Source organism: Coloeus monedula (genome assembly GCF_965178545.1).
Source record: "Coloeus monedula genome assembly, chromosome: 1".
In the NCBI taxonomy this organism is placed as follows: domain Eukaryota; kingdom Metazoa; phylum Chordata; class Aves; order Passeriformes; family Corvidae; genus Coloeus; species Coloeus monedula.
Genome location: NC_138781.1, coordinates 50,282,187 through 50,396,951, shown reverse-complemented (window position 1 = coordinate 50,396,951; position 114,765 = coordinate 50,282,187). Strand labels below are relative to the sequence as shown.

Here is a 114,765-nt window from a genome sequence, read left to right as displayed (position 1 = left end):
GAAAGGACAAGCAACGGGCAGAAGTAATCCCTGGCTGAGAGGAGAAGGGCAGCTACATAGCTGCTGCTGGTACACGGTGAGTTTGTGGGCTTAGCTGTGCATCTCCAGAGGGATGGGTGCAGGCATGAGGAGTGTTTTCCTTTCCACAGCACAAAATCAGCCAGCAGTGCCTTGCTGAGGTCAGTGGCTGCTGCAGCAAGAGTGATGGTGTTCAGGTGAGGGCTGAGGAGAAGTGCCAAGCGGCATGGGACTCTGGGGACAAAGCCTCCCTGAAGAACAGCACTGGGACGGATTAATCTGGCTGTTTCAGATTCCAGCTTTGGGATGGGCATGAGGAACTGAAGGTTCCTTTCTGATCTGCTCCTTTTTGAAGGCATGGAAGAGGGGGTCCATCAGCTGGTCTCTGTCAGCACTCCTGGTCCAGATGAATAGCCCTGGTCAGGCTTGAACAGGCTTGAACACTCTGAAAGCAGCTGATGAAGGGAGTTCCCAGTTCCCACTACCACTTACAGAACTGACATCTGTCCCTTATTCTCGTTCATCTTATATTTGTCCCAACACAAGTCAAAAGAAACCCCCACAATGAGAGGAAACATACTAGTGGTGATGGCAGGATTTATTTAGCTAAATACATAAACTGAATAGTTTTGTGTTGCTGTTGGAACTCAGCAGGGTTCAGAAATGTTGTTTTCATATTCCCATCCTATTTTGCTTTTATTTCAGCTTCTTAAAATTTTTTCCCTTAGAAATTTGAAGCTGGGCAGAAACATTCAGTCTGGCAAGTAACTATGAGCCACCAGGAACAGAAATAAGGAGCTGATCCTTCTCACTGCCAGAAGCCCTGGTGTCCTACAAGGCAAGGTGCTGGTAGGCAGTTGCAGGCATCAACTGAGAATGATGAACGTGCGCAGTGTTGGTTTCAGTCTCACAAAAAATTACTCAAGCTCTGGAACTCCTTTATAAGAAAGTCAAGGTAGCAAGTAACACCATAGCACTAGAAGTTTTAAAAATTCCTATATCTGATGAATTTGGGAAGATAATGCTCTGATCCTGTTGATTTTAGAAGAATTGTAGGCTTCTTCCTCTTCTGTATGCCCATCTCTGGCATGTGAATGTACATGCTGAAAACTTGCAGATAGGTTTCAGGTAGCTTTGAATTTTCTGTTTATCCAGAGAATAGAAAGGGCAGCAAAAAAGAAAGCTTTGCCTTTCCAACCTAACTCGAAAGGAATGCCTTCAAAATGAGAAGGATAGGAAGTTCCTTTCTTATCTCTTCTTTAACATAGGATGGTTGGTGTAACACAACTACAAAAGTGCACTTCATTTCAACAGAAAGTCTAAGCTCTGTACAACAGGAGTTAACATACAACATGACAGAAAATTGTAACATTCATTGAGTTTATGTTTCTTTTACTAGAAATGGAGTTAATGGCATAAAACGCAGTTTTATGATACACCAATAGTTCTACCCCTATTTTAAAAAGTGGTGGACACTTTTAGTGAGACAGCAAAGGGATTTCATTAAATTGAATAAGTAATTACAGCAAGACTCACAGACATTAATGGAGACCTAACGTGACCACGGCAGTAGCTGCAGGTCTCCCTGACACTTGTCATAGGGATGATGACTTTGTTGCCCCTTTGTGTCCTCGTGAGTTTGGCCAAAGCAGGTGGAGGAAAGGACAGTATCTTCCGGATTTCCATCTAGAATTCCTAATGTCCGTTGGGTTAGTTTTGCTATAATTGGCTCATTTCCTTGTGTTGATATATGTAAAGGCATTTTGCCACTCTGGCTCCTGTCTTGGAAAATCTCAGCTTGTATTCTTGAGTAGAACATCTTACTAATTTTAAAGAATTACCACAAGACCACAAGATCTGTTCCTTTTTGAAGGCATGAACAGTTCATAGAATGACCTGGCTTCTTCTAGCCATCCCATCTCAACTGTAAAGTAAGTCTGTAAGTGTGAAAAGGTAAGGACATTTACCAGTTATTAATTCCTGGAAGGTAAGTATTTCACTGCCAAGCAGTTGTCCTTCCAGTCTTATATTTCTATCAACAAAAATTCCTGGTCTTAGTGTATTTTGGAAGATTTTTATAAAGCTCAGCAGAGTAGGTTTTATACTTAGAAGATATGCATGGTTTTGCATTGAAATCAACATTAATAAAGAAAAAAATCCTGCTGTTAGAATCAATCCCTTCTTGGAACCTAAATCTCAAAATGAGATCAGGAAGTTAAGATGCTTAGAAACAGATATAACCTTTTGCTCAGAACGTCTGGCATTCATAGCACTGCACTAACACATCAGTCAGACTATTCAGTGTATAAAATACAATGTATTATGACAGATTACAAAAGATTAATTGTGCCTGCAGCTTTACACCACTGATAGATCATGCCTGCCTTGGGAGCAGTGAAGGTGCCAATGGGGATATTTTATAAAACAGTGATTCACTGTGTGCAAACTTTTATGTAGTGAGCAAGACACGTGAAGGCACTGGGTTATAAAGTATGTACATGCACATATGAATGCACATACACAAGACACTTGTGTGCTGTGAAGCACACAATAAAAGTTTGGACATCTACTACCTGAACAGTATCTGTGCACATTTACATCTGGAATATGTCATTCAACTTAGAGTAGATTTTTAAGACTAAATAAAACACCTAAAATAAATACCAGTGAATAAAGACACATTTGCACAGCAGCAACACATGTATTTAAAATAGATATTATTGTATTTGGTCTCTTCATATCTACTACTGGGAATATTTACTTTCTGCCACTGAAAATTTATATACTGTAAACATTGCTCCAGTTCTGCAAATTCTAACACATGATCTTGAGCCTTTGCAAGACAAGGACTAGGATCCTCAAGTCTTGAGCAAATAGACACTCAGAAACATTTGCTATCTTAAGCCAAGTTGGGCAGATGTTGGGAGATTCGTTAAAGTGCTGCAGCTGGCCAAGAAACTGAAGAACGCTGGAAAGTCACAGGAAAGGTCACTTTTCACATCAGAATAAAGCACAATAGAAATAAAGTTTCTGTTCAGAAAAATATACCTCTCTCTTCTGTCACTAAAGCATGAGATTCTGTTTAACTTGTTTCTCTGCATAATGCAATAGCTTCAGGTGTTGACAGTCTGCATAATTTAGCTTGAAGGACTGAATTTAAATGGAATATAGTCTTTAGGTTTACTTATCATCCTAAATTTTCATTACTTTTTTTTAAGAGAGAGATCCAGATTCATGTACGAGCACGGTGGTGACTAAATTGCTCTAACCAGCATGATTATTAGAATTTATAATACAGTCTGGAAGTTCTGAAGCACTGTCTCAAGATGAAGCTGAAAGGAGATAAATACAAAAATAACTGAGGCATAGAGTTTGCTAAGTGCCCTACACTCAGCTGCAGCATCTACACAGAATTACGGCACTATAGGATAACTCTGTAACTATTTATGGTGATCCATGCCCAGGTATGAGTTATCATTTCCAAACTTTTGGATACCAGTTGATCTATATATAAATGCAACCAAATAACTGGTTTTCTAGAGGCCAGACATGTTGATAAAGGCTCTCTGTAGATACAGTGGTGGAGACTGTGGAAACCAAGAGGATTTGGGTTCTGCAGCTCCGTAACACATCAACTTGTAAGCCTGCACAACCTCTCCGGACTCTCTCTCTTCACATATAAACAGAGATAACCAACTTTACACTCAGTTCTGATATGCTCTTAGTAAATCAACATAAGTTCTTTACACATACTTTTGAGGTATCATATCATTATAATTGGGGAAGTCTATGCCTTGTGTCCCTGCTAGAAAGAGGACATAAAGAATTATGCATTGGCTTCCCAAGGACCATGTAAAGGGATCTGTAATACCTAATAGATGATATAGCATTTACATACAAGCACTGCAATGACATCTCCTAAAGGATATGGAGTCTGTGTGACTAAAAGGCAGGCAGGAAACCTTGGTAGCACTGTACACCTATTGTTTTCATGGATAGTACACCTACTGTATACTGGGATCCAAATTTATTCTGCAGCTGTATCCAAGCTTCTAAACCCCAAAAGCTAACTGGAAACTTGAGAGAAAAAAGAGGGAGAGAAAGATTTCTTTGTTTATAAAACGTGAAATATTAGGCAACAGCAACACAGACAAACATTTTTCAGTGTCTGGCAGTCTGCAACAGTCTACTAGCTGCAGGGAACTTTTTATTTTATTTATACAGAGTGTTTGCACCTAATTAAATGAAAAAGTAGAAATGTGCAGAGCTACCTGAAAGTAATTCAGGGAGCCAACAAAAAAGGAGAAAAATTTTAAAAAAGGGAAAAGACATATTTCCCCCACTTTGTGGGTGGTGGGTTGAACACAGAGACCTGTGTCATGGAGCTGCTGACCCTAAGAAAGAGTGTGATTCTTACACTTACATCATGTTACGTGGGGTCAGGCGTTGTCATGTGACAGGCCATGACCCTCATATAAATCATTGCCATATAAACTGTAAAAATCACACTTCATTTCTTGGAGACTGAGCAGTCTCAAGAAAAGAATGAAGATATCTGGTCATAAAACAGCAGCTGCAATATTAGTGATACACAAAATTAATTCAATTCTTTCTTCTGACGAACAGAGGTAAACAAAACTTTTGGCTGCTCTTGATATTATTTGGCTGGGGGAGTGTGGTAGCTTTCACTTCTTCTTTTTTTAAGGCCTTGCAGCACTTTAATAGGTGAAAGTTATGTAGCAGTTTAGAAAAGTACTTAATTTTACCCAAAGTGTTTCTCTTTGTTCTCTGTGGGCATCTGTAAAAGTCTAGGTGGATAAGAATCTAACACCTTGCCTAGATTTCCATGTTGAGCCTGCGGACAAACCACTCCCGTTTCACTATTTCATCCAGTTTCTCACACTCTCCAGCCTTCACCAGTCTGCAGTTAGATGAGAGAGAGCAATTAAATTCAAGGCTGCCAGCATCTACCCAGTCTATAGCTCCTGAATGCCTCACACTGCGGATATGTGGCATGGCATGAGCATGCATGGAATGTGGCTCACCCTCTCACAGTCCCAGGGTAACAACCAGATACAAGACAGTCCCTTCCTGAGGTCTCACTTGTGCTGTGAGTCTCCTCCAAAGCAGGGTGCCCACACCAGCACCTGTACCTGCACCAGCAGGTGCTGTGCTGCAGTCCCTGCACACACAGGGCCAACAGGAACCAAAACACAACAGCTGACCTTCAGCATTTATCACACAACCTCACACTGTCTCCCTCCACTTCCACTTTGAGTGCCTCCAGCCACCTGTGAGCCACACTGCGTGGAGACCCAGGAATACCACAGGGCCCATGGCAGGAGGACTTTGGCCCCAGCAAATTTATAAGTTGCCACCTCCCTGGCACACAGCACATGGCATGGAGTTTCCTTCCTCTTGCAGAATTGTGCTCCAGCATCTCAGCTTTGGTTTCCAAAGCGACACGTCCAGTCCTTCCCTTTGCAAACAGACCCTTGCAAATACGGGCGAGTGAGGGGTCCCTCTGAGCTGCAAATGCTCCAAGCTAGCAGTGGGGAATATACAAGGCCATGGTTGTAGTGTTTGTCATGCTTCCAGCATAGAAATTAATCTGTCATTTATTTTACCAGCCACCTAATATTTTGACTTTTGTGTCTCAGCTTCCTTCTCCAGCTATTTCCTAGAAGTTTGTTTAACTGCATTCTCAGGTATGTTCCCTGGACCTTAAGGCACCCTAATTTCTCGTTAGGTGTTAGCTCTGCCCTCTAGTGCTGTGTGGGACACAGGGACTGGGTGTTGTGTCACACAGCCGTGGCTAGCGCTCAAAAGCTGACTGGTCAAACGCTAAACTGCCAAAATCTTGCATGTTAACTAAACTGACGACATTTTTTGTGCCTCCTGGGAGTGGGTTACCAGTCTATTTGTAATCGTTTAAACAGCAGGCCTCTTAAATACAGCCTGCCTAAACCTCAGCATTTTACAGCACTGACTGGTTCAACTAAAATCTATTTATTGCACATTTTTGTGGCTCAACCTGTGGCTCTGATCCACCCCACAGGTTCTTAGCTGCTGGGGGTGTGATCAAGTGCTGCGTTGAGCAAAGGCAACTGAGAAAGTTCTTCACCTCAGTGCCTGGAATTCAAGGTCACAGAGGAAGGAACAGCAGAGCCAAAGGGAGTTCAGGGCTCTGCTGAAGCAGAAGGTTTTTATGGCAGACTGTCACAGTAGCCAGACATGGTATGGTCATGAAATGTAAGTGAGTTTTGGCCTGGATGCTTTGCAGTTTGCAAACCTTATGCAAGAACTTGTGATAGTGCTTTGCGCTCAGCCAGTAGTATTTTTAAGTAGAGTTTTATGCAAACTCTAAAGGGCTGTGTTTTCCTAATTCCACTTGGGGAAAATGACATTGCTCAAACATGCTGTAGCAGTTAGGATAAAGCTGTCATGTTTCCTAACCCAGCAGAACTGAGGACAGAGAGTTGAAAGCAAGGCTGTTGATATCAATACTTGAAATGCCTTCCCTCCTTGCACAAGCCAAGCATGCCATTATTAAGGTCACTGTAAATTTTTGGTAAGATAATAAATAATAGGAAAGTGGTAAATGCTGAAGAAGCTTTGAGTCTTTCTTGTCATAGCTGCTCATTCATAGTTGGGAAGAAAATAATGTTCCACCCTCCCCATCTTCCCTTTTTCCTCATGTTTTCAAGTCAGACGTCTTTCACACCTCTCCATCATCTTTCCAATATATACAGGTACTTGAGAAGCATGGAACTAAGCATTTGGGAGCATAAGGCTTCTGAGTGATATGTAAAGATCATTGGAAGAATTAGTATAACAGAGAGTAGATCAGAAAAGCTCATGCAGATGCAGATGTTTTTAAGCTACTGTGGGAGTTTTGGGAATTGAAGCGTGAAGAGGATAGAAGGAAAATTATCACGCTCTTTTCCTCTTAGGCTAGGGAAGTCTAATTTCTGTTTTCTCAATTCCCCCACCTCCATCTTTTTAGAAAATATGTTTATCAGATTCCTCTCAATCTCTTCTCCTGCATCTTTTTGCATCTTTCCTCCAACTCTTTAGCTTCTGAGTCTCATGCTGACACTCAGCTCTTCTGGAGTGGGATGTCTGGGTGTGTGTGGGGCATGTCAAACACCCAAGCAACTTACATCAGCAGACCTACCTGCCATCAGTTTTACAATGGTTAGGGTTCACTTTGGGAGCATCACCTCGCGTCTTCTCCCTTTCAATGCACCCTTCAGTTTGTGTCAAGGAAACGGATGAACAACATTCAAACCATGTTCACACTGCCTGCCGAATACCATCCAAAACATCTAAAGTTCATTACACTTCCATCCTTGCAGTAAGCCCAGTAGTCAGGAGCTGACTAACAATTGAACTACTGTTAAGGCAAACCCCACAACCCCCTAAAGGTGATGGGGGTTGGGCAATAACATAATTTGTGTACCAAAATATGGTCTTAACAGTCTATGAGTTACTGTTAGCCCCTTGAACTGGTCAGCTCTTGCAAATGGGTTTGAGTTGAATAATGTAAGGAACTGTAGTTGGTGTGTCCACAAATGCCAGGCTACTAACATTGCAACCATTGATTTTTATTACCCACTACAAAAATAGTAGTGGATTATTATTAGCTAAAAAAACCCTGAAGATATAAATATGTTGTCATGTTAAATTTAAATGGACACCAAAACATGCACTTTTAGCAGTGGAAGTAGGCAGGATATTTTTGATATTAAAATATTTATTCAGAAAAAAAAGACCTATTATCCCTCATTTGGTAAAAAAAAAAAAAAAAAAAAGAAAGAAAAATCAACACTGTGTGTCCTCAAAGAATTGACCATTTTAGCTCCCTGAGAAGAAGGAAATTTGTAATAACTCTCTATTCCTAGGACAGTCCAGGGGTTGAATATTCCTATTGAGAAGATGAGTAATTTATTTTTTAACATTTTAATCATATATTTCATTTGCAAACAAAACTGAACCCTGCCCTAAAGTTTGGAACATCTGCAATTTGTAATTGCACAAAGAAGCTGGGAGAAGAGAATCGAAACAGAAGCTTTTTGTGTGTACGTGCATGCATGCACACCCACATGTGTGGGTGAGTGTACTCGTGTGGGTGTAGGAGATGGAGGGAGGGAGAGAAAAAGGGAGAAATGTTTTCCCTGGTTCTTTATTTTTGCAGCTCAGGAGCTGGCAATAGGTGATTTCCAGGCATGGATCTAATGTTGCAGACCTCATCATATGCTGATAACACCAAAATGACATGGGTGGCTAAGGCTTCCCACTTGGAGAACTTCTGCATTTTTTCTGTGTGCCTCATGAGTATCTGATACGTTTCATTACATATATGAAAAAGATGCTCTAAAGAATGAAATTAAGTTAGATTTAAAGTTCAATATTCACACACACAAAAAAAAAGTCTATGAGCTAGGAAGGTTATATAGCAAAATACATATGATAGAATATTTTAATAAATAAGCCAGTGTTTATTGTACAATAAATATTACCTAACTTCAGTAGCTGAGGTATTGCTGTCCAAATTACTTTACTAAAAGTCAATTTTAAATCCTCAATGAATTATTGACCAACACACAATGCCTGAAATAAGTCCTGTCTCAATCTCGTTTGGTCTTTAGTTATAGCATATTTATCAATCCATCTTTTCTCTATATTTGCCTGATCATTTTTGGTCTCTTTTGGTCTATTTGTTGCCCTTGCAGAGCACAACCAGTACTTACTACTAAGCCAAGGAGTCTTAAGGGAGGAGAGATGAGAGAGAGCTTTGCATGTGAATGCCATGTGCAAATACTCTGTGCCTCTGCGTGCAATAGAGAGAAGTTAATGATAATTCAAGTTTTTTCTTTGTTTCAACCTTTTACTGGTCAGAGCTGCATCACAATAGCCATCTTAGCTTCTCATCCAAGTCACAGAATCAACACTTCTCTGGTTATGTATTCAGCACTCAGTGAGAACACTTCCTTCCGGGTAGACTGTATACAAGGAGACTTCTTCTAATTTTAGCTTTGCATTTGAAATCGGGGTGGGGGGGGGCCGGAAATCTGACATTTACCAAGGTTAAATATGGCTCATCAACTACAAGAAGGCTAAATCCAACCTCTTGAACTAGATAACACATTAATTACTCTTCATTCCATAGGGATGCGGGATACATGGAGTGGCTAAGCAGGTACTAAATGTGACACATCTATTTCACAAGCTGTAAAAGTAGATGTTACATCTACTCAGAACATGTTATGGCTCATGTTACAGAAATCTTACAAACTCACTGACATATTTAAAAGAAGATGGGAGACAGTTCGATGTATATTAAGTAGGACATCTCTGAATTTTGGGGCAGAGAGAGAAATATAAAAGAGTCAGAGCAACGGAAAGACAATTCTACATCACATGAAAGGGATAAGAATGCTACAGGAGACACAGTAGCAAGAATATACAGAACAGTAAAAGGGGAAGAAATTCTAAAATAGAGAAGAACCTTCTACTTTGAAGAAATAGCCAGACTTCTGTGTTTTGCTGAATTGTTCCTTCAAATCTTTTGCAAGTCATGTGTCACATGTACTCAGGCTACCAAAAATCAGACTGTGATAGCCCTCAGCAGAGTTACATACCTGCTAAAGAAAGCAAATTTTGAAGATTTAGTTTCAGACCTAAGAATTTAAAGAGTGTCCCTCCAACTGAACTCTCTAAAAAATCTCGTAATTTCAAGTTAACTTGGCCCTCTAGAAGATACATATATGCAGAACTACACGAGTGTGTAGCATTTAAAACTTTGAAAATACCTGGTCTCCAAAGGTCCACCTGTTGCTGCCCATTTACTTTGGCAGGGCTAATCCTTGGTTAAATATTGGCACAACTTCAAATAATTAATTACAGATACATAGCTATTTATAGCTATTTATAGATTCCAGAGCTCCAAAGCAGCTGTCATACTGAAGGACAGGTATAGGCAGAATTATCTTTGCTCTTTGTTAGCTTTGCTTTCTCCTCCTAAATCTTTCCCGTAGTGAATATTTCCATCCTCCTGCTTCATCTTGGTTTCCACTCTCACCTTCCTTTCTCTTTCTTGTTTCATTAAGTTGTTCCCCTCCTTCCCTGGCTCTCTGTTCTCATGTTTTTATTCATGCTAACTTGTCCACTTTCTTCTTCTGCTGTCCTACCCTAGACTACAGCAAACAAAACAAAACACAGGGTAAACAAGATGAACAATTTCACCTGTAGTAAGCTTATTACATATCTTAAGCTATTTGGTACATGAAACCTTAGCACAGGGCTAGGGCTGGACTTGAGAAATACTAATATTTATTTGGAAAAGAGAAAGCAGCTTTCTAGCACACATGGTTTCTGAGAAAACATATTCTGAGCCTGAAGGCTAAGAAACCAAAGGCAAATAAAAGCAACCTCAAATTGATTATTTTTAAGCCAGAAGGCAAATAAAAAGGAACTCAAAATTGATTATTTTTAAGCCACCCTCATCACGTATGATTTTGGAACACTTAGCACTGGCAACAGTGCAGCACAGATCAAGCAGAGGACTTGCCAAAAATCAGCTTGAGCTTTCTCCATGCATTTGCTTCCTCTTCTACTCTTACCTGAAATCTTAGTGCAGGATTTTTTAGGACTGACTGTTAAAATCTACTGCCTGCAAATCAGCAGTGTGCACCCTGAAAATTGGTGAAAAGAAGAAGTGGCAATTGAAATAAGGAATAGAGGAATTTTGTGACTGTTTTGCTTCCCCCCTTCTCAATTCCCAAGTGAGAATGGACTCTGAGTCTGGCCCTGAAAACAATGTACTCTTCTGCATCATTTCTATGGTGGGTCCCCCCAGGCCACCTGGCCTCCTGTGATTGCAGAGATCAAATAATGGCAAAAAAGAGTGGTAGGGTGACAACACTGGCAAGTGGTGAGCATTATTTGTCCTGAAGTTCCCAGGGATGAAAGGGGAACATGCTAAGCCACAGCATCATCTTTACCTTGAGTGTGAGAGGTTTTGCTTAGCTTGGTTTATAACAGCCCCAATGATGTCTCAGTAACAGCTCAGCTTGCATACAAAACTTCTCCAAACTTGATCAGATCTTTGTGATGGGTGAAAAAGTGTTAAATTCTTGTCAATATTTGTATTTTCTACTTTGTTTTGTTATGAGAGGAAGCAGAACCATAAAAAAATTACAAACCTTTGATGATGTTCCCAATCCTCAGTTGTTTCCTTCTGTTTGTGAAGACATAGTGTCTGGCACCCTGATCATACTGGAAATACCCCACAAATATGTGCCTCTCTGTGCAGCTGCTGTCTTGTTTTTCAATCACTTCCAGGTGTGAATTTATCTGTTCCTCTCTAAGCGGATCTAAAGCTCAGAAATCAGAAACTGTGGAATCCATAAGACAAACAGCATACAAAGATGAAAATCAGCTATTTACAATTATAACGACTGGGGTTTTTCCAAGAAATTTTTATTTTGTGTATTCCTCTGCCCACGATGTTTCAGCTTCTGTAGTGGATAGTTTGATGGATCTGAATTGGAATGGCGTGCAACAGTGACAGGGCAGAAACAAATGCAGAAACCTTGGCAGCGCTGCAGTTGGCTGCCTGCTGGGGTCAAGCATATGGAGGCTAATCGGCGGTGGAGCTCAGAACACGGCGAGTTAGGGCTCAGTTGCTGGAAGCCAGCCATGGAAGGGGTTCAGCAACTCCTATCCAAGCAGAACTGAGCAAAAGGGTTTTGTGGGGGTATCAGAGGTGCGTGCCTGCTGTGATTGCGTGTATGGCGCGAGGAGGAAGAATGTCTCTAATGTCTCAGCAATGCTAGGAGATCACAGATTCAGGTTCACCTTTCCAGAAGTGCACCAAGTTCTTTCTGCATGTTAACACCACCCTGTTCCTCCCCTACGTGCAGGCACACCTGTCTCCTTCCTGAACATTCTTGCCATCTATAAGTTTTCATGTTACTGAGTAAATGGGACTAAAACAGGCTCTAAACTTACCCTGCTTCTTTCCTGACCTGCACAGGAAGATAAGTTGCTTAAAATCTGCAGTAATATCCAAGGGTGCACGGTGCATTTAAAAGCTGGCAGAAAGTGTCCTTTGAAGCAGCACCTTTTTGAGAATCAAAGGGTCTCTCAGAGATAGAGCCAAGATGTTAGAAAAATTCCTGACTGTAACGCTCATTTGTCCAGTTCATAAATCTGCCTCCCTATTCTTCAAAGTGCCAAAAGTTATCTAGCCAGACATCCAGCTCTTATAAGACAGTCTAACAAGCTGTCTGGCTCAATTAGTTGAACTCTGATGGTGCTCCAGATTTTCAGTCAGCAGACCACTTTGTAAGGAAAATATCTACTTGCAGACCCAGTTCCCTTCCAGTACTGGTAGCTTAACCTACGATGTTACAGTTCTTAAATGTTTTTTTCAATGAACCACAAGAAAAAGCTCTGCAGTCCATCCACACACCACAGTTTCAGCTCCTCAGTTCCTCAGCCCCTTTTTTTCTTGGCCTTCTTCACTGTAAATGGCGGAGGCAATATTTTCTAGGGTCTGGTTGTGCAGAACACAATGTAAAACAAAAAGCTACATGCTTGGTTATGACTGAGAAATTCTGAGTACAAAAGTACTATTTAGGGTTTCTTCAGCCTGAGCTCACTCTGTTCTTGGATAATCCTGTAACAGACTGTTCTATATGACCACGAACGTAAATAGTCCCACAGAAGCTGGACTCTATTACCAGGTTAGGCTGTATTGCCAGATTATATCTAATTTCTGTTTCCATTATAACTTCTAGTACAAAGCTGATATGGCTCAGTTAAACAGAAGCAGTCCTTATAAAAGCACAGTTAGGACTTTTGATCAGTAAAGAGTAAAATAACTACTAGAGTTACAGACTTGATGTGATGCCTCTTTCTAAAAAATGACACACTTAAGAAAGTAACTTTTTTTACTAACTACCCAATTAACCTAATCTTTCAAGTTTTACCTTGGTCAGTCAGCATACATACTGAGAGATTCACTTTCTCTCCAGGAAGACAAGGAGCAGAGATGTTTTGACCTTCCTGTGTTTCTACTGTTCACTTCAAATCACTTCAGGAACATTCCCACCAGTAGTCCCAAGAACCTGTCTGCTCTGGTGATCCCTCACTAGTGATGTAGGCAAAAAAAAGTAAGGCAGCCACACAGGCAAAACTTTAAGGTACAAAATCCAACCAGAAACCTGAAAAACTGGAGTTTCATAATAAATCGTTCCCCATCATTTCACGCATGATTTCCTTTTTTTTCACATTGGCCATGCAAAGCTTATTCAAATATGTTCTATCCTCTGACTGAAAGCTGACGGTGATAAAATTCTCAGTCATGCAAAACACAAAGAAAAAAGGTAAATACACAGTAGGAATGCAGTGTTATTACAGCACTTATGTGTTCAAGATTTACTACATTTCAGCAAGCAAATTCAGCAAAACCATGTAGATTAATTTTTGTCTGTGTTTAGTTTTTGGATTTTGAACAACCTTTAGCAACACAAAATGAATCCAAATAAGATGCTACTTCTGTATAGTACATCATTAACTTAATTCAGTACAAATTTTTCAACTAAGGGCTTAAAGTATCAGACAACAACTTATCATCCTGTATGAAGAAAGTATTGAGAAGAAAAGCTATTTTTAAACTAGTTGCATTGACTTCAACACATTCTAGAGCAGACCTTATTTTCATAAACTTCACAAGTTAATATGCTGTTTTTATGAGAGATAATCAGCAGGATTATGTGGAAAGATGTTGGCACTGTAACATACACAGTAAAACAATTCTCAAAACACTAGTCATTATTTGCAATTACACTTTCTATTTGATTGTTAGAAGCCAATCTTGTTGATCCAGCAATATACGCTTGGCTTTGCAGCCACTGTTGCTGCTTAGTAATGTCTTGGGAAATCCTATGCCTTTGAAACTCCATGCAAATCATCTGAAAGGAGCCAACATTAACACTCAGACTGAATTAGAAAATAGAAAAATACATGAAGAAAGTTGTTTAAGGACAAAGTTGTCTCCAGTTAAAATTAAGCACTGATTCACAGTGACATTATAAAAACACTAAACTGTACATTAAAATTCCTAAACATCTCTGCTATTCACAACAGGCCAATGCAAACATTTGTTACTTCTCTGTCTGAGAGGGAATTTGTAAGTTAGGAAAATGATGTCAGTATAAAAGAATTCAAAACTAATTTTATCTGATTGGCAAGTGAGTTAAAGTACCGAGATACTAAATAAATATTTGACAGCACCATTCCATAGTATAATTTATTTCACATATGCACTAAATTAAAAGGAAAGCTTTCCTAAACTGCAAGCAATTTCCAGGCAAACCACTAAGCAGGATGATGGTGATCACTGCCATTGTGTCACGGTACAGCAGCTTCTTACCCTTGCAAAGGTCACCAGAGTTTTGAGCAAATAATCAAAACCACAAGGCAGAAATGGTATAGTAGGTTCAGTTTTGTCACACTTGTGGCAGGGAATTTAATTTTATACCACTGAGCATTTCTGCTTATGAGGATGAGGAAACAATGCTGAATGCCTGGCCTTGTGTTTGTGTCAGTAGGGCTATAGCTATTGATAAGGAATTGAGAGTTTTGCCTAGTAATGGGGCATGATAGGGCTGTTGTTAAGATCCTATTTTAAAACTTTGATGCGTCTCAATAAGGGAGTGCACGGAAATGTGCTATTCAAGCAATGACCATTTCTCATGGGCACACAATGGCACAGTGAGAGATACAAGATGTGTGCAAGGACTATTAGATGGGATGTACAAACAGACCCAGGTCACAGAAATGCCTTCAGAGAGTATACCAAGATAGAGTGTGTGCCATTTCTTGTTGTGTGCCATTTCTTGTTGTGTGCCAAATGGCAGTTGCAGAGGTGCTACATATTTAGGTCCCCACAGTTTTGGCAAAACTATGCAGTCATTCTTTCCAAAGCAGATTTTCTATTAAAAGTTTGGTTATCTGACATACAAGCAAAGAAGAAATAGTCTCACATCATTACAAGGGTATGGAGCTGCATTTGTAATACTGTAATTATGGAGATAGACAATCAGCCTGGTTTAGACCTTGCTGAAACCCTAGGGTCAAAGTTAGAACTGAAATTCCCTGAAATTGACAGATTTTTATGAAGGATTTTTATTAAATCCCCTGTAGAGACAATAAATAGCTGCAAAGTTCAGCTGGTTTATATCCCAGAGGACTTATCAAGGGCAAGGTTTATAACTAATTATGGGGAAATATAGGTAACACTTAAAAAATGCAAGCTTTAGCTATATGTAATATCATATGGTTTGTAATATTGTATGCTTTTAAAATTGCTGTACACCTTACAACAATGTTTTGGATATTAAATGCAAAACAAAAAGTATTCAATACTAGTTTCACTTACAAAACAATCATCATAAAATCTGTGCTTTTTTGCCCTTTACAGAAAAAGGAGAGTTGTAGACACCTATTGTCAACAAACCAAAACAAGTGAAATGCAAATGAAAACCTGATTTACACAGTGAGACTAAATTCAGAATGACAATTTTCTTTCTTTCTTTTTTTTTTAATAGTACATTTTATATTTTTTGCTTAATTTTCTCCCATAACTCAGAGAAGCCAGGAATATCTACTGATTATCCTACAAATCATGAAGCCTTAACTAACATGTCTTTAACACTCTTGAACTATTAAAAGGAAAGTGAATACAGATAGCATTGAAGGTTGTACATTGCTCTTCGCTCTTGATCTAACAATATTTATCATATGTGAATGTACACGCTCTCCTCTTCTGGACGTACTTTCTGTCATGTACGCAGGGTCCTTTTTCTAGAGAGTGCTAATACAGAAGCATGCATTTGTTGTGAAGCTTCACTAATACAATGCCGGGTCTGTATGGCACTTTGGCATTGTTCTGGGTGAAAAGCATTACATGCACGTAAGCTGTGTCATTAAAAAAAAAACAATTTGGGAGATTAGACAGCATGAAAGCGAGAAAGAAATTGGTGGTTCTGAAAGAAAATAGTGGTGCTAGGAAGTCAACGATTTATCTTCCTAGGCTTGCAGTGCAACATAATCACCAGTCTGAAGTAGCTGTTCACTTTGTTTATCGTTATAAAATAAACCTTCTTTGCGGGCATGTATGTTCTGTTGCACTTTGGAATTGACTACAAAACACGTCTATGGAAACAGCAGCAACAAACTATTTTCTAACAATGAGCCGGAGGAGTCAGAAGGTTGACTCATAAGTCAGTGCTTACTCAGTTACCTACTACTACTAGCCTGATTTCCAAACTTCAGAGGTCTCAATATCTTCTTCTGCAATTTCTCCTATTTTAAAACTTCTAGCCTAAATGTCCATGCACAGCTGCTATACTTGCAATCTTATGGGCAAGTACACCTGTCCCCAAGCTGGACATGGACTGGATACAACTGTTTGGTTTGTAGAAGTTGAAAGAGTTATTTGAACGACAGGCCTAGGTAATTTGATGTATAATTTGTAGCAGGTGTTTGGACTGTCTGTATTACTTCTAACTACAGGGAAAATAACAACTGTTAAATTTAATAGCATCTCTGAGAATATGAATGCGTGGTATAAAGTTGTGGCATACTGAATGAGAGTTGTTAGTAACACTTTAGTTAAACAGCTACTGTGAATGCCAAATCATGTGTGCCTAAATAGGTGAAATTCAACGAAAATATATTGCAGCTACATCTACCTCTGACCACGCTTGGTGTGAGCTGAAGCATGATATATTCTGGTATTTTATTAGGCTAAGTGCTACACAAGAGTGGACTTATTCTTTGGTTACTACAAAATTGACAGAAAACACCTTGTTTTTGGCAGGAAATAATTTCAATAAAGGATATAAAGTATTGTCACCACAATACCTTACTTTTTTCAATGTAATATTACTAAAAATACATTTTTGGTAGGTGAAAAATTTTATCATGGGATCTAAAGTCAATTGCACTTCTCTTCTTTCTCTGAACTTTAAGTACACTGACTTCCAGCTTTTCCTTCATTGTTCACTCCTGTCACGACCCCAGTGCAGTGCTGGGTAGTCCATCAAACTGTATTAGTTTCTCTTCTGGCCTTTTTCTGAGTACAGGCTTCACTTCCCGCTGATCTACATGGTGCCTGGAGAATTGGTTAATTTTGAAATGAGGTTGGTTTACCATCCTGTGTTGTAAATGTCACTCTAAACAGTGCAAACACATATGTTGGTTTGGCTTATCCGTGTCTTTCAAATCCTCTATGTTATGCTCCAGTAAATTTTACCACAGAACCTTTGCAACAGGCACATTCCACCCACCCAAAGCCTAATTTTCTACAAATATGCTCACGCAAATGCCTTGCTTCTCAGTATCATTCCCTAGTTTGTTTCTGTAGCTTGGCCATTCTTGCTGCCAAGTGTCATTTTCATCTGGAAAGGGTAAAAAGACAAGCGAAGAAAAACAAATATGTCTACAAAATTAAAAAATAGGTAAGGCAACTGGAACTGATATTTGTTTGTTAGTGGTCTCAGATTTGCAACAAAGGTGTGAAATTAAGATTCTCAGACTTTTGCTCAGCTGAGGAAAATCAAATGGTGGGAGCAAAGGGATTGCTAAGAAAGATTGTTAAGCCAGTCAGTGCCTGACTCCTGCCTCACTGAACAAGGAACCTGTCTGTCTCCATTCACTACAAAGGAAACACACACATGAGTTTATACAACCAGCACATACAATACATCTACTTCTATGGCATCCATTACGCAAAGGCTGCAGCTTACCTGGCAATATCTGCAGCCCTGGATTATCCTTACCTTTTCTGAGAAGAAACACCCTTTGATTCATCCATCTGAAGGACAGCTGGAACCTTCAGGCTCCAGGACCATGCCAACAAAAGAGGTAAGTGGAAGAGATAAAGCCAGAACAAAGTAGCATCCCCTCATCTGGGTCACAGCTCTCTTGTCCTGGGGGTCAGCAAGGCAAAGCATCAGCAGCAACAAAGAAGGCCAACTGCATCCTGGGCTATGTTAACAGGAGCACATCCAGCAGTTTCAGAGGAATTATTATCTCCCTTTGCTAAGCACTTATGAGACCAGATCTGGAATACTGCACAAAGTTTTCGATCCCCAGTACAAGATAAATTGGAGTAAGCTCAGTGAAAAGCCACCAAAATTGTTAGAGAAGGTTGGAGTGCTTGTCCTGTGGGAAAAGGCTGAGGGGCCACAGCTTGTTAAGGCTGGAGGACAGAAGAATTTGGACCTAATAGAAGACTGCCAGTACCTGTTGGGAGGCTGTTGAGAAGATAGAGACAGGCTCTTCACACAGTGGTACAGGATGGAAGCACAAGAGACAACAGTTACAAGAGAAAAAGCAGGCTTTTACCAGATATTAGGAAATCCTTTTTCTCTATTAGGATGATCAGGGAGTGGAATATGTTACCTAGAAAGACTGTCTCATCTCCGTCATTGGAGGTTTTAAAGACCAAACTGGCTAAAGTCCCAAGCCACCTGCTCTGATCTTAGAGCCAATCCTACTCTGAGCAACAAGTCAGACAGGATGACTGCCTGAGATCCCCTCCAAGCTGAATTACTCTGTGATTCTGTAATACTAAATCATTATGTGTGCTGTTCAGAAAAACAGCTGCTGGAAAAGGCAACTTTAGTTACCTCTTATGTGTTGATTTTACCCTGTCTGACATTCTGCGCTCAGAAGAATGCCGGGTTGCACTCCAAAAAATTTTAAGGCTAGTCCAAAACCATGCCTCTCTTCCCAATTAATAACCTCTATAGAGCTGGCTCTTGGGAAATGTAGAGACCTCTTGTGTTTCCATTTGATTTTTTTTCTTCCAGCACCCTATGTCCCAAATCCACACCTCAACCCTGTTCTGCTGCTGTAGTCAGTAAATGCCAGGAATACAGCAGGAGGATGACCATGGATAATTCCAGTGCAACCACATAAAATCAGAGGCAAAACATCAGGAATAAATAATGCTGCAGAATGTTATAAAATAAGTATTTTCAAGCCAAGTAATTTAATTGGTATGTAAAAAGATTTTTTCCTACCTTCCTTGCATAAGATTAGCTTGTTTGCTGCCCCTTTATGATTGATGCTTTTTCTCAGAAGATTACACTACACAAAGCCACAGTATACATTATTGGTATTAATAGCTTAGCATCAAACTCACACTTTTAACAGCGATAACTCTTTCTGCCTGAAATCTGCTATTGCTTCACCCTGCTGCCAGCACTCCTCTGTAAAACATCTGTTTTTCATCCATCCTCACTCTCCTCCAAATTCTGACTCTTCTCCCCACAGTTTCAGAGATCCCAAGCCTGCTCATTTTCTGGCTGCTTCCTGCCTTCCTTGTTAGCCAGACAGTGACTGGCAGGAAGTGAAAACATGTCAGGTCAATCAATCTGCTGCAGAAAATATACACAACAGATGCAACAAATGCACAGGCTTCGTAATAATCCTATGGATGAACAACACAGGAGGTAAGGCATGATCCAGCAAGTGACCTTAAACAGCACATTAATTGGCATAAGAAAGGAGACATTGCAGTTGAATTGACTATCTGTAAGAATGTGAGAGCTGGCACCCAACATCTGTGCTGTCTGTAGATGTCACTTGTTTTCCCTAGAGGCAGGTGATGTTCAGGGCCTACAAGGAACAACTTGGGGAACATCTGTTTGCCTCCTCCCAGTAATGGGATATCACACCTATGTCAGATGGGAACAACAGCAATTATTCAAGGGATCAGGCCTTCTCCACACACAAGGTAAATGCTTTTATACCACTTAGCACTGGATCTAAAATGTTCATGGAGTTCCAAGGAAATCATAAACCATGCCAGATCTTGACCCACTGATGTCAGTATCATTTTTCCAACGGACTTACGGAAATTGGGACCTTTCCCTAGAGTAATTAAAGTAATCGTTCCATTCTGTATCTTTGAAATATTTTCTCTGTATCAGGTATACTGTGGGTGTTATTTGACGTAATTCTGGAAAATATCTATTCCTGCAAAGCGCTCGTCCTCCAGAAAATTAAAACAGCATCATACTTTTCCATTTTCCAAATAAAGTACAATCAAAAGAAAAAAATATAAGTGAATTGCAGAGTATGAATTCCTGAACTAATTTCATTAATGCCAGTAGAATTAGAATGCAGATTAATTTAATTCTGTGACTGTTAAGGAAAGAAACTGATAAAGTTATTGATTTTTTTGTTGCGCCTTTTTTTTTCTGGTAATGAAGACACAAAGAAATACATTCCGTGTGGATCCCTATATTGCCTAAATAACATATTCAATATGAAGTGTGATTCACCCCTCATAATTTATTATTCTCTTCACAAATGTGCTTATTACAACAGGTAGTAGCAGCATTGCTATTAGGATTTTGCCACCATTTCATGAAAACCAAACTGAAAGGTATTTTTATATCTTGAGTATCCAATATTTAAGAGATATTTCCTACATAAAAATGTAGAGATTATGGAAATTCTTTAGAAATATGGTCTTGGCCTTGTTTTTGCATGTTCTTCTATGTTATTGCACACTTCTTTGGATATGTTACAAAATTTCCAATCAACCGTTATTAATAGGTTTAGCAGTTGTTTCAACCTCCCTCAAAATCCTTGCTCTCGTTTTTATTCCACAGGAGGCAATTTAGGGATCCATCTGCAAACACTTGATATCCAAAGCAGCGCTTGCTACCATTAATAGTCCTTGTGAAATCAAAGTAGCAAGTACTTTACCTACTAATGGGAATCTGGAGGACTGGAGATGAGGTTGCAACTGCTCATTTAATTTTGGGAAGACATTCAGGCAGGCCATGTTTCACACTACAAGTGTATACCATGTTCACTAACACCTTCCTTCTAGTTCTAACACTGTCTCTGCCCAGTTGTATGTCATTGAACAGGGGTCACACTGAGTTGCTCTTCAGTTTATCTTGATTTAGAATAGAAACAAAAACTGTTCCTGGGCATTTGGGAACAAAATGCTTCATTAGATAATTTGAGAACTAACAGTGCCAACGACAGAAGTACACTGAAGTTTTCAGTGGAAATGTACCCTTCTGAAAATCCATGAAAAGAAAAAATTTCAAAAGATCTTACCCTATCCATCATTTCTATATGGTCATCACATTTGTGGCTCCCACTGTTTCTGTATCCAGTGGTCCCACCCAGGGGTCCAATACACTGAACACTAAACATCCTGACAGCATTAATATTTATGCTTCACTTTGTACATATAATTGTGTTTATGTCTTGAGGCATCTAATTTCAGGCTCCCTATACAATCAATAGGGAGCACGTGGATTCTTTATTTTTCACAGGTCATTATAAAGACAAGATGTTCTTCTAGCCTAAGCAGCTAATTTAGATGCTTAAAACTCAGCTGTGTCCAAAACTGTGCATTGAAGCAACAGAATGCCAATGAAAGAAAAATCTCAGGCATGAAGTTTGAAGGGGTAATTTGGGAAGCAATCATTACCAAAAGGAGCAGTGACTACATAAACAAGGTGTCTTTGCTGCCTCTTCATCTGTGTTCTGTACTGTGCTCCAACCTTTTGTTGGCAAGCCAGACAAGAAGGACCTCTCTGCATTTAAGTCTAATCCAAAGAGTCCAGGGTTTCACAATGTTTGCTTTTTCAAAGAATCAAGCACATTTTTCAAATTTAAGAAATCACAAATAAGAAATATATGATAATGGAAATGGCAGAGGCATGAAATATCTCTTCTGTTAAAGCAACAGAATATTTTCAAAGTTTAGCGAAAATAGACATCCTGCCAAGGTATTTGACCACAATAATTTTCATTTTTCATTTAAAATTCTAGTATTTATCTTCTGCTTTGCTTTTATACAATAAAACTCCATTCAGATTTCTACCTACTGAGACGAAAAAGACGCAAGGATTTTTAGTTTAGGTGAACTAAACAAACTACACAACAAACTACATTAAAAGGCTTTTATTTCACAGTTGCAAACTAACATTATTGGAAAATTCCAAGATGCGATTTACAGCATAGAATGGGTTTATCAAACACAATTTTCAAGCTGCAGAATTGTTGGAAGCTCTGACTCACATGACCTAAATTCAAATTTTAGGTCTCCTAAATTTTATTAATAATTTGAGTGCAACAAGCTGAGATCGTTTTCTGGTACTTTCATGCAAATAAACACATGTGCGTTCCCCCAAAATACAAAGGTCAAGAAAAAAATCTTTGCAAAGCATCTTTAAGAGTTCACACTTGCATCCTTTAGTGAGTGGCTTATAAAGGTCCTTAAATTAAAAAGAAAAAAAAACCAGAAAGCACTGCAGCACAGTGTATAAACAAAGGATTTTATTGTACTTTACAAAGGGTATCCTATTCCATCACTGCTTCTGCCACCCTCATAAGTTCACGACTGCAACAAATGGGAACTAATTCAAAGGAGTATTACACAGAAAGTTTTATTGGCATTTATTATGACACAGACAGAACATTAGGACATGCAATAAAATACCACTCTGCTTGTGAACCTAAGTTTTATTTATATTTTCAACCACACAAATCTTACTACAGTGACTTTTAATACCTCTAATTTTGCTTCATATTTTTTTAACAGAGCTGCAAGCCAACTATGCTAGGCTACTGGGGAAACCATACATGGTGAAGCTGCTACCAAATGTCTGTACCCTGTGTACTGTTGATACATGTATGCAACAGCAGCTAAACATACGTACTATGTCCTTCTCTGGAACCCAAGTTAACTTCCCGAACTCTTATCAAACTAGTTCTCCCAAACAAATATTTTCTAAGGGCAAATGTGATAGAAATTTCAACACCTCTTATTTAAACTGGAAATTAAATTAAAAACAACTGAGCAGAGATCCTTCTGCATGGCAAATGAAAGCGTGCTCTGAAATGCAATTTAAAAATACCGTGTTAGAAGAGGTACATAGTGAGAAAATTCTGGATCTGGAGGAACCTCTAAAGCAGCACTCTGGTTTTGTGCTAACTGAAGTATATCAGGAAGTGAGGGAAACTAATCACAGGACTGATGCTGTGGCTTATCAAAGCCTCTCACACAGATGATAACTGTAAAACTTTGCCAACTCATTATTATTATTTAAGTGACTGTGGTAAAGTTCAAAGATTTTATCTGGTTGAATCTTTGTTCTTTGTTTTCATAAAGTAATTTTCTGCTGCAAAGATTCACTTACACAAAACTGAGCCTAAAACCACCACTTTTGAATTTTTCTAAAATAATGAGAACACAAAGGAAGGACCAACCTTGGCCTATCAAAACTAAGAAAAACAGGTGTTATGGGAATGTCTTAAACACAAAGCTGTCACACATCTTCATGCCTGAAAATACTGTCTGGTTGACATTCAGAAGACTCCCTGTAACTCCTGTAAGTGCAGGTTACTCATGACCTTGTCCAGCCATGTTCTGAAAATCTCCAACATCGGAGACACCATTGTGTCTCTGATCCCTGTTCTAGTGCACAGCCACTCTTATTGCTGCAAACCTTCTTATATCCAGTTGGAATTTCCCTTTTTGCAACTTGTGACCATTACCTCTTAGTCTTTCACAGGACATCTTCAAGGAGAGTCTGGCTACATCTTCTCTACAACCCCTATTTCAGGTAGTAGAAATTAGATCCCACCTGGATGTCTCGTCTAGATTAAATGAACACCTGGTCTTCCCTTGATGATGAGGACCCAGACCTGCTCGAAGCACATCAGATGCAGTTTCTTGGGTGTTGAACAGATGGATACAATCACTTCTCTCAGCCTCCAAGCTACTCCCTTGCTAATGCAGTTTTTTGTTGCTGCCAGAGCTCACTTCTGACTCATGTTCAGCTCATTGTCCACCTGGACCCTCAGGTCCTTTTCTACAGAGCTGCCCCAGACTGTGCTTTTGCAGAGGGATACCTCATCGCAGGACTTGGCATTTGCCTTTGCTGAGTGTCCTGAGATTCCTATCAGCCCATTTTTGCAGCTTGCAGAGGTCTCTCTGAATGGCTGCCCTGCCTGTCAGCAAGTTACACACTTCTCACGATCCAGGGAGTGAGGTGGCTGAGGATGCACTGTGCCACTTAGTCAGTGTTGGGAGGAATGAGTTAAATGCAGAAAACCGGCAAGGAGGACTGTAAATCACTCAATTGACCTTGCAGCTGGGAATAACTCTTGATGAGCCCGTGTGAAGAGCCATCCCAGTGATCCTCTAGCATGGATTGAGTTTAACGGTGTCTGTGTCTCTGCTTGGGTATCTCTGCCCAGGTGTTGCATTGGGGATCCCTTAGTTAGCAAGGTAATGGAAATAAATTTACTCTTAAATTTAAGACTCCTAAAGAAATTATTTTCTAGCTGTGAGATTGTGGTTGTCCCAGCTGCTGGACTCTTTCAGCTCACAGGCTTTTTTTGATTAAAATTTTCTTGAATTTTCAGGTGATACCACACTATAGACAAAAGGAGTCCAAAAAGTCAGTGGTGTGGTGCTATAACACTATTAGTTGGTCCAGACTCAAAGTGCTGGATTTTTGTCTCTCACATCCCAAATGAATACATAGGTGGCAAATGTATGGCTGTTTTCTCTTTCTTGTGGGAAGAAACAAGGAGCTTTTTTTCATATAGTCTTTTTATACATAAAATATTGATTTAAATCTATTTTGGTCTCCTGACAATTTTCAATCAAATGAGAATTGATGTTGGGCAATGGAGAGTCTATTCACACATTTGCCTCCTGTCTTGCAAGACACATCCAAATTTAGCTAATAATCCTGAATTCCTCTTCATTGAAGATGCTTGATATTTTGTAATGCCCCTCCTTTTTGCAAAATCAGATCTTTTTTCCTTTAGGTTGCTGCAGCTTGAAATAATTCCCTAGATTTCTTTCTTTTTACTGTGTGATAGTGAAATTTGTCACTATCCTCATAATACAGTCCAGAGATTTTCCATGTGAACTAAAAAATATATATATATATGTATCATGGGGTAATAATTTTTTTTTTAAATGTGAACCAATAGAATTTAGAAACTGCTAGCCTGGGCCCTCTGCAGTTCGGCTGAACATATCTAAATTGTTTATACATATTTCACATTTCTGAGGCTTTCTTCCCTACTATACAAACCAGATCAGCTGTATCAACCAGGTCATTCTCCAAAATCTGGAGAGTAGAAGACAGCAGACTCAGAGATGTGCCAACAAATGGTATGTGCATGTACCAACTATTTCCGTGCGGGTTCTGAGAAAGGACAGTTTCGTAAGAAACTATTTTTTACTGTTAATCAAACCAGAATGTTTCATTCCTTAAAGGAATGAATGCAGCCCGTTCCAAATAGCAAACTCCTGTTACTCTGCAACAACCACTTATGATTCTTAGAAATCTGACGGACTGAATCAACAGAAAACAATACCTGCTGGGGCAGTTTTTTCTTCACAGTTTTTCCCATCTCCTCATTTTTGCATGTGATATTGTGACTGCGGAACAGATGTGACCTGTTAAGTGCGCTACTAACAATGCTGTACTTGGCTTTGACAGTGGTTTTACGCAGAGAGTGTTTGCAGAAGCAAGCCGTGCTCTTACTGACAGCACACATTGCCTGAAAGCTCTTGGCTGGCTGACAGACTGGCTTTTGTGGATTTTTCCGTAGCGATATAGGATATTATAGTCCCCTGGTCATCTATAGTTGTGGTTGCAAGCTGCAGCCCCCGCGGTGGCCAAGGCAGCATCTTGGACTGAACTTGTCAGTGCTCTCCACAACTACCTGATGGGAGGTTGTACCCAGGTGGGAGCTGGCCTCTTCTACCTGCTTGCAGTGAGAGGACCAGAGGAAATGCCCGGAAGCTGAGACAAGGGAGAATTAGATTAGATATTAGAAAAAAAAAATTCACTGGTGCTTAGGGTGGTCAGGCATTGGAATAGGCTGCCCAGGGAGATGGTGGAGCTCCCATCACTGGAGGTGTCTAAGACGTGTCTGGATCTGGCGCTGGGTGATGTAGTTTAGTGGTTTAGGGGTGCCAGTGGTAGTGCTGCGCTGATGGTTGGACTTAACGACCATTAAAGTCTCTTCCAACCTTGACGATTCCATGATTCTGTGTCTCCGGGAGGTCACCCTGCCCAATACAAATACAATGCCAGGCTGCAGACGGGAGGTGCAGGGTGCAGCTACACCCGCGCTGGCAGCACGCAGCCGATCCCCGGCAGGGCCGGCAGCCACCCCGACCCCTCTCCCGCCCGCAGGGCCGGCTGCCGCTGGACGCCAGCGCCTTCAGCCGGGAGGCGGCGCGGGGCGGGGCGGCCCCACGGCGCAGGGGCGGTGCCGGTCACGCGGGAGCGCGACGGCCCCGCCCCGGCTCCGGCGGCAGCGGCGGCGGCGGGGGCGCGCGGGCGGGTGCACCTGGCGCCCTCCTCGGGGCTCCTCGTCGCCGGGACAACCGGGATCGCCGCCGCCGCGCCTCTGCCATGGTGAGGAGCCCGCGGCGCGGCCCCGCCGCCCGGCTGCGGCGGGCTGGCCCGGCCGCCCGGGGCGGGGAGCGAGTGCCGGCCGGGCCGTGCGGAGCGGCTCCGGGGCCGGGCGGCTCAGCCCGAGGGGAGGGTGGCGGGCGGGGGAGCGCGGGGCGCGGGCTGTGCGGATGCGGAGCTGGGCGTGCGGCCTCGCGCGGGGCTGCGCCCACCCACGCTGTAGACGAGGGGAAAAGAGTGTCTGTCTGCCCCTCTGTCTGTCTGTGTGCCTGCCCAGAGCAGGTGGGGCCGCGCTGTCCCTCGCTGTAGCACATGCCTGCGTGTCTGTGGTGAGGTGTGACGGGCGCCTTGCCTCCTCCTTCTCCCCGTGTAACGCCGGAGCAGCCATGGCAGGGCTCTGCCTGGCGTGTGGCGCGGGTCAGGTGTGTTGTCCGCCTGGATAACACAGAAGGGATGGTGTGTTTATACGGGTGTGTAGGGGAGCTGGGGAGGGATGGAGGTGTGTCTTAAAAAGTCGAGAGGAAAAGCCAGGGCGTGTGTCGGTGCACAGGGCAGGGATGGGGTGTCACCGCGTGGATGCACGGGGTGCTGGGTTTAGGCGCTGTGCTGTATCCTTATGCATGTGCCGTGAGCCAGGGTGTGGCCTGGGATATGTGTATACAGCACATATACAATAGGACATGAACGTAGTGTTATGGCTCTGTGTGGATCTGCTGTGATTTCGGCTTCGGGTATGATGTGTTTGTGTTGTAGCAGAGATGTGACATTGTGTGCAGGGCCGTGACATGGTATCGTATGTATGTAGTTGTGTCTGCCTGCTGCTGTCTGGTATGGGCTTGTGCCTGTGTGTATATATAGCAGATATTGGGTGTGGCATAATCTGTGGATATTTTTACAGGCATGTATGCTATGGGTGTGGCAAGGATTATCTGTACTTCTGTATGTACATAGCAGATACAGGGTATGGTATTTTGTGTGTACAGAGCGGCAGTGTCTCGTGTGTGCAAGCATGCATAGCTGTGATGTTGTGATGTGTGTGCACAGATGCATTTATAATAGATTTGTGGGGTGAGTGTGAGCACAAGGTTTGTTTCACCTGTATGAAGGGATGGCATGAGATGGAGCATATGTGTGTGGAGGGTTGCAGCAGGGGAGGAAGAGTGGCTGTGGTTTGCTCTGTGGGGAGAGCATGTGGGGATGTGACACAGTACGTGTGTGCCATGAGTGGCAGGGCAGAGATGCATCAGGATGTTTGTGAAAGGAAGATGACAAGGCATGTAAGGGGGAATGTGTAGGGACAGGCACAGCATGTTTAGAAAGATGATTGGTTTGAGCCCTGTTTTCAATTACAACTTAATTGTCTGATGCCTTACTGCTTCACAGTGATAGTTACAATGATAGATGCAGCAAGAAGGCACAGTTGCTGGTCTTTCCCCCATGGGGAAATGCACAGTGTTTTAAGGCAGACAATCACTTTATGTGTATGCTTACGTGTGTGTAACAATAGTAGGTTTCCTGTATTAGGTTCTGGGGAAGCGGAGGGAGCATTCAGCCTCACAAAGGGAAGAGCTGTATTCCTGTGGTGTTGCAACTTTTCTTCCTTTGCATGAAGGCTTGTTCATGCACTCCCTCTTTCTTCCCCTACACATTGCCTTCTGTTCCTTCCCAATTCTAGGCTGTATGTTCTGAACCTAAACAAAGCAACCTTGAAAACTAAAATGTGAGGTGGAATTAAAGTATGGATAGACTGTGTATGATTACAGTATACTTCTGTGTAGAATCAGTTTGGATTTGCTTTGCAAAGGTTTTGGGATGTATCTGTTGCTACAGGGAGGAGTAAACCTCAGTGAATGAGGCTGTGGATGGTGTAGCATTGGTGGAGTGATTGTGATACGACTTAGTAACATGTTCTGCTTCACATTAATATTCCATCAGAGAAGATGCAGTATCTTAAGTCAGTTGAATAAAATGGATTTATCTCATGTTCTAAATTTAAGGTAGATTACAGACTGAAAAACAACTAACCAAATATTTATAAACTGCACCAGGGGAGGTTCAGGTTGGACATCAGGAAGAATTTCTTCGCTGTAAGGGTTGTTAAGCATTGGAATGGGCTTCCCAGGGAGATGGTGGAGTCACCATCCCTGGAGGTGTTCAAGAAACTACTGGATGTGGCACTTCAGAGTTATGGTTTAATTGACCATATGGTGGTGTTCGGACAGAAGTTGGACGCAATCTTGGAGATGTTTTTCATTCTTAATGATTATATTATTCTAAAAGTAAATATTTTCCATTTACCAAACTCCAGGCATGGAGGTTTCCTTTGTGGTCCATTTTGACCAATGAGATAGCATTTAGCAGTCTAAACTCAGCAGATGTAGAATCTGCAAAGCAGCATTGGTGCTGTAACTGCACAGGTGAAATCTCAGAAATTATACCATCTGCTGTGCAGATTCTTATATTGGGCAGCTTCTTAGTTGCACTTGATAGCTGTGAAGCTGTTACCACCATTTTTGTTATTATTCTAATATTTTTTAAGGTATTTTATTCAATCCATGCTTATGGTTGAATTGTTCTGTCTTATAGGGTTAGTCCTATTCAAGTTATTCTTTCCTTCCTAATTCTTCATAGCTTCATAGAATTAATTTTGAGCAATTGACCTTTTAGTACAGGGAATATCAATGTTCTTGAAAATCAGGACTATGAGCTTACTGCTTGCTTATTTTGACAACAGACTGGAATATTTAGTCATCCTAGTTAAAATGAGGGATAGCATGGGCCTAGCAGATGTGGAAAGTTTAAAATAAAAGTCAGCTTTTCAGTGAAGCATGGCAACTATTTTTAGGTGAGTGTAGAAAAGTAGTACTAGTCTTGGCACTCTGACAATATTGATCTGAATCCCAGCAGAAGGCTACACATTGACAGTACTTCAGCTGTTTCGTCATTTGGAAGTCAGAATAACTGCATTAATTTCATGTAAATTGTTATCAACTGGTAATTCTGGTAGATATGCTAAGTAGGACAAAACCAGATGAAATTGTACCACCAGAGAGTTCTTCCTCAAGCTAGTTTAGACAATAGCCACAACATTCACTTGCATTCTTTCTAATAATCTTTTTAGGAAGGCGATCCATATTCTCCATGGATTTCTGCTTTCCCTTTTTTTCTTTTTTAACCCCTTCATGTGTTTTAAGACAATGCAAGAACTGTTATAATTTCTGATCATACTTGACCTGTGTATTTTGGGTGACTTGATGTGAATGTGATAAGGCTTGAGTCCAGCTGTTTGCCTGAGCTTTTACAAAGCAGCTTTCCCACTTGAACTTTTAACACAGCAGGGGACATTCTCATTGTTTGTAAAGCTTCTGAGAAGGAAGATTGTAAACACAGAGTAACTTCTAAATGGTGAAAATCAGATTTGCATTCTTAAAAATGCAGAAAAACATATATGTAAGGCATTAAGAGTATAATGATGAAAAATTCACTACATACTGGTATCTCCTCTGTCAATTCCATTTTTTTTCAGGATCAAGAAATTACTTGTATGTCTGTCAAACTTAATCTAATTGTTCTTGAGACTGAAGAACAAATAGTTTGTAAAGATCATTTTTCTCAGCCTAATTTAAAAAAAAAGTACTTTACTATGAATGTCTGAAAATCTGTGTATATAGTGTGATTCTACAAGACTGTGTGGAACCAAATGGATTATTTTTGTGATGAAATTACTTATAATTTGACTACAGTCACTGTGAATCATTTTGTGGTGGAAGCTGCCTTAGATTCTATTTCAGTATGTCTCTGTAGAATCTCAAAGTTACTTGAGTGGTCAAACGAAAGTATCTTTCTCAGGTGTTTTGAATTTAGGCTATTGCAACTTACATTTGAGTGTTTGATACTTAAGGAGGGATTTGTTGTTTACCAGGTCAAGGGAAAATAAGCACAGGATCTGTAAGATGCTTAAATTTTGCTGTCTCAAATGACCTCCCTCTTTTGCATCTGCCCCCACCCCCCTGAACCAAAACAGAACAAAACCCATCCAAACAAAATTACAGCATGAATTTAGATGTTCAAATGGATTAAAATAATTTCTGTTGGGTACTGGGAGGTAATGGAAATGCAGCAGTGGTTGATACAAGGGCACCTCAGCTGAAAAAAATGAACTATAGCCAATTTCTTGAGGGATTCCCCCTGAGTTTTTATCTTCGTGTTAGACGAACCACTGCTAGAGGAGGACTGGAAATTTGCCCTTTCCTGGACTTGTGCATTTTTGTCTGTTTGGAACTGTGAATCCCTGCTGTGTAGCCCACAAGAAAGTACTCAAAATTTGGTGTCAAGCTGCAGCATTTAAATATTTGCCATACATCATGTTATACTCTTCTTTTTCTATTCCATTGTTTTCCAGTGTTCTCCTTGGTAGGCAGAAGGAAACAGTAAATTTGGTTTCCATTGGATTTGATTGCTGTTCAGCTGGTTAACCAGTATGTTCTGTAAATTTAAATCAAGGAGACAAGGACATCATCAAATCTGCATAAATGTGAAACTTTACCAGTATGTCAAGTTTGTATGTCTTCAGAGGTTGAAATTGAGGTCAGAGCTTCACAGAGAAAAGCTATGATTTCCATATCATAGCTTGATGTTACGTAGTAGTTACATAAATATTAAGAGGCAAAATGTCTAAGTGCGCTTGTAGATTATAGACTATTTTCAGAACTACTTCTGGAATAAAAGTATCACGATCATTTTATTTCTGCAGAAATTCAAGAAATGTACATTTTGGCAAATACTGAATGTTCAGTTTCTCTTCTAAAGCTCAACCTATTGCCTTTCTTAGAACAGTTTGAAAAAGATGTTTTGGAAATGCTACTATGATGCTATTTCCTTTGAAGCCAAGTGTAATTACTGCTTGTAACCCTGAACAGGTGCCTAATTTTGTCTCTTATAATTGAAAGCTTTACATATATGGCAGCTTTTATTAGTTATGCACTATGTATATGGCATGTGTAGCCACAGTGCAGACTTTTTTCTTTTTTTTTCTGGTTCATTTTCTAGGGAGATTTGCCTTGTAGAGATTTTCCCTTCATAGTAAAGATTTCATGCTCAGTACTAGGAAAAACCTCAGTTCTGACGTAGTGTTTATGAGGCAGATCAAGCACTGCTTTGAAATGGCTTTGTAGGAACTATAGAGCCGTTCCTGTAATAAGCCATACCTTTTATGTCTCAAATGTGTTTTTGAAGAGCAGTTATGGAGGGAGAGTATTAGTACTTAAAATTTCTGTTTCTCAGGTGCTTAGAACAGGGGTTCTGACTGCTTCAACCATGCAGTCAGTATTTAAACTGTAATTTCATTTACAGTTTGAGCTAAGTGCAATAAGAAGAATTGCCTTTCTGGATATGAGATTGCGTGACTGGAGGGAGGACTCTGTCAGTTCAAATTAGAATGGTGCAAACTCCTGGGGAAATGGACCTGCAGAAGAATCTCCGTGTGAACACTCCAGGAGGATTTCAGGTCTCTGTTGTCGTGCCATCAGCCTGTTAGTTTGTGTGCTGATATTGAAGACTGGGAATAAAACTTAGCCATATGTATGTCAGTAAAAACAGCTATATGCAGAAGTGGGGATTCAGAGGAGTTTGGAAAGGTGTTCTCCGAAGGGCTTGATGAATCTGTGATGTGGATTAAATTTGGGTGGCTGAGACTAAATGGCTATCCCTAAGCAAACATTGCTACATTGAAATGAATGGACACTAACTTTTCTCTTGGATTGATTTTTTTCAGAAACATATCATGTTCTGAATGCCTTTGAGAATGTGTATTTATAGCATGGTTCTACAAAATTGCATGACACCAGCTGGATTATTTTTGTGGTTACACAATTTGTAATTTGACCACACAGTCCTTGTGGATGTTGTGATGGAAACTACCTTAGAGTCTTCTCCAGTATTTCTGCTTAGAGTCTCAAAGTTACTTGAGTGGTCAAAGAAAAGAACTTTTCTCAGGTGTTTTGAACTCTAGGCTTTTGCGAATTCCGTTTGAGACTCTGCTTGATGCTTAAGGAGAGATTTGTCATTTACCTGGTCAAGAAATACAGAATCTGTATGCTTTAATCAACCTTGTGAGGGGCTACTTTGTACCCTTGTGTGGGTTACAGGCAACAACTGCTTCATCCATCCGATTTTAGTATTCTGCCATTCTCCCATTAATTAATGGGTCTGTTACTCTGAGAGCCCATAAAGATGATGATATGGGTTTCCCCATATTCCACTTGAAAGTACTTTATAGATTAGACTGCTAATTGAATGCTTTATTTTAATTTAGTTCTTTTAGGAACGATGTCTAAATGCATCATCATGTACTGTTTGGAAGGGTATAATCTTAGAAGACGAGTAATGGATAATTATCTGAAAAGGGAAATGTTCAGTCTTTTTTTTTTTTTAAGACAAAGCAAATTGAAGGAAAGATTTGCCAATCAGTATATGACTAACAGATGATGAGGATAAAACTTCGTCAAACCTGTTTTTTCAGCTGTCTCTCTGCGTATGTGTAGAGAATATATGGGGACACAATTAACAGATTTTTCCAAATTTCTTAGTGTTTAAATGGCAGTTGTTGGATTTTATTTTATTTTATTTTTCTTTCCTAATCTGAACTAGACTCTAGTCTTGGAAGATTAGGTAAGGAATAGTTTATTTTTCTATGTGGTTTGGGTTCGTTTTGCCATCTCTGGTAGTGGTTAGAACACGATGCCTTGAAAGGCAAATGTGAGCTGGGTGCACCTGAACGAAGGGTTAATCTTCCACGTAGCTCCTATCTCAGAGTAACATGGGAAAAGCAGAGCTTGCAAGCCTTTTTTGCCAAGAGTAGTGTAATGGCTCTTTCTTTCAATGAGGTATTGGATTGAACATGTTTTCTGCCACGCTGGCTACCAAACACCAGTTACATGATAGCTAGTATTGATAAAATGTTATCTTTCAACTGAATTTTAGACCTGCAAGTAATTAGGTCAAACACTAATTCTGCAAATCGTTGGATTTCCCCTTTTTAACGGGGAAAAATAGTAACTATCACACTGGGGTCAGAGGATTGATGGCTCTTTGGTGACGCAGTAGGAGACAAGGCTGAGTGTTGCATTAGAGTATGGGCATCTCAGCTAACAGATCAAGTTAACCTGTTAGACCTTGATGCCCTGGCTGCTTGCAGGAATGAAGCCCTACTCTTTAAAAGGCTTGATTGGTGATTTCCAAACACGTTGTTGGCAATAGGTCGCTGCCCTTCTGAAAAACACACAGGAAAGGGTGATATGAGCTGTTCGAGCAACTGAGGGTGGACTGGTGTTCTCAAGGCAGTAGGAAAGGCAATCTCCAAGCTCCTCCTGCCCTGCACTGGGAGGCACTTGAGTTGGAACAGCCAGAGGCCTTGAGGTAGAGTTGTGCAGCTGCAGACATCAGCTCTGAAGTTCACAAATGACCTTGATCTGTCACCCAGGAAGAACAGGGCCTTGCAGAGCCAGGCTGAAGCCCTGCAGTAAAATGTGAATGATGTGGTATGAATACCAGTGCTGGCAAAACAAGAATGATGGCTCTTCTGGAAGAGAATCAAGCAGCAAAGTGGGCAGTGTGGCCAGCTGCTTCTGCCTGGAAGGTTTTATTATGTTGGACAGCACTTATTCTGGGGAAATTTTAAAAACATTATGGCCTTTTAAAGCAGCCTTAGGTCATTGGAAGGCATTAAGGAAAAACAGAGATGTGCTCAGGTGCATTTGTTCTTCTCTGAAGGTGAGCCTTAACTCTTTAAGATGCCCAGCACCATAAGAACAGAAGTATTTGATACGAGATGTTGCTTTTGTTCAGTCAGTTTGTCACAGTGTTAGAAAATACCCCAAGAAAAGATCAGTGCAAAAGATTCCGGGGGTATCTGGCAGCAAACAAGAAGCTATAAGGCTACTGAAGACCATGTCCTGGGCTCTAGTAGTGTGTGTCCAAAGGGAAGAAAAGGTTGGCAACCACAGCAGACGAGAAGGCTGGATTTTAAAATGCACAAAGGCAAAGCCTGATCCAGAGCAGGGTGAACAGCTGGAGCATAGGAATGAGAGCCTGGAGGGCAGAGAATGTCTGTGTGTTGAAATAAAAGATTTTGCCAGTCTGTCTCTGCTGTAGACAAGCTTGGTTCAAGATGGGATTGCATTTCAAGGTTCACTTTGGTGTGTCTTAGTTTTTATTGATGATAGAGGAAGCTTTACCATGGGTTCTAATTCAGCAGCAGTCCTGTGCCATCAGCTGTTGTGTCTTCGATATCACTTATTTCAGTTCTGTTGGCAATGTATATCCTGTCTAACGCTCCTTTTGTTGCCTGGATACGGCTACATTTTGCCACTTGCATGGTATTAAATGATTCTGCCTGTCTGATGCATTGATTGTACATTTCTGGAGGAAGGCCTAGCTAGCAGCAATTCTCTGAGCATTAGAGAATTTTATACGTTTATACTAGAGTGTAACATGGGATAATCTGAAATTTGTGGTAAAGGAAGGTTGTTTTCCCTCTTCTTCCTCCTCCATTTCTGTGGTGTATTTAAATAGAGAGCTTTTTAGGATGCCATTCATTACTTTAGTTTGCTTGTGAGCTGCTCTGGGTAATAAAGCCAATCTGGTGGCTTTCCTACCACTATAGCACCAGGTGCTTTCAGGCACATGGTAAAAGGAAAATTGCACAGGCAACAATTAGGTGTCTCAACTGGGGAGGAGAGATACACAGCAGGCTGCTGGGTTTTGTGTTTGGCAACAGAAATCTGCACATCAAAATCTGCACATCAAAAAATTGAATAAAAAATTTTAAAAAAATTTGGTTTTACCATGTCTATTACTGCATGAATAATACTTAATAAAAATTGTTCTTGCCAGTGAAAACCTGAAAGACTTGATGCTTTATACATTTGGCTGTATTTACAATTTAAGCAGAATCTGTGCCCTGTCAACCATAGAAAGGAAGGAAATACATGATTCAATTCCAGCCTCCTGTCTCCTTTGGTGAAAATGACCCAACGTTGGTTTTTTTCCCCTGAATTGATAAATAATTCAGCCTTATTTTCAGTATATATGCCGCTAGCTGATGATCTTTAGAGTCTTTCACACTTCATCTTCCCCAAACCTACTCTTGCCCATAATTCCTTTAGCATGCTACTAAGCAAGGCTATTTTTGAGAGTCTGGGTTTTTAATAACTTTTGATTTGAAAAGTTGACAGGTTGGAAGTCCTTATCTACTCTGATTTCAGTGGAAATTAAATACATAAATATCTCTGTGGAACTGAGCCATAATGGATGAGCTGCTAGCAAAACTGTTTCATCTGTTAAGAAAATAGGCCTCTTCAATAGAGGACCGAATGACAACTGAAATTGCATCGTTAAAAAAAATATAAGGGCTATCATCAAAATTAGCAGTATAACCTTATTTTGATCTTGAAATAACTCTATCAGAAAAGATTTCTTCATTTCATTAATTTTGGTGAGAACAGGAGGCCTTTATCACTAGCTGTTAGAAGAGATTAATGTGCTGCTTTCAGTGGTGGCAGACTAACTGTGGTGTACCAAGAAGTTAGGTTCTAGGACTGGTGGCAATTAGTATGTTTAATAATATGGAAAGGGAATTAAAATGGGGAGGTTATCCTTTTTGGGTTTCACAGATTTACACAATGGATGCTTTATTTATATAATAAAGAGATTTTTTAAAAGTATAGTTGCTAAAGAAATTTAATGTAGGAAAGTATCAGGTAATTTTTAAAGAAAATAGTCCCTTTTTAGCTCATTAAGTACAGTGAAGATACTACCAAGAGGGGTCAGCTAAGGAATGTAAGAAATGGCTCAAGGTTCATGTAATAAACAATTACAGTTTTCTCTTGTGGATTTTGTCTTGTGTTATTTCTTCTCGCAATTCTTTTAAGAATGTAGAGATCTTCTGTGTCTCTTCTTGTATTTACAGAAAATTTAAAACTGGTTTTAGAGTAACATTTATTGCATATGTTCAATCTCATCCTTTTTCCATGTGCAGAGATTAATCTGTTATATTTGGGAATTTTATACAGTTAAAACCATACTTTCGTAGAGTTTGAGATACCCTGTCATTGATACAGTCAAACTTGCTACCAAATACAAAAGCAAAGAGAGCAGAAATATTCTTTCTATGTTCAGGGTATTCTTAATTGTTATTTTGGATTATTGTGTACAGGTGTTCTAAGGGCATGTCATTGTCAGCATGCTCTTTAAGTGAAGGAAAAAATCATATTTGACAGGAATACTGGAATATTTTTTACAGTGATTGAACACTTCCTTAACTGAATGGTTTTGGTGAATGATTTTTTTTTTTTATAAATAGAAACAGCAAACTAGAGGGTATGTAATAAAAATTAAGTAAAAAATAACAAGAAATGTACATGAATGTACTAGGGTTTTTGCTTCATTAATGGAAATTTCGAATGATCCGGAACTGTTCTTCATTAACGGACATTTTAAATTATCAGAAACTGTTGAAACAATGAATGTATTGTCCTGTTTGCACCTTCTGTCTTTTCTCTCTGCTTCCATGCATTTCAAATCATGTTATGAATGTTTACCTAGGAAATGACTACTCCAGTTGTCCTGTGTCTGTTCTCTGTTTGGGGGAAAACTTATTGAGGAGCCTTTAAAGCAGCCCCTTTCTTCTTCTGAGATGCAAATGCACTATGGCTCTAGAGGCTAATAAACTTTCACAGATTAAAAGAGTACTATAAAGAGGTGCTTTCATTTTTCTGGATGTGCTTATTCCATAATAATAATACGTTGTTATTATATGAGAACTGCTGCTAATGTGTACAAGAATGCATAAAAGTTACTGTTTGAGGGAAGACAGCTTTGAATGTGTTTGTGGCCTCGTCTGTGGCTGGTGTAGCAGGCATGGTACTTATTGTGGATGGGCAAGTTGCACACTTCTCATAGTATGTCATAAAAGCTGTGGTTTTTTTCCCGTTTTAACTGAGATTCCTAAATGAACCATATTGGTCAGATATGCTGTCGCATATTCAAAACAGTTTGTCCATCCAACTTTAACTTTAGAACTATCTTACATAAACATAAAGACTATAAACCTTTTTTCCTAAGAGCTGCTGGTTTGGTTGTAGGTTTAGCTTTTCAGCTTTGTCTCAGTAGGAGAATACTTACTACCGTGCTATGATTTGGAGCGATTTCACTTTTGTTGATGAGTTGTTGGAAATACTATTTAACACAAAGAGCTATAACGTGTGCTCAAGTCTTTAGAGTAACTTGCCTCATACCTTACTAACTCAAATCCTGTGTTATCCTCACAGAGTGAGCATATATATATATATGTATATATATGTATATATATATGTATGTATCTCTCTCTATATAGATACCTCCATATTACTGTATACTCGAGAATCTGGTGTAAAGAAAAAAAGCATAGATTTTTTTTATATAGGCAAAGTGACAGCACACATGTAAACTAGTAGCAGTCTGCAAAGTAGCTTTATTTAAAAATATATACATGTACGTATCTGCTAGATGATGTAACTTTTGAGGAATTATCTGCAGCTATAGAATACTTTAAGTTAAAAGGGGACTTCTAGGTCTGTGATACTGAATGTTCAGATTCTGAACCAAAATTAATGAGATCTAAGTTCACTTGTCTGTTTTACCACAGACCTTGTGTGCTCTCACGGAGGTGACATCCTTTCTTTGTGACTTATGTTTCCAACCTGCAATACACAGGAATATTTCCTTACTTGGCTCTTTAGTGATCCTAACTTCTATGAGGATGGCATATATGTCCCTTTTTTCTGAATGAGTTCTGCAGTAAACACAATTGGCATATTGACTGTTCTTTAAAAAAAACTCCTGATATATGCTATTGTTTTCAGGCAGTTTTCAGCTGCAAACTTTGAGCAGCATATAATATAAAAATGGCACACATGTGGATAATTCCTAAACCTATGAGTTGTCAAAGTCAGAAGCAGTCAACCAGTTCTAAAAATGTTGTTGATGTACATTGTGTATTTCAGCCTAAAGGCTGAAAATATCAACAGCAATGGGTATTGGATATAAAACAGCCAGAGCAAAGCTGAACCTATGGTCAGTCATGTGGAACTGCTTAAAGCCAATGTCTCTCTTCTGAAGGAGCTAGAATTGTCCTATTGAAATATATCTTCATAGTCGTTTTACATTTTGAATACCTGTAGTCCCTAGTCTGTGAATAAATGTGCTACTCCAGTTGCCAGAAAAGGAAGCTTGATTAAACTTGTCAGTCCTATTGAAAGTTGACAGCTTTATTGTCCTTAGATGTGGGGATAGCCGTGCACAGAGGTAGTAGGTGAAGAATTCTGTGTCAAAATTGAAAAAGTAGTGTGCAGTTAAACTTGAAATCAGTCTAGGATGTACTGGAAGAGAAAAAAGGTTCTTGGCAGCAGCCAGGAGGTTCAGATTTTCAAATCTTACAGTATTTTATATTTTCAAAATTCCCAGATGTGTAGTTTTTGCTGTCTCCCTTCTTTTGTGAAGACAGAGCCAAGCTTATATTTGACTTTTTTTTTCATTATTTGCTTTTATGGACCTGTATTCAGAACTACCTTCCTTTTTTCTTTTTTCATTTTCTTTTTGACCAAGAAGCAAAGCAAATAGTTTCCAAGTATTCACTGTGTCTGGATGGTAGGATAAACAAAGGGTGATAGCCTGATGTCAGTAACAGCATATGCTTAATAAAGGGAGAAGATTTCTTCCAGTTGTTCCCATGTTTTGTGTGATTTTCGTATTTACCTTTTAGCATTCACAAAACTCATCTATTTTGGATCCTTCTTCGTAGTTTTTGTTTCTGGTATTATGGACAGCAAGTGGACTCCATAAAGCTCTTCTCTTTACACAGGAAGTGATTGCCTGTGGCTTTGACATCTTCCAGTCTTTGCCATAGTTCCTTAAATTCTAATTCACCTTCTGTTTTGTTTATTGCTGTGTTCCTCTGGTAAAGTTTCTCAAAGCTAAATATTTAGATTAAGTAGTAAATCTGGTCAACATCTTTGTTTTAGTCTTTCTATTTAGCTGTTGACTGTATAACTTTAGAATTGCCTGCTTTTTTCCTTGGGCATTTTCTTCTAGTCTCTTTTTTTTTTTTTCCTTAGGATATGTATCAATAATATGAAGTTTGGGTGAGAGGTATTTTCAGTTTTTCTTGTAGGATTTCTTGACATGCTTGCTTTGCTTATATAGCAGCTGCTGCCCTATCTGTGGCACTAAATTTTTTAAATGTGTAGATAGTTATATTTTACCTGTGTTCACATATGTGGGCCAAAGTATTTGCACTGTAGACAGTGCAAAAGGGGGGATGACCTGAATACCTGGAAATGTCCAGTTCGTTTTCTGTAATGGGACAGTTTTAGGACTGTGCAGCCAGTGTGTGTTTGTATGTGCTTGCTATTGCTTGAAGTTTCACTACTGCTTAAAATACTTCTTTGTGGAGTGTTAAGTGTGCTTGTTTAATGATTATTAAGTTGCTCCACAAATTTTGTGTGGTTAAATCTTAGCACTAGGGAAGAGCAGGTATATGTGGGGGTGTGGCTTTATTTTGTACACTGAAATAATTTTATAGTATTGACAACTAACATGTTGAAAACTTGATATTAACGGTAATTTAAGAGAATTAAGCGCCTAAGTAGAAGGTGAGTAGCCTCTTTAAAAGATGTTTTACTTGTTGGTTTTTAAAATAGTGTTTTTTCTTTCTGTTTCTAGGTTTTCTCAAATAATGATGAAGCCCTTATTAACAAAAAACTACCCAAAGAACTTCTGTTAAGGTAATTCTACATAACATTGTAAGGAGTAAAAACCTGAGGATTGTATGTTGCTTACGTGTCTTACAAGCTATCAAGTGCTATTCATTCTTTCTTAAATCCTCTTGAAATAAATAATAACACATCTGATTTAATTCTTGGAATTCTTGAACTTGTTGCTTTGATTTGTTTTAATGTGTTCAAATTATACTATACCGTGGAAGATGCCATTTAATTGTGATTTTTGACTTGCATGTCAAGAAGTGAAATAAAATGTCCAAAAAACTTTGGTGTACCAAGTAGTCAGCTCTTCCACACTGCACAAGCTTTTATATCTGTCTGAAGAGCCTAATTCTCTGTAGTTCACTCTTTGTGCCGTGAACTTTATTATAACAAAATAAAATACTAATTCGATGTCAGAACTTCCAAAAAAGTCACTGCAGTGAAAAGCTCTATCTATTACCATTACTGGCAGTCTGTGTTATATAAGGTAGAACCAACAGAGGGATCTTTCTTATTGTAGTCATTGGGTTACTCATAAATTTTATCAGCTTGCTGATAAGTAGATCATCTTTGCAAAAGTTACCTAGAACTCCAAGATCCGTAAGTTCAGCCCATGGCTGATGGATGTCTCATGCTCTCATATGGTTGGAAGTTGATTTCAAGCAAAGTATAAATCAGCTGCCAAATGTGGAGCTATTGCTTGGTTGGATGTGGCCACTTCAGAGCTGGAACTGAACCAGGTCAGCAACGTCTTCTGTACCTACATAGAGGTTTTGTTATTGACTACTCCTTAAGGTGAAAGAAAAAAAAGGAAAAAAAAGTTCACTTGCGATGGTGCAATTACAGTTTTAAGTGTGGTGTTATTAAAATTGAGCTGATGATTTTTTCTTGATATACTGAAGAGATGCTTGGGTCAGCTTGCATGTATGTCATTGCTTCCGGTCTGATCTGAAGTGCAAGAATGTCTCAATGGTATTTTGCATCTTGTGCCCAAAGAAAATGCTCCTGAAAACATTGTGCCTATCACAATGCTTTCTCAATGTATTAAAAAAGCAGACTGTTGGAAGGAATTGAATTTCAAAAGGTTTTTCATTTTTGTTGAGAAACATTCCTTATGGTGGCAGTCTGTAAATTAGACTCTTAGAACTGTTTAGAAAATGTGATTAAAAGAGACACATCACTGAATGATGCCCTGAACAGAAATTCTCATACATTTGCTTTGTTGCACTCAATGCCACACACGAACCACAAGATAAAAGTCAATGTAGGATGTTGCCTCCTTAGCTAAAAATCATGATCTGCAAGCACTTATTTTCTAACATTACAACTCTCCCAATATTTGTGGAAATTAGTGTCCTTTTCACTGTTATGGATGCTAAGTATCTGATTTATGTAATTGAACAGAATTTGTTGATATGGTGTAGGCAGTGAAAAGTATCATGCACTGAGATAGTAAGGACATCTTCTTTTGCAGCATCTTTCTTATGAGAGAGGCTGAGGGAGTTGGGCCTGTTCAGCCTCAAAAGGAGATGACTGAGAGGAGCCCTCATCAATGTTTATCTATACCTGAAAGGAGGGTGCCAAGAGGATGGAGCCAGGCACTTCTCAGTGGTGCCCAACAATAGGACAAGAGGCAACGGGCATAAACTGGAACACAGGAAGTTCCACTTCTTTTCTATGAGGGTGACCAAGCACTGGCGCAGATTGCCTGAAGAGGTTGTGGAGTCTCCCTCACTGGAGATGTTCAAGAACCATCTGGATGCAATTCTGTGCCATGGGCTTCAGGATGACCCTGTCTGAGCAGGGAGGTTGGACCAGATGACCCACTGTGGTCCCTTCCAACCTGACCCATTCTGTGATTCTCTGATTTTAAAGAATTCAGCAGGAGAAAACCCACAAACAAGTCAAAGTAATTAGGCTCTACCAGTGGCTTAGCTGTTTGTTCTTATATTCAAGATAACTTCTTACAAAGCAACTTGAAGGATGTGTAGGCTTATCTTGGATTTGACCAACTGAGGAAGTGGTGCAGCTACTACATCCCTGCCACTACGCTGTTATGGCAGTGTCTAAAGAAGCCTTTTGCACAGTTTAAAGGCTTTGTGGGGCTGGAACAGCAACAAAAAATATCCCAGGCCAAGCATACGCGGAACTGATTCAGCCAACCATCTATTTTTTGTGCACATATGTCCTTTTTGCAGTTGCAATTTGATTTACCAAAGTAGTGTTGCAGATGTAGCTAGAAGAGTTGATGATCTGAGAAACTGAACTGGGACTGTCAGCTTTCTCAATAAAGAACATGATGATCTCATGCTGAATGCTGGAACTGGGTTTGCTCTGCCAGAGAGAAATAAAGTGCGTATTTCACTATACCCACAAGATTGTACTGATCACCAGGGTTTTGGAATGGAGTGGAAGGGAATGGGTGGGAGAGGTGCTCTGTAAACCTCCATTTGAAATTGTACTGCTGCAGGGACAAACTCACAAGGCCAATGGCAGAGCATGTTAGAGAGAGGGACATGCAGCTGGGTTCTCAACCCTGCAGAGTGTAGATACCTAAGGAAGTTTCAGGGCACAGACCTGCCTCTCTAAAGGTTTATCAGTGGGGAATTTGTTTTATGAGCCTGCATGTAAAGGCTTTTGCAAGACTGAGTCTGAATGCCTTTCGACTCCTGAAACAGTATGTGCTAACGCTGCAACATGTTTTAAAATTGTCTTGCCCTATGGTTATGACAGGAGAGCTTAAATATTGCTGCACTGAGTGTAATTAATATTCTAATTATTTTTCCTTTATTAGCTATGCAGTCTACCTTTTAATTAAAAGGAGAGTAGACCAGTTGCAGTGGAAACATTTTGCTCACAGAGCTGGAGCTGAGTAGTAAACACCACAGAAAGTGTCATCAAATGCACTTAGTTTGCAGTTTGCTTGTATCAGATATGTATGAAAACTGTTAGAAAGCACTACAGCCCTCTTTAAAAAAAACTCTGTTGGGCTTGTGGAAAAAAAGTGATTAATAGCTTGTTACAAATATATGGAAATTAAATGTAAACACAGTTTCTTCTGTTGTCAGAATTGGTCTTGTTCTCGTTTGCATTGAGTATTTAAATTTACGTAATCTGGCTATAACAAGCAATCAATCCAGTTTTTTTCTCTAAAATTGAAAAACTTCTTGATGGTAGACGGAATAAAACCACTTTGAAATTTATTCATAAAATAGTGTTGCTATACTTGCGTACTCTAAAGTTGAACAAAGTAAGTCCTTGGTCTTTTACTGCAGTTCATCATCATCATCATCATCATTATTAATATTATGATTGCAATTACTATTACTATTACTAATGTAACAACCAGAATTATATTGGAAGGTTTTCAAGCCAGTGTCATGTTTGTTGCACATTTTCTGTGGAGTATCTACCATGCTTGTAAATAAATGATTGAGACCCCCAGCTTCTCAGGCACAGAACTCATTTGAAAGTATAAGAAACCAGAGATTATTTGTTCTTGCTCAGATAACTGGGCAGAGGAGGAAGAGGATTTCTGATTAATATGGATAGTGTTGGTTTTGAAGAAGACCGTTGTTTGCAGGGGCCAGTTATACTTTGAGGTTGGTAGTATAGTTTGAGTGGAGAGAGGGAGTTATTTAATTTGTAACTTTTTCTTGTTTATGGACATTTATTTTTATTGGTAGTATTGGAGTATATTTTTACCTGTGAAAGAAACAGTCTGCTTCTAAAAACTCTTTTTTAGTATTCAGGCTAAAGGAAAAATTATCACCCCTGTTAGCTGTTGCAGTGCTATTAGTTTGCCAGTTGGCAAGGAATGCTCTTTCCCCTCTGCTATTACATATTGCAAGAATAAATGCTCAGTTGTATAGTGTTTAAGTAAGAATTGTGTGGTGGTGTTATAAATCATGTCATTTAAACAGTTTTTGGATGATTGTAGCTTAATTTTTTTTCTTAGCCTGTGTGTTAGGGGAAAGCATCAATTGAATATACAGAACATTCATTGTAGAATTGCATTGGTGTCTGAAATTCATAAACCCATATCTGTCACCAGAAGAATCAGAAATCAAGTCAGGCCAATACAGTTTTAATGGTAACTTTTCTAGTAAGACGTCACAGCCTTTAAGTGGCTCATCTTTGTTTTTGATTCATGTAAATTGCTGGGGAAAAACCCTAGAAAAATGGATTATTGCAGTTACAGTGTGAATTTGAAAATAATTTGAAACAAAAAAAAAAATGAAGTGTATGTAATTAATGTTAGAATGCTCTGACAACAGCTTTTTCTTCCTTTTTTTTTTTTTTTGGTGCTTGATAAAAAGCGATAATGCACTTTTGAAAAGGGAGATACAGCCACTATTTTTGGCATGTAGAAAGATAGATAGCATTTGTTCATTTGTATTTTAACTGCTAATGTTCTCTACTTTTTTTCACAAAAATGGTAAGCTTAGAGAACAGAGATGTTTGTTCCTTTCTGCCACTTAAACTACTTTCAGTTCCTTTCTGCCTACAAAGTACCAACTTCATAAATTGTACCGCAAATATAGAAACGATTGTGAGTTCTGCTCTAAACCATACTTTTTGAGTGCATGTACTCAGGAATAGATCTTAGCCATCAGTCTCAAAATTTGAGTGACCAATTAGATTTAGAAGATGATAAGCAAAGTTTTGGGACTGAAACTAGGAGAGGAGTCCAGGAGTGGTGTTCCAGCAGCAGCTCTTCTTGTAGGCAGGAACGTGCAGCTTGTGAGTTTAATCACGAAGTATAAGTTTTCATGTTTCTATTCTTTGTTTTTATTACTGCACACTGCTTTTTGCTCGGCTTTTAGTGTGTTCATTGTTGTAGAGAAAAAGTTACTGTAACCTTAAACCTGGTGAAGTCAAACACAGTATTTGATATATTTGAAGTGATGCTTTACCATCTGTGTGCTTGAATGTGGGGGAAATAAATAAGAAATACAGCAAAGACTACCATAAGAAATTGTCATAATGCCATGGGTATTTCTTATCTAGGTCCTGGAGGTACTTGGAGGGCCCAAAATTGTGTAAAATTTGGCTGCTCTATCTTAGCATACAGAGTACTGACTAGTGAGTCAAAAAAATGAAAAATATAAAACTTTTGTCTGGAGCAGTTCTTGATTGGTAAGAATTTTGTAAGCAGAAAAACAATATATGTGTTTTGAAGGGGAAAGGAAAAAACAATCTGTCATCTCAGACATGATTCATTTTCCCCACTACAAGGATTTGTATAATTAAATGAGGAAATATTTCACCCTGAATAGCTGAGACTGCTGTTTAGTGTTTGACAGTCTCAGGGAAACGTTCCAGTTCTATAATGCACATGCAATATTTTATTTTGATTTTAGAGTGTTTTGCAAGTCTTCAAAGTCCCCTATAGTAGTCTGCCAAACAACTACAGTTTAACTATTTAGAGTTCAAATTGATACAAGTATATAAACTATTCATACAGATTATGAACTGAAGTTATTGTATAGGAGTTTCTTATGAAAGTAAGACTTCTGTATATTTTCGCAAATCTATGACTTTTGTAAAGCAAATTCTAATAGTGCCTCATACAAGTAATTTTCATTAAGTCTTTTAATTTAGAATGCCTGAAATGCATCTGTCCAAAGATTTAGCGCAGAGCAGCACTAACTGACACTATTCAATATAGTGTAAGTATCCTTTAAATGTTGGCTAACTAGAAATGTGGAGACTAACATTGACAAGAAGCAAGCAGAAACAATGCATCTGATGACAGCATAGTATCAAATCCTGACTCACTTCTGTGGAATCATATATTCATTTCCTGTGGTCCTTACCTCCAAAACTGTTCAGAAAGTCAAGTGAGTAAGTGATCTGAATGAGCCACAGGCACAGGTCATGGACAAGATAAAGCCTTTGGAAATTAGTTAAATATTTTGGTCTTCAGCCAACAACAGAATTATAGTTATTTTAGGTCTATATAAGATATACTGGGTTCTTTCAGAAACCTTACGTTCTTCAGCAGCAATTTAAGAAATAATATATTATCAATGCTATTTTTGTTTTAGCATGATTTATGTAGTGTTACAATGTATAGTCATTTAGTTTTTCTGTATCTTCAGAGTTCAAGGTAGTGTATCTAACTTCAAATATACACAAACATTGCAACAAGTTTCCATCTTCTGGTTAATCATCTTCTGTTAGAAAAATATCCTTTTATTCTGAAGAGGGATAGGGTTCTAAAACTCTCCAGTGACTTATCTTGTATTCAGGACAGAACTTGGGGTCTGCCTGAGGAAACTAAAGACTCAATCAATGCTTGGTGGTCAGCATATCGCTTCAGAATGTGGAGAAGGTCTCATGTTCACCTTTTTTTTTAATACTGCTACATGCATTGTTTGTCTGCTTATGAAATTCTTACGAAGATCAGTTCCAGATGCAAGTTTATATTTTTCAGTTCTTTGCCTCACCAGTCGGCACTTTGTACGCATTTTCTGGCCTCTTTGTATGAGATGCTAAACATTTGCAAATGATTATATGAACAATTCAGTTTGGCCTTTTGAAATTGGAGTAGGTAGCTGCCATCCTCTATTTAGTAGGTTTAAGTGGTTTGGTTTTATTCACAAGCAAGTGCCAGTGTAAGCTCAAAGTGGAATGTTTTGGGCAGCAATATTTCAGATGGAATTCCTTTAAAAATATGAGTGAGAGGCTTGAAGAACAGAGGCAGAAAATTGCACACTAGTGCTCTTGTATGCTGTGTTAATGAGGGAGAGGAGATTTGGGAGTGGAAGAGGGGTTTTATTGTGTCAAGGTACCAAGTTAGATTTGTGAATTTTGAAAAGAAATATTTTCTTTAATGTTTCTGCTTGAACAATTGGGGCTTCCTTATAAATGGAGTGCTTAAGCTTTACTTGGTTCAAGTTACAGGTATTATCTCTCAGTAAGAACATGCTTGTGACAAAGGATTAGTCACACTGGAACAAACAATAGTAAATAAGCATTTGAAGCAGGAGTAACAGCTAAAGGGGATACAGCAATGACTTACACAATCCGTGGAATTGTACTTTACCATTTATTTTGTTTCATTTTGTTTTTCTTTTATTTGCTACTAAACCTCTTTTTGGAATCTCATATTTAATGAAGACTTAATTCAATTTAGAGCTTTATTTACCTTGAAACTGGAGTTTATTGAAACTCAGTCTCTTAATTCGCTCATTATCAGAACTAAATGTTCAGAAGTATTAGTGATATAGTGAAGACCACTTTTTATATGGAGCTATGGGAGGCAGAGGGGGAAATATTCTTCCTCATTTCCATGTGAAAAGTGCCATCGAAGAATAAAAGGCAGTGAAAAAATACTCTTTACTTTCTAAAAAGAAAAAAAAAAATTGAATATTGGTGCTGGACGGTTTAAGTAGAAAGCCATACATAAAAATACCTAGACTTTTCTGGTCTGTAATTCATGAAGTATTTACAGGAGAGGTAAGCATTATCTCTGTGTTCGTGATGCAGACACAGGCATCAGGAAGAGAAGTCTTTTCTTCAAGATCATCTTCCAGGCCAGTAGCAGAGCTGCAGATTGGATCAAGTCTACTGAATCCTTCTCCAGCAATTAAGCAAAGCACATAACATCTATGGCAGTAATGATCTTGGTTTATGGAACATCCCTAGGCTGCATGTCACCAGTTCATCATGCTATTCATCCACATCTCTACCCAGCCACTAATGTGCACGGTGGGTATAGTGGATTTTTGGCTGTTTGGTACCCACATTATAATCCCTTCACTCATGGGGAAAAATAGACTGTAGGATAGTTGGAATGGCCAGAAGGTTGGATTAGGACTGTGGGCTGCAAATTAAACCACTGTGAACTAATCATTAGGCTGACTTCTTTTATTTAATAAGATCTGTTGTAGTTGCCAAATTTGTACTTCATAAAATCACTTCATAAAAGTAAAATCTACACTAAAAAATTATAGACTAACTGAGGCCGGAAAATTAAACGGAACTGGCCCTGCTTGAATTTATTATTGGACATTTTGTTTCAGATACTGTGAGTATCTGAAAAGGTTCCTGTTGACTTATACATGGTCATACTTTACAAATAAGTAAAACTTATTTTTAAAGAATGAGTAATATGATCCATTTGTCTTGCAAGTAACATATAGACCATAAAAAGTTAGATGCTGCCCTCAGTAAAATGAATCCAGCAAAGCTGATTGTTTGTAGAAAAAGCTGATTTCTGCTTCAAATGAAAATAGATGTGAAGCATCCTTTAGTCAGCCTGGCATTTTGCAACTGCCAATAGTTATGCCAATGTTCTGTCGCAGTGAGTACCTTGGGGAAAGAAAAGGAGTTTGGCTTGTAAAGAAGTGTTTTTTGATGCCACATTTGTTACTGAAAGACTTGCTATGGAGATCAGCGGAGAAAGACCTGAGTTGTTTACAAGTGGAAGCTGCAGGGTTAAATTACTGGAAACTTTTGGAGTTTCTAGTTTAAGTGCTTCATGTTACAAAACAGCTCATCTGCAGTGAAAAGGGATTTGTTTTTAATAATTGACCTGGAAGGTCAAACATTAGGTGAGTCAATGTACTTTGTCTCTCTGTGATACTTTTCCATGCGTGTAGGCTTTACTCTTCCATATTGCATGCGAAGGACATTAATGTGAACGGATTTGCTATGCAAGGAATTGTAGAAATCAGTAAGAAATCTGTAGTCTAAAATGGGGAAGGCATAATAGATTTGTTGTGTGTGTGTTTTGTAACAACTGGATAGTGTGGTAGAGTTGAAAGGATCTTCTAAGCAGGTTATCTAGTTGATGTGCTGTCTTCAGTGAGGCCTTTCTCATCCTTATTTGGTTTTAATGTTGATAAAGTTTGAAAATGAAAAACAGAAGTTCTGAAGTGGAATTACACTTGCAAGTCAGTTATACACAAAACCGTATCTTAGGTTTTTGTTTAAGGTTTTTAGAAATTACCAGGTGTTTCTGTCATACCAAATTTTGGGGGTAGGGCCAAAATTTCTAGGAAGTCAAGTATCTGTGTGTGGTGCTCACTGCATGCATCTTGTTATCCACTTTTTATCAATCCTTATAGCATTGTATCAAAATATTTAAAACTAGTAATTGCCAGGCCATTACTTCAAAAGCTGATTCTTCAGGTAGTCAACTTTGGAAGGGCCTTACAAAAGCAAGAGAGAAGCAGTTTGACTCTTGCACAATTTCATTTCTCTCTCTGTAGGAGGTACACCGTACAGTGCTGGGGTTTTGAGAAATAGCTGTTTCTTTCTGTGGCTCCTTGGGGAAGGAAACAATGTTAGGAGTCAGCTGTCTCTGTGTTTGGAAAGACATTGGACAGTCTGTTTAAGCACAAGGGAATAATGAAGCACATGTGGAAATACATGGGAAGATGATGGAGATAGTAGATCATCAATGCTTGTTGGCAGAACCATATAAATTGCAGTGAAAATGCCTCAAAAAGGTGACCTAGAAGGTCTGTGGCTCTCTTATGCTGAGTTTTTGTGAGTCTTGGGTATCAAGAAAATTCCAGACTAGAATATGAATCCTAACTGCAACACTTTTAAGCAGGCAAGAGAGAGATGACCAGAAATCTAGCCTCCTATTCAGTATGCAGTGGAAAAATTTTTGTTTTGGTTTTCTGGAAAATAAGTCATTTGACAATATCATTCTTTGAAATTAAAAATTTGGTAGGCTTTGCCAACCAAAATTACATGTTTCTACTTACACATTTGGCTTCTAACGTGTGGTGTTTTAATTTTAAAAGTGAACAGTGTGTGTGTGCAGTTTATCAGTGCATGTTAAAGGGATTAATTTATAGGTGACACAGAGGAGCTGTAATGGTTAATCCTTATGAAGACATGGCACTCCTAAGGAATTTCATGAATAGCATGATAAATAGTGTGTGTTCAAACAAGATTAATTTTACAGATTAATTTTACATGGATAAATACACAGGAGTAAGGAATGCTACAGAAAGAGCTGTGGCCTGGGCTGTGTACTCCCAGAACAGGGTGTGGTGGTGAAATGGGTGAGATACTGTAAGATTCTTGTCTGATGCTGTGTCTGAAAGGCTGCTACAATGGCCTGAAATGGCATTGAAAATGGGGTTAGGGAAATCATACTTCATGTCTGTGTACAGCTTTTTTGATAATAATAAATTTTTTTAATGCTGCACATGCTTCTGATGTCTACATTTGAAGAAACATGCTGAAAAAATAATGGGCAGAGAAAAGGAGATTTACAGAACTAAAGTAAAACGACTGTTAAAATAGGAATTAAAGATGACATGATAAGTGGCTTTTAAACTCGGTGAGGAGAAAGTATGAACTGCTAAAGCACTCTTTAATTTGGTGAAGAAAAGTAGAAAACAGTGTAGAGCTGGAAGTCAGACATTCACCTTGGAAATAAGGGAAACATTTTGACAGAGTGATTAACCAGTGGAACAAACTACCAGAGAAGGTGATGATTTTCCATGTCTTAAAGGCTTTCAAATAAAGAATAGACTCTTTTCTGTAAGTTAGGCTTTAGCCAAATGCAAGTTTGCCATGAGGGAGTTGAGGAACTCTGAGCTTGTACAACTGTTTGTGCCTTTGGCATGACACTCACGTGTGCTGTTAATGTTGAAAGGTCTCCAAGGCCAAACTCATGAGCCACGTGTCCAGAGTGGTGTGTGCCTAGGGATGAAAAGGCTTGAAGGGCTCCAAGTGTTGGTAAGTGTATTTTCCTTCTTGAGCTCAATACAGGCTTACTATGGAGAATTGAGTAGTCTGGGATACTAGAAACCGGAATAGATGATCCTAAATATTACTGTGAATTTATTAATTCAATTTCCATTTCCTTGTATTAATACATGCCAAAGACTGAAGTGGAAATGAATCCTGCTGCTGGCTGCATTAGCTTCCACCTCTGTAGCTGTGGTCATAGAGGACAGAAGTGCTATACAACCAGCAGCTGCCCTGCTTGGTAGTTTTTTCCACTTTTTAAAATTGTAAGTGCCTGCTGCTGATGGTCCTTCATCCAAGTGCCAGACAATGTCAGTGTCTGACACTGACAGATGATTGACAATGTCAGTGTTTCCATCTCAGTTTTTTGGTTGCATTTAAAGTCTTTAAACACTCTGAAGTCTTTTAAAGACTTTAAATGACTTTAAACCTGAGAGTCTTGTGCCTCTTGGCTAGTTTTCCTGACTGGTAAGGATTTGCTAGTAATTCTGTGGGACTGCAAGGAGACAAGCGAGTGTGTGTTAGTGGTACCTGTGCAAGACTGTACTATAGGGGGTAAATAAATAGAAAAGCATGGAAAAAAAGTGTTTTTGAGCATGTGTGCAAGATGCCTCATTGGAATTATAAAATTATTTGCTGGCATCTCTTGCCTACTGTACTGTTTAAGTGAAAGGTAATAATTGAGCTTTTGCTTGCTGATAATGCATCTTAATGTTGTTACCTGTTTTGATGGGGACAGCTTGGGCTGCCTTGCAGGAAAGTTTCTTCTCTAGAACAAAAAAAACCCCAACCCTAAAAACATCACAAGTGTTTACACTTACTAAAATATTTCTTCTCATAACATAGAATAACCACTTTCAGTCTTTGACTTTTTGAAAAGTCACTTCTTACAGAATGAAGCAAAAATAAATACATCTGCTCTCCATTTGGTTTTAATTTACTTTTTTTTTCACAGAAATCATGCATCAGCGTTAATCTCTTAACATCAATAAACAATAAAACGAAGACAGACTGCCAGACAACTCAGAGTGGTGGGGGTGTATAAAATACCCTTTCTTCAACATCTTACAGTTTCTTCTGTTGTTTCTTAGTTCAGTAGAACTGGATACCTCACTTCTAAAACATGTCACGTTCTTAGGCAAGAGTATTGTGTCACAAGTTCTTTCTTTGTTACAAATAACGTGGAAATCTGTCTTTTGTGCTTCTGTAAATCTGAGATAACCCTCAGGTTCCACTCGCACAGTGGTTCTATGAGGAAGCTTCTGCAAGCCAAGAAGCGTTTGCAGCTCTCTTGTGTAGTCTCCACACTGTCACCTGCTGACATTTCCCTTATGGCAGGGAGAAAGGTGATTTCAGAAGAGGGTTCCTGGTGGGTCACTGATGTTTATGCTGCTCTTAAAAGAGAGAGAACACTTTTCAGTGTTTATCTGAACACTCCAGAGATTTTCTGAGCACATTAACTGTGTACTTTGTGCCTGAAATGCCACTAAGTTTCCTAAAGTGGACAGGCCTCAGAAAGGGTGTTCAAATGTCAGAATAGATGCTATCAAAATAAATGTTTTATAAACTGTTTCATAGCTTCTGAAAACATCTGTCCTTCTGTTTGCTTGGCTATTAGTTTTTTTGAGAAAATTTATTACTGCATGGTAGAAAAGAGAAAGAATTTCCAGGTGTCGAATGAAATATTGGAAGACTACTATCTGAAGTGATCATAGTAAATGTCCAAAAGGTTGTTACGTTTAAGAAGTACTTCCATTACGTTTTTTTGCTCTTACCACAGCTAAAAATCACAGTGCTTAAGATGTAGGCATCCATTTTGAGCTCTAGCTTCAGATTTTCATTTGAAGAACAGTAACCAGAATGCTATGTGATTAAATTCAGCATCTCTTACCAGTTGTTTCCTCCTCAATGTTAACATCTCACTATAATATGAAATTCTTCTTATTACTGTTCATTGTTTTAATGACTGAAAAAGTTCCTTGGCAAGCAGGTAGCAGTTTATCAGTGAATTACAGGAACATCTCTCATATATTTCATAGCTTTCATTCTCTGTAATAGAAAATTATTTTTGAATAAGGTCTATATTTTATGCTTAAGCTAATGATTTCTTTTTCACTGAGAACATCCATTGAACCAATTTCATTGATGTTTAGAAATGGTATTTAGCAAAATTCATTTTGACAGTCAAAAATTTCTTTCTGTAAACTATTACGAGTTGACAACCCTCAGAAATTGGTTCCATGATCAGAATAGTAAATCTGAATTTTCAGCTGTAGTTGTTTCTTGTAGAGTAAATTTTAAAGAGAGGTACTGTGTTAGACTAGGTAGTCACTGTGAAACCCTTTCAGAACTTGGGTCATTGTCCCTTGTATTAATACATAAATTCTTGACCTTGGATTTATCTATGTGTGGTCATCTATTTCTTACTCTTCACCAACCTCTGAAATCTTCATCTGTATTGTGTAAGTTATTTCTTTAATTGTAGCACAATTAAAGGAATATAAGCTAGTTTCTCTGAATTAAGAAGAAAAAAATTATTTGTTATAGTAGAGAGAGGGGAGAGGGAACAGAAAATAGATTTTCAGAAGCAGCACCTGCTGGGTTCTCATATGTTGGTGTTGACTGTCTTTAGATGATAGCTTTGATATTATTCTGTAAGTCTCAATTAGCAAAAATAATTTGGTAAAACACTCATATAGCATTTAATTTGCTTCTTGTGTAACTGATGTCTTTCCATAGAATTCCAGAACTGTGGATTCATGTATTAGTCCAAATTTATAATTAAACATTTTAATTGTAGTTGTTTTCCTTTCTTTCTAGAATATTTTCTTTCTTGGACATAGTTACTTTGTGTCGCTGTGCACAAGTTTCCAAGGTATGTATTTCTGTTGGGGTTTTTGTGTTGTTCCTTGGGGTGCTATTCTCTTAATTACATACAAATAATGGGATTCATTGCAATCTGCTTCCTGTAAAAAAAAAAAAAAAAAAAGTTGTTTTCTGAGTCTCTTAGTTTATTAAAGCAAATTAACAGTGGTCCCAGTTTTGCATTTAGATGTGGACTTAGTTGCTGTGTACAGGACTTCTGTCTAAAGGCTATGGAAACGATATCCAGTTGTGTATGCTCTGTATCTGGAGAAGGGATTAAGCCCAGTTGGGCATGATGGCATTTGCTTTTTATAAAGCATGTGGCTGTATAACATTATTTTTCAGGCGTATTTGCTGCTTAAAATTCCATGTAGTTTGGTTAATGTGCACCATGTGTCTAAGAAGTACATCCATCATTTCCTTGCCAAGTACGAAAGGTGTTAAGTAGATAGACTACCAGTAGAGGAAAAAGGCACACACAAGATATTAGAGAAGGCATGCTAAGTAAGTTTTTATGTTTAGCTTGTCTTCATTTTTTTTTCTTGAAATACAATGAATAGTATTCTGTTTCTACATCAACTGTGTACAGTGAACTATATTATTATACAACATGAATGGACTTTATTTCATATTTTTCTTCCTTTCTTATAGCTGGGTTCGGTTTGGGGTTTAATTGGTTTTTTGTTTGTTTGTTTTAATGTATAATTAAGTATATAATTTTTTTGTTCCTATACCCATATCACCCTGTCCTGCAACTTCAGTAAGTCTTGTGAGTCAGGTAACATCAGGTTTCATCTAAAACCCACAAAACTGCATAAGAAAACCAAAGTGATTGAATAAATTGTATCTTTCTCTGAAAACTACTAGTCAGCTGTATGCAGTATTCTTTTTTTTTTCTGATTTTCTGCATATATTTGTGTTTCTCTGGCTTTTTTATTTTCCTTTTCTTTGAACAACTATTGCTTCAACAGTGAAGGACAAGCTCTCAAACACGTACATGTAACTTAGCACGTGTAAAGGAAAGGCCTGGTCCTAATAGCGGAAAGTCAGCAGTTTTCTGAATGGTTTCTGTTTTCTCAGAATAGTAACTAGTAAGGTTGAGGAACTGTGGTTTTATTGAAAGGAATCTCATCTGCAGCTACTTTTTTCCATATAGATCTAGCAAATGTAACTCATTAGACTATTTTACAAAAGCTTTTTAAGAATGAAGGATTCAGTCTTTCTGTGTATGTACTTCACATTTAATACCTTGCTTTCCAGTATGTTTTGTAGCCACAAGTTAGCCTTTGAAGTATCATCCATCTAGGAGATTTGAGATTAATTTCTGCAATTTCTATGTTTTTAGCTAGTTGGTACTGTATGACTACTAATACCTGCAATTTTTTTTGTTTTTTTTTTTAATGCTACCTGAAATTGTCTAGTTTGTAATATTTGCATTACTGAGAGGAAAATGAGGGGAGCAGGCAGTGGAGGTAATAAATAAACTGTATTTGTTTTCTGTAGGCATGGAATGTTTTAGCGCTGGATGGAAGCAATTGGCAAAGAATAGACCTCTTTAACTTTCAAACAGATATAGAGGTTAGTATCCTTTTCATTTTTAGGGTATTTTTCATTCCTATGGAGATGTTTAAGAGCATTTTGAGTGCCCCACAGACTCTGCTTGTGTTCACACATTTTAAAGACTAAGTTCAAGAAAATAATACTGTGAAGGAGCAAATGAAAAAGAATCTGTATTTGCCTTCTTGGTTTTTTTTCTTTTTTCTGGATGAGTGTTTCAGTTTTGGTTGCGAGCTGTGTATCATATGATTTTTATTTATCATCTATATATAGAGCTCTAGAAATTCAAACCTGCTCATTTCCAGAACAGAAAGGTGTAAACGGTCCCTCTGGATGGAGTGAGATTCTTGGAATCACTTTTACAATCCAGAGGATAGTTTTGTTCCTGATCCCAAATCTCTCTGTGAGGGGGCCATCTAGTGCTGGAAGCTCACTGGGCACTTGGCTATAAGATTTGAAGATTAAAGCACTAAAGTGCTGAACAACTTTTCTTGCTGTAGACTTGCCTAGATTTGATTTGGTGTGTTTCTGATTACCATTTTATGACCATTTGTTTTATAAGGTTTGAACCTTGTGTGAAATACAGGTACATGTGAAGTAAAGTCCTTTCCAGTATATAATGAAAGGTTTTAGGGCACACTTGTCTTCTGTAAGAAAAGCATGTCTCGATTAATGCTATTGTAGATGTGCATAACAAAATAAAATAAGACGTCTGAAAATGAAGAGAAAAATCAGTGGGGAACAACAATTACTTGATTCAATCTGAACTGGTTTATTATTTGTTGTTTGATACAAATTATATTTAGACTACAATAATAGATCTCTTTCTGTATTTTATGTTTTAGCTTCTTAGTTGCATGAATAAAATCCAGATGTGTTTAATTTGCTGTATTTTGCTAACCATGGTACAGACTGTTCCTAAAGCTTTACGGTAACATAGAGGGTAAATTTTTTTAACTGCTCTTTTAAAACTTTATTGCCAACTCCGGTGCTCTACTCACCTTAAACAAGAGGATCTTGCAGAGGTAGGAGAAAGATTTTTGGCATCTGTCAAAGAAGACTTACAGCTTTAGTGTCATATTTTCAGTTGCTTTTAAAAAGCTTATGTTCCTCATTTGCTAAGAAATGAAGAAAAACTCCACAGGTCTTCTGTTGATAGGCCTTTTCTGTGTCTGCAATCATTTTGGTATTTAGAAACACAGTATTGTATTTTCAAGTTTTCAATATTTTTGTCATATATTTTACCTAGTGGTATTGCCCTCTGAGATGCTATATTTGTAGCATGGGATTCAGGAAGAAGGAAATTAAGTTATGATCTTCTTTTGCTATAAAAAGCTATTGTGGTTTGGAGCAATTCAGTTACTTCAGTGTATTATATTTAAGTACATTTGTAATATAAACCCCTTAAATTTACTCATAAGAGTGTGTTCAATTAGAAATTATTACACAGATCAGCTCTAAAACAAATTACAGCTTCACATTTGGTGTCCAAGATCTCTGTTTAGCTGTTTTAGTAGCATATTTTTTTGTCTATGGATTTAGGACAGGTAAAAGCTGCTAATTGTATTTGACAACTTGGTGCTCAGTTGGACTTTCTGGAGATTTTTCAGATAGTACTTGATCTGAGAATATCAAATAATGCAAAATCAGGTTTTGTGAAATTTTCTGTATTTGAGACCTCATATGGTAGAGAATAAAGTGGGCGGAAGGGGAAACCCTATGAAAAGTGTTTCTTTTCTATCAAAGATGTGTGATCTTGAATTTAAATGTACCTTAGGATTTCTTGGTCTGTGGAACCAATTGTAAGCTGGGGTAGGTTGAAAAACTAGCTTTTGAGTGACAAATTACTCAAACAGCTAACTGCATTTGAATGCACTAAAGTTGTCTTCTTGAGAGGTTTTACATGATTAAAGAAATAAATGGGTTTGGGAAAACTTCTCACTATTCGTTTGCATTTTCTTTGAATAATTTTTTAGGGTTTGTTTTTTTCTGCAATGTAAATTTAACTTGCATTGTATCTTGTTCATGAAAGAATTTATCCTTACAGTAAAAGTATTTGGCTTTTGCTGAGCAATAATTCTGATTAATTGAAATACTTTAAAAAAGATATGATTTTCAGTTTGTTTGTTTTGGTGTAAATTCCTCTGAGCGATAATATAAGCAATGTTACTTACGGACCAAGAAACAGGCTCTGATAAGAAAATATTTTCCCATAGTGATGGCCAGGACATTAGTATTAGAGAAGGGCAATAAAATATAACAACATGACAACAAAAAATCCACTGACCTGTAATTTTATAGGTATTTTTAGATTCAAAAAAATAAAGGGAGAGAAAAAAATGCACAGTGCTGTTAGGTATTAGTCCTGGTTTTGCTTCTCTCATCAAGATGTTTGGCACCTTTTGATTGCAACCATCCCAATGGCAGGAGCTGTAAAACAGGGACTTACTGAAGTCTGTCGTGACATACTCAGGTCTCCATGGGCAATTTAAACTTGCATGCTGTAGGAGTGACTGGGACTCTTGAGGAGTGGCCAAGCCTCCCATTCTACCTCTGGGGCAGTTCCTTACACATCTGACAAAACTTGAAGATCATTTTAGTAGTCTTAGTAGGCAGGGTCTGCTGTGACAAAAAGCTGAGCTCTGTGTGAGTGAGTGAAGAAAGAGAGAATTAAAGATTTAATTGAATAGCACTTATATGTGAGGGGAGATTCTCAACATGTAACTATTCTTTCTTAAAGTAGCAGAAGAAATTCAAAGAGTTGTAGTTCTGATGGGGTACAGCTGGGGCTGGTCTTAACTCCTGGGATTTTTAATTTGGTTAGAATATTATGTCAGAATAAAGCTCAGCTAAATCTTCCTTTTATTTGGTTTAAGGGTCGTGTTGTGGAAAATATATCGAAAAGATGTGGTGGGTTCCTGCGACAGCTTAGCCTGAGAGGATGTCTTGGTGTTGGAGACTCCTCTTTAAAGTAAGTAAAATCCTTGACAGAGGCGTCACTTATTTCCTGATGTCCATACCAAATGCAATTAGAGTACTGTTACATTTGCTTGTATTTCTGAGTGATGACCAAAATGGGATACTTAGGTAAGTACTAAATACCTTAATAATGGCCAAATGAGTCCTTGGCTTGAGATCAAAAGATAGCTTCTTTTATTTTCTAGGCATGAACTAAGAAATGAAAGCTGTGCTTTTCAGGAACATGTCTTTTTCTTCCATTAGGATTATGTTGATATTGCTCCATTTTCAAGTGGTTAAAATGTTTTCAGTCTATGATCTGGCATCCTACAATAGTAAGAGTATCAAGATTAGGGGTTGTTTTATAGTTTGTCATCTAGTTTGGACAAGAGGTGACCCTAGCAGTAGGAGGAAGGATGAAGACTGATACAACTGAGTGCCTACAAATTCAGGAAAGACGTGGGATTCTTGTCTTGGTCTAAATAAGAACACGCAGGCAACAAGAACATCTTGGGAGACTCTAGAGAGAGCAATGATGCTTCTTTTACACAGTATATGAACTGAACTGTGCAGTTTGTTCCTAGAAGAATGTTTGAATCTATATAAGCTTTTTCCAGTGCAAACTGTTTAGCCAGGTTCCTCTGGATATTTCTGAGTGTTTAAACCCAAAGATCCTACCTCCAGCTGAAGGGTCCTTAAACCATAAGTGCTTTAGGGCTCACGGAACATTTGGAGGAGGGCTTGGGGTCTGGCTTTTTGCAGTTATGCTTTCTCCCTCTGTCCCCAGAGCCTGGGCTGGATGATGTTCAGTCTGATGTAGTGTGGCCATTCTCAGGTTGCACATATAAGCACAAAGATTTTGTTAAGCAGTGGGCATTAAGCTAGTGTCCTGTGACCTGTAGCATTTTCTAGAATTTATAACTAACTAAGTCAATTCATTAACTTTTGTCTCTAGAGTAAATTCATGCAGTGCTAATTTTCAGATACTTGTTCTGAAAGTGATTTTTCCTGTAGGGCCATTTGTCTTGAGTTGTTTCCAGATCCATTAGTTTTGTGGGTGATACTAATTTCTCTATTTATCCTTCTTCTACATCAACTTTTGTGTAAAATAGCCAATTACTGATGTAGGTATTGGCCATGTAAGCACTGAATGTTTGTGGCAGGTCTGTCAGGATATGCCCCACATTTTAATCTCAGAGGCAGCTTGCTGTTCCTCCAGAGCGAAACATCTTTCCAAGTGATTTGACAAGTGTCTTGATTGTAAATCTCCCTCCAGTACATGAATTTTGGAATAGCTGTTTTGAGAATTCACGTGGAAACTCTTGCCAGTATAACTGCTTGCTGGGGTTTTTTCCATTGTTTTCAATCCACGCTGGAGAGCCAAAAGTTGTTACCAGCTGAGTGTGTAGTCGGATCAGTTAACCTGGGCAAGCCTCCAGACAAAACTGGTTTTGTGTGTTTCCTTCCCCCCTGCCAATAAAATCCATGCAGTTGAAGGAAACATGGGCATAAAAACAGTGTTCTGAAATGCAATGCAGCTGTAAATATTACTTTGCAGAGATGAAAAGAAAGTTTATGTATTTCTTCAGGGTAATTAGTATAATGATACATACAGGCTCTCAGCAGTATAATAGCTCCAATCATCCTTAAAGTTCATACCCAGTAGTGCACACTGATGCTTTTTAATTTCTAAAATAATAAAGAAGCAATTTGCAGCCTACAGGGCTGGCCATTGGTAGTCCAATAGGCTTAGGTCACACTTGGGTATTGTACCAGGTGTCTCCCTTTCCATTTGCTGTGGGAGCAAGCTCCTTATTAAGACCTGCACATCTCATTACCTGTCAGTAATGAGATGTGCAAAAGCTCTCCCCAGAAGCCTAATGTTTATCTGATGTGACACTTGAAGCTTTCTGTTTATGCCCTTTGAATTTTTAGTTTTTATGGTATTTGAAGCAAGTTCTGGCTTATATATGGCAGAAATAACCAGCTTTCCCAAGTGGTAACACTTGCCTAAGACCAAAAACTTGCAGTAAGAAAAGAAAAAAGCAACCACTGAGACAGATGTATTTGAGGCATACTTTGAAATTACTCTGTGGCTTGGAGATCAGGCTTTTCCACCAAGGTGGGAGGAGGTACGGGTCAGAGTGTGCTCCAGTGACTGCATCGCACTTGGGACATTCTATCAATTCAGCTTTTCCTTGCTGTTTCAGGACCTTTGCACAGAACTGCAGAAACATAGAACACTTAAATCTGAATGGGTGCACAAAAATCACTGACAGGTAAGTCAAAGGGGTTTTTTGATTGATGGGGAAATTTGGAAAAAGAAGTAGCTGAAGGTATTTTTAGTGTGTCTGCTGTTTTGCAGCACGTGTTACAGTCTTAGCAGATTCTGTTCCAAGCTGAAACATCTGGATCTGACATCTTGCGTAGCCATCACGAACAGTTCTTTAAAAGGCTTAAGGTAAGAAGATTCCATGTTCAGTGTTAAAGAAAAGTGGTTAAAGAGCTGTTCAGCATTTAATAAAGTTTAAAAATTGGTGCTGAACCTTAATATTGTGAATCAGCACTGGCTGTATTCTGTATCTAGGACTTCTTGGGTGTAGACTATGGTGTTTGTGTGTGGTCTTTTCTCATGACTTTTCTGTGGAGGCCTGGCACAGTCTACTGGCTATCATTAATTTCTAACAGTGTGTTTAATTTGGGTTTCCCACTGTTATGACTATTTGAAGGCTGGATTTAACTTTATGTATTTTTTTAATTCTCCCAGTGAGGGTTGCAGAAATCTGGAACATTTGAATCTTTCCTGGTGTGATCAGATTACGAAGGATGGTATTGAAGCACTGGTGAAAGGGTGTAGTGGACTAAAAGCTCTATTTCTTAGAGGTTGCACACAGGTACATAATTGCTTGGGTGATCCTTTAGGAATAAAATTTTATTTTGGTTTTTTGAAATCTCCATGAATTAAAAAATACCATTTTTGTTATAGTATTTTGTTCAATATTGCAAGATGTGTACATTCTTTGGGCTGCTTTTCTGTGCTTTTAATTTCTTGTTTCTTTTCCTATGTCCAATTTAATTACTGAATACAGTTAGAAGATGAAGCATTGAAACACATTCAAAATCACTGTCATGAGCTTGTAATCCTGAATTTGCAATCATGTACAGTAAGTATTTGAAGCTTCCAAAGGTACATTCTCTAAGAATCAGAAATCATTTTTGAATGCTAATGAATTGATCTGCTGCACACTTACTTAAGTCAGATAGTACATTTCTGCAGTTTACAGGATTTTGTGTGGAATAGTGGGTTTAAATGAGCTGGCTGTTTCTCGAGCTGATTTTTGACTTGAAGTGTTGGGTTGTTTTTTTTCCCCTCATTATGTCTTTTAACTGTGGTAAACTCTACAGTAAGAACTAACTGTATTCATTCAAATTCCATGAGCTGCATAGCATTTTGGTCTATTCATAATTCTAACATTTCTAATTGAGCAGAAGTCATGTTCTGGGCCACATAATTGGGAGTAAAATGTAATGGCATCATAACTGAAGATGATTCAGAACCATCTAAGTAGCAGAAGGGCATGCCTTTCCAATATTAATGGAAGAACACATTCATTAGTAATGAAACGACTGGGAATCATTCATGTACTTTTAATTCTACCTAGAGAACACAAATTATCTTTGCTCCAGTTTATATTTGCTTTTTTGTTGTTTCTGATGTGACTTTTCAGGAATGGGAAAGGCCTTGTTTTAGGTTTTAAATATCTAAGTCATTCTTTCCCTGCAAATAAGCCTTAGAAAATATTGAAATAAATTAGAATTTCAGCGTTTCAGTCATGCAGATTTGAAGAATGAAATTATATTTTTGTTTGTTTGTTTTTGAAAAGTTTTCTAGTTTTATTGCTAGAAGGTGTCATAAAAACCTGCAAAACTTTCAGATCTGTTTTACAGGTTATTCCAGAATGAATGTGGCATGGGAACATTTTTTGTTGATATTGAACCTAATAGATTTCTTTAAAGTGTTGGATATTTTTGAGTGTTAAGGATAATTGAAAGTTACATTAAAATTGCAGAAAATAAGAACAATACAAATACAAATCTTGAGATTCCATGATCCAAGTGTTTAGTGAAAGAGAATTTTTCAGTCTGAATGTAGGTGCCAACTGAAGCTGGGCACTTAAAGATAACAGCAGGGAAAGGAAGTTCCTTCTTTTGATCACAACCACACTTAAATAAATTAAGTCAGTACATAATTTCCTCCCCTTTTACTCTTTCTTTTGCTGTCCTCCTTCTCCCAAGTTCTTTTTCTGTTGTGTTTTTCCTGAGACTAATGACATATATCAAGGCCAGCCTTTTCTGACTAATTTTATGGAAGGCTCTCAAGATGTCTGATGGTAATTAGTTCCTATCTCTCCCACTTAACAGTGGCATTGGCATAGAAGTGCACCAGAGCTTTCCCTTGGTCAGGATATCTGTTGTTAGGTAGTACAAACAAAAAAAACCTCCCGAGGGAAAGTATTTTTCTTTTGAGTTTTTTTAGCTGCTAGTCTGTGTGTTCTACCTAATTACATGTGCTTTAAAGCTTTGTTTAACTGGAGTTGTGTTCTGCTTGCTATGGCTTGGAAGCACGATTCCAGAAGCATCCAGGCTCCTTATGATCAAAGGGATTTTTACACAGCAGGTGTCCTTGTGCTTTATATGGCCCTCACTGTAATTCTAGTGACTGTGTTTTATGGGCTGTGTAAAATGCCAGGCCAGCTCCAGCAGCTAAGGAGTGAACTTGTATTAGCTCTGGAAACTGCACATCTGAAAGGTCCCATCTTTAGAGAAAGATTTTAGAAACTGGGGACTTGCAGGCATTTTTCAAACACTTTTCTTTCCTGACAGGGATATGGGCATTGAAATCACAAGCAATTTCAGAGTGGGAAATTTTCATATATAACTTGAGGGCTTTTTACAGCAACATAAAATTTACGTAGTCCTTACCTTCAAAGCAGTCCCTTTTCCCAGTAATAGCGTCATGAGTATTTCTCAAAGGAAATGAAATAGTTCCAGAAAGTAACATGGTTTTGGAGAGTCAAATCCAGAAGTACCTGTCTGATTTGGACAAAACTCCAAAATTTATCTTCTTACCTGTAGATTATGCAAATCCTTCTGGATCCCCAAAAAGAAAACGAGACTTCTAGTTTTCTGCCTATAATAAGTTGACTGAACTAGTTGCAAATCTAAACTTCTGATATTAAAATGTGCTGGGCTGGGGAGGGGGGGAGCATAAGGTAATCTCCCTTTGTGCTGAACTAGTACTATTCCTCATCCTGTTTTCATCTAGGAAATGTTATGTCTGTGGTAATAGCATCAGAAATAGGCTACAGTTGTATGAGCGTACTCACATGAGGGGCTTATACAAGGATTGTGTATTTTCTATTAAAAATACAGTGTTAGTCTTTGCTACTATTGCAAGAGTAATATTAAGCCAGGAAGTAAAACAACTTGTTCCAGACAGAAGAAAAATTAAATTCATAGTGTTAGGAGGAGGAGGAGAGAGCTTTTTCCAGAATAGAAGACTTGTAAACAAAATCATATTTGCACACACACAGTAATCCAGTTCCTCTTGCTATTTTGTGTGCAGCTGCAATGGGCCTGTTTCTTATAGTTCCTGTTTCAGAGAGAAAATTTGTTTATTCATATTCCAAATTTAAAGTTACTCCTTATGGAATATCTACTACAAAACAATTTTGAGAAATGAAAAGTCCTCTTTTGAGTTAAATCTTTCATCTCAAGACAGCTGTATAGGTAGGGCGAACCTGGCTTTTACACTTACCTTCTGTAAAGAATGGATTATGTGTAATTTTTTCCCTGTAACTCTTGCTTTGAAAATTATCAGAAGGTGAAGGATTTTCCCCTTGGGTCCTACTGATCCAGTGCAAATTTGGTAGTTAGCTCTCCTGCTGTGGAGCTTTAAAATCTCTTTTGCACTGTTCCCCCCCAAAAAAGTGAAAAATTATAGAACAAAAGCAAAGTGAAAGAAGAAGACAACAACAAACAACACTCACTCACTCTGTGCTTCAGACTACCTTAGAGTAGACTTAAGGTCTACAGAAAAATGCGTAATTAAGTAGGAACTGTAAGTGTTGATTATCTTCAGTGTTATCATTGTATGTGGTTTAAGAACTGTATTTTTTGAAAATCTGGGTTGCCTTGGTTATATACAGTGTGACAGTGGCAGTTCAGTAGCAGTGTCTTGAGTTTTGTTCTTGGCTGATTACTTGATAAGGAAGTAACTTCAACCTTCTTCTGTGTTGCAGCAAATTTCAGATGAAGGCATTGTGAAAATCTGTAGAGGATGTCATAGACTGCAGTCACTCTGTGTTTCAGGCTGTAGCAACCTGACAGATGCTTCTCTCACAGCCCTTGGTCTAAACTGTCCAAGGCTGAAGTGAGTATGTCATGAGTGTGTTGTATGTCATGTTCTTACTGGCCTGATCTGAGAAATTCACTTCTGAAGATGAGCTGCATTTGCAATCAAAACATTAAGTTAGAAGTACATAAACTTGAGGGCTGGTCCTCTGTAGCTGTCATATTAATGTAGTTCACTGTATATTGGAAAAACAAGAGTTAATATATGACAAAACATGCTGAACTAGCATTTTAATTCTCTGCTTCTAGCTAAATATTTTAGGTACTAATTACAAGCAAGAAAAAAAATATATGTAAAGCCCATTCTTTTCTTTAAAGGTAAAAATATCTGTGGTTGTGTTGTGTCTTGTGATGTTTGTACTCTGATGTAGTTTTATGCAGTCATCTGTCTTACAAAAAAAATAGCTACATCATATCTGATTATTATATTTAAAGATCTTTTTATTATAAGAGTGCTTTTAATATGCTCTGCAGTACTGCCTGGTGTTCTTAAACTCTAGTATAAAGTGTGCTCATGTCTTTGCAAGCACTGGGGACTAATATTTATGAGAGATGTTTTGAACAATAGGGGCTTAGCAGTTAAAAATAATATAAACTTCCACATTGGTGTGATTTGTACAAACATGTATGTTATGGTGGGCTTTAAAGCCAAAGCTCAGTTATGCAGCAGCTCCCTGATTGTGGAGACATATTGTACACACATATAATACTTCTTCTAATTTTAATGTAAAGTAAATAAAAAGATAAGATTTTTGGATGACAAATTGCCATTTATGACAGGAACATGCGGGAGTAAGAACTTGCTATCCTTAAATCACAGATAGTGGAGGAATGTGTAGTCTGTAAAAATCAAGGGATGCTGCATTCAAATGCCAATGTACCATATGCTGACACACAGTGTTCCTTTAGCTGAATGAGTGAAAAAGAGCTTTTGTGACTGTAGAAAACCTGTTCTTAAGACAATTCCAGGCTGACAGTCCCCTTTGTGTCACTGTTCATATTTATTAGGGGCTTAGGAGTCTTCTGACACACTTAGAGGTTTTCCCTAGAAAGCTGTGCTGGTATTTTGCCACCATTTCTCTCATTTTCTCGATTAACATCTCAGATGGGAAATAAAAGGAGGTCTAAATTGCTGTTAGTTGTGCAGTTCTTTCCAAGGGCAGTACAAGTGCAGCAGGAATTGTTTTAGCCTTGGTAGGTGAACTGTCAGCCCTGTCTGTGCCACGAGGGGGAAGGCGTCCGCCACTCTCCTCCTGTAATGAGGAACAGCATAAGGAAAGAAAACGACCCTCTGCAGTGATTGCTGCTGAGGATTACTGTGTGTTGGAAGGACAGAGGATACAGCTGGTTGCATCTAGACTTTTGGGATCATGGATGGAAAGTACTTGAAATTGTTTTGGAAAAAATTATCTTGGAAATCAAAGGGAAATGTAATTCCGCATTTGTTTTGTATCTTCTGAATATTTCAGTGTTGAGTGTGAAAGAAAACTCTGCTGCCTCTGTTGGACTTGCTGGCTCTGTTAGGAAATTTTGGAGTATTTTCTGTGCTGTGCTACTCTCACTTCAGGATCTATGCTGCTTTCCATGATACTGCTGCATTTCCATGATACTGCTGCATTTCCATGATGCAGCTGTTACCAGTCACAAATATGTCCTCGAACAAAAACTTAGGTCAAGCTTTCAGCAGACCCTTCAGCTGTATTTCTTACCTCACATCAACATAGGGGTGTCTTGTCATCCATCTTTACATTTACTCTTTCAGGTGCTTGGCACCTTCTCTTTTTTTTTTTTTCTTTATTAGCACTTTTTAATGCAAAAATACAGGTAGGTATTTTGGCAAGGCTTGTCAAGAAAGCGCCTGTGAACCATGAATGTCTTTGTCTGGGTGGGGCTGTGAAAGTTAGGATCATGTTCCTTTTAGCCCCACCAGCTGCTAATTCCACAGAAGTAGGGAGGTGTTGAGTGCAGAGACATTCCAGGTGTGCCCAAAAGGCAGCTGTAGGCAATGAATGCAACTCTGAGTCTGCCTCATAGAAAATTTCTTCATAAGAGTGGAGAATCTGCTTTGGATGTCATTTTGCCTGATTAGCTCCCATGTTAGGTACTTTTCCACAAATCACTGGGTGGGAAATTCATGTCAGCTGTAAGAGGAAAAAAGAAGAGCCCTCTGTATTTAAGCACAGTCACTAAAACAAAAGCAAAAATTAGAACTTTGCTCATTATTTCCATGCTGCCCAGTGCCTTCCCACCTGTTTTTTCATACTGGGGCCTGATTGATGTAGCAGGTGTGTATACAGCTCACTCCCCATTCTCATGTCCTGACTGTCTGCACCCCCAATTTCAGGAAAACTAGAGGTGCTAATCTTCTGGTTTCTTGTTCCTCTGTTTACTATAGTATTCTTTTCTACTGGGTATGCAGTAAGTAGCATCCTCACTATTTTGGATGTTGCAGATGTCATTACCTCTCCACCCCTCTTTAAAGTCAGCCATGTAATGAGATGGGATTTGTAGCAACTAATCAATGAAAGGAGGTAGAAGGGTAACAAATGTGACCTGAAAGATGGGGTTTTTTTCTGGTGGCATTTTTCCCCTTCCTATTTGGTATCATAGGCAATTTTCAGAGTAGCTGAGAGTATTTTATGATAGACTGCAAACTGCCCTTGATGGAAGGGCACAGAATTCTTGAACATGAGTCTGAAGAAAGTCCAGAGGCATTAGAACCATCCATTTGGGAGGAGGTGCCTGTCTAATACTTGGCTTAAGTTTCTCTCATACTTCTGAACGTTGTTGAAGACTGTAACTCTGAAAGTGGTTTTTCAAGCCTGTGGGGCTGCTCAGCTCTAAACTTGGCTGCCCTCTTGCTTTTTGCTTGGAAGAGGCTGATCCAGCAAAGTCATAGTCAGAGCCCCACATCCTGTACTTCGGTGGGGTTTTAATCTGTTCATTCACCCAGTGTGGCTTTTCCCTTTGCACTTTCTCTCTAGAGAGGGAGTGTTCTAATGACCTCCTAAAGCAATGGAAGCATCTGGAGGCCTCTCAATATTGCCACAAAAAGTTCTTTTGTGCCTGTTTCCCTGCCTCCTCCCCACAGCCCCAGTATAGCAGCAGTGTTTGCTGTGGTAAGTTGCACTTAGTTTGTGCTGCTCATCCCATGGCACTGTGGTTTCATCTTATTCATCTTGATACTCACTCCACCTGCAAAGGAAATTGTCCATTAAAAAAAGGACAAAGAAAACAAAGACAACAAAACATTAGTGGGATGGAGGCCTGTTGGGCATTCTAGTGGTGCTGTTTGGGGCACTTGACTTCTTGGGGAGCTTTTTGTCAGTATTGCTTCCCAGTTATCTTTCCAAAACACTGTATTTTCTTTAAGGTTGTATTGGTATAGTTTATTGGTTTTACTGTGGGATTGGAGATTTTAAGCTCCTTGCTTTCTGGTAAGTTGCTTCACTGTGCTTCATGCAGAGGCTCTGAGGGGATTTCTAATAAGTACTTTCTCAGTTTATGGCTTCCCAGCAGCCTTTGTTTAGATAACAGGTTTTAGATGCAGGCTTCATCTGCATTTTCCTTAACTCAGGGTTTATTTTCCCATATCTTGCCTCAGATAACACATGAGAAAACTTGGTCATTATGCTTTTACTGAAACAAGAGGTTAAAATGCCTCTAATTGTGTATAATTTTTTTCCACTAAATGTTCTGTGACTGTCAGAATCTTCTGATAAACTGGATTAAAAGTCTGCTTTTTAATTTCAAATCACTGTGAAAAATAGGGGTGGGTGTGTATGTGTATATACATATATATATGTATATACACATTTGCTATTGACAACTTCTAAGTTGCAGAAGACAGATTTGTATCTCAAATACACTTGCTTTTCTCAATATTTTCTTTAACATTTTAAACTTTTCCAGGATTTTGGAAGCTGCAAGATGTTCACATCTTACAGATGCTGGGTTTACCCTTCTAGCACGGGTAAGGGTCATTTCAGAAGGTTACGGCTCGCCCTGTTTCATTGCTGCTGAGCAGCTGTGACTTGATGTAGTCCTGCTGGGAAGCAATATGAGAAGAGGAAAATTAAAGTAGAAAGAAGCCAGTGGAGGAGGGGACTAAAAAGCTATTTTATGTCTGGATTATACTTAGATCTGCAACTTGATCTAATTTGCCATCTATCATTGAATTTGTCATTTTTTTCCTCTCTTTTTCAGTTTGTTTCAATTGAATTTATTATGCTTAACATAATTCTAAACTTGTATTATGCATTCTAGCCAAATTTCCCTTACATTGATGACACACACCCTTGTGATATTTACATCCAAAAAATCAGCATATAATAGATTGTTCTGAGGATAACTTTAAATTACAGAACACTTACATTATACATAATTAGACTATAAGCACTTGTGCCCTGGTTCCTGCTGTAAATAAGAGTATTGGTGGTGTCAAATGCTTTGTGTTAGACTTGTGTATTGCTGGTTGGGAAATTCGAACACAAAAATTATACTCTGTAAATGGGATTCATTTATGCTGCTGGTATTCAATGTGAATGAAAAGGGGCTTTTTTTGTAGCCACAGCAGTTAAACAGAGTGGTTTTCTAACTGTTCAGCACTACAGCTTCAGGCTCTTGGTAGTCACCTCAACCCTGCTCTTGGGGGCTGCAAGTTACACTTTTTTTCCTATTCCTGGTAAAAATGGATTGGGAATTGAGCCAAGCTGTGGCACTCTGTGGTCTGCTGCAAGGCCACAAGGTTACATCCTTTCCTTGAAATTAGTCATGATTAGATGTTGAAAGCACTTCTGAAAGCTTGCTGGGGGTCTCTCAGAATGTTGAGAAAATTGCTTGTGTAGGTGTGACATGCAGCTTTCTCCCATCCTTAAAGTAGACCCTATTTTGGTATTTTCAGCATTTATTGGCAAAGCAATTGGTTTTAAGGCTTCTTTATAATGTATGACAACGAAGAGAGATGTGCCATGGGCTTAAGTGTATTCCAGATGGGTTTGGTGCAGGCTGATAAACGCGGAATTGGCTTTAGTGCACGGGGTGTAAATCCCGTTTGGAGTGAGGGGGGAAGGGAAGCAGGGGTGCTGAGCACTGGTATGTCCTGTTCAAACCTTAGAGGGCAAGAGGGAGACATTTCACCTAGTAAGAGAAAGGCTAAAATGTAGACATTTGAGAGGAAGGTGGGGTATTGCTTGTTAATTGATCTATTTCTTTTAACACTTTTTTTTGTCTTTTGATGGTGATCAAATATTTGAAGGGATTTATATCACAGTTTCCCCTTGCAAGCTGTGCTATCCCATATTATTAGCCCCGTGCATGATTTTATGTCTAAATGTTGTTTTATTTCATTTTTTTGTTTATCTGTCCATGTTTTGTTTATTGTAGAATTGCCATGAGCTGGAGAAGATGGACTTGGAAGAGTGTGTTTTGGTGAGATTTAATATGAAAAGGAATATTGAATGTGCAGTGTAAGGATGCAACACATTAACACCTCCATCTAGATGTTCTTTGGTTTTTATAAATAGTGTTGTGTTTATGGTAGGAAATAAAAATAATTATTGGGAAATTCTATACAGGGAAATACTTGGAAAGTAACAGGTGATAGGTTGTTCTCCAGAAATAACAGAACCCTCATCTGGTAGAGAAGGAGATACCTTTTTGGAGGGTTGCCTCTTCTGCTGTCTGTTGCTTATGGCTTACGTCTGGTTTCTTTTATTCCCAGATAACTGACAGCACATTGATACAACTTTCCATACACTGTCCTAAGCTGCAAGCACTGGTAAGTGTAACTCCTGGTCTGCAGCCTGTGATACTCCCCCCAAAGCACACACACAGACTGCTCCTGCAGTACAAACCCAGGCTGTTCAATCTTTGTCTAGAAATCATTCCTGATGTACAGTGATACTGTCAAAACATGTGCAAGTTTCATAAGTATTCTCAAAGCAGCATATTACTCCTGAAATATTTACATGCATTGTGTGATTAAATAAATGTTACCAAATCAGTGAGTAAGAACCAGAAATCTTTCATTTTATGGTTAACATCCTTCCTATTTGATTCCTTACATATTTGATTCAACTTAAAGCATTTAGATCCTTTATGGATACTGTGAAGTGTTCAGTAATGGTTTTCTTAGGGGGTCTGGCACTTCACATCAAATATTGAATAAACAAAACCACCTAGAGAAGATAATCACTCTGTAAGCAGTTTTGCATGCAAGTACTTTTTTCCAAGGACTACATTTACATAATAAATTATGGAAGGTTTCCTTGGATTTGACTTTTAAACATAATTGGAGAGGATTGAGTGGGGTACTCTGTTTACTGGATTTCAAAGAACTGTTTTCTAGGGAGTGGTGGCTTAGATCTTTCAGATCATCAAAACCAATTTGAGGTAACATAAATTTGTCTGTTCTTCAGTCAAGATACGTGAAAATTACTGGATTGTTCTTACAGTAGGAGCTCCTGTATTTCAGGCCAGTTGTCCTTTAGTGTAGATTTGTTATAATTACTTAAATCTATGTGAGAGAACAAGTATCTTTATAATCTGTTCTTAGATGGGATTAAAGGAAGGTGTTCTGCTTCCTTAATTAAATTGTGTTATGATTAGTGTTACTCAGCGTTACTAAGGTAGCAGCATGAGGAAAGATGGCTTTTCAAAGGAGCTTGGTCACTATTTTTTATTGTTATTTTTTTATTTTTCCTTATCAACTGTCCAGCTTAATTTCTGAACCATCATTCTTGATGATAAACCAAATGAGTTGTCAGATGTGGAGCCATTTATATGGGACATGTTTTTGTATTGTAATTCCAGTTGCAACCAGTTCTTGCACGAGATCTTTTGTACCAGTTCTGTCAGTGCTTCAGTAGAGATACCACAAAACATCATAATGCCAAAGCATATTTTTTCTGAGTCTGCTCCTGTTTGCTGGCCCTTGTGTGTTTGCCCACAGACAGGGAGTGTGCCATTGGTAAAACATCACGGCTTTTCTAAGGAAACCAGGAAACTTGATTTCTTTGGTATATATATCTATATCTTTAAATATAACCTATGGGTGGGAAGGATACATACTCAGAGATTGTGTGTGAACAGCAATGGCTGCGAATTACAGGAAAAGACATGACAAGACTGGCAGGTGCCAAATACACTGCATGAACTAATCTTGGTGCTTCCAGTGTCCTGTAAACTCCTGTGCACTGTGCTTTAGTGTATTTGCAGTTAGAACAAACATTTTGGAGTTGCAGAGATCAACTTTGAATTTGCTTTTGTTGTGTTTGGAGACTCAGTAGATGCTGGAAATAGGCAAATCTTCCTCAGTATCAGAGTATTCAAGGGCTTTATTGCCTAATGTACTTAAGAAGTAATTTCTGGTTAAAGTATTTAATTGTACATTTAAATTAGTAGAGAAACTGTGAAATATTCATGGTGGTCCTGAAGATGAGAAGGCAAGTGAATTCTTCACAGCATGTGAAGTTCTCATAGTATGTCTTGCCGTGCTTGATTTATACACAGTATTAAGTATGTGTTAACAAAAAAATAATAATTTGACCATATCTCTTTGTTCTCAATATTTCAAGCAATTGTTTTAGTAAAAATCCTTATTATTAATGATTTTTAGAAGGCTTATGAAGTCAGAAAAATCCTGTGGTTTAATATGAAGTGAGTATAATTTGGCATATTTGTTCTACAAAGTTCTACGAACTCAGCTGTACATCCTGTATTGTCCTTGCAGCACCAAATACCGCGTCCCAGGAAAGCTGATTTTATAAGCTGCTTACTTCCTGGGGTGGAATACTCCTAATTAGCCAACAGCTTCACAGAACCTCCTGTCCTTCCTTGGAACAGCAGGTCTGTTATGAATGTTGGTTAACCCTGCAGCTGCTGATTGTTCCCAGGCTCTGAGCCAAACCAAGCGCTCAGAGCACGTACATAGAGAAAGGAGGTACAGGAGAGAGCTGATGTGTTTGAAGACTTGAGAGACTGCCAGAAGGGGTGTTAGGAGTTAAAACACTGTTGGTAGGGGCAAGCACTTCATTCCTTTTGTCTTTTGGAGACAGTTTGCACTCGTTGTGGTGTTTCTTGGAGTCCCTGCTGGCTGCTCACGCTTGGTGTGTAAAATCGGACCAGCTGGAGCTGAAGGGAAGCTGCCAAGGTAGCTTCCTGTCAGACTCCAGAGGAGGTGCAGACCTGTCTCCCAGCCTTTCTCTGGTTCCCTGTTCATCCTGTAGAGCAAAGGAGAAAAAAGTTGAGGACAAATTGTTTTAAAGAGCAGGACAGACCCCGTGTGTCTGGTAGCAGGCAGGAAATGCTTGTGATGTAGCTGAGGTGAAGTAAGATTGGTAGTGCCCAGGCTGTCCTGTCAGGCTGGAATGAAAAGATGAGTTGTACCTAGAGAGGGGCAAGGTTACATGTTAGTCAGGGGATTGGCAGGAGGTCCTTTTGAGCACTATTGTTTGCTTGCTCTGAGTTAAAAAGTGCTTTTGGACTGCTGCAAGTGTTTCTTCATCAGTTGCTGTCTGAAAAAAACAACCTAGGGCAAGGAAATGCTACTTCAGAACCAGGCACTGTTAGACTTAGGTACAAGTAAAGGCAAAACACAGGGCTGAGAATAAAGCGAGGCGCTAGCTCAGAGCCCAGGGCAAGGGGAGTAGAGTTCACAGATGCTGCACATTTCACTGGGGAAGACTTTGAGAGCATTCATTTCAGTGGTGACAGAGAGTGGTTTCTCAAGCCGCCTCTGAGGAATGTCTGTTTCCTGTTGTTGTCATCATCCGTGCTTCTCCAAAAGTCATGAATTCCCTAAAGAAATGAGGGGAGTGCTCTATGTGGTGCCACTGCCTGAGAGGCAGCATCATTTTACATGTTCTTGAAATTCAAGGGAGTAAAAAAATATGCTGAAGAGGAGGAGGAGATTTTTTTGGTTTATTATGCTGACTGTTGCAGAAGACTGCTCCTGCAGCTGTACAAGATGTTTATTGCTCCTTGTCTGTACAGCCTGAGGTGCCAAGTGCTCATGGCTTGTATTTTTTGAAATCATTATTTGGCAAATCAGTCCATTGTGATAGTTCTTTATCTGTGCGGACTTGCACAGGCTTGGTCCTGGTGTATGTCTGAGAACATAGCAGCTGTGAAACAGTAACCCCTGAGTTCTCATCTATTCCCGTATGTTCTCAATCATCCTTTAAAGTTGTTTCTGGATGTTTGCACTGTGTGGGACAATGGGAAAAGAATTCCCACATTCATAGAGAGCAAAGGGGCCTGAGGAGTTCTGCCAGTGATGTGTTTTGGGACTCAACTTGTTTTGAAGCAAAGTTTAAAAGCAAGTACAGCAGTTCTGTTAAGTAAAGCAGTTTCTTTTTTTACTCTTCTGGATTTCAGCTGTATATTATTTGTAGTTAACCACTGCAGTGAAGTAGGTTGAAGAGGACTTCTGATGTCCAGAGGCTCCAGTCACTTAGGACTGAGGGATGTTGTTAATTGTTTGCCTCTCTGTTTTAGAGCTTATCTCACTGTGAACTGATCACTGATGATGGGATTCTTCACCTGAGCAACAGCACGTGTGGGCATGAGAGGCTGCAGGTGCTGGAGCTCGATAACTGTCTCCTCATCACGGATGTGACTCTGGAACACCTGGAGAACTGCCACAACCTGGAGAGAATTGAGCTGTACGACTGCCAGCAAGTCACACGAGCTGGAATCAAACGGATCAGAGTATGTGTTTCCTGGCTTGTTCCCATGGAAATGCCAGAGCTGTTGCTTCTGCTTGAGATTGTAGGAGTCCTACAGGTCCCAGGCAAGGAAGGCTGGATAAACAGTCTGACTATCCTTCTGTTAGGTCCCCATGTGTGTAATTTCCCTATATGAGCAGCAATAATTTTCAGTTCTGACTCATGACATTTTGCTATTGGAATGATGAGCTCTTATCTTCTGCTTTGGTATAGTGGCATGCTTTATCCTAAATACATGTTATATATCTATCTAGCTAGCTAGCTTATCTATCTATCTATTTATATCCTAAAATACATGTTAATACACAGACCCAGTAGTCAAACATCTGCATGGATATTTCCATTGATGGGCTGTAGGGCCCTCAGGCCCTGGAATCCAGCCCCAAACCTTTTCCCTGCATATCTCACCCATGAGGTCAGGGACCACCTGCATTGCGGGGGCAGCGTTTTAGCCTTGAAGTGAAACTTGTCTGCAGCTTCGTATCCCAAGTTTGTGTCCAAACACTTTTGCAGCTGGAAAGCTCATCCCTGATAGTGACTCAAATTGAGGGCAGAAGCACAATTCTATTTCATGCTGCTTTCCAGGATGAGAGCAGCAGAAGGGAGTATGGGAGACAAGGTACAAACAAGTTGTCCTTCAGCAGCCAGGGTCCATCCCTCTTGCCCCTGCAGCAAAATATGTGCCTCTCCTGATGTGGAGCTGTCTGGGCTCATCAGTGCTTTGTTGGGAAACCAGGGGGAACCCTGTGCAAGTTGGTGTGCCGTAGGTGGATGGGTCAAGAGGAAGTACATGTGAGAAGACAGCTTGGCTGGTATCCACTCTATAGCTGCTTTCTTTACAGCTAACTAACCTTAACGAGAGAGCACTTGTTGGCACAACAGTTGAGGTGTGCTGCTTCTCTTTTCAATTCTGTTCTTCCTCTCCCATTATAATGCAGCCTTTTCACCCACAGGCTCATCTACCTCACGTGAAAGTTCATGCTTACTTTGCTCCAGTAACTCCCCCTCCATCGGTCGGAGGGAGCGGACAGCGCCTCTGCAGATGCTGTGTTATCCTTTGACAGTGAGTGCAGCCACACAGAAAATGTTGTTGTTGAAGAATGGGATGGCAAGTCAGCAGAAGGAGTCGGTTTCCTGACAAGTCCTAATGGTGGTGTTTGGTCATCCAGTTTTGTGACAAGAAAAGCGCTTTTTTTTTTCCAGGTAAAAATCTTAACGTAATGTGCAGCTGTGGATTAAGTTGGTGATGCTTTGGTTTGTATTAGTAACTCCTTCCTTCTGTTGGCATGAGAACTGCAGTACCGTGTCAAATGTGTGGGCATTGCAGCGTAGCAGCTACTTGGTGGAAGTTCACGAAACTTGGAAGTTAAATTGCATTTGTCAGCACTACTTGGTGTGAAGTTCTGATGTAACATGGGGCTCGAGGCTGCCACGCCAAAGAACTGAGCCTGCTGTTCTGTAATATACACCACAGATCAAATATCAGGTTTAAGGACAAATCAGCTTTAGCAGATATTGACCAAAAAATGCAAAGTAATCATAAGCTCTTACAGTGAAACAGCAGCTTGTTCTTTTTCATGATTCAGCTTCGTATTTAATTATGTAACAGGACATAATAGGTAATGTCAAAAGGTAAGGTAGTACCTCAAGATACCCATAGGACTAGAAATACTTCTCAAGTTTTTGTACTTGGTTCAGTTGAACTCTGCTTGTACAAAGGTTGCCCGTCACCGACGCACGTTCTGCCCGATGCCATTGGCCTTGAACAGGGGTAAGAAATCCACTGTGGTAGAGCCTGTGCACTCTACTGTACCTGCTGCCACAACCATCCATGGTGCTCTCGGTAACGCCATCCCCGTGTCCTCCGGGACCTCCGCGGGGTGCAAGGAAAGGATGCAGCGCTTCCAGGAAGAGGGGTGTAGCACACGTGCTTTTCTACAGATGAATGGAAAACAGGTTCAGCTACAGAAAAAGGATGGAGCAAGGAATGCAGTTCGTCCCACCCATTTTAGCAACAAGCATATGGGCTCATCAGTCAGCAGGAGTTGAACCAAACCAAACCTGTGGTTTTCAAATGTAGAAAGCCAAACTCTTCACATTTGGTTAAGAAGCTGTCAACTTCTGAATGATAATAATGATAAAAATCTGTGTATTAACTCTTAAGGCCATGCTTACATCCTTAGTTTTTCAGTGCTAGACAACTAGATAAACTTTTTTATATTAAGCAATTTAATTATCTGAGAGAAACTACTTGACAGTTCAGAAAGCTTTTTTTGTGTAAGTTTGATTGTGTGTGTGTGTGTGTTTGAAGAGTTCAGGGCCTGTGTTTACCGAAAATTAAAAAGCAGTTGGAAAAGCTACTACTGGATAGTACTGCCATTGCCCCCCTGCAAATTTTAAACACTTCTAAAAAGGAGTGAGTGTGAACATGAACTTCAATGGCCAGCAATGGCTGGGTTGTGTTGATGACACACAGAGGATGGGGACAGTAAATGAAGATCTCAGCTTTGGGGTTAAATTACAGCTTGGACTACAGTACATGGATTTCTTTAGTACTACAAAGTAAGCCATCCTGGGCTTCTTTTGCACAGTAGTGGAGTGCTGTTACAATCAGAGTTCCATTGAGACACTGCTGGTGTAATGAGAGTTTTAACCAGATTTTATTCTCAACTGTACCAGGGCAGTCATTAGTACCAATATGTCAAGATGTGTTTTCTAAGAACATGATGAACCTTGTAAGTCTATTGCATTGAAGATGTACAAAAACAAATGGAACCTACTCTGATATAGGACACTTAAATAAACAATCAGCTGATGTCAAACTTGAATTTGTTGGAATTATTTCAAATCTAAGCAAGATTTCTACTAGCAGCAGAAGATCCATGTGAATGCACTGTGTGCAGGATATACTACAGGGCTGGTTTACTTCACTCCCTTACCTTGACCTACCATGCTTGCTAGGACAGGTCTTGCAATTAATGTGAATCTTAACAATGGACTGTCTCTAATGCGGGTGTGGGAAAAAAAGAAGTAAACAAAAAGAAAAGCACATTTACAAAATTATTGAAAAACATTTATTATACTTAAATTGAAATGTGTACATCTTATTAAAAAACAAAAGCCATTTGCTGGTGCCATAATTTAATTCCAATTTCAAGTGAGCTGGACAAACTACTGTACAACTTTCAATATTCTTTAAAATTAGGTATTTGGATACTTTCCAATCAAGGATTTTTCCACTTTTATAAAACATTTGGATTTGAATATGGTGTGAGCTAAAAAGACACAAGTGTCAGTTGAGGGAAATACTAGGACCAGACAATACCCAAAGATGAACAACTTATAGGAAGAAATGTTTAAGTACATAAAATTTTACTTTCAGTGCAGAAAAAAACAAAAACAGGAAAAAAACTAGGTTTGATGAATTTAAATTTTCAAAATACTACAGCTTTCAGAAGCTTTTCTGATAAGCACTTGAGCCAGTTATGAAAGGGGAAATGAAAAAAATCAAAGTTGCTTTTTTACATGCTGTAGTATTGGTTTACATGGAACACCGCAGCATAAAAAGCAAACTATTCCCAAGCTTTTAATCCAGAGATCAAGGTGAAACTTTCCAAAGGCACAGGATGACAGCTCTGAAATTGCCACCTAATATCTTTGGAAATACTCCCCTTTTAAGTACCTAACCAATTGAAACTTAATGTTACCCTAGGAAATGCTGTGCCATGACTCTGCAAGACACATCCAAAATACTGAGAAAGCACATTGCCTGTTTCAGAGAAAAGTAAATATTTGGTCATATGGAAGAGGCACTGTAACAGGTGTACAGTGTGGATGGATGGGGTGTGCAGGAAGGTCAACAGAAAAGGTAAGAAGAGATTTGTCCAGAATAGGAACTCCAGCAGGGCATTCATGTGCTGGCAAGGAGACTTACAGGGTGTGTATTTAGTGTTTCTCAAGCAATTTATTCGATGCTGCTGAAAGCTATGACAGCCCTGTGGTGCCAGTGGGTCATCTTCCCTCATCAGCATAATTCCACTGAAAACCCCACTCCTCACTGCCAGTATTTTTAAACCCACAATTTTACAAGCAAAGAGTTAAACTGCAGCAGTGCTCTGCAGAGAACCTAGGAAACTAAACATAAAGGATGCATAGGCAATTTTTTCCATTAAATTCATTAAAGCAAAACACAATTACTTGGTACCCCATAGGATTTATATTAATCCCTCCAGTAAGGTACTATTGATAATGCAGTTTGCTGCATGCATATATTGCATCTGTCTAGGGCTTCTTAAGAGCCCTGTTCTGGCATTTACACTTCTTACATACACTCTTATACACAATTTACACGGGAAGCTGTTTTGACAGCTTTACTCTCAAAGACCTGACAACCTGATCACTATCACCTTAACTACTCATCTCCACACAGATTAGCATGTGCTCTGCTAACATCAAAAAATAAAACCAGCATAAGGTACAAGCACGTAATAGACAAACTGGCACAGAAAGGTAAATGCCCCAAAATAAGTTTACATTCATCTCCAACTGGATACAGATAATAGAAAAGCAGCACTGCTTCACTTCTATAAACTGTATCTACTGGCCATAGTTTGCCTTATTTCAGTGAAGGGCAAGCACCTTTGCTTACATTGTCTTCCATGCCTGTACAGAAGCTGTCATGGCATTATACCTCTCATGAGGACACTTAGCTATGGCAGTGATAAGAAAGTTCACCTATCAAACAGCTCATTAGAAAGGTCATTTTGTGTTTTCAATATGAAACATCTTATACAGTGAAGTTAGATCCTAAGGTTTTGGACGATCTTCATAATCTTTAGGCAGGACTTCATTCTGCATTGGAGTATCAGTCTAGCAAGTGTGTGATGTCACTTCAGAATTATATGGAAGCCTTCTCCATTTTCAGCTGAAAAAAGAAGGAAATGTCAGTCTGTCTTTCTTGACCAGAATCACAGAAATACAAGCCAATGCACCAAAACACCCAAGGATAGACTTAGTTTTGAAAATAAACTCATCCACAACAAAAACAGCTTTTAGAAGTTTCCTACTTGTGCTAAACAAAAATGTTATGATTAATGATTTGTAACTGGATCTTCGAAGTTGGGACAGTTTCTGTAGGTAAAGTTTGCACAGAGTTAAACTTGTCCACTGATTAGAGCCAATGCTGGCACCTTGTACCAGAAATAAATTGGACTTCTAAAGAAGAGTGGGATTCAACAACAGCCTACTGAAGGTGACCACTGACTAGCAGAGAAAGAACAGAATGTTATGCTCAGTTCTGCTGACTCTCAGAACGCAGCTCAGATGCAGTGTCTGAACTTCAGAGGTGCTACACTGCCAGGATTTTGAATTTTTTTTTTTAACCTATTTTGAAACGTCACCATTCTCAACAACTATTAGCAGCGTCACTGTCCAGTGATGGCTGACTGAATTTTGCGTAAGGTTTGCTACTGAATCCTGCACCAGTTCTGAACTGAAAGCTTGGAGAAGAGCCTGAGATGCTACACAGAGGCTGAAATCTGCTAGGAGAGGAAGAACTCTGGGATATTTTCTGCCACTGTGTTAGCAGATCTTTCATTATTTTTAAAGAAGGCTCCTTGCTGGAGTAAGCAATTAAATTTTCAACTGTCAGAAAAGTCAACGTACCTTTTATTGTGGTGAATAAGAAACAACTCTCATCTTGAAAGTTTTGAACCATCTACAAAAAAAAAAGTTTCAAAACCCTCTGGAGTACGACCAATACAAAACACAAAACAGTAACAACCTCAACAACCGTGATATTAAACACAGCCTTTTGTGAGCAATTGTGTATTTTTAGTTTTGTTCAGCAAGTGACAGGCATATACTAAATTAAAAACCATTACTCTCAAAGTACTGCTTTTTATTCTTGTGACAACCAGTTGGGAGCCCATTACTACTGGCTGTGTTTTTGGAACTCTGTGGAGCAGACACTCAAATAAGTAGAGTTCAACAGTGTTTAAATGCCCCCTGCCTTTGGGGGTGCTCAAAATAAATACTTACTAAATAACTACTGCAGCATCTCAGAGTTATATAAACCTGCTGCTTCTGTCTTCTCATAGTTTCAGTTTAGTCAGGCAGAGGAAGAGTCATATTTAAAGAATTCTTCTGCTCATTTTATTGTAAAGGAAAAAAAACTCTAAATGCCAGAAAATACTAGGGTTGCATTATCAAACAGAAAAAACAGTAATAAATAAGCAAACATAAGAAAACCCTCCACTCCAAGTCATAAATAAAATGCCAAGAAAATAAAATTTCAATTACCTGATCACTAACAAGAATGTGGATGCCTGTGGGACCCTGTCTGTAAACTTGGTTGATCTGATGCAAAGGAATATTAAATGCCAAAGCAAGCTTGCGTGTGACTTCTGAGGCTGCCATCTCCTCTAAGTAGATTGCATGATAAACTACAAGAAAAAATAATTTATGTAAGCATGGTACTAGTGGGTAACAATACCTGTATGAACAAATCTGAATTTGCTTATGTTCCAGGCTTTCAAAAACTTTTAAAAGCTAAAACGTTTAGTTTACTCTCTCCCTGTTCTCACTAAAAGCACAACTCTGACAAGGGGGAGGCTTCTATATGCTCTGAGGCTGAAGGCAACTTCCACATTTTTTCCTGTATCCTGCACAAAAAGGCACAGTCATGTCAAACAGACTTAAAAATGGATCTTGAGAGAGTCACCTGAAGATGGTTTTGGAAGTAATCTTGTGCAGTCTTAAAAGAATCAGGTAATACTTACAGCCCACTTATATGCCTAAGCTGTTGCTTTAAATGCAGATGTAGATTTTGGATTTTTTGGTAAATAAAGCCTTTTGCAACTGTCTGAATAAACTTTCTACAGATCACCTCAGAGTTGAATGCAACACAGCAAACAGAACAGTAAGACAAAGCAGCTGTTCAGTTTGGTGCTGTATTTACAGTTCTATAGCTCTATTTAACAGTGCTAGAAGCCCTTGGCAGCTCCATGTTTGCACATTGTTCTGGCTGAAGATATCCTGAGGGAAAACATGTATTTGACAGCAGCAGTATTTATTTACAGATCCTCCTCCACCTCAATTCTTGCATGGAAAATCCACAAGCACTACTGCAGTAGCCTGTACACATTTTGGCTGGGGAGAGAGGTCTCTCAAAGCCAAGAGCAAGAAAATAATAATTTCAAATAGATCCATTCTCTTAATTGTAAGAGTGACATGAATTTATGAATAAACAGTTACATTCCCATCTGTGTTGAATTAACAGCTGTCAGGAAAATACTAAAACAAGGAGCCCATTCACTACTTGGCTATTTTTCCTTGTCCAGGCTCTACAGTTTTAGTTCAGTTGCACAGAAAATGACAGCAAAATCTAGCAGAAAATGGGAAAAAATTGTTTTATTTGCATGTAGCTTTTACATGTACCTACATTTATATGGTTGATACCTTGTAACAACATGCACAGCTGACTCCAGAGCTCCTCAATTCACTACCATGTACCTAGTTAGTTTTATCAAAAGACTGAAAATGCTCCATGATTTAACCTTGAGAGGTTTCAGGTTTTGTTTGCTCTGTGCTGTTAAAGCAGTGATACCTCTGTGACACAACTTCCCACGATTTCTTTGTACACCAGAAACAGCACCTCAGCCTCTTCAGTCTCACTTTCCCCTTGCTGCTCCTCCCGTTTTCCTGCTGTAAGCCCCGCGTGCCGCGCCGTACCGTATATTGCACCGTTGCTGTCTCCGCCGCCCGCGTCCTGTCGTTCCAGTTGTAAGCTCTGTAAGGGCTCCTGGCACACGTAGATTGTTAAACGGGGCCTCACAGATCTGCAAGCCAAGGACATCACACGTCAGAGGAAAGGCTACGTGCGCTGCAAATACAGAAGCTGATATGCCATAAATGGAGCTTTGTTATGCTAACAGGACACTTGACATGTTTTTTCTCACCGAGCCCAAAAAAATTAAATCAATCTCTAAGTAAGTGGTCTCTCAGACGCTGCTGCATTTAAACAAAATTTCAATCCATTCAGAGCTCCTGAGGACGCTGCTTGTTGGACTCCTGGAACAGGACTGCTGAGTAACAATGGCCTTTCTTCCAGAAGGGCCATTGGTACCAAACACCCATTTCAGACGGAATCAGACACTCCCGGGACGCTGCCTGTGTTAGCACTCAACACCTGTAACCTCAAAAAGCCTCAGGTTGTTCTTAGCTCTCTGAACCACCAGTTTTGTGTCTTGGCAACAAATCCATCCATATCCAAGAAACTGGCAGGGCCCAACTGCATGGGTGCAGCCTTACAGCCCACCTGCACCTCACCTGGGCCTGCCCTGAAGGTGTGCACAGGAGGAGAGTTTTAAACACATTGCTGCCAACTCCTGAGGCAGATCACACCAAGGCACCAAGGCCCCTCCTGACACTAACTTCCCAAATCCCCAGTTTGAGAATCCCCCATCTAAACCCACTCAGCCTCACAGTCAGCACATCACCTGGATTTCAGTGCATTATACAGCCGAATTCCATCAGCTGGACCACAGATTTGTACCAGATCTTCTCTTGTCAGCTTTAATAAATCAGCACCTGGACAAACACAAGAGGATTTAATGGAGATTGCTGTAGCACATGAATTCTTTCTACAATAAATTGTATGTTCATTTAAACCGAGAGTAACAAACTTCACCATGACAAAAATGGAATTTGGGACACAGGAATAAGTAAAATTCAGACCAGGCTCCAGTGAATGCCAAATAAATCAGTGTGTTTTCCAAAGGTGCTGAGTTACACTTTATGGTGTTTACAGCTTTGAAACAGTAGGAGTCTGCAGAGCACATAATTCTGTGGAGAGAGATGACTGTTCTAGAGACAAACAGTGATTTTTGCTGGCATCCAAGGCAGTGTATTTTGAATACATGCAAAATATAGAGGAAAAATACTCCATGGTTTGTTACTCAATGAATTATCCCAGGCATTCAACTCATCCATCATTTCCTCTGTGCACTTAAGTTATTACAATGCACTTGAGTACAGAAGGTGCTGCTGAAGCAGAAAATGGGAGAACGGATTCTTCTGAGAAGCAGCATGAGTGTCAGCAAAGAAAACAACACTCTGAAATATCAGTCACTGTAGCAGATGAGTGGGAAAACAGGAAAAAGAATAGTCTTTATGCATGAAAATACTCCACAGACTATCCAGCAACGTACAAATAAAAGCCAGCAAAAATAATTTATCATAGCCCTTAAATACTATAATAAAAAAACCCCCAGACCTGAGGTAGTATAAGAAAAGTCACACATACCACACCTCCTTCTTCAAAAAAAAGTAGCCAGCTAGTACTTGACTTTTATAAAGATAATAATAAAAAAAGAAAAGTTTTCCAAGAGTCTTTGTCAGAAAGTTGGTACTAAAGTTTATTGAGAAAGCTCAGCAACCCTCCTAATACAAGAAACACAGCTCAAAAACTAACTGGCAGTAGAAGAATAAACCTTCCCAGAGAAGAAGCCTGGCACAAAGGGAATCCTGACAGAAGAATGAGCTAAGCCAAGAGGCAGAGCTGGCATCATACACAACACTGTCCCCATCATGTGCCACCGAAGAAAAAGGAATTTTACTTATGGTGTGTACTGTGTCATGCCACCCTTTACACAATTCTGTGGAAGACTGAAGAAGCAAACAGCAAAACACAGCCCCACAAAGTGCATCTCTTGCCATGTCTTGTGCCCAGACATACAGTGGGAACTGCACTGTTCTTTAACAAGCAACTTAGTAAACAAATAGGTATAAATATGTATACCATAATGTTCTTAGAGAACTCTTTTCCCACACAGAACTTGCTCAGTAACACAAAGAAAGAAAAAAAGTAAACTATAGATACCTGAGAAATTTGAAAAAAGCCTTGTATAGGCAGAGAACCTATTCTTGAGCAACCATTGCTGAGTTTCCTGGATTGTGGCTGAAGGATGAAGCTGCTGTAAGAAACAAGATTGGATATGATAATTTGGATACTAAAAAACCCAAACAAAATCCAAGCCATTAAAAAAAAAAATCTCCCTCAGTTCAACACTTTCTTAGTACCTATTAACATCAAATGTAAATCAAATATTCTGACACAGCTATACAAATACAGTCATGATCAATACCAGAAAGCCAACACTCACATCTCCTGACCCTTGAGAGGTTCCATCTCCTTGATGATTTGGGGAAGAAGAATTGCTAGAGATTATAAAACAAAAAAAAGTATTACTAGAATTCCATAAACCAAAATATTTAAGCATTGTTGAAAAGTAACTTGAAATTCCCAAAACAATAAATACCACAGTTGAAAGAATTAAAATACTGAAACTTGTTAAAGGAGAAAGACCATTCCACAGTATATGGACCAGACCATACCACTGTAAATAATTTTTGGATGAAGTGCAAGTTTCATTTTAGTAGTTTAATTAATGCCTCAATACAAAATGGTTTCACCAATGCAATTTTTGTTGAAAAGCTTTTGAAGATATTTGTTGGAGGGTTTTCTTGCAAATTATACTGTGTATGATAGAAATGAAGACTGTTCTTACTGAGAAAAGCTAAAAGTAGTTTCCATAGACAAGGATTAAATTACAACAGTGAAAAGGTACAGTATTTGCTATATGACAAAGGACAAGAAGTTGTTTTAAAAAATAGTAGTAAAAAAGAAAAATGGTGAGGCAGAAGTAATTACCTTATAACTGAACCATGTGATACAAATGGGATACTCTAACATATAGGTCAAAACAATCTCCCAGTTTCCCAGTGGAAACAGAACACAGTTGAATTTACTCAGAAAACATTCTGAATAAGCCTGATTGAAATGTTGCCTTTAATGGGGTACAGAATAGAAACCCACCTGTCTGGGACGCTGTAGGTGTTATGCTGAGCAGAGGTGAAAGTTGGAGCAGGAGTAGGACTGTTGTTTACAAATGTTGTAGGAGTATCAGGCCATGGTGAGCACTGAAGATAAAGAATTAAAACTTAAGTTTCTCTGGACAATAAATTTTTTACTCTGATGCACACTTCTGTCATTTAAAGCCAGGGGTTTATCCACAGTGTACTCTGATTTGCAATTCCAAATAAACACTCCCTCTATCCCACACATTACATGCAGATATTCCAGGCAAAAATCAGCTCTGTTTTATCTTGGTTTTTTTTTTAAGACTTCTATTTATACTGTCTTCTCTTTAAAAAAACTGAAAGTATTATTGGTGAAAGTGACAAAAGACCTGTACAGATTATTCAGTTTTAACCAAAACCAACCAACGCCCAGCCATGTGCTGGAACAAAAGTCTTTTATCCTGCACAGGGTGAAAGGGCTGTTTAAACTGCAGGGATAATGACACGACAAAAAGTGCTCCTCAGTAAGAGTAAGTAAAGCTATGAAGCTAGATTGCACCTTGTGGATAAATTTAATGTCTCTGCCCTGACAGCAATCAAATACAAATGGAATTTTCAGTAGTAATTTTGTAAATTCAGAATTTTAAATAATTTACTGCAGGACTAAAATTATGCTTAGTTACATGGACTGGTTTTTCTGAACTGCTTGGTAAACCAGAATTTTTTACACAAACTTAAGTCATCACACGTATATGGTAAGACAGCTGTCCAATTCTGTCAGTCTTTTTTTAGATATTTTTTAAAATCATCATGATAAAGCTTTTCAAAACAAGGCTACCTTTTAGTGCTTCCAACAGTATTAAAAATACAGTATTTTAAAGAAAAACAAAAAACACCGAACAGGTTTTTGTATGTTCAAAGACATGATTAAAATGAGCAAGTAGCCCAAGATTAGGTAAGCTAAGACCATGCCTGTTAAGACAACAAAGATTTCTGATATATTTATCATGCACCAGCTAAACACCTTGTAAGAAATTTGCAGATTTGTATCACGGCCCTGTAGAACAGAGAGGAAGAAGGAGGGGAACTATGACTTAATATCAGTGGAAACTTGTTTCAACAATTTTGTGTTGAAAAATCCTTCCTCTGTCTGGGGGAAACAGTAAATAAGTGAACACCAGCTGGCATCTTCTGTAAGAGAGTTAACAACATTTGGGTGCTGGACCCCATTTTTCACTTGTCAGCATAAGATGGCAAGTTCCCCAGCATGGCACATGGAATTAAAATAAATTTGTCTTGCATGCAAATAGCTTAAACATCAGGAACTTCCTTTATCTGTCCAAGATTTGACTCAAAGCAGGCCTTTTTGTTAGCCACAGTGTCCAGTCTTTCATTATGTGGTCAAAGCCACCCTTTGGGCTACAAACAGTGCCCCCTGCACAGAGCATGCTCCTCTATGACCTTGCAAGGTGACACTTTCCTCCTCCAATTCTGTATATTCCCACCTGTTGTCTCTCTTCTCAAGCTCATTTTAATGTTACATTTAAAATGTTACATTACATCAGGTAGTTAGAAGTAGCCTTCATTCCTTAAATATGTGGTCCAAAGCTGTAATTTTAAAATCAAAGCTCAACACAGTAATGTTAACTTTGTTCTTCTGAAATATTTTGGAAGTGCAATTAAAATTCTTAAATTTTGTGACATTCTCTTCCTAAATTTTAATCCAAGATGTTTATGTGGACACACAAATACAAGTTTCACATCCTTAGCCACCATTCCCTTACAAGATTCTAGCCACCATATATTTAAATTCAGGGGCAGAGAAGAATGCACTGGTGCCAGAGAACAACTTTTGAGCCATTCCCAAGGTAGGTACTGCAGTCAGTGTTTCTGTCCTTCAAACACAGCTGAAGTTCTTCACAACGAAGCTCTGGGTTTAAATCCAGGAAGAAGCACATTTGAAGTATTCAGAAAAATAAAATCCCAACCCAAAGCAAGTTGCCTTTCTTCTCCCATAAACTTGCTTTCCTAGCTTGTCTCCTATGCCAGCAAAAACACCACTAACTATCCACTGAGACTCAACAGGCTGGTTAAAAGAAAAAAATAAATAGTAAATGTAATACTACTGCAACACATCTATTGCCTCCATTCTCCTTTTTCTGTCTTACAGGTTGTGGAGGGAAAAATGAGTATTTGAGCACTGAGATAATTCTGAAAGGTTCAAGGAACAAGAAAATCTTCCAGCAATTCACCTGAGCTGATTATGCTTTTGGAATCACTCTCATGCACAAAGGTCCTGCACTTCACAAACTGGACTAAACAAATGCCTGGCCACCAAATCCATTAACACTACAAAAACTAAGCAAGGATGTCTTTTCTAACATACTGCATAACGATTCTGGATTGAGGGGGGTGAGGGTTACAAGGGAAATGGATCACAGAAAGTGACACTGCTTCCCTGAAAAAGCAGCTGCCATTGCCACTGTCAGTGACAGAACACTGGACTTCATCCTTGTGCTCTGATAGATCAGGATGTTTCTTACATTCCTAAGCCAAAACTGAGTTAACCAAAGGACATTCAGCAAGCTAATAATGCTAATACAGAAGTCCCTGACCAATGGACACAAACCTAGGAGAAAATGTCACCCTGTCACAAGGAAGCATTCAACTCCATAAAAAGCCCTCACAGAAGGAAGAGTGGCATTATATCTTTACCTGTAATAAACAACTAATATATACTGATGAATTTACCAAGATCGTGTTTTTGAGGTCTCAAGACTAACTGCCCTTCATTACTAGCACACTGCTACTGATACTACTATACTCCAGAAACTGTCCTATTTCCAAACGTGGATTAATTCAGAAGGAGAAAACTATTTTGGTTTCAGATGTTGAACAGCCTTCTGTATAGACCATGAATGAAGTTACGAAGTTTTCTGAGTTAAAAAAAGAGATAAGAAATCTTTCTAAGTATGACTTATCAGATTTAGGATATATAGCATTTAAACTCAGAACATTCCTAACTGCAGAGGAATTGCAAAATCTCAAGTTATTCTAAGCCATGGTTTAATGTAATATCCCTTCCTACTCCCAATGTACCGGAATCTGCCCAAATTTGTGCCTTACAAGAGAGCAAAACTGAACCTTGGCAAAGAACTCCATACTATATTCAAAGTACATAAAGAACTCCATACTATGTTCAAATAAACATGAACACAAAATACAAAACCAAAATACAGTAAGTCTAATTTGTTCTCCAAGTTAGACTTAATATATACTTGGACACACAGCACCTCCTTAGAGAACAAAGCATCAATTTTCTTATACATGGTATGAAGCTTTTTCAATCTTTCACGTCCATAACTTAACGTTCCAATTTATTTCAAGGTCTATACCTGGAATTCTTTTAACTTCCATGTGCTCTGTAATCAGCTCTGTCTGCAAAAAATGACCATTTGACCAAGTTTAATCAAATAGTAGTATATATATTCTAGCTTGTGACATATAATATACACTAAAATAAAAATCAACCAAAACACTACAGACAGAAAAAAGTGCAAAGACCCAACTACCACAACACAAATTTTCCCACTTTTACAAATTCAAAGCAGGGGACAGAAACTGGTGGAGTTTTTTCCCTTTTTCATTACATAAGCACTAACTTTTACATACTAAGAAGAAAACAAAGTGCCTCCTTCATAAAATGACCCCTGAATGAAGGTCACCTGTACGTAAACATCCCCTTTGAGGTCCAGAGGGCAAGGTTCAATTTGTAGCCGTTTATATTTACAGAAAAAGTTAACACTCCGTAGTTTGAAGAAGAGTCTAACAAGCAGTTTAACTGTGTGTCTTGTCTGTTTGGACAATACTGAGATAAACACTGCAGAAACTGCAGTGAATGCACTGAATTTCAATACATCCGGTGAATTCAGAGAAGTAATGGAAAAGCTTATCTAGATGGTATTCGTATGAAAATAAGTGATAAGGGAAAGATGGGTGATGGTAGTTAGAAAAAATACCCCTCTGGTTCTTTGAAAGGACAGAAAAGCAGAGCAGAACGACCATTCAGAAAGGAAGCTTCACCAACTCCTTGCTTTGTGTTAGAAACACATATGAATTAAATTGGAAAGAAAACACATTAGATTCAATAATTTTCTGGAGAAAGCATAGTAAGAAACCAATCTGTCCAAATCCAATTGTGACTGAGCTGGAAATAATCACGTAGGAGAAAAAGAAAAAAAAGAAACAAAAATGGAAATATCTAACAAATAAAACAGCAGAATCTTGGGAGAGGTAAGATAAAAAAGCCAACATACAAAATGTGATGCAAAAAGCAATAATGAAAAGGAAAGGTTAGGTTAGGTGTAGTAGGAAGATAAGAATTCACAGCTTTAAAAAGGCAGAGAAATATAGATTGGATCAACATTAATGTCTGGAATTCAAGAGAAGGTAACAGAGTACTATTTCTGGGCATCTAGGAAGCAGCACAGACTAAGGAACAGTTAGCAGTCTTGACTGCATCTAGTAAAATACATTCCAAATAATTCTGGTTTGGGTTTTTTTTTCTCTAATAGAGCTACAGCTCCTACAGGACACACGAAGTAAAAAGATCCATCATATAGAAACACGTAACATGTGAAAGAATGTCCAACTCAAACATCGGGAAACACATCTTCACTTTCTGTCTCAGCGCCTCTGTGACAACATTACCGCATATACGGAACATTTGATCTGCACGTCTCAGGCAAGTCTGGAAGCAGCCAAAGCTTCCGATGGCCACATTTGGGAAGACAGATTTGCAAGGACAGAATTGCTTTAAGTAGAAAATTTATCACCCCTTTTTACAGGTTCCATATTTATAGGGCCCACAAGAATAAGCCTGTCTGGTGACAAGAGAAAAAGGCCAATGAATTGGCCTTCAAGATGTAGATCAGATACTCCTTTTCTAGATCAAACAAACAAGTTTTATATTCAACTTCTATATTTAATACCAGTACTGAGTGCATAGCAATTACCAAGGCTTCACTACGAATACAGAAAAAATAGTGCTTCTTGGTATTTTGTATGGGCTTGGTGATTTCTAATAATTTTGCTAATGATAAAAATCATTGTAATGATGGAAATACCATGTGTTGAAATCTGCAAACAATACCACGTTAGCAAGGCTGAAAGGATTTCATGTAACATGGATAAAATTCAAAATGGTCTCAACAAACTGACCAAATTATCTCAAGACAGCATTTTATCACAGGCAAATGAGAAACAGGAATAGTGAGCTGCACAATTAAGAGAAGTGGAAAGCTGTACATAGCTGCTATTCAAAATAGACTGTGGGTTATTATCCTTTGTGTGCTTTGGGAAAGGCATCAGAAGTCCAGTAATGTCCTACCTAAGCTTTTCTTCACTACAATTGAGGTAATGTAGAATTAAGGTACTTCATAGAAGCTTAGTCTTCCAAGAGATTGTTAAGGAAGGGTTAGACAACTTCTAGGTAGGATTTAGCTAAGGTTTGTCCTACTCTGGACAATGGATTTGTCTTATCTGTTTAAAAATACCTTTCTCTATTATTCTTCCTATAAGCAACAATCATTCAATGAAATACTTGTAACAGCACGAGAAGAGAAAGACATAGAAATCCCTCCAAGGACAAGCTTCAAAAAATGCTTTATAAGCAAAAATGATAAAAGCCTGTTTTCTCCTGCCTCTCCCCCAGGGCCAGCTGGAACAAGTAAAAGAATGTACTGCCAAAGAATCATAAAGGTGCACCTTAAAATAAAGAAAAAAAACAAAAAAAACCCAACAGTCAAGAATAGTAGAAGTTAAATTCAGACAGCATAGTGCATACAATAGTTTTGGATTCACAAAACAGAAAATCCAAATATCCTCCAAAGAACCAATCTGACTAACACTGCTTGTTCCTTCCCACCCACTTGCACGGGTTATAAACAACAAGAGGCATACACTGAAGTATTTTATAACCTAAATGTAAAACCTTATACATCACTTTCACAGATCATAAATACAAACCAAATCATGCCTGAGGGACAGGAGTCAGACAGTCATTGCTTAAGCACTGTTTGGAAAGAGCTTCAGCACAGTATGCCTGTTTAAAGAACAGTCAAATAATTGCCTTCCACAGTCACATTATTAATTGACATTTAAACCTGCCAAATGAAAGATGTGGAATTGTTCCTCCTTAAGGAACAGCATTTAAGAAATCTAAAATGCTAATAACCCTTGGCAGGACGACTGCACAGGACATATGTCAGGGAGGGCACAGGATACATGTCAGATTCCTTCTGAGGTGCACATATAGGGTTAACATAACACAGATCATGAAGATGAGCTCACTCTTCTGAACTGCATTAAACCTGCTTGGAGCACAGTATGTAGACGGCTAAAGGAAAAATCACTAAGAAGCATCTGCAACACAACATGGCTTCTTAAAAGTACTGAGGTACATGAAAATTTCTACTGAATCTAAGTACAAATAGGAACAAACCACTAAATGTCACTGTTCTTACTTCCACTAATTACACATGGATAGGAAAGAAAAAAGCTATTTCATTTAATGCCATATAAACTGAAAGTTCTTGACTTTTAAGTTACACAGTCCCTCTGCAACAGTTTAAGTGTTAGATTTAGGAAGGATTCCTTTGCTGAAAATAAACATGGAGTAATTGGGATACATAGAAGTGAATAAAATTAAGACACAGCAATCAAAGTATTTTTACTTTACATAATGGAAGTTTCTCCTATATCTAACACTGCACAAGGTATCTTGCATAATCAAAAGGTAAGCAGAAGTCCCTTACACTGCCTCGCTTTGCCAGAGAATCACCGTAGTCTGCTGGCAAAGTCCGCTTGCTGGACTTTTTCTGCTCATGTTCAACTGCATCTTCAATTATAGGCTCAAGCCTCATCTGGACAAACACCAAAGATGTGGATCAATTTCTTTTCATTATACAGTGAGGAAAGATCTAAAAGCCTTTTAAAAACTTCTGAAATATTTAGAAAACTGCATAGAACTCACTGATGTTTTAATAAAAAAACCTACTGAGGCTCTGGCCTTAAATTCAGTAATCTCTGAAAAATAGACTTTGAAGCTCAAACTTGGAAATTAAATTTTAGAGTCCCCCCTTTTTTTTTCCTTTTCATCTGCAAGATTTCGAAATCTGTATCAAAAGTCTTGCTCAAGGGTTCAGTACAGTCAGTCAAACAGTGTTCAATCTAAAGTGTGTTTTAATACAAGCATCTACTGAGTATCTAAATCCAAGTTTACTAAACAAAATCTTAAAATTTCATGTTGCTGCTTGCTGGAAAAGTTTGTCAAATAAAAAGCTTATCTGTGCAGAACTAATTCTTCCCCAACCCTTCCAAGACTGCAGCTAAGTAATGTGCTGTATCTACATATAATCTCTTCAGTCAGCAGATGCAATTTTATGTTGTTACCTCTGTAAGAACTGTGGTGTCATATGAAGGCTGATACTTCTCTTTTTCATGTGCAGTTCGCTTTTCCATCTTTTCTCTGTCTGTTTTCTGTTTTCTGTCTGCTCCTTTGGGCTAAAAATGAACAGTTATGTGAACATGAACACAAGTGGAATATGGTTTTATAACTGAAATCTGATCTCGGACATGAACCATTACAAGCAGTAATATAACGATTTCCCATATGTTTATGAGAACTTTACTTAGAGACTTAAGGATCTGTTTTCTAATGTTACCTTAAAAACTTTGATTTGACAACTGGCTGAATGTAGATGATCTGTATATTCTCCATTTTCAGTCTGTTTAAAGGTGTCAACCTGAATCCTAAAAGGAACTCCTTTCTCTCCTCCGTGTTTACGAGGGGTAAATTCAGTGCTGATACAATGTACCTGAAAAAAAAACCAATGACCAAACAAAAAGGACCCTCAGAAGCATTTCAGGCATGAACTTTATTATATGTTACACACATCACATAAACAGCTTCTTGTATGTATTAGCAGAGCTATAAAAGGTCACTGACTGGAAGAGTTTTTCATCTCCTGCACCTTCATCTCAGGGTATTTTCAAATATGCCCAACTCCTTTAAAAGTCCACAGACCTTTTAATCATGTGTGTAATTGCTTCAGGTGCTACATCAGAATGAAGACTGGGTTTATAAGCTATAAAGACCCCTTAAGGATATCTAAGGAGAAAATCAGGGAATACAAGGAATTATGAACAATGTCACTGGACAGTGCTCCCAATTTTTTGCTTCCTTATGGAATTTTAAGCGAGCCTTTAGAATGAGTGAATTACACTTGCATAATATCAGTTCCATTTTCAGTTTTTTATCTTTCTTATAAGGAAATGCATTAAAAAAATTTCCATAATTTATCTCACAGTTCTTCAAGATAACCACATTTTAGCAATTATGTAACTCTTACTAAAAAAAGTATCTTTTATTGTACTAGGTCAAAGTTAATTTACTGACAATACAGAATTTAACCTATTTTGACAGCCAGAGTAAGGAATATTGCTACCTGAAACTTTACACCTATACTTTTTTTATAATGAAATCAGATCCGAGACAAAAGTAAGCAATGTGAATATGAGCATTCTATCTAAATAATTTACAAACAAAGGACGTTCAGTTGCCCTGAATATCAAATACACAAATAATAGAATTCCTATAAGAAAACCTACTGACATAGTAAGAAACATCTTTTTGAGCGTCTGATTTAAAACCCTTTTTTGGTAGGACAATAATTTTCATTTTGAATCCTTAAGCCAAGCTTCTGCTGGAAGTAGTAGTGAGAGTTACTGAGAGGAATCTAAGTTAATTCTTACACTTCCTACAAGTGAATAGTTTAACCATGAGAGCTTTCTTCAAAGAGCTTTATTAAAGCTTTTTATCTATATTTTGCTATAAACCAAAATTAAACAGAAAAACCTTACTAGGGACTCTAATAGACCTGTGAACCTGTGTTTTTTCACAAAGATAGTATTTAATGGCCATCCCACAAATAATAAATCAAGAAGCTTTGCAGTTCAAATATACTGCTGTTTGTGACCTGAAAGGAACCAAACACAGACATCCAGTCAAATAAAGTTTCAAACCTGAATAAAAGCAGATGTACATTTTGTTGGATCCCATAAAAATTCAACTGCATTGAGCTGGCTTGGATTTGTCTTGATGTCAATGACTCCAACAGACATTGGAATATCTATTAAAATAAGTAGCATACATTTCAGAACAATCATGCAGCAAGAAAACACTATAAATAAATTGTAATAAAAGGTTTCCATCAGCATACACAAGGTAGGATGGAAAAATGTGGGCTTTGGTGGCTTGACCAGTTTCTTAGAACTGATACACAGAATATTAGTATATTCAACATACAGAGTGCTCAAGGTTTTGGGTGCTTTTTCGTTCTCCTCCCCTGCTGCGACCCCTGAAGTCATGCAGTAAAAATGATCAAGTTACACAAAGTACCAAAACCATGTTTGTACCATTTTCCCAGTCTAATAGAGAAAGTTACTTTTGCATGTGTTCTAATTACTGCAACACTTAGCAACTGAAATTAGAAAGATTATCAAACGTGTAGGGGTTGCAGAGTTGCTATCTTACTTTAACAGCACTTAAAAGTTCAAAAAAAATGTTAAAGTGGTAAGAACATTTATATTCAAAACACACATTATGACAAAGCAGCATCCAAAAATCTGGTCTGTCCTTTTTCACCAGCCCCAGCATAAATGTGAACGTGATCAATTTAAATTTGGAAATTGAATTCCATAATGGCAACAAATAGAAACAATTGTACCTAAATCGAGAAGTCTGTCCCCAGGGCGGTTCCACTTCCAACCCTCTAGCTGCTGGTGCTCTGTATACTGCAACCTTCTGTCATGGAACACAACTCTTATAATGCTCTAAAAAAGAAGAAAACAAGCCTGTGATGAGCCACAGAGTCACTACACGTTTAGAAACAGCCTAAAGATAAAGCACTAAAACACCCCAAAATAGCCACAGTGCCAATAAATACATATATACAGCAAAAATTCTAGCAACCATCAGTATCCCAAAATATTCCAGAACACAGAAATAGAACTGAGCAGTAGGAGATACTTGAAAATGTGGTAAAAATGCAAGGGAGAATGACGTCTGATCGGATACTCTAAAGGTCACTATGAATTACATACAGTGAACTGAGCAACACTGACAGCACAGTATCAATGCTGTGTAGACAACACCAAATTATTTAAGAAAGCAAATACCAAAGATTCCATTTATTATGAAAAGTGGTGAATATTACTTGATCATTCTTTCACTGGGAATTCTCTGAATTTCTGTAACACATTTTAAGAAACAAAATAGGAAATTCCCTTCCTAGTACTTGTAAGATATTTACAAAAAATCTTTGATTTTAATTAATAGAAAGAATTTAGAAGTTCCAAATAAAAAGTTCCAAACTTTCTCAACTACTCTAGATGAAATATTCATCCAGAACAACTACAACATAATTAACTTTATTCAGCTAGAAGCAATTATCTAACAATACCTATTTTTGTGGCCAGTTTTGGTGCTGCTAAATTAATGCACATACAAAGCAATTTGTTACACAGAGGCTGGGAAAACTACTGTACACATTGATTGTTACCCAACAAATAGATTGCAGACAAATTTGCATTTTTTTTCCATTTTTCTAGTCTTCCTTGTACTAACAGCAGCTAAAAGTGTCCACAAAACCCAAGAACTTTTAAATGGAGTGCCTCTTCCAGATGGATTGCATTTCCTTGGGTTTATTTCAAAGATAACAGAAAGCAAATGTGTGCGTGCATGTACAGGTACAAACACACCATTCCTTCTGCACTGCAAACTGGCAAGTTTGGAACTTGGAAATATCCACAGCCACCTTCAATGCCATGAAACGACTTCTTTGGTAAAGTACTGGGATTCCAATATTTAATTGTCTGAAGGGGAGAATTTATTGATGCAGTATTACAACACCTTGCTGTGGTAAAATTTACTTTTCTAAACTTTTATGCTGCTTTACCCTATTCTACCTACCAAACGACTCATCACCCACATACAAACCTAGGAAATTACAGCAGAGAGACACCCCAGGGCTACAAGGACATAGCACCTAAGGGGGCAAAATAGTCCACATGCTTATTACAGCAAGTCACCATGCCAGGTTGTAAAACGTTTAATTACACAATTCTCAAATCCCATTTTTATGCTCATGCTTAATTCTTCCTGAAATGATCCCTGAACAAGCATCCCACAAACAGTTAAGAACAAGGCACAGAACTCTGCAAGCAAGCCAAAGTTGACAAATTACAGAGCCCAAAGCTGGCAGGTAAAGATTCAGCCTCCCCCAGGCACACCGTTCTGGTGCATTTATCAGCACCACCTTCAAAGTGACTTTAATTGAAGTTTTTCCCTTCTTTACTAATACCTGAATAAGATTTTTTTGAGAATTCAATAAAATCAATAATCATCAGGCCCTTAGAAGAAAAATCCAAACCCCTCCATCAGTTCTTTTAATCATTCGTACTCTTAATTGGGTAATTTTTCAGTTTGCCTCATTTTCATAGCTCATACAATACCTAAGATCCACAGTACTTTCTACTAACATTGAAGTACAAGGAGACAAACCTGGAATTGAAGAAAGGGGCTCAGCTGTGGAATAAACAGCTCAACAAGCAGCAAAATTAGAGATCCATTCTCCTATGGATATATCTCCGATATCCCACTGCTGCAAAACTCACAGGTTGGCTCCATGTGTTTTCTGCGACATTTCTTAAGAAACATGCTCACAATACCTCCACTTCTATCTAAATGATCCTCTACCTTCATGTCACCTCTTCTGATCACTTGAAATGGACAATGTGATGGCTCAAAAGACACTGGACACAAAATCTACAGACAACTATCTTAAGCTGTGCATAAATACTTAGGTCTTCAGTGCACACAAGTGTGCATTGGATACTCATATCCATACGTTTTTATTTGTAAACATCGCTGGTCCACATATTCTGACCAAATACCTAGTGACAGCAGAAAAAAAAAAAATCCATAAAATAGAAAATCTCTTGTTTGTTAGTAATGCTATCTAGTGAACTTAAAACTCACCTTCACCAGCTTTCCATTGATCTCTGGTATGTCTCCAGCTTTCCGATTATCTAGCATCCGTATCTCATAGGACTGACCTTTAAAGAGAAAATAACCTGCATCAGTAAAAGAGTAGGAGCACAAGGCTATTCTGTGTTTAATGCATTTAGATTACCTTTGGTTCACAGTAGACAAGGACACCAGTACCTGAAACCGAGAGATCCAGATAGCAACGTGCACTTCGCAGCATGCAAATTAACAAAACAAAGTAAAACTTTTTGGTCCCTCTAAAACTAGAGATAATTTCAAAGTTCAATTATCTCATTTTGCGTCAAGTGTAAGTACTTGCTTCTCTGTTTGTTTGTCTGAAGACAAACATTTCAAGGCTGAATTCCTTTCTTTTTTAAAACTGATGAATGGCAACATACTGAGAACCATTAATTGGTCTTCCAAAACAAACTCTTGCAGAGTTTTTATACTTTTCCCAAAACATAAATACTATTCTCCCATGTTTAATTTTGTACATGTACCTGTTGCCTTTGTATAATTTTTATGCTTTGTAAGATTTCAGAAATAGACCTCTAAAAGAGACAGCTACTGGTTATATCAACAGTATGAGCAAACCTATCTTTCCAGTGAATATGATAAACTGTTGTGCTTCAAAAGAGGCAAAGCTCGTAGCAATTTATTTAACTACAAGGATTTTTTTCCTTCCAGAATGAGGAGCACATATTAATTTGCAAAATCACATCTCCCCAACTAAAACATGTTCACTAAGATGAAATGCAGTAAAATATTCACCTACACTGCCTTTCAGGCTACCTTTACGGTCCAGTGTATAACACCTTAAAAGACATTCTGAGTTGCCCTACAAGGCAATAGCCCTGTGAATGAGCAAATGATTTCTTCATCTCCTTTCAGTTTTCATAGACTGATGTTACTTCCAACTATAGACCATTTCAGGGTTTTTTTGCTGGACACAATTAGCATATTTATGGATATACTCTACACATATACAGGCTTTCTTCACCCAAGCATCATGTGAACATTGATACAGTCATTGATGACATAAATCCATATGAAACAGATGTTCACCTAGTGCAGCTGAGTAAAAAATACAAAACTTCTCTTCCTGCATATAACAAGAGGAAACTTTTCCTGTTAGTGTGATTCGTTCAATTACCAGTCTTATTCTACCCACACAGCTATAACATTTAAGTTCAACTGTATTTAATGTCAGCATTTTTCAATTCTAGCAATATTAATAAACTTTCTCAAGTATTTCTCTGTTCTCTCTCAACATTTTTTTTTTGGGGAGGTAGGGAGGTGGGTGAAGAAAAAAAATTCTGCTTGTTTCCTCAAGAAGTGTGGCTAACCTTTTATAGGTACAAAATAGTATTAAGACAGTAGATTTGACAAAGGTAAAAACCAAAGAATACAAGACTTGAAAATGTAGAAACAGGTCTGGAAATTTTCAAGACAGGTGAACAGATACATTCCATTTTGGAGTTTTGGACATGTAGTTGCTCTTGAAAGTGTGAAAAGCACCACAGCACTGATTTTTACCATCCCTACATGAGACCTATATATGCTTTTCTCTCTGCTCTTTCCTGGAGAGCAGCCAGAGGAGCAAGGCAACACAAGCTACGGACAGTAATTGCCCCCTGCTACACACTGAATCTGTGGTAATTCGGTCACAAAAATCCCAGAATGTTCAGGTTTGGAAGGGACTTCTGGAGGTAATCTTGGCCAATCCCCCTGCTCAAGGCAAGGCCACCTACAGCCAATTGCCCAGCACTAAGCCTGGCTGGTTCTGAGTACCTCAAAGGATGCTCAACCAGCCCATTTTTCTTTTCTCTGTAAAGATCTTATGGGAGAAACCAGCAAAAGCCTTACTGAGGGAAATACCTTGTAAACAATACCTACTACCCTCCGCTGGTCTACCAAGCCACCCAGTCCATCGAAGGTATTTATCAAGCTGGCCAAGCATGATACCCCCTTGGGAAACCTGTGCTGACTACTCCTGATGATGATTCATGTACCAGGAAATGGTTCCCAGGAAACATTGCTCCATCACCTTCCCAGGAAGCCTGCAGTTCCCTGGGTCCTTCTTTTTGAAGATCAACATTAGCTTTCCTGTAGTCTCAAGTACCTCTCCTAGTCACCAAGATCATTCAACAACTATCAAGAGTGGCCTCACAGTGATATAGGGCACTGCCCTCAGCACTTGTGGGTGCGTCCCATCAGAACCCGATGATTTATGTATGTTCAGTTTGCTTAAGTATTCCCTGACCTGTTCCTCTTCCACCAAGAGCACATATTCCTTGCTTCAGACTCTCCCCTCATGTCTAGGGCCTAGGACTCCTACAGACCAGTGATACCAGAAAAGACTGAGGCTAAGAAGGCATTGAGTACTTCAGCCTTTTCCATGTCCCGTGTCACCATGGCCTCTGTCCCGTTCAGCAGGGGGCCCATTTTAAATAGTCTTCCTCTTGCCGTTTACGTACTTACAGAAGACCATATTGCTTTTGACACTCCCCACCAGATTCAGTTCCAGCTGGGCTTTGGCTTTTCCGATTGCATCCCTGCAGGCTTGGACAGTATCTCTGTTCTCCTCTCAGGTTACCGGTCCCTGTTTCCATGTTCTGTATGCCTATCTTTTGTATTTGAGTTCCCTTGCTTACCCATGCAAGCCTCCTGCCATTTTTTGCCTGACTTCCTGTTCATTGGGATTTGCTGCCCTTGTGTTTGGAAGAGCTGATCCTTGAATGTTAACCAGCTATCTTGGGTCTCTCTTCCCTCCAAAGCTTTATCCCATGGGACTTTGCTGTCCTGAAGTCCAAAGACCTGATCTTGGTCTTCCGCCCTGCTTCTTTCTTTTGGAATCATGAAGTCCACCATCTTGAAGGTAGACAAGCCTGACTGACCTTGAAAGTCACAACCCCAATGAGCCCTTCCCTGTTTCAGGAGGTACAGCAGAGTTATCCTCTATCACTTGGGTCAGGAAGCTGTCAATCAGCACTTTCCAGTAACCTCCTGGGTTGCTCATGCCCTGCTGCGCTGTCCCTGCAGGAGACATCAGGGTGGTTGAGGTCATCCTACTAAGAGCATGGCCTGTGAATGTGAGGCTACTTCTAGCTCTTCAAAAAAGGTCTCATCTACTTGTTCTTCCTGGTCAGGTGGCCTACAGCAGGCACTCACTACAATGTCATCCACATTGTCCTACTCTTTAATTCTTACCCACAAGCTCTCAATTGGCACATCACCTATCCCCTCTGCAGAGCTCCAGACATTGCAGCTGTTCTCCCATGTAATGCCTAACTTCCCCTCCCTTATCCTCTTGCTCTGCCTTTCCTGAAGAGCCAATATCCCCACACTGTAATATGGCACTTTGCAAGCCATCCCATCATGACTCCATGATGCCAAGATGACACGGATGTCCTCATCTTTATGAGGAACGGCACTACAGACGTGTGCACTTCAGAGGCACCTCACCACACTCACTTACCACAAAGGGCTTTGGTGTTCCCTTGGAATGACATTCTACAGGCAGTTACTTGCTTACATGCAAATGCTGGAGATGACCCTGTTTAAGCCTCCTTTTGTTGATGCTGTGTTCCCTTTCATGCTCTTTGCTTATGAACCATGTCCATCACTCCCTCACAGTGCTGCTTGTCAGTCACTCCCTCCCACCCTCCCTGTTCTACTTCAAAGCCCTCTTTACCAGGTCAGCCATGAGCTGGCAAAGGCACCTTCACTGCCCTTTCCAAGCTGGATTCCATCTCTCCCAAGCAGTTCTCTACATTCACGGAACTCCAAGCTTTGTGGCACTGTGTAAACCAACCTAAAAAATGCTTCCCCTTTAAAAGCAATTCTCTTCCACATCACTTGGCTACTCCAGATACATCTAGCTGAAGAGCAGCCAACTCAAAACACTGTCCCACAACTCCAGTATGCATTCTCAATGGACCTATTTAACAGATTTCACAGTAAGAACCCTGCAAACCCCTGAACAACCAACCATCATCACTCCAAGATCTGAACTTCTAGAATCAGCTTCAGCTGAACATCTAATTACATTAAATATTCCATCAGCTCACAGAGTATGTCAAGTTGGAAGGAACACACAGGAACTGAATACAACACCCTGCTCCTCACAGGACTACCAAAACCTCAATCACATGACTAAGAGCATCAGCCAGATGCTCCTTGAACTCTGAGTGACACTATTAGCTATACTAATTAAAAAACTAACAGAGGGTAAAGTCAGGACTTGTTTAAGCATTGCCTTAGGGAATGTCACCACAGCTTAACAGACAGGGCAAATATTCCCACTGCTTCTGATATTCCCAAACCAGGAAACTAAAACAACTGCTGACAAAAATAAAGGGGGTACTTCCTTTTGAAAATTATTTAAGGCAAGACACTGCCTGAAAATGGGGCCAAACTAGAAACCAGATAGCTGAATAACCAGGATATAGATTATAAATTACTCTTTTGCTAGAGGACTCAATCCAACTCATTACATAAATGTATCTATCAGCACAACTCAGTGCTGCACACCGATCCTTATTTTAAAACTGCCTTCAGTATGAAAGAAATCAAGTCTCACAACATTTTTCATGTATCACGAAATCTGCTGAGTTGGAAGGGACCCACCAGAATCATTGAGTCCAACTTCCGGTCCTACACAGGACACCCCAAGAGTCACACCATGTGCCTGAGATCATTGTCCAAATGCTTCTTGAACTGTCAGGCTTGGTGCTATGACCACTTCCCTGGGGAGCTGTTCCAGTGCCCAGCCATCCTCTGGGTATATACATATATATACACACATTAACTAGCTAGTAGAGAAATTCTAATGAAAAGGTCTTAACCTGGGCAGTAAATGTACTGTCTTTCTGTCTGAAGTACTAGCACAGAAAGGAAGTTGGTCAACTGCTTTTTTCTTCCCATATTTATTTAAGGAAAGGGGTTATACCAATGTCCTCATTTTTCAACATCAGGAAAAGTTACCCAGGACACTGAAAAACACCAAAACTTCTTTGCCAATGAAATCTTTATATTAAAGATACTTACAAGGACAGATGAAACATTTTACAGTCATTTTAGACACAGCCACTTTAAATGGCAAGCTGTTCTCAGAAGCAATATGGCAAGCACTTTTTTCCTTCAGCCTGCTGCCTTGTGCTCTGTCTTCAAATTACAGCACAGTCTATTGAGATTTCGAGTCAAAACCCACAAGGAAAAGAAAGCTGAACTAGATACAGGAATGGAGATCCTAGGGCATTAGAGCCAGAAGAGAAGGATGAAGGGCTGGGAGGGTACAAAGCCACTGATAAGGTCCAAAACAAACGACAAATTATTTTAGTTGAGTTCAGAATACTAGCTGACTAAACTTAGGACACCAGTTCTCAGAGGTGAGGAAGGTTTTATCATATGGCAATGACTTCATTCAGATTATTTTACCCAGCAGTCAGTGCTCTCTCTAGGGGGAAAAAAAAAAAAAAAATCAATTTTCATGCAAATTAACCACAAGCTATGAGGGAAAAAACCCAGCCTGATTCACGTGAAGTATTTATCTAGTCAATTTCTGATAAACGTACAGGAACAGTGAAATAGACACAAACTCCAAAGGTAACTGCACTTGTGTTCATGTTCAAACATAATACTGTTCTGGACAGACATGTCTGGCTAATTTGAGAGCAATTACAGAGGCATCTTTTGTGTAACACTTCTTGTTCAGGAACTGACATTTTAACATTTATTATGACTTCTGAGGGCTGTTTGTGTGTACCTCAAGCAAATATCCAATTAACTTGCTCTTATCAATCAAATTTAAACAGAAATGCAAAATTAGTCCTGAATTTTCAGCTTTACTACCTGAAATTTGTCTCCTAAAAGCTCTATTGGCTTGATTTTATTGGGGGATGAGGGGGATGGAGAGGGGCAACACACAACAGGAAAAAAATCCCAAAACTCAAACCAACAAAGGAAAAAAAAAAACCCACCCCCACCAGAATCCAAAGGGGAAGTAACACCATACTATAGCTGTGAGCCTACAAGTTGGACAAAAAAAGACTGCTAGTAAGGTATCCAACGTCATTTCTGACATGCATTTATTTTGGATATATACAATGTATCAAAACATGAAATACCATTCCAATTTCAGACTTGCACCACAAGCCACATCCACATATGTATACCAACCTTGATTCAAGTATGTGAGAGTTTCATCATATAATTTTACTGCTGGAGAAGTTGCAGCACACATAACATATTGGAAAGGTGGATGTTTGGTCTCATTTTCTTGTGGAAGGCTGGAATCTTCCTGTTTGAAAATAGGCAGTGCCAAAACATCACTGAAAAGAAAAATAAAAAACAACTTTGAGACTGTTGCGCTGTTTGGATTGAAGTTAAAGAAAAAAAGTTGTTTGCGACTTAAAGAAATGCACAGTGAAATACACACAGAATTTTGTTACTCATTTTATTAGTAAAATCTATATCAGCAGTATCCAAAACATTTTCTGATAGAACTTTAGGCTAGGATACATAAACCTGGGACCTAAGCAGACAAACAGTTGTGCTGATCCTCTGAAAATTTAATCTTTGATTTCTTGTCTCCATTGAAAAAATTCAGCTCTCTCAACTTTTCACCTGTCAACACAGCCAAGCTTGCCTAATAAACACACAAATGAAAGCAAGGCTTTTATTTTCTTCTTTGAAATAATGTATTCCCCAAAGTAAGTTACCTACACTGGCAAGGTATCTCTCTTCTCATTTAGTACCATTATATCTAACCTATTAATTCTGTTGACATTGTCAATCTTTTCTTAGGCTTTAGCACACTGATTAGCCCAAAAATTATTAAGCAGCAGATTCACAAAACATAAGCTATAGAAAGTTTATGCCAAGATTCACTTCACTTATCTAAGATTCACAACCACCAGAAAAACTTTGGAAATGCTAAGTTTCTAGAGAATAAAGAGTAATCCATGTTGTCCACAAGCTGTGGTAAGAAAGCTTCACCACAACTAGCAAATACATATTCTGCTTTCTACAGAAATTAGTAATCTGTATTAGCAATAGATTAGTTTTCCTTGCATACAGAAATCTTTCATAAATTAAAATTCTAAGAGTTTGCCTTGCACTGAATTCTCGTTGATGATTAAATCATCTGCAGATCCTTGCGACTTTCTTTAAAAATGTTTCTAAAGTGAACTAAGATCTCACACCACCTCACCTGTTCATTCAGTTTTTAACCATGTATCTTGTTTGTATCTCTTCCACTGATCACAAACATAGATTTAATATATTTCGTAAAACAATTATAAATGTCTGTATTGCACTACTCTTGGTACATTGTACCCTAACTTTTTTGAAGTAAAACTGCTTATTTTTACTGTTTTTTTACTTATTTTTACTTATTTTTACTCATTTCTGCAAGTGTTTGCTTTATTTAAAGAGAACTCTATTATTCCTCTTGAATTCCAGCTCATATCTGAAGAATCAAAAAAGTGTATCATAATATCATAATAAATTCATCATATATAAATATATATATATATAAAATATATATATATATAAAAATATAATAATTTATCATAATAAATTCAAAAAAATGAAATGACAGCCAATATTTTTGTGTCACATTGGGTTACAAAGTAAGACTTGGTCTACTTAAGTCTTAGATATGCAGAGTAGAGGTGGAACATCCTAACTTGTCTTTCAGAGCAAGTGCCACATTCAATAAGGGATGTCACTCCCCAGGCTACCTGAAAGATGTTGGAACAAGAAAATATTTAGGAAGGGTGAAAAAGTCTACGAAATTTGTCTATACCTGGTAGAGACTGGACAATGTCTCCCCAAAAAGCCAGCTGGAATTAAAAGAAGAGACCAAAAAATGACACCCATACAGGTTCCCTTTTACTAGGAAGAAACCACAGGAGATGAGACAAAGACTGATGCAAGCAGGACAAGGCAGTACACTGTCCAAAACAGCATTACAAGCCTACTGAACTGTGTCCTAACTACTTCTGATGTCATCTCCCCAAACTAGAGCCCAGAGAAGACTTAAGTAAGTGACAAAGGAAGATGTGAAATAACCACTTAGGATAAGTGGACACCCCTAAAAGAGTTTACTAATACAGAGACAAGGATCTGTGAGTAGGACAGCAAAATCCATAGATTGGTGACTGCTCCCTGAGGATGACTCACAAGAAACAAGGAGATGCTTCAAGCCCTGATGTCAGTCAGGAGGGCAGCAGGAGCAGCCCAACACAAGAGGGAGCGCCGTGACAAGCTGAGGGAAGCATGGTCCCATGACAGGACGGCTACACCAGGAACCCATGCTCACCACACACTTCGGCACACACAACACGAGTGCTTTTATGAGGAGGAACTTTAAAATGGCAAGAACACGGGAAACAATGGCAATGTTTAAAATACACACACAAGTCAAAGTGCAACAATGACGGCATGCAAAGTACCTCACCAAATAAATTACCTGTAATCCTCTACTAAGTTCTGCAGCACTTGCCTTCACATAACACACAAGATTAAAGAGAAGTCTTTTGTGTATTCATGAAAAATATATTTAAAGCCTTCATTTGCCACTCACAATTTAAAGTTAAAAATGTAGCTGGTCTGGCTTAAGAAAGCATGATGTGGTTAATGAATTAGATAAGAGACACAGCACTGGAAGCCTACAACTACACCAATTTAGGCAGCTTTAAACCAGCTTTTGCTAACACAAAGCATAATGACTAACTGCCACTAGAATAAGGAGAAATAAAGACATCCAACTCTACAACCCTACAATTTAGCTGTAAAGAGAGCTTAATGTTCATTCTTAAATGCCACCATTCCAAAAAGCATTCCAGAAGACAGCAAAAGGCAAATTTTTCTTACAAAAGTCTTCTGGGTACTAGTACATTCCAAAGGAAAAGAGAAGCCAATGCAATGTAAACTCCTTCCCAGAGCATCTTTAAATACCATTTAAATAACATTTTGATTCATTCACTTTCAAAGAACGAAATATCAGTGTTTCTCTCATTTCAGCATATGCTCTTTCCCCATCTAAAAACAGATCAAAGCTGCAGACAATTAAAACAGTCAATAAGGTATGAGTAAAGTATTTCAAATTAAGACCTGAAGTGTCAGTTTAAATGTTTAAATAGGGACTAGCTATATTTCACAGTGACAAGCATTTTCTACAAAATAAAATTCATTGCTCATGCAGCACAACTGAAGAAAAGATGCAAAGACTGCTCATAATTCAGAGAAGGAAACCGATGGGAAACAGAAATATAATATTTTTAATAGTGCTCTTTACTTAAGCTAAAGATGATAAACTGTATATAATATATGCTATTGTGTCAATCAGAAACTATGGGGATGCTTAATCTGTCTTTTTACCACCTCTAATCTTATAGTGATTCTATTTTAACACCCAACAAAACAAAAAACCAAACACAACGCAAAGAAATCCCACGAACAAACAAACACAACCCAGAGAAGATCAGCCTTGCCAGTTCCAGCCTTCTTCCCCTCAGACCCCCGTTACAATTTCTGCATTTATAATGAGACAATGGCCCAGCAGTACAAATCATGTGCCCACAGTCAATCCCTGGCAGCCTCCGTGTTTGTGTATACTTACGTAAGGCATCCTTCAGTCATTTTCCTACTCACCTGGTGAAATCTTGTTTTTGCTAGTCCAGTAGAGATTAGAGACAGGCACTTGTAGTGCCAGCTTTGCTTAAGTTATTTCACACAGCAAAGAACCTCTTACCTAAAGTGAAGTGCCCACTGACAGAGCAGCCCAGATAGACGAAAAGCCAACTGTTCCAAAACAGCTACTGTTGACACTATTTCAGACTACAGGAGAACAGAGCGCTTTAAGAGACTGATTCTATTCTTTTTTTGCCATTGTTAACTTTTGATCTTGTGAAAACTTGTTTACTTCACTTGTCTCATTTAAGTGAACTTTAGAATTACCAGCAAGCTGATGTATGGGTGAGTAGTAACATTTTGAAGGACAAGTAGCATCTTTTGTTGTATTTTTCGGTATCATTTGAGAAAGTCCATCTGCCAAGGTTTATTCTCCTGATGGAAGGAACCCTGAGACCAAGACTTTGAAATTATTAGCTCTAGTAAGAAAAGTCTTACTTCAGTTCCTCAGAATGTGTTATCTAAAGCATTCAAACAAAAGGCATTCTTTTCTTCCCACAGGGAGGAGGAAAATTTAGCCAGAAAAAAACCCAACAGAAACAGTCTTCATTACACCCCAAATGCAGGCAGTAAACATATCTTCCATCACAAGTCTTAGCTACTCATGCTACAGAGGTGCATACATGAAACATGACCATACAAAAGCAGGAAAGCTTAGAAGAAGCAGCAAGGTGAATGTTACCACTTGAACTAAAGCATCCAGTAGGATCCACCACATATGAGAAGCTATCCTATGTCATGTAGCTTACATGAGCATAGTACAAAAAGACCAAGAAAAATGTAATTTATCCCCCCATGCTTGTGAAATGTTTGTAAGCCTTCAAAATCACCTTCCTTACAAATTTAAAACCCTCTTTCCACACTTTGTCCAAAGCATTTTAAAAAAAGCCTAACACACACATACAAAAAAACCCTCCCTAATAATAATAATAAGGTCAAAAAATAAATGAAGAACTTCCTGTCCTTACAAGAACAGAAACTACTATGTCATCAAAATTCAAACTGATGTTCCATCAATCATCTGCCTTGTCTATCTTCTGGATTGTATACTCTTGGGTGTGAGTACTAAAACATCCCAAGAACACACAGGCCTTTTGAAACTTTAAGGCATGGTTTTTACGAGGACAAATACCTTAAGAAAAATGTTTCTCAAGCAGTATTTGAATTAAGAGTTATGAACGCAAAGCCAAGCTCTGAACTGTTCAGAGGTGTGAGCAAGCCTTAAATGCAAGGCAATGGGAGACCTGATGCTTCCTAACACTTTCCCTATGTCCACAGAAACAAGTTTGATGGGACGCAAGACCCCTGGAATTAATTTCTGGGGAACAAATTTCTCTGCAGCAGCCATCCAAGAAGTCCAACATGAATGAGAAACAGGTGCAAACATAATGCTGTTCCTAGGAATCCCACAGACCCTCACACAAACTCAGATGGTGAAAGGTTTCAATTCAAGAGGAGTCTGGCACAAAATACAAGAAACCACCAATCAAAGAAAGAAGAAAATGCCAAAACCAAAACCTGTGTCCTTCCTACCAAGGAAAAGAAGTTAGAATGTTCACCACAACAAATCCACAGTTTCGCATCCACTCCTCTGACACAGGGAGGTCAGGCAGCTGCTCTAACTTGCAGCAGCTCCAGTACAGACAGCTCCCACATAGGAGAACACCCGAAGAGCAAACAAAGGCAGACCTGCTGCCCTGCTCTCAATCTGGTATGTCACTCCAACACGAGAGGTGATGGGGAACAAAGACAGTTCTGCACTTTGAAGTCTCTTCCTTAAAAATTAAACTGGCCCCTAACTTTTTGTAATGTATTCACACACTCAACTTGGAAGAAAAGAAAACAACAACAAAAAACCCTAAAGCCAATGTCAATGATCTAGAACATGAGGTTTATCTTTCAACATGTTTTACCTGTGGTAACAAAGCAAGGATGCTTAGGTTTGTGGATTCTCTTTTTCTTCAAATGCCTATTTCCTGAGAGGTATTTACATATTTGTGTGCTTACACAAAGAATCAAGCTCCAATTCTAATCAGTACAAAGCATTTTATTTTAGAGTGTAGATGTCAGTGAAAATTATTTTTTCTACAGTGCAATGTATAAAAAAATAGAACAGACCAGTGAAACAGAAGCTTTATAATGTATCCTGCAGAAAACACTATGTACATCTAAAAAAGAAAAAGAAAAGAAAAAATTCAAGATACCTTAAGTAAGTATTCCTCTTTCAAAAATCCTATATAACCAGCAGTAAAGTCTTAAAAGTGTGGGAGACATTAGGGGAAGCATAAACAGCAATTTCGTCTGTCATAATGTAACAGCAGCCAAAAACAGGGTGTGAATGAGATAACTCTTATTTGGTTTTGCACAGCAACTAGGAAGTTAAGGCAGTAACTGTCGTGACCCAATCATGTTTATCAGAAGCCAAAAAAGGATGTGAGGGACCCAAAAGCTGTTAGAAGACAACACTCTCCCTCTCTCCACCTGAAAAGAGAGCTCTAAGTTGTAAGACAATGTTCCCCCAACTCCTGACTGACCATCTCAGGGTTACTTCAGCCTGAACTGTGCTTGAGAGGTGGTACACAAAGTCCTCTCACCATCCCACAGCACAGTAAGGAAACAAGACTGAAGACTGCATTAGGCTTTCCTTCTTTTCAACCAAGGCAGCAGACCAAAGACAATTAAGTGCTCGGGAGATGCAGCAGAGTCAAACTGACTTGATTCTCCAAAAGTGGAGGATTGTCTGGATATATTTTCATACAGTCTTCTGTGGAGAGTTTCCCATCTCAGAACCAAAAGTCTTTTTTTTAAAACCTAGTTTGATGAACTCCAGGTTTTAACCTACAAATACATACCAAAGCAGCTACTCCTGAAATAAGTATCAAGTTCCCCATGACAGGATTGAATTGTAGCACTACAAACACCATTGGAACTGCAAGCATTTAAATAAATCCATATACCAAGCTTCCAGATTACACATAAAAATTCAGTCATTAAGGTATTTTTCTGTCTATTAATGCTCAATTAACCCAATTTATATTGATTCATTAATCTAATAATTCATTAGATGAAAAATGGAATTCTGCTAGAAAGAGGACAGACGGTTCTTTGAAACTTGTCTTATCAATTAAATAGCCTCCATTTTTTAGCAGTGCATAGCAACCATCAGTGGTCCTCAAGAGTACACAACTGCTGTTGTGTTACAATGGTTATTATGAGGGATTCATAAGAAAACATGATGGGTGTCATTATCAACCGAAATTAACATTGACTCCCTGAAATTAACTCAAAACTCACTATCACTAAGGGGTACAATATTTTTATATAGGTTTTGGTGCAGGTGTTATTTGACACATCTGACAACTGTTATTATCAACTGAATTTAATTTTGTGATTATAGGCAGATTCTTACTGCATGAGAAGATGCTAGAAAAGCAATCAGAAAAAATGGGTTTCAAGGCTTTATAAGGAAATTTTGAAAACTATATAAAACCATGTGAATCTGCAGGGAAATTTAGGAGGCATTTAGCTGCCTTCTAAAAAAACCCAAAAATCCTACAATGGATTGATGATCAATGATCATGCACAACTTTCTTAGTAAGAATAAGCACAGGAGTAATGCCATATATTCTACCTAAGGGCACTGACTCATCATCATTGCCAGGAAGCATCAACTCCTTTATATATAACCCCAATAGTTAAAAGAATTACATGCAGATCTTCCTAACAAAATCAAAGGGGCATATACCTTGAGGAGCTCTCCCAGCACTCTCCTCTAGGCAACATTTCATTTTCTTCTATCTTATTTTGTAAGAAAGTGACAAATAATTAACTTCTATTGGCACACTGAACAGTCACAGAGCAGTATCTCTCCTGTTCATGCTTTGCCAGTTCTCTTGGTTCTCCCCTCTCACATCACTGAACAGACCATAATTTCTCTAAACTACAAATCTAACCAATACATAGAATAACTTACACGTGAGCTGAAAATCACTCTGAATTCAGCAAACACTAATGGCAACTAGGTGATCCCTTTAACTGTGGGGTCCATGATTAAAGTTACAAAAACTACTACTACTACTGTGCAAGTTTTCCAAAAATACACTGCAGACAAAGTGTGTAACAAGATCCAAGACTAATATATAGCTTAGCTTATACAATATTACTTTTTCAGTGCTGTTTTTAATGGCTACAACTCTTTCTGTGCTAATTCAGAATGCCCTAATAGGCATATGTAGCAAAAAGCCACTTAGGATTGCTACCCACCATAAGACGATAGGACCAGAAAAAACAATATATCCAACAACGGTAAGGATGATAATTCTTACAGTTCCTAGAAACTGAAGTGTGCGCATTACTGGGATAAGAAATGAAGTTATGAAAACACAAGAAAATAAAAAAAAAATCTAACAGTCAAAACGCAAAATTTTTTATCATAAGAGATCCCAGAAAGAACTGAATTGAGATAGAAAAGAGCAGTTCTTGAACAGGAGCACATGCACTTTCCATTGGTGTCTGCACACTAAGAAGCCATCCAGGCAACAACCACACAGCTGCCCACAAAAACCTGGCATGCCACTTCATGGGATGAATGTCTGAAGGTTTGCTGAGACAGAAATGGGACAGAAGTGGGACAAAATCCAGACAAGCTGAATATAAAATCAGGAGTGTTCTTATCAAGAGAGATGAATCACCTTGTCCTCTGAACTGGCAAGCTCTCTACTTTATTTCTTAATTAAAAAAAAAACCCAACCCAAACAAAAAAAAAAAAACCACCAAAAAAACCAACAAAACAAACAAACAAAAAAACCAACCAAACCCTAAACCCACACAGAACAAAACCCCCATCAAATACATGTCCCACCATAAACGCACTGAACTCGCAATAGCAAATACTATCAGAAGGGTCCTCATTTCTATCCAGCAGAAGCCCTTTTTTGTAACTTCCAGCAAAGACACTGCACTTCCAAACATTACCTGGGAAGTACTGCCTTAAAATACACATAATAGATGAAGTTTGTGGTCACGTGCAAGTTTCAGTTTCCCCTGATAGAGAACGCGCCTTTTATAGAGGCTAGGCCATCACAACTATCAAACGCAACCGTTTTACTTCTCCAGACTTAAAACACTGACTAACCCTGATGAAAACCTTGGACTTAGAATGTCTCTCGGTGCCTCCAAAACAGTTTTTCTTTTCCCCTCTAACTCGTCACTCAGGAATCCACACATTCCGCCCACGAGTGAGATAAAATTTACTCAAGCAAGTACAGTTTTATCTTAGCTTCGAAAAGGGACATCCAAACGCTACTCAAACACTCTAACCTTGTAAAACCTGGAAAACGATCAAAAGGTAAGGAAACCGCCAAGTTGACTATGAACAGAAAGAGCTACACGGCAAGAACAAGTCCCCATCACTAAAGCCATACTACATAGAAGAAAACCCCATCACTACACAGAAATACAGAATAAACAGAGCGAATAAAGAACAACCATGCTACTACCTTATTAACGACAACCTTCACCTGCTCGAGAAAGAACATTTTTAAACCCGGCAGGAAACACCTACTGTTCATTACGAACAAGAACTGCATTTGTCGAGTATAAGATGATATCGTCTGGAACGTAGGGTCCGGTTACATCCCACAGAGACAGCGAAATGTCAGTTTTAGGGCAGGAATTTCGCATATAGAGGGAACAGCACCCCAGCACCGGCAGCTGCCCGCCCTTCCCGAGCGGCCACCTGCCAGCAGCACGGGAGGGCAAGGCGGGAGCCCCTCCGACACGTGCCCACTCCTTTTTTTATTGCGAAAAGCTTTCGCAATAAAAAAAAAAAGAGGGCGAAAAGGAGAAACCCCGGCTCCTTCCCGCGCAGCGTGCCCAGCGGCACGGCCAGGGCTGCGCGGCCCGAGGAAGCCGGCGGGGACGCGGCGCCCAGCGCCGGGGATGAGCTGCGGGACGAGTTACCTCATGCTGTAGGCACCGGCTCCCAGCTCCTGCCCGATGCCGGAGAGGCTGGCGTCGAAGTCGTGCACCAGCCCGGACTCGATCACTTCATCCATCTTCAGCACCCACGCCATGTTCCGCCGGCCCCGCCGCGCTCCCGCCGCGGGAGGAGCCGGACGGGGCGGAGCCGCTCGGCACCGGCGCCGCCGGGGAGGCGGTGCCGGGAAAGCGAGGGGGCTGGAGGAGACGGGGTAAGAGGGAGGGAAAAGCACGTGCGGGGCGGGGGGACAGCGGCGACTCCACGCTTAGCCCCGGGGGGGCCCTTTCCTCGCTGCGCGACCAGGGCGCGGGGTCGCTCTCAGCATCCTGCGCCCGCCCGGCCGCCGCTGGGCGCTGGGGACCGGGCGGCCGCCGCCTCCTCCTCCGACCGGACACTGCCCAGCGCCGCCACCGCCGCTTCTGCCGCCGCCCGAGCTCCGACCCAGCCCAGCGGCGCCTCCCGCCGCATCATTCGCAGGGGGGAGGCTGCGGCGGCAGCAGCAGCAGCAACACCGCAGGCGCCCGCCGGGAAGGAGCCGCCGCCGGAGGTCACGGCCGCCCCGGGGGCTCGCGCCCGCCGCTCCGGCGCGTCCCGCAGCGCCGCCGCCGCCGCTGCTCACGACAACATGGCGGCGGCTTCCACCCCCGAGCGCCTGCCGGGGCGGTGCCTGCCCGCGCTCGGCGCCGCCGATTGGCTGGGCCCCGCCGGGACGGCAAATCAGGGCCGGGCGCGGAGGGGTGAGGGGGAAGCCCGGCCAATGAGGGGGCACTTCCTCACGCCAGGTGACGTCAGCGCTGACGAGCGCGGGCGATCCCGTCCCTCCGCCCCCGGGCCCGCGGCATGGCGGGAGCGCGCGCCCCGGAAGCGGCGGCGGCCGGAGGCGCAGGGGCGGGAGCGGGAAGTGGCGGCGCGTCCCGCCTGCCCCCGGGAATGGCGGCTGCCTGCGCCCCGGGCTCGGCCCCGCTCGCGCACGGCCCCGCTCGCTCCCCAGCTACCCTCCGGGGCGGTGACCGGTATAAGCAGCCTGCTCCGGTGGAAGGTGTCCCGGGCTGGGGGGCTGGAACGAGATAAGCTTTAAGGTCCCTTCCCGACCCCAACCGTTGCATGGCTCATTCTTCCAGAGAACACCGAGGAGCCTTCCCAGGAAAATACCCAAACCCCACAGAATCACGGAATATTCTGAGTTGGAAGGGATCCACAAGGCACACAAGGGTCAGGTTGGAAGGGACCACAGCGGGTCATCCGGTCCAACCTCCCTGCTCATCCTGGAGCACATGGCACAGAATTGCATCCAGGTGGTTCTTGAGTAGCTCCAGTGAAGGAGACTCCAGAGCCTTTGTGGGCAATCTGTTCCAGTGTTCAATCACTCACACAGTAAAGAAGTTCTTCCTCATACTCAGGTGGAACTTCCTGTGCATCAGTTTCTGCCCACTGCCTTTCTCATCCTATTCCTTGTCTCCACCAAGAAGAGCCTGGCTCTGTCATCTTGACACCCTCCCTTCAGATAGTGATAGATATTGATGAGGGCCCCTCTCCATGCTCAAAAAAACCC

The 114,765-nt window shown here is 39.2% G+C and overlaps 2 protein-coding genes across 5 annotated transcripts; one reads left to right on the top strand and one right to left on the bottom strand.

Moving 5' to 3' along the window:
* The first annotated feature begins 26,411 nt into the window (after positions 1–26,411).
* On the top strand, positions 26,412–77,346 carry FBXL2 (F-box and leucine rich repeat protein 2). Of its 2 annotated transcripts, XM_082282525.1 has the most exons (15): positions 26,412–26,525; positions 40,281–40,342; positions 53,864–53,918; positions 55,412–55,486; positions 58,342–58,436; positions 60,634–60,702; positions 60,789–60,884; positions 61,191–61,317; positions 61,513–61,587; positions 64,726–64,856; positions 68,750–68,810; positions 70,223–70,267; positions 70,560–70,616; positions 74,336–74,548; positions 75,519–77,346. In XM_082282525.1, the coding sequence occupies exons 1-15, from the start codon at positions 26,523–26,525 to the stop codon at positions 75,624–75,626; spliced, it is 1,272 nt and encodes a 423-aa protein (XP_082138651.1). In that variant the 5' UTR covers positions 26,412–26,522; the 3' UTR covers positions 75,627–77,346. The 2 variants fall into 2 exon arrangements, with proteins under 2 accessions (XP_082138651.1, XP_082138652.1); XM_082282526.1 differs by lacking the exons at positions 26,412–26,525; positions 40,281–40,342; positions 53,864–53,918; positions 55,412–55,486 and having other exon boundaries at positions 58,349–58,436; positions 60,770–60,884.
* A 296-nt stretch (positions 77,347–77,642) lies between these two features.
* Positions 77,643–113,836, bottom strand: UBP1 (upstream binding protein 1). 3 transcript variants are annotated; one of them, XM_082297467.1, is made up of 16 exons: positions 113,195–113,836; positions 103,715–103,866; positions 97,526–97,602; positions 95,214–95,319; positions 94,510–94,616; positions 93,150–93,302; positions 92,878–92,988; positions 92,241–92,348; positions 85,442–85,545; positions 84,729–84,783; positions 84,446–84,539; positions 83,064–83,154; positions 82,297–82,403; positions 80,866–81,008; positions 80,230–80,281; positions 77,643–79,489 (listed from the first exon to the last, which is right to left on the bottom strand). In XM_082297467.1, exons 1-16 carry the CDS (start codon positions 113,305–113,307, stop codon positions 79,452–79,454), a joined length of 1,611 nt encoding a protein of 536 aa, XP_082153593.1. In that variant the 5' UTR covers positions 113,308–113,836; the 3' UTR covers positions 77,643–79,451. The 3 variants fall into 3 exon arrangements, with proteins under 3 accessions (XP_082153593.1, XP_082153594.1, XP_082153595.1); XM_082297468.1 differs by having other exon boundaries at positions 84,446–84,536; XM_082297469.1 differs by lacking the exon at positions 92,241–92,348.
* Between the last annotated feature and the right edge of the window lie 929 nt (positions 113,837–114,765).

Coding starts and splice junctions, on each gene's coding strand:
- UBP1 (XM_082297467.1), bottom strand. CDS start 113,307: ATGGCGTGGGTGCTGAAGATGGATGAAGTGATCGAGTCCGGGCTGGTG. Junction 83,155..84,445: donor GCTTTTTTCAAATTTCTCAG/GTATCTATAGTT, acceptor GTGTTTGTCCAG/GTGCTGATTTATTAAAGCTG. Junction 82,404..83,063: donor TATAATGCACTGAAATCCAG/GTGATGTGCTGA, acceptor CTTGGCTTGCAG/ATCTGTGAGGCCCCGTTTAA.
- FBXL2 (XM_082282525.1), top strand. Junction 60,885..61,190: donor AGTTCTTTAAAAGGCTTAAG/GTAAGAAGATTC, acceptor TAATTCTCCCAG/TGAGGGTTGCAGAAATCTGG. Junction 61,318..61,512: donor TTCTTAGAGGTTGCACACAG/GTACATAATTGC, acceptor TACTGAATACAG/TTAGAAGATGAAGCATTGAA.